Below are 144,179 nucleotides of genomic sequence, written 5' to 3'. Positions count from 1 at the left end.
CACTGGGGGACGGGTCCCACAACATTTCCACACACACTGACTCTCATTGGGGTAGTACGGTTCCCACAAACATTGACTCTCACTGGGGTGCAGTCCCACACACACTGACTCTCACTGGGGTACAGTCCCACACACACTGAGTCTCACTGCGGTCCGTGTCCCACAAACACTGAATCGCACTGGGGTACAGTTCCACACACTGACTCTTACTGTGGTGCAGTTCCACAGACATGGACTCTCACTGGGGTACAGTTCCACACAAACTGATTGTCACTGGGGTACAAGTCCCACACACACTGACTCTCACTGGGGTACAAGTCCCACACACACTGACTCTCACTGGGGCACGGGTCCCACATACACTGACTCTCACTGGGGTACAGGTTCCACATAAAATGACTCTCACTGGGGTACGGGTCCCACACACACTGACTCTCACTGGGGTACAGTCCCACACACACTGACTCTCACTGGGGTACAAGTCCCACACACACTGACTCTCACTGGGGTACAGTCCCACACACACTGACTCTCACTGGGGTACAAGTCCCACACACACTGACTCTCACTGGGGTACAGTCCCACACACACTGACTCTCACTGGGGTACAGTCCCACACAAACTGACTCTCACTTCTGTGCAGTCCGATTCACACTGACTATCACTGCGATACAGTCCCACACACACTAACTCTCACTTGGATGCAGTTCCACACACTGACTCTCAATGGGGTACAGTTCCACACACTGACTCTCAATGGGGTACGGATTCCACACACACTGACTCTCACTGGGGTACAGTTCCACACACTGACTCTCACTGAGGTAAAGGTCCCATACACATTGACTCTCACTGGGGTACGGGTCCAACACACACTGACTCTCACTGGGGTGTGGGTCCCACACACACTGACTCTCACTTGGGTACCGGTCCCACAAACATTGACTCTCACTGGGATACAGTCCCACACACACTGACTCACACTGGGGTACCGGTCCCACACACACTGACTCTCACTGGGGTACAGTCCCACACACACTGAGTCTCACTGCGGTCCGTGTCCCACAAACACTGACTCCCACTGGGGTACAGTTCCACACACTGACTCTTACTGAGGTACAGTTCCACACACACGGACTCTCACTGGGGTACAGTTCCACACAAACTGACGCTCACTGGGGTACAGTTCCCCACACTGACTCTTACTGAGGTACAGTTCCACACACACGAACTCTCACTGCGGTACATTTCTACACACATCGACTCTCACTAGGGCACAATTCAACACACATGGACTCTCACTGGGGTATGGGTCCCAGACACTGACTTTCACTGGGGTACGGCTCCCACACACACTGACTCTCAGTGGGATACGAGTCCCACACACACTGACTCTCACTCGGGTACGGGTCCCATATATACTGACTCTCACTGGGGTACGGGTCCCATATTTACGGACTCTCACTGGGGTATGGGTCCCACAACAGTTCCACACACACTGACTCTCACTGGGGTACAGTTCCACACACACTGACTCTCACTGGGTTACAGTCCCACGAAAACTGACTCTCACTTCTGTGCAGTCCGACACACACTGACTATCACTGCGGTACAGTCCCACACACACTGACTCTCACTGGGTGACGAGTCCCACACACACTGACTCTCACTGGGGTACAGTCCCACACAAACTGACTCTCACTGGGGTACAGTTCCACACACACTCACTCACTCTCACTGCGGTACAGTTCTACACACAGGTACTCTCACTTGGGTACAGTTCCACACACACGGACTCCCACTGGGGTGCAGTTCCACACACACGGACTCTCACTGGGGTATGGGTCCCAGACACACTGACTTTCACTGGGGTACGGGTCCGACATACACTGACTCTCACTGGGGTACGGGTCCCACACACACTGACTCTCACTATGGTGCAGTTCTACACACTCTGACTCTCATCTGGATACTGTTCCACACACACTGACTCTCACTGGGATACAGTTCCACACACATTGACTCTCACTGGGGTACAGTCCCATGCACATTGTCTCTCACTGAGGTACGTGTCGCACACACACTGACTCTCACTGGGGTACGGGTCCCACACACACTGACTCTCACTCGGGTACCGGACCCACACACACTGACTCTCACTGGGGGACGGGTCCCACAACAGTTCCGCACACACTGACTCTCATTGGGGTACGGTTTCCACAAACATTGACTCGCACAGGGGTACAGTCCCACACACACTGACTCTCGCTGGGGTACGGGTCCCACACACACTGACTCTCACTGGGGTACAGTCCCACACAAACTGACTCTCACTGGGGTACAGTCCCACACACACTGACTCTCATTGGGAATGGGTCCCACACACACTGACTCTCACAGGGGTACAATCCCACACAAACTGACTCTCACTGGGGTACAATTCCACACACACTCACTCCTCTCACTGCGGTACAGTTCTACACACAGGGACTCTCACTAGGGTACAGTTCCACACACACGGACTCCCACTGGGGTACAGTTCCACACACACGGACTCTCACTGGGGTACGGGTCCGACATACACTGACTCTCACTGGGGTACGAGTCCCACACACACTGACTTTCACTGGGGTACGGGTTCCACACACACTGACTCTCACTGGGGTACAGTCCCACACAAACTGACTCTCACTGGGGTACAGTTCCACACACACTCACTCACTCTCACTGTGGTACAGTTCTACACACAGGGACTCTCACTTGGGTACAGTTCCACACACACGGACTCCCACTGGGGTACAGTTCCACACACATGGACTCTCACTGGGGTATGGGTCCCAGACACACTGACTTTCACTGGGGTACGGGTCCGACATACACTGACTCTCACTGGGGTATGGGTCCCACACACACTGACTCTCACTATGGTGCAGTTCTACACACTCTGACTCTCACCTGGATACTGTTCCACACACACTGACTCTCACTGGGATACAGTTCCACACTCATTGACTCTCACTGGGGTACAGTCCCACGCACATTGTCTCCCACTGAGGTACGGGTCCCACACACACTGACTCTCACTGGGGGACGGGTCCCACAACAGTTCCACACACACGGACTCTCACTGGGGTACGTGTCCGACATACACTGACTCTCACTGTGGTACGGGTCCCACACACACTGACTCTCACTATGGTGCAGTTCTACACACTCTGACTCTCACCTGGATACTGTTCCACACACACTGACTCTCACTGGGGTACAGTTCCACACACACTGACTCTCACTGGGGTACAGTTCCACACACACTGACTCTCACTGGGGTACAGTTCCACACACACTGACTCTCACTGGGGTACGGGTCCAACACATACTGACTCTCACTGGGGTACAGTTCCACACACACTGACTCTCACTGGGGTACAGTCCCACACACACTGACTCTCACTGAGGTACAGTCCCACACACACGGACTCTCACTGGGGTACCGGTCCCAAACACACTGACTCTCACTGGGGAACGGGTCCCACAACAGTTCCACACACTGACTCTTACTGAGGTACAGTTCCACACACACGGACTCTCACTGGGGTACAGTTCCACACAAACTGACTCTCACTGGGGTACAGTCCCACACACACTGACTCTCACTGGGGTACAGTCCCACACACACGGACTCTCACTGGGGTACCGGTCCCAAACACACTGACTCTCACTGGGGAACGGGTCCCACAACAGTTCCACACACTGACTCTTACTGAGGTACAGTTCCACACACACGGACTCTCACTGGGGTACAGTTCCACACAAACTGACTCTCACTGCGGTCCAGTTCTACACACACGGACACTCACTAGGGTACGGCTCCCACAAACACTCACTCACACTGCGGTACAGTTCCACACACACGACTCTCACTGGGGTATGGGTCCCAGACACACTGACTTTCACTGGGGTACGGCTCCCACACACACTGACTCTCAGTGGGATACAGGTCCCACACACACTAACTTTCACTGGAGTACGGTACCCCACACACAGTGACTCTCACTGGGGTACAGTCCCACACACACTGACTCTCACTGGGGTACAGGTCCCACACACACTGACTCTCACTGGGGTACGATCCCACACACACTGACTCTCACTGGGGTACGGGTCCCACACACACTGACTCTCACTGGGGTACGGGTCCCACACACACACTGACTCTCACTGGGGTATGGGTCAAACACATACTGACTCTAACTGGAGTACAGTTCCACACACACTGACTCTCACGGTGTTACAATCCCACGCAAACTGACTCTCACTTCTGTGCAGTCCGACACACACTGACTATCGCTGCGGTACAGTCCCACACACACTGACTCTCACTTGGGCGCAGTTCCACACACATTGACTCTCACTGGGGTATAGTCCCACGCACACTGTCTCTCACTGAGGAACGTGTCCCACACATACTGACTCGCACTGGTGTACAGGTCCCACACACACTGACTCTCACTGGGGTACGGGTCCCACACACACTGACTCTCACTTGGGTACCGGTCCCACACCACTTTCTCTCACTAGGGGACGGGTCCCACAACAGTTCCACACACACTGACTCTCATTGGGGTACGGTTCCCCTAACATTGACACTCACTGGGGTACAGTCCCACACACACTGACTCTCACTTGGGTGCAGTCCCGCACAAACTGACTATCACTGGAGTACATTCCCACACACACTGACTCTCACTTGAGTGCAGTTCCACACACACAGGCTCTCACTGGGATACAGTTCCACACACTGACTTTCAATGGGGTACAGTTCCACACAGACTGACTCTCACTGGGGTGCAGGTCCACACACACTGACTCTCACTGGGGTACGGATCACACACACACACTGACTCTCACTGGGGTACGGGTCCAACACACACTGACTCTCACTGGGGTGTGGGTCCCACACACACTGACTCTCACTTGGGTACCGGTCCCACAAACATTGACTCTCACTGGGATACAGTCCCACACACACTGACTCACACTGGGGTACCGGTCCCACACACACTGACTCTCACTGGGGTACAGTCCCACACACACTGAGTCTCACTGCGGTCCGTGTCCCACAAACACTGACTCTCACTGGGGTACAGTTCCACACACTGACTCTTACTGAGGTACAGTTCCACACACACGGACTCTCACTGGGGTACAGTTCCACACAAACTGACGCTCACTGGGGTACAGTTCCCCACACTGACTCTTACTGAGGTACAGTTCCACACACACGAACTCTCACTGCGGTACATTTCTACACACATCGACTCTCACTAGGGCACAATTCAACACACATGGACTCTCACTGGGGTATGGGTCCCAGACACTGACTTTCACTGGGGTACGGCTCCCACACACACTGACTCTCAGTGGGATACGAGTCCCACACACACTGACTCTCACTCGGGTACGGGTCCCATATATACTGACTCTCACTGGGGTACGGGTCCCATATTTACGGACTCTCACTGGGGTATGGGTCCCACAACAGTTCCACACACACTGACTCTCACTGGGGTACAGTTCCACACACACTGACTCTCACTGGGTTACAGTCCCACGAAAACTGACTCTCACTTCTGTGCAGTCCGACACACACTGACTATCACTGCGGTACAGTCCCACACACACTGACTCTCACTGGGTGACGGGTCCCACACACACTGACTCTCACTGGGGTACAGTCCCACACAAACTGACTCTCACTGGGGTACAGTTCCACACACACTCACTCACTCTCACTGCGGTACAGTTCTACACACAGGTACTCTCACTTGGGTACAGTTCCACACACACTCACTCACTCTCACTGCGGTACAGTTCTACACACAGGGACTCTCACTTGGGTACAGTTCCACACACACGGACTCCCACTGGGGTGCAGTTCCACACACACGGACTCTCACTGTGGTATGGGTCCCAGACACACTGACTTTCACTGGGGTACGGGTCCGACATACACTGACTCTCACTGGGGTACGGGTCCCACACACACTGACTCTCACTATGGTGCAGTTCTACACACTCTGACTCTCATCTGGATACTGTTCCACACACACTGACTCTCACTGGGATACAGTTCCACACACATTGACTCTCACTGGGGTACAGTCCCATGCACATTGTCTCTCACTGAGGTACGTGTCGCACACACACTGACTCTCACTGGGGTACGGGTCCCACACACACTGACTCTCACTCGGGTACCGGACCCACACACACTGACTCTCACTGGGGGACGGGTCCCACAACAGTTCCGCACACACTGACTCTCATTGGGGTACGGTTTCCACAAACATTGACTCGCACAGGGGTACAGTCCCACACACACTGACTCTCGCTGGGGTACGGGTCCCACACACACTGACTCTCACTGGGGTACAGTCCCACACAAACTGACTCTCACTAGGGTACAGTCCCACACACACTGACACTCATTGGGAATGGGTCCCACACACACTGACTCTCACAGGGGTACAATCCCACACAAACTGACTCTCACTGGGGTACAATTCCACACACACTCACTCCTCTCACTGCGGTACAGTTCTACACACAGGGACTCTCACTAGGGTACAGTTCCACAGACACGGACTCCCACTGGGGTACAGTTCCACACACACGGACTCTCACTGGGGTACGGGTCCGACATACACTGACTCTCACTGGGGTACGAGTCCCACACACACTGACTTTCACTGGGGTACGGGTTCCACACACACTGACTCTCACTGGGGTACAGTCCCACACAAACTGACTCTCACTGGGGTACAGTTCCACACACACTCACTCACTCTCACTGTGGTACAGTTCTACACACAGGGACTCTCACTTGGGTACAGTTCCACACACACGGACTCCCACTGGGGTACAGTTCCACACACATGGACTCTCACTGGTGTATGGGTCCCAGACACACTGACTTTCACTGGGGTACGGGTCCGACATACACTGACTCTCACTGGGGTATGGGTCCCACACACACTGACTCTCACTATGGTGCAGTTCTACACACTCTGACTCTCACCTGGATACTGTTCCACACACACTGACTCTCACTGTGATACAGTTCCACACTCATTGACTCTCACTGGGGTACAGTCCCACGCACATTGTCTCCCACTGAGGTACGGGTCCCACACACACTGACTCTCACTGGGGGACGGGTCCCACAACAGTTCCACACACACGGACTCTCACTGGGGTACGTGTCCGACATACACTGACTCTCACTGTGGTACGGGTCCCACACACACTGACTCTCACTATGGTGCAGTTCTACACACTCTGACTCTCACCTGGATACTGTTCCACACACACTGACTCTCACTGGGGTACAGTTCCACACACACTGACTCTCACTGGGGTACAGTTCCACACACACTGACTCTCACTGGGGTACAGTTCCACACACACTGACTCTCACTGGGGTACGGGTCCAACACATACTGACTCTCACTGGGGTACAGTTCCACACACACTGACTCTCACTGGGGTACAGTCCCACACACACTGACTCTCACTGAGGTACAGTCCCACACACACGGACTCTCACTGGGGTACCGGTCCCAAACACACTGACTCTCACTGGGGAACGGGTCCCACAACAGTTCCACACACTGACTCTTACTGAGGTACAGTTCCACACACACGGACTCTCACTGGGGTACAGTTCCACACAAACTGACTCTCACTGGGGTACAGTCCCACACACACTGACTCTCACTGGGGTACAGTCCCACACACACGGACTCTCACTGGGGTACCGGTCCCAAACACACTGACTCTCACTGGGGAACGGGTCCCACAACAGTTCCACACACTGACTCTTACTGAGGTACAGTTCCACACACACGGACTCTCACTGGGGTACAGTTCCACACAAACTGACTCTCACTGCGGTCCAGTTCTACACACACGGACACTCACTAGGGTACGGCTCCCACAAACACTCACTCACACTGCGGTACAGTTCCACACACACGACTCTCACTGGGGTATGGGTCCCAGACACACTGACTTTCACTGGGGTACGGCTCCCACACACACTGACTCTCAGTGGGATACAGGTCCCACACACACTAACTTTCACTGGAGTACGGTACCCCACACACAGTGACTCTCACTGGGGTACAGTCCCACACACACTGACTCTCACTGGGGTACAGGTCCCACACACACTGACTCTCACTGGGGTACGATCCCACACACACTGACTCTCACTGGGGTACGGGTCCCACACACACTGACTCTCACTGGGGTACGGGTCCCACACACACACTGACTCTCACTGGGGTATGGGTCAAACACATACTGACTCTAACTGGAGTACAGTTCCACACACACTGACTCTCACGGGGTTACAATCCCACGCAAACTGACTCTCACTTCTGTGCAGTCCGACACACACTGACTATCGCTGCGGTACAGTCCCACACACACTGACTCTCACTTGGGCGCAGTTCCACACACATTGACTCTCACTGGGGTATAGTCCCATGCACACTGTCTCTCACTGAGGAACGTGTCCCACACATACTGACTCGCACTGGTGTACAGGTCCCACACACACTGACTCTCACTGGGGTACGGGTCCCACACACACTGACTCTCACTTGGGTACCGGTCCCACACCACTTTCTCTCACTAGGGGACGGGTCCCACAACAGTTCCACACACACTGACTCTCATTGGGGTACGGTTCCCCTAACATTGACACTCACTGGGGTACAGTCCCACACACACTGACTCTCACTTGGGTGCAGTCCCGCACAAACTGACTATCACTGGAGTACATTCCCACACACACTGACTCTCACTTGAGTGCAGTTCCACACACACAGGCTCTCACTGGGATACAGTTCCACACACTGACTTTCAATGGGGTACAGTTCCACACAGACTGACTCTCACTGGGGTGCAGGTCCACACACACTGACTCTCACTGGGGTACGGATCACACACACACACTGACTCTCACTGGGGTACGGGTCCCACACACACTGACTCTCACTGAGGTACTGGTCCCACACACACTGACTCTCACAGGGGTACGGGTCCCACACACACTGACTCTCACTGTGGTACAGTTCTACACACACTGACTCTCACTGGGGTACAGGTCCCACACACACTGACTCTCATTGGGGTACGGGTCCCACACACACTGACTCTCATTGGGGCACGGGTCCAACACATAGTGACTTTCACTGGGGTACAGTTCCTCACACACTGACTCCCACTGGGGTACAGGTCCCAGACACACTGACTCTCACTGGGGTGTGGGTCCCACACACACTGACTCTCACTTGGGTACCGGTCCCACACACACTGACTCTCACTGGGGGACGGGTCCCACAACATTTCCACACACACTGACTCTCATTGGGGTAGTATGGTTCCCACAAACATTGACTCTCACTGTGGTGCAGTCCCACACACACTGACTCTCACTGGGGTACAGTCCCACACACACTGAGTCTCACTGCGGTCCGTGTCCCACAAACACTGAATCGCACTGGGGTACAGTTCCACACACTGACTCTTACTGTGGTGCAGTTCCACAGACATGGACTCTCACTGGGGTACAGTTCCACACAAACTGATTGTCACTGGGGTACAAGTCCCACACACACTGACTCTCACTGGGGTACAAGTCCCACACACACTGACTCTCACTGGGGCACGGGTCCCACATACACTGACTCTCACTGGGGTACAGGTTCCACATAAAATGACTCTCACTGGGGTACGGGTCCCACACACACTGACTCTCACTGGGGTACAGTCCCACACAAACTGACTCTCACTGGGGTACAGGTCCCACACACACTGACTCTCACTGGGGTACAAGTCCCACACACACTGACTCTTACTGGGGTACGGGTCCCACACACACTGACTCTCACAGAGGTACGGGTCCCACACACACTGACTCTCACTGGGGTACAAGTCCCACACACACTGACTCTCACTGGGGTACAGTCCCACACACACTGACTCTCACTGGGGTACAAGTCCCACACACACTGACTCTCACTGGGGTACAAGTCCCACACACACTGACTCTCACTGGGGCACGGGTCCCACATACACTGACTCTCACTGGGGTACAGGTTCCACATAAAATGACTCTCACTGGGGTACGGGTCCCACACACACTGACTCTCACTGGGGTACAGTCCCACACAAACTGACTCTCACTGGGGTACAGGTCCCACACACACTGACTCTCACTGGGGTACAAGTCCCACACACACTGACTCTTACTGGGGTACGGGTCCCACACACACTGACTCTCACAGAGGTACGGGTCCCACACACACTGACTCTCACTGGGGTACAAGTCCCACACACACTGACTCTCACTGGGGTACAGTCCCACACACACTGACTCTCACTGGGGTACAAGTGCCACACACACTGATTCTCACTGGGGTACAGTCCCACACACACTCACTCTCACTGGGGTACAGTCCCACACAAACTGACTCTCACTTCTGTGCAGTCCGATTCACACTGACTATCACTGCGATACAGTCCCACACACACTAACTCTCACTTGGATGCAGTTCCACACACTGACTCTCAATGGGGTACGGATTCCACACACACTGACTCTCACTGGGGTACAGTTCCACACACTGACTCTCACTGAGGTAAAGGTCCCATACACATTGACTCTCACTGGGGTACGGGTCCCACACACACTGACTCTCACTGGGGTACGGGTCCAACACACACTGACTCTCACTGGGGTGTGGGTCCCACACACACTGACTCTCACTTGGGTACCGGTCCCACAAACATTGACTCTCACTGGGATACAGTCCCACACACACTGACTTACACTGGGGTACCGGTCCCACACACACTGACTCTCACTGGGGTACAGTCCCACACACACTGAGTCTCACTGCGGTCCGTGTCCCACAAACACTGACTCCCACTGGGGTACAGTTCCACACACTGACTCTTACTGAGGTACAGTTCCACACACACGGACTCTCACTGGGGTACAGTTCCACACAAACTGACGCTCACTGGGGTACAGTTCCCCACACTGACTCTTACTGAGGTACAGTTCCACACACACGAACTCTCACTGGGTCACAGTTCCACACACACTTACTGCTGGACTGTTCTACACACACAGACACTCACTAGGGTACAGTTCCACACACATGGACTCTCACTGGGGTACAGTCCCACACACATCAACTCTCACTGGGGTATGGGTCCCAGACACACTGACTCTCAGTGGGGTACGGGTCCCACACACACTGACACTCACTGGGGTACAGTTCCACACACATTGACTCTCACTGGGGTACGGGTCCCACACACACTGACTCTCACTGGGGTACCGTCCCACACACACTCACTCTCACTGCGGTACATTTCTACACACATCGACTCTCACTAGGGTACAATTCAACACACACGGACTCTCACTGGGGTATGGGTCCCAGACACTGACTTTCACTGGGGTACGGCTCCCACACACACTGACTCTCAGTGGGATACGAGTCCCACACACACTGACTCTCACTGGGGTACGGGTCCCATATATACTGACTCTCACTGGCGTACGGGTCCCATATATACTGACTCTCACTGGGGTATGGGTCCCACAACAGTTCCACACACACTGACTCTCACTGGGGTACAGTTCCACACACACTGACTCTCACTGGGTTACAGTCCCACGCAAACTGACTCTCACTTCTGTGCAGTCCGACACACACTGACTATCACTGCGGTACAGTCCCACACACACTGACTCTCACTGGGGGACGGGTCCCACAACAGTTCCGCACACACTGACTCTCAATGGGGTATGGGTCCCAGACACACTGACTTTCACTGGGGTACGGCTCCCACACACACTGACGCTCAGTGGGATACGGGTCCCACACACACTGACTCTCAATGGGGTACGGGTCCCACACACACTGACTCTCACTGGGGTATGGGTCCCACAACAGTTCCACACACACTGACTCTCACTGGTGTACAGGTCCCACACACACTGACTCTCACTGGGGTACAGTTCTACACACACGGACTCTCACTTGGGTACAGTTCCACACACACGGACTCTCACTGGGGTACGGCTCCCAGACACACTGACTTTCACTGGGGTATGGGTCCCACAACAGTTCCACACACACAGACTTTCACTTGAGTACGGTACCCCACACAGTGACTCTCACTGGGGTACAGTCCCACACACACTGACTCTCACTTGGGTGCAGTCCCGCACACACTGACTATCACTGGGGTACATTCCCACACACACTAACTCTCACTTGAGTGCAGTTCCACACACATTGACTCTCACTGGGGTACAGTTCCACACACTGACTCTCAATGGGGTACAGTTCCACGCAAACTGACTCTCACTTCTGTGCAGTCCGACATACACTGACTATCACTGCGGTACAGTCCCACACACACTGACTCTCACTTGGGCGCAGTTCCACACACACTGACTCTCACTAGGGTACAGTCCCACACAAACTGGCTCTCACTGCGGTACAGTTCTACACACACGGACTCTCACTGGGGTACAGTTCCACACACACGGTCTCCCACTGGGGTGCAGTCCCACACACACTGACTCTCACTGGGGTACAGTCCCAGACACACTGACTCTCACTGGGGTACGGGTCCCACATATACTGACTCTCACTGGGGTATGGGTCCCACAACAGTTCCACACACACTGACTTTCACTGGAGTACGGTACACCACACACAGTGACTCTCACTGGGGTACAGTCCCACACACACTGACTCTCACTTGGGTGCAGTCCCGCACAAACTGACTATCACTGGGGTACATTCCCACACACACTGACTCTCACTTGAGTGCAGTTCCACACACACAGGCTCTCACTGGGGTACAGTTCCACACACTGACTTTCAATGGGGTACAGTTCCACACAGACTGACTCTCACTGGGGTACGGATCACACACACACACACTGACTCTCACTGGGGTACGGGTCCCACACACACTGACTCTCACAGGGGTACGGGTAACACACACTCTGACTCTCACTGGGGTACAGTTCTACACACACTGACTCTCACTGGGGTGAGGTCCCACACACACTGACTCTCATTGGAGTACGCGTCCCACACACACTGACTCTCATTGGGGTACGGGTCCAACACATAGTGACTTTCACTGGGGTACAGTTCCTCACACACTGACTCTCACTGGGGTACAGGTCCCAGACACTCTGACTCTCACTGGGGTGTGGGTCCCACACACACTGACTCTCACTTGGGTAGCGGTCTCACACACACTGACTCTCACTGGGGGACGGGTCCTACAACATTTCCACACACACTGACTCTCATTGGGGTAGTACGGTTCCCACAAACATTGACTCTCACTGGGGTGCAGTCCCACACACACTGACTCACACTGGGGTACCGGTCCCACACACACTGACTCACACTGGGGTACAGTCCCAAACACATCAACTCTCACTGGGGTATGGGTCCCAGACACACTGACTCTCAGTGGGGTACGGGTCCCACATACACTGACACTCACTGGGGTACAGTTCCACACACATTGACTCTCACTGGGGTACGGGTTTCACACACAATGACTCTCACTGGGGTACCGTCCCACACACACTCACTCTCACTGCGGTACATTTCTACACACATCGACTCTCACTAGGGTACAATTCCACACACACGGACTCTCACTGGGGTATGGGTCCCAGACACTGACTTTCACTGGGGTACGGCTCCCACACACACTGACTCTCAGTGGGATACGGCTCCCACACACACTGACTCTCACTGGGGTACGGGTCCCACATATACTGACTCTCACTGGGGTACGGGTCCCACACACACTGACTCTCACTGGGGTACGGGTCCCACACACACTGACTCTCACTGGGGTACAGTTCCACACACACTGACTCTCACTGGGTTACAGTCCCACGCAAACTGACTCTCACTTCTGTGCAGTCCGACACACACTGACTATCACTGCGGTACAGTCCCACACACACTGACTCTCACTGGGGGACGGGTCCCACAAAAACTGACTCTCACTGGGGTACAGTTCCACACACACTGACTCTCACTGCGGTACAGTCCCACACACACTGACTCTCACTGGGGGACGGGTCCCACACACACTGACTCTCACAGGGATACAATCCCACACAAACTGACTCTCACTGGGGTACAATTCCACACACACTCACTCCTCTCACTGCGGTACAGTTCTACACACAGGGACTCTCACTAGGGTACAGTTCCACAGACACGGACTCCCACTGGGGTACAGTTCCACACACACGGACTCTCACTGGGGTACGGGTCCGACATACACTGACTCTCACTGTGGTACGGGACCCACACACACTGACACTCACTGGGGTACAGTTCCACACACATTGACTCTCACTGGGGTACGGGTTCCACACACAATGACTCTCACTGGGGTACCGTCCCACACACACTGACTCTCACTGCGGTACATTTCTACACACATCGACTCTCACTAGGGTACAATTCCACACACACGGACTCTCACTGGTGTATGGGTCCCAGACACTGACTTTCACTGGGGTACGGGTCCCACATACACTGACTCTCACTGGGGTACGGGTCCCACATATACTGACTCTCACTGGGGTACGGGTCCCACACACACTGACTCTCACTGAGGTATGGGTCCCACACACACTGACTCTCACTGGGGTACAGTTCCACACACACTGACTCTCACTGGGTTACAGTCCCACGCAAACTGACTCTCACTTCTGTGCAGTCCGACACACACTGACTATCACTGCGGTACAGTCCCACACACACTGACTCTCACTGGGGAACGGGTCCCACACAGACTGACTCTCACTGGGGTACAGTCCCACACAAACTGACTCTCACTGGGGTACAGTTCCACACACACTCACTCACTCTCACTGCGGTACAGTTCTACACACAGGTACTCTCACTTGGGTACAGTTCCACACACACGGACTCCCACTGGGGTACAGTTCCACACACACGGACTCTCACTGGGGTATGAGTCCCAGACACACTGACTTTCACTGGGGTACGGGTCCGACATACACTGACTCTCACTGGGGTACAGTCCCACACAAACTGACTCTCACTGGGGTACAGTTCCACAGACATGGACTCTCACTGGGGTATGGGTCCCAGACACACTGACTTTTACTGGGGTACGGCTCCCACACACACTGACTCTCACTGGGGTACAGTTCCACACACATGGACTCTCACTGGGGTATGGCTCCCACAACAGTTCCACACACACTGACTCTCACTGGGGTATGGGTCCCACAACAGTTCCACATACACTGACTCTCACTGGTGTACAGGTCCCACACACACTGACTCTCACTGGGGTACGGGTCCCCCACACACTGACTCTCACTGGGGTACAGTTCCACACACACTCACTCTCACTGCGGTACAGTTCTACACACACGGACTCTCACTTGGGTACAGTTCCACATACACGGACTCTCACTGGGGTACGGCTCCCAGACACACTGACTTTCACTGGGGTACGGGTCCCACACACACTGACTCTCACTGGGGTATGGGTCCCACAACAGTTCCACACACACAGACTTTCACTTGAGTACGGTACCCCACACAGTGACTCTCACTGGGGTACAGTCCCACACACACTGACTCTCACTTGGGTGCAGTCCCGCACACACTGACTATCACTTGGGTGCAGTCCCGCACAAACTGACTATCACTGGGGTACATTCCCACACACACTGACTCTCACTTGAGTGCAGTTCCACACACACAGGCTCTCACTGGGGTACAGTTCCACACACTGACTTTCAATGGGGTACAGTTCCACACACACAGGCTCTCACTGGGGTACAGTTCCACACACTGACTTTCAATGGGGTACAGTTCCACACAGACTGACTCTCACTGGGGTACAGGTCCACACACACTGACTCTCACTGGGGTACGGATCACACACACACACTGACTCTCACTGGGGTACGGATCCCACACACACTGACTCTCACTGGGGTACTGGTCCCACACACACTGACTCTCACAGGGGTACGGGTCCCACACACTCTGACTCTCACTGGGGTACAGTTCTACACACATTGACTCTCACTGGGGTGCAGGTCCCACACACACTGACTCTCATTGGGGTATGGGTCCCACACACACTGACTCTCATTGGGGCACAGGTCCAACACATAGTGACTTTCACTGGGGTACAGTTCCTCACACACTGACTCTCACTGGGGTACAGGTCCCAGACACACTGACTCTCACTGGGGTGTGGGTCCCACACACACTGACTCTCACTTGGGTACCGGTCTCACACACACTGACTCTCACTGGGGGACGGGTCCTACAACATTTCCACACACACTGACTCTCATTGGGGTAGTACGGTTCCCACAAACATTGACTCTCACTGGGGTACAGTCCCACACACACAGACTCTCACTGGGGTACCGGTCCCACACACACTGACTCTCACTGGGGTACGGGTCCCACACACACTGACTCTCACTGGGGTACAGTCCCACACACACTGACTCTCACTGGAGTACGGGTCCCACACACACTGACTCTCACTGGGGTACAGTTCCACACACACTGACTCTCACTGGGGTACTGGTCCCACACACACTGACTCTCACAGGGGTACGGGTCCCACACACTCTGACTCTCATTGGGGTACAGTTCTACACACACTGACTCTTACTGGGGTGCAGGTCCCACACACACTGACTCTCATTGGGGTATGGGTCCCACACACACTGACTCTCATTGGGGCACAGGTCCAACACATAGTGACTTTCACTGGGGTACAGTTCCTCACACACTGACTCTCACTGGGGTACAGGTCCCAGACACACTGACTCTCACTGGGGTGTGGGTCCCACACACACTGACTCTCACTTGGGTAGCGGTCTCACACACACTGACTCTCACTGGGGGACGGGTCCTACAACATTTCCACACACACTGACTCTCATTGGGGTAGTACGGTTCCCACAAACATTGACTCTCACTGGGGTACAGTCCCACACACACTGACTCTCACTTGGGTAGCGGTCTCACACACACTGACTCTCACTGGGGGACGGGTCCTACAACATTTCCACACACACTGACTCTCATTGGGGTAGTACGGTTCCCACAAACATTGACTCTCACTGGGGTACCGGTCCCACACACACTGACTCTCACTGGGGTACGGGTCCCACACACACTGACTCTCACTGGGGTACAGTCCCACACACACTGACTCTCACTTCTGTGCAGTCCGATTCACACTGACTATCACTGCGATACAGTCCCACACACACTAACTCTCACTTGGATGCAGTTCCACACACTGACTCTCAATGGGGTACAGTTCCACACTGACTGACTCTCACTGGGGTGCAGTTCCACACACACTGACTCTCACTGTGATACGGATTCCACACACACTGACTCTCACTGGGGTACGGGTCCCACACACACTGACTCTCACTGGGGTACAGTTCCACACACTGACTCACACTGGGGTACAGTCCCACACACATCAACTCTCACTGGGGTATGGGTCCCAGACACACTGACTCTCAGTGGGGTACGGGTCCCACACACACTGACACTCACTGGGGTACAGTTCCACACACATTGACTCTCACTGGGGTACGGGTTCCACACACAATGACTCTCACTGGGGTACCGTCCCACACACACTCACTCTCACTGCGGTACATTTCTACACAGATCGACTCTCACTAGGGTACAATTCCACACACACGGACTCTCACTGGGGTGTGGGTCCCAGACACTGACTTTCACTGGGGTACGGCTCCCACACACACTGACTCTCAGTGGGATACGGGTCCCACACACACTGACTCTCACTGGGGTACAGGTCCCACATATACTGACTCTCACTGGGGTACGGGTCCCACACACACTGACTCTCACTGGGGTACGGTCCCACACACACTGACTCTCACTGGGGTACAGTTCCACACACACTGACTCTCACTGGGTTACAGTCCCACGCAAACTGACTCTCACTTCTGTGCAGTCCGACACACACTGACTATCACTGCGGTACAGTCCCACACACACTGACTCTCACTGGGGGACCGGTCCCACACACACTGACTCTCACTGGGGGACGGGTCCCACACACACTGACTCTCACTGGGGTACAGTCCCACACAAACTGACTCTCACTGGGGTACAGTTCCACACACACTCACTCACTCTCAATGCGGTACATTTCTACACACAGGTACTCTCACTTGGGTACAGTTCCACACACACGGACTCCCACTGGGGTACAGTTCCACACACACGGACTCTCACTGGGGTATGGGTCCCAGACACACTGACTTTCACTGGGGTACGGGTCCGACATACACTGACTCTCACTGTGGTACGGGTCCCACACACACTGACTCTCACTATGGTGCAGTTCTACACACTCTGACTCTCACCTGGATACTGTTCCACACACACTGACTCTCACTGGGATACAGTTCCACACACATTGACTCTCACTGGGGTACAGTCCCATGCACATTGTCTCTCACTGAGGTACGTGTCGCACACACACTGACTCTCACTGGGGTACGGGTCCCACACACACTGACTCTCACTCGGGTCCCGGACCCACACACACTGACTCTCACTGGGGGACGGGTCCCACAACAGTCCCACACACACTGACTCTCACAGGGGTACAGTCCCACACAAACTGACTCTCACTGGGGTACGGGTCCCACACACACTGACTCTCACTGGGGTACGGGTCCCACACACACTGACTCTCACTGGGGTACAGTTCCACACACACTGACTCTCACTGGGTTACAGTCCCACGCAAACTGACTCTCACTTCTGTGCAGTCTGACACACACTGACTATCACTGCGGTACAGTCCCACACACACTGACTCTCACTGGGGGACGGGTCCCACACACACTGACTCTCACTGGGGTACAGTCCCACACAAACTGACTCTCACTGGGGTACAGTTCCACACACACTCACTCACTCTCACTGCGGTACAGTTCTACACACAGGTACTCTCACTTGGGTACAGTTCCACACACACGGACTCCCACTGGGGTGCAGTTCCACACACACGGACTCTCACTGGGGTATGGGTCCCAGACACACTGACTTTCACTGGGGTACGGGTCCGACATACACTGACTCTCACTGGGGTACAGTCCCACGCACATTGTCTCTCACTGTGTTACGTGTCGCACATACACTGACTCTCACTGGGGTACGGGTCCCACACACACTGACTCTCACTGGGGGACGGGTCCCACAACAGTTCCGCACACACTGACTCTCATTGGGGTACGGTTTCCACAAACATTGACTCGCACAGGGGTACAGTCCCACACACACTGACTCTCGCTGGGGTACGGGTCCCACACACACTGACTCTCGCTGGAGTACGGGTCCCACACACACTGACTCTCACTGGGGTACAGTCCCACACAAACTGACTCTCACTGGGGTACAGTCCCACACACACTCACTCCTCTCACTGCGGTACAGTTCTACACACAGGGACTCTCACTAGGGTACAGTACCACACACACGGACTCCCACTGGGGTACAGTTCCACACACACGGACTCTCACTGGGGTACGGGTCCGACATACACTGACTCTCACTGGGGTACGGGTCCCACACACACTGACTCTCACTATGGTGCAGTTCTACACACTCTGACTCTCACCTGGATACTGTTCCACACACACTGACTCTCACTGGGGTACAGTTCCACACACACTGACTCTCACTGGGGTACGGGTCCAACACATACTGACTCTCACTGGGGTACAGTTCCACACACACTGACTCTCACTGGGGTACAGTTCCACACACACTGACTCTCACTGGGGTACAGTCCCACACACACTGACTCTCACTGGGGTACAGTCCCACACACACTGACTCTCACTGAGGTACAGTCCCACACACACGGACTCTCACTGTGGTACAGTCCCACACACACTGACTCTCACTGGGGTACAGTTCCACACACACTGACTCTCACTGGGGTACAGTCCCACACACACGGACTCTCACTGGGGTACAGTTCCACACAAACTGACTCTCACTGGGGTACAGTCCCACACACACTCACTCTCACTGCGGTACAGTTCTACACACACGGACACTCACTCGGGTACGGGTCCCACAAACACTCACTCTCACTGCGGTACAGTTCCACACACACTGACTCTCACTGGGGTACAGTCCCACACACACTGACTCTCACTGGGGTACAGTCCCACACACACTGACTCTCACTGAGGTACAGTCCCACACACACGGACTCTCACTGGGGTACAGTCCCACACACACTGACTCTCACTGGGGTACAGTTCCACACACACTGACTCTCACTGGGGTACAGTCCCACACACATGGACTCTCACTGGGGTACAGTTCCACACAAACTGACTCTCACTGGGGTACAGTCCCACACACACTCACTCTCACTGCGGTACAGTTCTACACACACGGACACTCACTAGGGTACGGGTCCCACAAACACTCACTCTCACTGCGGTACAGTTCCACACACGCGACTCTCACTGGGGTATGGGTCCCAGACACACTGACTTTCACTGGGGTACGGCTCCCACACACACTGACTCTCAGTGGGATACAGGTCCCACACACAGTGACTTTCACTGGAGTACGGTACCCCACACACAGTGACTCTCACTGGGGTACAGTTCCACACACACTGACTCTCACTGGGGTGCAGTTCCACACACTGACTCTCAATGGGGTACAGTTCCACACAGACTGACTCGCACTGGTGTACAGGTCCCACAAACACTGACTCTCACTGGGGTACGGGTCCCACACACACTGACTCTCACTGGGGTACGGGTCGCAAACACACTGACTCTCACTGGGGTACGGGTCCCACACACACACTGACTCTCACTGGGGTACGGGTCCCACATACACTGACTCTCACTGGGGTATGGGTCAAACACATACTGACTCTAACTGGGGTACAGTTCCACACACACTGACTCTCACTGGGTTACAATCCCACGCAAACTGACTCTCACTTCTGTGCAGTCCGACACACACTGACTATCACTGCGGTACAGTCCCACACACACTGACTCTCACTTGGGCGCAGTTCCACACACACTGACTCTCACTGGGGTACATTTCCACACATACTGACTCTCACTAGGGTACAGTTCCACACACATTGACTCTCACTGGGGTATAGTCCCACGCACACTGTCTCTCACTGAGGTACGTGTCCCACACACACTGACTCGCACTGGTGTACAGGTCCCACACACACTGACTCTCATTGGGGTACGGGTCCCACACACACTGACTCTCACTCGGGTACCAGTCCCACACCACTTTCTCTCACTATGGGACGGGTCCCACAACAGTTCCACACACACTGACTCTCATTGGGGTACGGTTCCCACAAACATTGACACTCACTGGGTACAGTCGACCACACACACTGACTCTCACTGGGGTACGGGTCCCACACACACTGACTCTCACTGGGGTACAGTCCCACACAAACTGACTCTCACTGGGGTATAGTCCTACACAAACTGACTCTCACTGCGGTACAGTTCTACACACACGGACTCTCACGAGGGTATAGTTCCACACACACGGACTCTCACTGGGGTATGGGTCCCATACACACGGACTCTCAGTTGGATACGGGTCCGACATACACTGACTCTCACTGGGGTACGGGTCCCACACACACTGACTCTCACTGGGGTACAGGTCCCACATATACTGAATCTCACTGGGGTCTAGGTCCCACAACAGTTCCGCACACACTGACTCTCACTTGGGTGCAGTACCCCACACACACTGACTATCACTGGGGTACAGTCGCACACACACACTGACTCTCACTTGGGTGCAGTTCCACACACTGACTCTCAATGGGGTATAGTTCCACACAGACTGACTCTCACTGGGATGCAGTTCCACACACACTGACTCTCACTGGGGTACGGATCCCACACACACTTAATCTCACTGGGGTACGGGTCCCACACACACTGACTTTCACTGGAGTACAGTTCCACACACTGACTCTTAATGGGGTACAGTTCCACACACACTGACTCTCAATGGGGTACAGTTCCACACACTGACTCTCACTGGGGTACGGGTTCCACACACACTGACTCTCACTGGTGCACACTTCCACACACTGACTCTCACTCTGGTACGGGTCCCAGACACACTGACTCTCACTGGGGTACGGGTCCCACACACACTGACTCTCACTGGGGTACATGTCCCACACATACTGACTCTCACTGGGGTACAGTTCCACACACACTGACTCTCACAGGCGTACTGTACCATACACACTGACTCCCACTGGGGTACGGGTCCCACACACGCTTAGTTTCACTGGGGTTCAGTTCCACACACACTGAGTCTCACTGCGGTCCGTGTCCCACAAACACTGACTCTCACTGGGGTACAGTTCAACACACACGGGCTCTCACTGGGGTACGGGTCCAACACATACTGACTCTCACTGGGGTCCAGTTCCACACACATTGACTCTCACTGTGGTACAGTCCCACGCATACTGTCTCTCACTGGGGTACGTGTTCCACACACACTGACTCTCACTGGTGTACAGGTCCCACATATGCTGACTCTCACTGGGGTATGGGTCCCACAACAGTTCCACACACACTGACTTTCACTGGGGTACGGTACCCCACACACAGTGACTCTCACTGGGGTACATTCCCACACACACTGACTCTCACTTGAGTGCAGTTCCACTCACACTGACTCTCACTGGGGTTCAGTTCCACACACTGACTCTCACTTGGGTACGGATCCCACACACACTGACTCTCACTGGGGTACAGTCCCACATACACTGACTCTCACTGGGGTACGGGTCCCACACACATTGACTCTCACTGGGGTACAGTCCCACACTCTGATTCTCACTTGGGTGCAGTCCCGCACACACTGACTATCACTGGGGTACAGTCGCAGACACATTGACTCTCACTGGGGTACAGTCCCACACACTGACACTCACTGGGGTACAGTTCCTCACACTGACTTTCAATGGGCTACAGTTCCATACAGACTGACTCTAACTGGGTTGCAGTTCCACACACACTGACTCTCACTGGGGTACGGATCCCACACACACTGACTCTCACTGGGGTACGGGTCCCACACACACTGACTCTCACTGGGGTATGGGTCCCACAACAGTTCCGCACACACTGACTCTCACTGGGGTACGGTACCCCACACACACTGACTCTCACTGGGGTACAGTCCCACACTCTGATTCTCACTTGGGTACAGTTCCACACACACTGACTCTCACTGGGGTACAGTTCCACACACATTGACTCTCACTGGTGTACAGGGCCCACATATACTGACTCTCACTGGGGTATGGGTCCCACAACAGTTCCACACACACTGACTGTCACTGAGGTGTGGTACCCCACACACAGTGACTCTCACTTGGGTGCAGTCCAGCACACACTGACTATCACTGGGGTACAGTTCCACACAGATTGACTCTCACTGGGGTGCAGTTCCACACACACTGACTCTCACTGGGGTACGGATCCCACACACACTGACTCTCACTGGGGTACAGTCCCACATACACTGACTCTCACTGGGGTACGGGTCCCTAACACAATGACTCTCACTGGGGTAAGGGTCCCACACACACTGACTCTCACTGAGGTACAGTCCCAAACACACTGACTCTCACTGGGGTACAGTTCCACACATATTAACTCTCACTGGGATGCAGTTCCACGCACACTGACTCTCAATGGGGTACAGTTCCACACACACTGACTCTCACTGGGGTACGGATCCCACACACACTGACTCTCACTGGGGTACAGTCCCACATACACACACTCTCACTGGGGTACGGGTCCCACACACACTGACTCTCACCGAGGTACAGTCCCAAACACACTGACTCTCACTGGGGTACAGTCCCACACACACTGACTCTCACTGGGGTACAGTTCCACACACATTAACTCTCACTGGGATGCAGTTCCACACACATTAACTCTCACTGGGGTACAGTCCCAAACACACTGACTCTCAATGGGGTACAGTCCCACACACACTGACTCTCACTGGGTACAGTCCCTAACACAATGACTCTCTCTGGGGTAAGGGTCCCACACACACTGACTCTCACTGAGGTACAGTCCCAAACACACTGACTCTCACTGGGGTACAGTTCCACACATATTAACTCTCACTGGGGTGCAGTTCCACACACAGGGACTATCACTGAGTTACAATTCCACACACACTGACTCTCACTGGGGTACAGTTCTACACACAGGGACTATCACTGGGTTACAATTCCACACACACTGACTCTCAATGGGGTACAGTCCCACATACACTGACTCTCACTTGGGTGCAGTTCCACACACACTGACTCTCACTGGGGTACAGTCCCACATACACTGACTCTCACTGGGGTACAGCCCCACACACACTGACTCTCACTGGGGTATAGTCCCACACACACTGACTCTCACTGGGGTACGGGTTCCACACACACTGACTCTCACTGGGGTACGGGTCCCACACACACTGACTCTCACTGGGGTACAGTCCCACACACACTGACTCTCACTGGGGTACGGGTCCCACACACACTGACTCTCACTGGGGTACAGTCCCACACACACTGACTCTCACTGGGGTACAGTCCCACACACACTGACTCTCACTGGGGTACAGTTCCACACACACTGACTCTCACTGGGGTACAGTCCAATAGGCACTGATCAGCTTTGTGAGCCCGCCCTTCACAGACACGCGCTGAGCTGTCTCCCATGGTTTGTGATTGGGCAAAAACCGTGAGGGCGAGGCTTCGTGCATGGGAGGAGATTCGAGAGCTTCGGCAATTGGGGCATTGATTTTTAGTGAGCTCAGATTGTCCCCCGCACCGTCAGGGCAACTATTGTGGCCAACTAGGTTCAAGATTATTCAATGTGGCTACTTGATCTGACCAATGATTAGCGAGCCTGCCAGTAATCCAGGGAACAGTGTTTCCTGCTCTCTGTCTCTCTCCCTCTGTCTATCCCTCTCTCTCTTTCTCCCTGCCTCTCTCCATCCCTCTCTCTCTCCCTCTTTCCCTCAGTCTCTCTCTTTCTGTCTGCCTCTCTCTCCCTTTTATTCTTTCTCTTTCTCTCTCTCTCTCTCACCCTCTACCTCTCCCTTACTGCCTCTCCCCCGATATCTCCCACTTTCTCTCTCTCTCTCTGGTTCTCTCCAGCCGGGCGGTGAGGAGTTTGGCAGCTGTTTGCTATTTATTAACCAGTCATGGTTAAATTGGTTTATAAATTAACAGATGTTTCAACTTTATTTTTTCTTCTGGGAGTACGGGCAGAGCTGGTGCAGCTTGTGTTTCATCAGTAGCTGCAAATCCGCAACTGCACCAATCATCTTTATTTAATGATTATCTTGTGTCTGTGAATGTTGTGCTCATCGAAGTAAGAGTGGTGCTGGAACATCACATCACACACTCCCAGAGCAGGTACAGCACGGGGTTAAATACAGAGTAAAGCTCCCTCTACACTGTCCCATCAAACACTCCCAGGGCAGGTACAGCACGGGTTAGATACAGAGTAAAGCTCCCTCTACACTGTCCCATCAAACACTCCCAGGGCAGGTACAGCACGGGTTAGATACAGAGTAAAGCTCCCTCTACACTGTCCCATTAAACACTCCCAGGGCAGGTACAGCACGGGGTTAAATACAGAGTAAAGCTCCCTCTACACTGTCCCATCAAACACTCTCAGGGCAGGTACAGCACGGGGTTAAATACAGAGTAAAGCTCCCTCTACACTGTCCCATCAAACACTCCCAGGGCAGGTACAGCACGGGTCAGATACAGAGTAAAGCTCCCTCTACACTGTCCCATCAAACACTCCCAGGGCAGGTACAGCACGGGTCAGATACAGAGTAAAGCTCCCTCTACACTGTCCCATCAAACACTCCCAGGGCAGGTACAGCACGGGTCAGATACAGAGTAAAGCTCCCTCTACACTGTCCTATCAAACACCCCCAGGGCAGGTACAGCACGGGGTTAGATACAGAGTAAAGCTCCCTCTACACTGTCCTATCAAACACTCCCAGGGCAGGTACAGCACGGGGTTTGATGCAGAGTAAAGCTCCCTCTACACTGTCCCATCAAACACTCCCAGGGCAGGTATAGCACGGGTTAGATACAGAGTAAAGCTCCCTCAACACTGTCCCATCAAACACTCCCAGGGCAGGTACAGCACGGGTTCGATACAAAGTAAAGCTCCCTTGTCAGGGGGTGCTGAAAAATGTGCAACCAGAATGAATGTAAAGCTGACACAGATGTCAGATGCCCTCTGATCTGGTGTTGGATGATAAAACATAGGAAGGAGAGGAGGCCGTTGGGCAGAATATTGTGAACGAGTGAAGTAAGGAGTTAGTATGATTTCGATCAGCAAGTGTTGCAAAGGCCCACTGGGAGCCCCACACTCCGGTGTTGTTGAAGATTGTGCGCGAGCTCCGGCCGGGCAGTGGGAGCAGTGCGGACAGCATCGACCGGAATATCCGGGCAGTGGGCAGCAGCACGGAGCCTAACGCCAGCGATGTGACGGTCAGTCGCTGTCTGATTAATGACGGACTGACTGAGCCAACCATCACAGCCTCTCTTCAAACCTCCAGCGCAGTGTGCCACCTGACCCGGGACAGCTGAGTGACCCGGGACAAACTGGACCAACACTCGGACCCGTGACTGCCCCACAGGATGGGAGCTATACTACACACTGCGACCACACCAAGTCAGCTCTCAACCATCGTTCCTAAAACGGATGATCTCGTTATCTCATTGCTGTTGGTGGGATCTTGCTGTGCACACATTGACTGCTTCCTTCCCTACATTACAACACATCCGAAGGCATTCATTGGCTGCGAAGTGCTGTGGGTGGCCCTGGGCTGGGGGTTGGCCCTCAATACTCAGTGCCTGCTCCCAGAGCCCCACCAACACATTCCCCATCTCCAGCCCCACCATCAACTGAAAACCCAGGTCTGGGCCTGTTCACTGGCGATGGAAGCAGCGGGACTTTCCCCCATTGCTGGGCCGAGTCTCGCTGTCCGGCGGCTCCCCAGGAGGGGGCACAATGTAACCCCCAAACTCCGAGACTCTGACGCGTTTGCAGCCTCCCTGCTCTGGGAGTGTGGCGAGCCGCTCTCAGGTGTTGACCACCTCGTGTTGCTCGGAGCCTGGACCCAGGACTGAGCGGGGGCCGGGGAGGCGGGAGGCTGGACAGAGCGGGGGCCCGCAGGCCGGAGGAACAGGACAGGGTGCGGGCCGGGGGTCGGGGGCCGGGAGGGCCGGGGGGGCCGGGGCCGGCCAGCTCTGGGCTGAGGGCAGGGTCTCACAGGGATAAGCTCTCAGCCGCTGGCTCTCGCTGCTCTCCCACTCACCACCGCTCAGACCCGGGCTCTGGTTTAACATCTGTCGGATTGTATTTGTGCGGAAAGGAGTTTGAGAGTCGGGGCTGGTACTCAGGTGGATTGTGTGATGTGGCAGCTCCTGCTCTGGGATCATCGCACAGCCAACATTGAGACATCAGCATTTGGAAAGAGACTGAGGCAATGTATTTGCTTTGTGGGTTCTTTGCTTAAGAATTCACAGCAACACATTGCGATTAAGAACTAGTTGGTTTATTAGCAAAGGTTTAACAATCACACTACACATTAGTAGTTCATCCACCAGGCTCACAACCACCTGCCCCATCGTGGATCCCCTGAACCCAACTGGCTGGGGTTTTATTGAGTCTTGTGAACATCACATGACTGGCTAAGCCATTCACAGTGCCACAGCTCCACAAACCTGTAGCACACGTTACACCTGTGATGTCACAATCCAGGGAACAGGTCAGAGGGATCGGGAACTGGCTGGGGTTCCTGCTCCTGCTCCCGGTGCGGAGACTCCTAGCAGTTGGTGTGGAGACAAGATCCCAGCACAGAGGTGATGAGGGCGTGGTTTCTAGCGCACAAACCCTGAGACGCCGCGATGCTCTGGGCCATTGCGGAGCAATGGATGGATTCTACAGAATGTGGGGCTCACCCTGAAGCCTGCCTGTGTGGGACTCTTCACCTTCTTCAATGGTCCTTGCAAGCTACCGCCCCATCTCTGACCTCCCTTCCCTCTCCAAAGTCCTTGAACATGTTGTTGCCTCCCAAGTCCGTGCCCATCTTTCCCGCAACTCCTGGTTTGAATCCCTCCAATCCCAAAACGGCTCTCATCAAAGTCACAAATAACTTCCCTTTGTGAGTGTGACAAAAGCAAACTCTCCTTCCTCATCCTCCTGGACCTGTCTGCAGCCTTTGACACAGTTGACCACTCTATCCTCCTCCATCGCCTCTCCACCATTGTCCAGCTGGGTGGGACTGCACGCGCCTGGTTCCATTGTTATCCATCTAATCGTAGCCAGAGAATCACCTGCAACGGCTTCTCTTCCCACTCCCGCATCGTTACCTCTGGTGTCCTCCCAGGATCTATCCTTGGCCCCCTCCTATTTCTCATCTACATGTTGTCCCTGGGTGACATCATCCGGAAACACAGCGTCAGTTTCCACATGTACGCGGATGACACCCAGCCCTACCTCACCACCGCTTCTCTCCATCCCTCCTCGGTCTCTAACTTGTCAGACTGCTTGTCCAACATCCAGTTCTGGATGAGCAGAAATTTTCACCAATTGAATATTGGGAAGGCCGAAGCCATTGTTTTCGGTCCCTGCCACAAACTGTGTTCCCGAGCCACTGACTCCATCCCTCTCCCCAACTCCTGTCTGAGGCTGAACCAGACTGTTCGCAACCTTGGTGTCATATTTGACGCTGAAATGAGCTTCTGACCACATATCCGCAGCATAACTAAACCGCATATTTTCGCCTTTGTAACGTCGCCCGTCTCCGCCCCTGCCTCAGCTCATCTGCTGCTAAAGCCCTCATCCGTGCCTTTGGTACCTCTGGACTTGACTATTCCAACGCACTCCTGGCTGGCCTCCCACGTTCTACCCTACGTAAACTAGAGGTGATCCAAAACTCCGCTGCCCGTGTCCTAACACGCACCGAGTCCCGCTCACCCATCACCCCCTGTGCTCTCTGCCCCGTGTCCTAACTCGCACCGAGTCCCGCTCACCCATCACCCCCGTGCTCTCTGCCCCGTGTCCTAACTCGCACCGAGTCCCGCTCACCCATCACCCCCTGTGCTCGCTGTCCCGTGTCCTAACTCGCACCGAGTCCCGCTCACCCATCACCCCCTGTGCTCTCTGCCCCGTGTCCTAACTCGCACCGAGTCTCGCTCACCCACCACCTCGCTGACCTACATTGGCTCCTGGTTAAGCAATGCCTGAATTTTAAAATTCTAATCCTTGTTTTCAAATCCCTCCATGGCCCTCGCCCCTCCCTATCTCTGTAACCTCCTCCAGCCCCACAACCCCCCGAGATGTCTGCGCTCCTCTAATTCTGCCCTCCTGAGCATCCCTGATTATAATCGCTCCACCATCGGTGGCCGTGCCTTCTGTTGCCTGGACCCCAAGCTCTGGAACGCCCTCCCTAAACCCCTCCGCCTCTCTACCTCTCTCTCCTCCTTCAAGATGCTCCTTAAAACCTACCTCTTTAACCAAGCTTTTGGTCACTTGCACTCATTTCTACTTATGCGGCTCGGTGTCAAATTGTTTTGTCTTATAGTACTCCTGTGAAGTGCCTTGGGACGTTTCACCATGTTAAAGGCATTATATAAATACAAGTTCTTGTTATTGTTGTCCAAACTGAAGCAGCAGATCCCACAGCCAGAATGGAGTAAGCGGCTGGGAGCTGCGAATCGTGGTGCAAGCTGCCATCTACTGGTGTAAAGCAGCATTGCAGCCTGTGCTCCCTCTGTGTCAGTATTGTCCCCAAGCCCTGTGCGAGTGTGCTCAGGGAGCTGCATTTCCTTTCACTGCTCACAGACCTCACTGAAATCAGTCTTTGCAAATTGTGTCCGCTAACAACGCAGCTTCGAGAGCAGGAACTGGCTTTACAACCAAAGCACAACCAATCAGAACTAGACAAGGGGCAGGATGGACACAGAGCGGGTCAGGGGGCGGGGCAGGGGGTGGGGGCAGATGGGCGGGGGCAGGGGAGGGGGCGGGGCGGGGGGGCAGGAGGTGGGGCAGGGGGCAGGGGTGGAGGCAGGGGCAGGGGGCAGGGTATGGGGGCAGGGGCAGGGGGTGGGGCAGGAGGGCAGGAAGTGGGGGCAGGGGCCGAGTATAGGGGAAGGGGGTCATGAGGTGGGGGCAGGGGGTCATGGGGTGGGGCCAGGGGATGGGGGCGGGGGCCAGGGGGTGGAGGCAGTGGGGGCAGGGCCAGGGAGCGGAGCAGGGGCCAGGGGCCAGAGGATGGGGGCAGGAGATGGGTGTGGGGCAAGGGGACAGGAGGGCAGAGGGTGGGGGTAATGGCGGGGGTCAGGGCGAAGGGGTGGGGGCAGGGGGCGGGGTTAGGGGCAAGGGGCGGGGTTAGGGGCAGGGCAGGGGGCAGGGGGAGGGGGCAGGGTTGGGGTTAGGGGCGGGGGTTGGAGAAGCAGGGGGCAGTGCAGGAAGGGGGACTGGGTCAGAGCAGGGGAATGAAGCGAGGAAGGGAGAGCAGGGCATGAAATGGATGGGGCTCACTGGAGGGGGCGAGAGGGGATGGTGATGGTAAACATGGCACAGCATCTGCACAACCCCAGTGTGTACAATGTATTCAGTGTCAAAAATTATCTTTTAAAACTTTGGAAAGTTGATACTGATGCAACTTCCATTGTGTACAGAGGTTTCAAAATGGAAATGTTGCATATCTTAAGCGAATGAATTTGTTTCCCTGGCAACACCAACTGTCTAAATTATTTAATCATTCAGAATTCCAAAACGATACAAAACAGGTAAAATAATGAGGTGCTTTTCCCGCTCTCGTAGATTCTCTGTCAGAATAAGATGGTCGCAAGTTTGATGTGAAACTTAAGTTCAAAAAAGATTCTTTCATTCTTGTTTGCACATATTTTGGAAAAAGAGTTTTACGCTCAGAAAGGGCTGAATAAGGGAAGATGAGGAGATTGTGTTTACGCGGTGAGTTGTGATCTGGAACATGCCTGGGAGCAGATTCAATAGTAACTTTCAAACCGGGAATTGGATAAATACTTGAAAAGGAAAAATGTGGGGAAGGAGTGGGGAATGGGATTAATGGGATCGCTCTCTCACAGAGCCAGCACAAGATCGATGGGCAGAATGGCCCTTGTACTGTATCATTCTATGATTCTAAATATGTGTTTGTACTGAGATATAAATGTATTTTCTGTAAACAATCACCGTTTATGTTTTGTAAATATAAACTGAGTAAAATGGGTACAATTGCTCCTCACAGAGAAAGCTTTTAAAATTAGAATCACAGAATGGTCACAGCACAGAAGGAGGCCATTTGGCCCGTCGAGCCCGTGCCGGCTCTCTGTAAGAGCACCTCAGCCAGTCCCACTCCCCCGCCCTTTCCCTGTAGCCCTGCAATTTATTTCCTTCAGGTATTTATCCAATTCCCTTTTGAAAGCCACGATTGAGTCTGCCTCCAGCACCCTCTCAGGCAGCGCATTCCAGATCCTAACCACTGGCTGCGTAAACAGGTTTTTCCTCATGTCGCCTTTGGTTCTTCTGCCAATCGCCTTAAATCTGTCTCCTCTGGTTCTCGACCCTTCCACCAATGGGAACAGTTTCTCTCGATCTACTCTGTCCAGACCCCTCATGATTTTGAACACCTCGATCAAATCTCCTCTCAACTTTCTCTGCTCCAAGGAGAACAACCCCAGCTTCTCCAGTCTATCCATGTCACTGAAATCCCTCATCCCTGGAACCATTCTGGTAAATCTTTTCTGCACCCTCTCCAAGGCCTTCACATCCTTCCTAAAGTGCGGTGCCCAGAATTGGACACAATACTCCAGATGAGGCTGAACCAGTGTTTTATAAAGGTTCATCATAACTTCCTTGCTTTTGTACTCTGTGCCTCTATTTATGAAGCCCAGGATCCCGTAAGCTTTAACCGCTTTCTCAACCTGCCCTGCCACCTTCAGCGATTTGTGTCCTCTAACCAGCCAGTCTTCCGGTTGGTCATGAAGATTTATGGGATTTTGCTCAAATGTAATTTCTGAAGTTAATGATTTGCATCATTTGCAGACTTTTATTCAATGATTTTACTTTCACGCAGTTCAAGGGGGGTCGAGTTCATGGCACTCGCTCCCTGACACAACAAATTAACAGGATTATTGTGAAACTTATGTCTTTCAGGTTTTTATTACATTTAAAACCTTAATTTAGACATCAGAAATTTCAGTTACAGAGAAAATAATGAGAGGAATGGTCTGAGTTTTCTGAGTGATCTGATTGGTTTCCTTGGCTCGACTATTCCTTCAACAAATGAATATTTGAGTGAATGGATTTGCATATCAGCCAATCATATGAAAGAAATTTGCATTGAGTATGAATAAATTAAAGAGAAAATTTGAATATGGGCCAATTTGCACTGCAATAATTTGAATAATTTGAATATAGAAATGAGCATATAAGAGGTGTGATGTAGAGGTGCTGCAGAGGGAGAGAGATACAGATTCTCTGGCTCCCTGACAACTGCTTGCCAATCTCTGCTGATGTCGCTGTGAGTGAGCTGAAGGATAGCAGCCGTGCAGTGCACTGCAATGCTTTATCAGAGTCGTGATATCCAGTCATTGAATGAATTCAATTCCATTTTTATCACATGGTACTCCACAGGTTTTATCACAACTGGATGAGCAGAAATTTCCTCCAAATAAATATTAGGAGAACAGAAGCCATTGTCTTCAGCCCCGGCGACAAACTCACTTCCTCAGCAGCCAATTCATCCCGCTCCCTGGCCAATCTCTGAGGCTGAAGCAGACTCTTCACAACATCAGCTTCCTGTTTGACCCTGAGGTGAGCTTCCGAGCGCATATCCTCTCCATCACCCAAACCGCCTTAACCCACACACATAACATTGCCCATTTCTGCCCCCGCTCTGCTCATCTGCTGCTGGAGAAAACCCCAACTAATCCCACTGTCCCGCTGGCTTCCCAAAGCCCTGTATCAATCCCAAACCTAATCCCAGTGCCCCGCTCTCTCCCCATAGCCCTGTATCGATCCCAAACTAATCCCACTGTCCCACTCGCTTCCCAAAGCCCTGTATCAATCCCAACCTAATCCCACTGTCCCGCTCTCCTCCCATAGCCCTGTATCAATCCCAAACCTAATCCCACTGCCCCGTTCTCTCCCCATAGCCCTGTATCAATCCCAAACCTAATCCCAGTGCCCCGCTCTCTCCCCATAGCCCTGTATCAATCACGAACTAATCCCACTGCCCCGCTCTCTCCCCATAGCCCTGTATCAATCACGAACTAATCCCACTGCCCCGCTCTCTCCCCATAGCCCTGTATCAATCACGAACTAATCCCAGTACCCCGCTCTCTCCCCATAGCCCTGTATCAATCCCCAACTAATCCCAGTACCCTGCTCTCTCCCCATAGCCCTGTATCAATCACGAACTAATCCCACTACCCCGCTCTCTCCCCATAGCCCTGTATCAATCACGAACTAATCCCACTGCCCCGCTCTCTCCCCATAGCCCTGTATCAATCACGAACTAATCCCACTGCCCCGCTCTCTCCCCATAGCCCTGTATCAATCACGAACTAATCCCAGTACCCCGCTCTCTCCCCATAGCCCTGTATCAATCCCCAACTAATCCCAGTACCCTGCTCTCTCCCCATAGCCCTGTATCAATCACGAACTAATCCCACTGCCCCGCTCTCTCCCCATAGCCCTGTATCAATCACAAACTAATCCCACTGCCCCGCTCTCTCCCCATAGCCCTGTATCAATCACGAACTAATCCCACTACCCCGCTCTCTCCCCATAGCCCTGTATCAATCACGAACTAATCTCACTGCCCCGCTCTCTCCCCATAGCCCTGTATCAATCACGAACTAATCCCACTGCCCCGCTCTCTCCCCATAGCCCTGTATCAATCCCCAACTAATCCTACTGCCCCGTTCTCTCCCCATAGCCCTGTATCAATCCCAAACCTAATCCCACTGCCCCGCTCTCTCCCCTGCATCATACAAACATAGAAATATAGAAATTTATAGCGCAGAAGAAGGCCATTTCGATCTACCGTATCCGCGCTGGCCGACAAAGAGCCACGCGTCCCTCGGTCAGCAGCCCTGAAGGTTACATATAAACCCATGAACCATGAACAATGAACAATGACGGAAAGGTAAAGAGCACCCAGCCCAACCAGTCCACCTCACATAACTGTGACATCCCTTAAACTGAAACATTCTACATTCCACCCCAACCGGAGCCCCTGCGGTCATCCCCCTGCAAAACAGATACACCATTTTGAGTAATGTTGAGGGGATGACTCATCAGGGGAGGGCAGCAGCAGCCAAGTTCATGGCACCGTGGCTGGCTCTGCTGCACAGGAGGGCAAGAAAAAGAGTGGGAGAGCGATAGTGATAGGGGATTCAATTGTGAGGGGAATAGATAGGCGTTTCTGCGGCCGCAACCGAGACTCCAGGATGGTATGTTGCCTCCCTGGTGCAAGGGTCAAGGATGTCTCGGAGCGGGTGCAGGACATTCTGAAATGGGAGGGAGAACAGCCAGTTGTCGTGGTGCACATTGGTACCAACGACATAGGCAAAAAAAGGGATGAGGTCCTACGAAACGAATTTAAGGAGCTAGGAGCTAAATTAAAAAGTAGGACCTCAAAAGTAGTAATCTCGGGATTGCTACCAGTGCCACGTGATAGTCAGAGTAGGAATCGCAGGATAGCGCAGATGAATACGTGGCTTGAGCAGTGGTGCAGCAGGGAGGGATTCAAATTCCTGGGGCATTGGGACCGGTTCTGGGGGAGGTGAGACCAGTACAAACCGGACGGTCTGCACCTGGGCAGGACTGGAACCAATGTCCTCGGGGGAGTGTTTGCTAGTGCTGTTGGGGAGGATTTAAACTAATATGGCAGGGGGATGGGAACCAATGCAGGGAGACAGAGGGAAACAAAAAGGAGCCAAAAGCAAAAGACAGAAAGGAGATGAGGAAAAGTGTAGGGCAGAGAAACCCAAGGCAAAGAACAAAAAGGGCCACTGTACAGCAAAATTCTAAAAGGACAAAGGGTGTTAATAAAACAAGCCTGAAGGCTTTGTGTCTTAATGCAAGGAGTATCCGCAATAAGGTGGATGAATTAATTGTGCAAATAGATGTTAACAAATATGATGTGATTGGGATTACGGAGACGTGGCTCCAGGATGATCAGGGCTGGGAACTCAACATTCAGGGGTATTCAACATTCAGGAAGGATAGAATAAAAGGAAAAGGAGGTGGGGTAGCATTGCTGGTTAAAGAGGAGATTAATGCAATAGTTAGGAAAGACATTAGCTTGGATGATGTGGAATCTATATGGGTAGAGCTGCAGAACACCAAAGGGCAAAAAACGTTAGTAGGAGTTGTGTACAGACCTCCAAACAGTAATAGGGATGTTGGGGAGGGCATCAAACAGGAAATTAGGGGTGCATGCAATAAAGGTGTAGCAGTTATAATGGGTGACTTTAATATGCACATAGATTGGGCTAGCCAAACTGGAAGCAATACGGTGGAGGAGGATTTCCTGGAGTGCATAAGGGATGGTTTTCTAGACCAATATGTTGAGGAACCAACTAGGGGGGAGGCCATCTTAGACTGGGTGTTGTGTAATGAGAGAGGATTAATTAGCAATCTCATTGTGCGAGGCCCCTTGGGGAAGAGTGACCATAATATGGTGGAATTCTGCATTAGGATGGAGAATGAAACAGTAAATTCAGAGACCATGGTCCAGAACTTAAAGAAGGGTAACTTTGAAGGTATGAGGCGAGAATTGGCTAGGATAGATTGGCGAATGATACTTAGGGGGTTGACTGTGGATGGGCAATGGCAGACATTTAGAGACCGCATGGATGAAGTACAACAATTGTACATTCCTGTCTGGCGTAAAAATAAAAAGGGGAAGGTGGCTCAACCGTGGCTATCTAGGGAAATCAGGGATAGTATTAAAGCCAAGGAAGTGGCATACAAATTGGCCAGAAATAGCAGCGAACCTGGGGACTGGGAGAAATTTAGAACTCAGCAGAGGAGGACAAAGGGTTTGATTAGGACAGGGAAAATGGAGTACGAGAAGAAGCTTGCAGGGAACATTAAGGCGGATTGCAAAAGTTTCTATAGGTATGTAAAGAGAAAAAGGTTGGTGAAGACAAACGTAGGTCCCCTGCAGTCAGAATCAGGGGAAGTCATAACGGGGAACAAAGAAATGGCGGATCAATTGAACAAGTACTTTGGTTCGGTATTCACTAAGGAGGATACAAACAACCTTCCGGATATAAAAGGGGTCAGAGGGTCTAGTAAGGAAGAGGAACTGAGGGAAATCTTTATTAGTCGGGAAATTGTGTTGGGGAAATTGATGGGATTGAAGGCAGATAAATCCCCAGGGCCTGATGGCCTGCATCCTAGAGTACTTAAGGAGGTGGCCTTGGAAATAGCGGATGCATTGACAGTCATTTTCCAACATTCCATTGACTCTGGATCAGTTCCTATGGAGTGGAGGGTAGCCAATGTAACCCCACTTTTTAAAAAAGGAGGGAGAGAGAAAACAGGGAATTATAGACCGGTCAGCCTGACCTCAGTAGTGGGTAAAATGATGGAATCAATTATTAAGGATGTCATAGCAGTGCATCTGGAAAATGGTGACATGATAGGTCCAAGTCAGCATGGATTTGTGAAAGGGAAATCATGCTTGACAAATCTTCTGGAATTTTTTGAGGATGTTTCCAGTAAAGTGGACAAAGGAGAACCAGTTGATGTGGTATATTTGGACTTTCAGAAGGCTTTCGACAAGGTCCCACACAAGAGATTAATGTGCAAAGTTAAAGCACATGGGATTGGGGGTAGTGTGCTGACGTGGATTGAGAACTGGTTGTCAGACAGGAAGCAAAGAGTAGGAGTAAACGGGTACTTTTCAGAATGGCAGGCAGTGACTAGTGGAGTGCCGCAAGGTTCTGTGCTGGGGCCCCAGCTGTTTACATTGTACATTAATGATTTAGACGAGGGGATTAAATGCAGTATCTCCAAATTTGCGGATGATACTAAGTTGGGTGGCAGTGTGAGCTGCGAGGAGGATGCTATTAGGCTGCAGAGTGACTTGGATAGGTTAGGTGAGTGGGCAAATGCATGGCAGATGAAGTATAATGTGGATAAATGTGAGGTTATCCACTTTGGTGGTAAAAACAGAGAGACAGACTATTATCTGAATGGTGACAGATTAGGAAAAGGGAAGGTGCAACGAGACCTGGGTGTCATGGTACATCAGTCATTGAAGGTTGGCATGCAGGTACAGCAGGCGGTTAAGAAAGCAAATGGCATGTTGGCCTTCATAGCGAGGGGATTTGAATACAGGGGCAGGGAGGTGTTGCTACAGTTGTACAGGGCCTTGGTGAGGCCACACCTGGAGTATTGTGTACAGTTTTGGTCTCCTAACTTGAGGAAGGACATTCTTGCTATTGAGGGAGTGCAGCGAAGGTTCACCAGACTGATTCCCGGGATGGCGGGACTGACCTATCAAGAAAGATTGGATCAATTGGGCTTGTATTCACTGGAGTTCAGAAGAATGAGAGGGGACCTCATAGAAACGTTTAAAATTCTGACGGGTTTAGACAGGTTAGATGCAGAAAGAATGTTCCCAATGTTGGGGAAGTCCAGAACCAGGGGTCACAGTCTGAGGATAAGGGGTAAGCCATTTAGGACCGAGATGAGAAGAAACTTCTTCACCCAGAGAGTGGTGAACCTGTGGAATTCTCTACCACAGAAAGTAGTTGAGGCCAATTCACTAAATATATTCAAAAGGGAGTTAGATGAAGTCCTTACTACTCGGGGGATCAAGGGTTATGGCGAGAAAGCAGGAAGGGGGTACTGAAGTTTCATGTTCAGCCATGAACTCATTGAATGGCGGTGCAGGCTAGAAGGGCTGAATGGCCTGCTCCTGCACCTATTTTCTATGTTTCTATGTTTCTATTCGGCCCTTCTAGCCTGCACCGCCATTCAATGAGTTCATGGCTGAACATTCAACTTCAGTACCCCATTCCTGCTTTCTCGCCATACCCCTTGATCCCCCGAGTAGTAAGGACCTCATCTAACTCCTTTTTGAATATATTTAGTGAATTGGCCTCAACAACTTTCTGTGGTAGAGAATTCCACAGGTTCACCACTCTCTGGGTGAAGAAGTTCCTCCGCATCTCGGTCCTAAATGGCTTACCCCTTATCCTTAGACTGTGACCTCTGGTTCTGGACTTCCCCAACATTGGGAACATTCTTCCTGCATCTAACCTGTCTAACCCCGTCAGAATTTTAAATGTTTCTATGAGGTCCCCTCTCATTCTTCTGAACTCCAGTGAATACAAGCCCAGTTGATCCAGCCTTTCTTGATAGGTCAGTCCCGCCATCCCGGGAATCAGTCTGCTGAGCCTTCGCTGCACTCCCTCAATAGCAAGAATGTCCTTCCTCAGGTTAGGAGACCAAAACTGTACACAATACTCCAGGTGTGGCCTCACCAATGCCCTGTACAACTGTAGCAACACCTCCCTGCCCCTGTACTCAAATCCCCTTCCTATGAAGGCCAACATGCCATTTGCTTTCTTAACCGCCTGCTGCACCTGCATGCCAACCTTCAATGACTGATGTACCATGACACCCAGGTCTCTTTGCACCTCCCCTTTTCCTAATCTGTCACCATTCAGATAATAGTCTGTCTCTCTGTTTTTACCACCAAAGTGGATAACCTCACATTTATCCACATTATACTTCATCTGCCATGCATTTGCCCACTCACCTAACCTATCCAAGTCGCTCTGCAGCCTCACAGCATCCTCCTCGCAGCTCACACTGCCACCCAACTTAGTGTCATCCGCAAATTTGGAGATACTACATTTAATCCCCTCATCTAAATCATTAATGTACAGTGTAAACAGCTGGGGCCCCAGCACAGAACCTTGCGGTACCCCACTAGTCACTGCCTGCCATTCTGAAAAGTACCCATTTACTCCTACTCTTTGCTTCCTGTCTGACAACCAGTTCTCAACCCATGTCAGTACACTACCCCCAATCCCATGTGCTCTAACTTTGCACATCAATCTCTTGTGTGGGACCTTGTCGAACGCCTTCTGAAAGTCCAAATATACCACATCAACTGGTTCTCCCTTATCCACTCTACTGGAAACATCCTCAAAAAATTCCAGAAGATTTGTCAAGCATGATTTCCCTTTCACAAATCCATGCTGACTTGGACCTATCATGTCACCTCTTTCCAAATGCACTGCTATGACATCCTTAATAATTGATTCCATAATTTTACCCACTACCGATGTCAGGCTGACCGGTCTATAATTCCCTGTTTTCTCTCTCCCTCCTTTTTTAAAAAGTGGGGTTACATTGGCTACCCTCCACTCCATAGGAACTGATCCAGAGTCAATGGAATGTTGGAAAATGACTGTCAACGCATCCACTATTTCCAAGGCCACCTCCTTAAGTACTCTGGGATGCAGTCCATCAGGCCCTGGGGATTTATCGGCCTTCAATCCCATCAATTTCCCCAACACAATTTCCCGGCTAATAAGGATTTCCCTCAGTTCCTCCTCCTTACTAGACCCCCCGACCCCTTTTATAACCGGAAGGTTGTTCGTGTCCTCCTTCGTGAATACCGAACCAAAGTACTTGTTCAATTGGTCCGCCATTTCTTTGTTCCCCGTTATGACTTCCCCTGATTCTGACTGCAGGGGACCTACGTTTGTCTTTACTAACCTTTTTCTCTTTACATATCTATAGAAACTTTTGCAATCCGTCTTAATGTTCCCTGCAAGCTTCTTCTCATACTCCATTTTCCCTGCCCTAATCAAACCCTTTGTCCTCCTCTGCTGAGTTCTAAATTTCTCCCAGTCTCCAGGTTCGCTGCTATTTCTGGCCAATTTGTATGCCACTTCCTTAGCTTTAATACTATCCCTGATTTCCCTTGATAGCCACGGTTGAGCCACCTTCCCTTTTTTATTTTTATGCCAGACAGGAATGTACAATTGTTGTAGTTCATCCATGCGGTCTCTAAATGTCTGCCATTGCCCATCCACAGTCAACCCCTTAAGTATCATTCGCCAATCCATCCCAGCCAATTCACGCCTCATACCTTCAAAGTTAGCCTTCTTTAAGTTCTGGACCATGGTCTCTGAATTAACTGTTTCATTCTCCATCCCAATGCAGAATTCCACCATATTATGGTCACTCTTCCCCAAGGGGCCTCGCACAACGAGATTGCTAATTAATCCTCTCTCATTACATAACACCCAGTCTAAGATGGCCTCCCCCCTAGTTGGTTCCTCGACATATTGGTCTAAAAAACCATCCCTTATGCACTCCAGAAAATCCTCCTCCACCGTATTGCTTCCAGTTTGGTTAGCCCAATCTATGTGCATATTAAAGTCACCCATTATAACTGCTGCACCTTTATTGCACGCACCCCTAATTTCCTGTTTGATGCCCTCCCCAACATCACTACTACTGTTTGGAGGTCTGTACACAACTCCCACTAACGTTTTTTGCCCTTTGGTGTTCTGCAGCTCTACCCATATAGATTCCACATCATCCAAGCTAATGTCCTTCCTAACTATTGCCTTAATCTCCTCCTTAACCAGCAATGCTACCCCACCTCCTTTTCCTTTTATTCTATCCTTCCTGAATGTTGAATACCCCTGGATGTTGAGTTCCCAGCCCTGATCATCCTGGAGCCACGTCTCCGTAATCCCAATCACATCATATTTGTTAACATCTATTTGCACAGTTAATTCATCCACCTTATTGCGGATACTCCTTGCATTAAGACACAAAGCCTTTAGGCTTGTTTTTTTAACACCCTCTGTCCTTTTAGAATTTTGCTGTACAATGGCCCTTTTTGTTCTTTGCCTTGGGTTTCTCTGCCCTCCACTTTTCCTCATCTCCTTTCTGTCTTTTGTTTTTGCCTCCTTTTTGTTTCCCTCTGTCTCCCTGCATTGGTTCCCATCCCATCGGAGCGGGTGCAGTACATTCTGAAAAGGGAGGGTGAACAGCCAGTTGTCGTGGTGCATATAGGTACCAATGACATAGGTAAAAAACGGGATGAGGTTCTACGAGGTGAATTTAGGGAGCTAGGAGCTAAATTAAAAAGTAGGACCTCAAAAGTAGTAATCTCAGGATTGCTACCAGTGCCACGTGCTAGTCAGAGTAGGAATCACAGGACAGCTCATATGAATACATGGCTTGAGGAGTGGTGCAGAAGGGAGGGATTCAGATTCCTGGGACATTGGAACCGGTTCTGGGGGAGGTGGAACCAGTACAAACCGGACGGTCTGCACCTGGGCAGGACCGGAACCAATATCTGAGGGGGAGTGTTTGCTAGTGCTGTTGGGGATGAGTTAAACTAATATGGCAGGGGGATGGGAACCTATGCAGGGAGACAGAGGGAAATAAAAAGGAGGCAGAAGCAAAATATAGAAAGGAGAATAGTAAAAGTGGAGGGCAGAGAAACCCAAGGCAAAAAACAAAAAGGGCCATTTTACAGCAAAATTCTGAAGGGTCAAAGTGTGTTAAAAAAGCAAGCCTGAAGGCTCGGTGCCTCAATGCGAGGAATATTCGGAATAAGGTGGATGAATTAACTGCGCAGATAACAGTTAACGGATACGATGTGATTGGCATCATGGAGACATGGCTCCAGGGGGACCAAGGCTGGGAACCAAGTCTGGGAACTCAACATCCAGGGGTATCATTTAGGAAGGATAGACAGAAAGGAAAAGGAGGCAGGGTGGCGTTGCTGGTTAAAGATGAAATCAATGCAATTGTAAGGAGGGACATTAGCCTGGATGATGTGGAATCGGTATAGGTGGAGCTACGGAATACCAAAGGGCAGAAAACACTAGTGGGAGTTGTGTACAGACCACCAAACAGTAGTAGTGAGGTTGGGGACAGCATCAAACAAGAAATAAGGGATGTGTGCAATAAAGGTACAGCAGTAATCATGGGCGACTTTAATCTACACATTAATTGGGCTAACCTAACTGGTAGCAATGCGGTGGAGGAGGATTTCCTGGAGTGTATTAGGGATGGTTTTCTCGACCAATATGTTGAGGAACCAACCAGGGAGCTGGCCATCCTAGACTGGGTGATGTGTATTGAGAAGGGATTAATTAGCAATCTTGTTGTGCGAGGCCCCTTGGGGAAAAGTGACCATAATATGATAGAATTCTTTATTAAAGATGGAGAGTGACAAAGTTAATTCGGAAATTAGGGTCCTGAACTTAAGGAAAGGTAACTTCGACGGTATGAGGCGTGAATTGGCTAGAATAGACTGGCAAACGATACTAAAAGGGTTGACGGTGGATAGGCAATGGCAAACATTTCAAGATCACATGGATGAACTTCAGCAAATGTACATCGCTGTCTGGAGTAAAAATAAAACTGGAAAGGTGGCTCAACCGTGGCTAACAAAGGAAATTAAGGATAGTGTTAAAGCCAAGGAAGAGGCATATAAATTGGCTAGAAAAAGCAACAAACCTGAGGACTGGGAGAAATTTAGAATTCAACAGAGAAGGAACTAAGGGTTTAATTAAGAGGGGGAAAATCGAGTATGAGAGCAAGCTTGCAGGGAATATAAAAACTGACTGCAAAAGTTTCTATAAATATGTGAAGAGAAAAAGATTAGTAAAGGCAAACGTAGGTCCCTTACAGTCGGATTCAGGTGAAATTATAATGGGGAACAAAGAAATGGCAGACCAATTGCACCAATACTTCGGTTCTGTCTTCACAAAGGAAGATATAAATAACTTTCCGGATGTACTGGGGACAGTGGATCTAGTGAGAAGGAGGAACAGAAGGATATCCTTATTAGGCGGGAAATTGTGTTAGGGAAATTGATGGGATTGAAGGCCGACAAATCCCCGGGGCCTGATAGTCTGCATCCCAGAGTGCTCAAGGAAGTGGCCCTAGAAATAGTGAATGCATTGGTGATCATTTTCCAACAGTCTATCGACTCTGGATCAGTTCCTATGGACTGGAGGGTAGTTAATGTAACACCACTTTTTCAAAAAGGAGGGAGAGTGAAAACAGGTAATTATAGACCGGTTAGCCTGACATCAGTAGTGTGGAAAATGTTGGAATCAATCATTAAGGATGAAATAGCAGCGCATTTGGAAAGCGGTGACAGACTCGGACCAAGTCAGCATGGATTTATGAAAGGGAAATCATGCTCGACGAATCTTCTGGAATTTTTTGAGGATGTAACTAGCAGAGTAGACAAGGGAGAACCAGTGGATGTGGTGTATTTGGACTTACAGAAGGCTTTTGACAAGGTCCCGCACAAGAGATTGGTGTGAAAAATCAAAGCACATGGTATTGGGGGTAATGTACTGACGTGGATAGGGAACTGGTTGGCAGACAGGAAGCAGAGAGTCGAGATAAACGGGTCCTTTTCAGAATGGCAGGCAGTGACTAGTCGAGTGCCGCAGGGCTCAGTGCTGGGACCCCAGCTCTTTACAATATACATTAACAATTTAGATGAAGGAATAGAGTGTAACATCTCCAAGTTTGCAGATGACACTAAACTGGGTGGCGGTGTGAGCTGTGAGGAGGATGCTAAGAGGCTGCAGGGTGACTTGGACAGGTTAGGTGAGTGGGCAAATGCATGGCAGATGCAGTATAATCTGGACAAATGTGAGGTTATCCATTTTGGGGGCAAAAACACGAAGGCAGAATATTATCTGAATACCGGCAGACTAGGAAAAGGGGAGGTGCAATGAGACCTGGGTGTCATGGTACATCAGTCACTGAAAGTGGGCACGCAGGTACAGCAGGCAATAAAGAAGGCAATTGGTATGTTGGCCTTCATAGCTAGGGGATTTGAATATAGAAGCAGGGAGATCTTACTGCAGTTGTACAGGGCCTCAGTGAGGCCTCACCTGGAATATTGTGTTCAGTTTTGGTCTCCTAATCTGAGGAAGGACTTTCTTGCTATTGAGGGAGTGCAGCGAAGGTTCACCAGACTGATTCCAGGGATGGCTGGGCTGTCATATGAGGAGAGACTGGATCAACTGGGCCTTTATTCACTGGAGGTTAGAAGGATGAGAGGGGATCTCATAGAAACATATAAGATTCTGACGGGACTGGACAGGTTAGATGTGGGAAGAATGTTCCCGATGTTGGGGAAGTCCAGAACCAGGGGACATAGTCTTAGGATAAGGGGTAGGCCATTTAGGACTGAGATGAGGAGAAACTTCTTCACTCAGAGAGTTGTTAACCTGTGGAATTCCCTGTTGTAGAGAGTTGTTGATGCCAGTTCACTGGATGTATTCAAGAGGGAGTTAGATATGGCTCTTACAGTTAAGGGGATCAAAGGTTATGGAGAGAAAGCAGGAAAGGGGTACTGAAGGAATGATCAGCCATGATCTTATTGAATGGTGGTGCAGGCTCGAAGGGCCGAATGGCCTACTCCTGCACCTATTTTCTATGTTTCTATGTTTCTATGTGATCTCCTGGGAGAGGCAAAAACCAGATAAAAACTCAGGCCAATTGGGGAAAAAATCTGGGAAAATTCCTCTCCGACCCATCCAGGCAATTGAAACTAGTCCAGAAGATCACCCTGGCCGTATTCTATTCTCTGCAGTACTTACCATTATATCTGCGCTGTCCAACAAAAGGTCATCCAGTCTAATCCCAATTACCAGCTCTAGGTCTGTAACCCTGCAGGTTATGGCACTTTAACTGCCCATCCAAGCACCTTTTAAATGTGGTGAGGGTTTCTGCATCCACCACCCTTCCAGGCAGTGAGTTTCAGACCCCCACAACCCTCTGTGTGAAGAAACCCCCCCTCAAATCCCCTCTGAACCTTCCACCAACCACCTTAAAACTATGCCCCCTCGTAATTGACCCTTCCACCAATGGAAATAGACTCTTGCTATCCACCATATCCAGGCCTCTCAAAATTTTGTACACCTCAATGAGATCTCCTCTCAACCTCCTCTGTTCCAATGAGAACAAACCCAGCCTATCCAATCTGTCCTCATAACTAAGATTCTCCATTCCAGGCAGCATCCTAGTAAATCTCCTCTGCACCCTCTCCAGTGCAATCATGTCCTTCCTATAATACGGCGACCAGAACTGCAAACAGTACTCCATCTGCGGTCTAACCAGAGTATTATACAATTTAAACATAACCTCTATGCTCTTGTATTCTATGCCTCGGCCAATAAAGGCAAGCATTCCGTATGCCTTCTTAACCACCTTATCCACCTGCCCTGCTACTTTCAGGGATCTGTGGACAAGTACTCCAAGGTCCCTTTGTTCATCTACACTATTAAGTGGCCTACTACTTAATGTGTATACCCTTTCCTTATTAGCCCTCCCCAAGTGCATCACCTCACAATTCTCCGAATTAAATTCCATTTGCCACTGTTCTGCCCACCTGACCAGTAGATTGATATCCTCCTGCAGCCCATGACTTTCCTCTTCATTATCAACCACACAGTCAATTTTAGTGTCATCCACAAACTTCTTAACCATACCCCCTATATTCAAATCGAGATCATTGATATATACCACAAAAAGCAAGGGACCCAGTACTGAGCCCTGCGGAACCCCACTGGAAACATCCTCCCAGTCACAAAAACATCCATCAACCATTACCCTTTGCTTCCTACCTCCAAGCCAATTTTAGATCCAACTTGCCCCTTTGCCCTGGATCCCATGGGCTTTAACCTTCGTGACCAGTCTACCATGTGGGACCTTATCAAAAGCTTTGCTAAAGTCAATATACACATCATACGCACTACCCTCATCGACCCTCTTGGTTACCTCCTCAAAAAATTCAATCAGGTTAGTCAAACACGATCCTCCCTTAACAAATCCATGCTGACTGTCCCCAATTAATCCTTGCCTTTCCAAATGTAGATTTATCCTGTCTTTCAGGATTATTTCCAATGATTTTCCCACCACTGAGGTTAGGCTGACAGGCCTGTAATTACTAAGACTATCCCTTTCTCCCTTTTTAAACAAGGGTACTACATTAGCAGTTCTCCAATCCTCCGGCACCATGCCCAGATCCAAAGAGCCCTGTATCAATCCCCAACCAATCCCACTGCCCCGCTCTCCCCCCATAGCCCTGAATCAATCCCAAACTAATCCCACTGCCCCGCTCTCGCCCAAAAGCCCTGTATCAATCCCAAACTAATCTCACTGCCCACTCTCTCCCGATAGCCCTGTATCAATCCCCCACTGCCCCACTCTCTCCCCAGGGCTCTCGGTCAGCAGCCCTGAAGGTTACATATAAAGCTATGAACAATGAACAATGACAGAAAGGTAAAGAGCACCCAGCCCAACCAGTCCCCCCCACAAAACTGTGACACCCCTTACACTGAAACATTCTACACTCCACCCTAACCGAAGTCATGTGATCTCCTGGGAGAGGCAAAAAAACAGCTAAAAACCCAGGCCAATTGGGGAAAAAAATCTGGGAAAATTCCTCTCTGACCCATTCAGACGATCGAAATTAGTCCAGGAGATCACTCTGGCCATATTCTATTCCCTGAAGTACTTACCATCGTATCTGCGCCAGCCAACAAGAGGTTATCCAGTCTAATCCCAATTACCAGCTCTAGGTCCGTAACCCTGCAGGTTACTGCACGTTAAGTGCCCATCCAAGCACCTTTTAAATATGGTGCATCCACCACCCTTCCAGGCAGCGAGTTCCAAACCCTCAAAACCATCTGCATGAAGAAAACCCTCATCAAATCCTCTCTGAACCAACCACCAAACTTTGCCCACTCATAATTGACCCTTCCACCAATAGAAATAAGTCCTTGCTATCCACTATATCTCAACATTTTGTACACCTCAATAAGATCAACTCTCAACCTCCTCTGTTCCAATGAGAACAAACCCAGCCTATCCAATCTGTCCTCATAACTAAGATTCTCCATTCCAGGCAGCATCATCATAAATCTCCTCTGCACCCTCTCCAGTGCAATCACGTCCTTCCTATAATACGGCGACCAGAACTGCATGCAGTATTCCAGTTGTAGCCTAACCAGAGTATTATACAATTTAAGTATAACCTCCCTGCTCTTGTATTCCATGCCTTGGCCAATAAAGGCAAGCATTCTGTATGCCTTCTTAACCACCTTATCCATTTGGCCTGCTACTTTCAGGGATCTGTGGACAAGTACTCCAAGGTCCCTTTGTTCATCTACACTATTAAGTGGCCTACTGCTTAATGTGTATACCCTTTCCTTATTAGCCCTCCCAAAGTGCATTACCTCACACTTCTCTGAATTAAATTCCATTTGCCACTGTTCTGCCCGCCTGACCAGTAGATTGATATCCTCCTGCAGCTCATGACTTTCCTCTTCAATATCAACCACACAGCCAATTTGAGTGTCATCCGCAAACTTCTTAACCATACTCCCTATATTCAAATCTAGATCATTGATATATACCACAAAAAGAAAGGGACCCATTACTGAGCCCTGTGGAACCCCACTGGAAACATCCTCCCAGTCACAAAAACATCACCATTACCCTTTGCTTCCTACCTCTAAGCCAATTTTAGATCCAACTTGCCACTTTGCCCTGGATACCATGGGCTTTAACCTTCATGACAAGTCTACCATATGGGATCTTATCAAAAGCTTTGCTAAAGTCAATATACATTACATCATACACACTACCCTCATCGACCCTCTTCGTTACCTCCTCAAAAAATTCAATCAAGTTAGTCAAACACGATCCTCCCTTAACAAATCCGTGCTGACTATCCCCAATTAATCTTTGCCTTTCCAAATGTAGATTTATCCTGTCTTTCAGGATTATTTCCAATAATTTTCCCACCACTGAGGTTAGGCTGACAGGCCTATAATTACTCAGCCTATCTTTTTCTCCCTTTTTAAACAAGGGTACTACATTAGCAGTCCTCCAATCCTCCGGCACCATGCCCAAATCCAAAGAACCCTGTATCAATCCCAAACTAATCCCACTGCCCCGCTCCCTCCCCATAGCCCTGTATCAATCCCAAACTATTCCCACTGCCCCACTCTCTCCCCATAGTCCTGCATGAATCCCTAATCTATTCCCAATGCCCTGTTCTCTCCACATCATCATCATAGGCAGTTCCTCGAAATCGAGGAAGACTTGCTTTCACTCTAAAAGTGAGTTCTCAGGTGGCTGTACAAGATGGATATTACAGTCTCTGTCACAGGTGGGACAGACAGTGGTTGAAGGAAAGGGTGGGTGGGGAGTCTGGTTTGCCGCACGTTCCTTCCGCTGCCTGCGCTTGATTTCTGCATGCTCTCGGCGATGAGACTCGAGGTGCTCAGTGCCCTCCCGGATGCTCTTCCTCCACTTACGGCAGTCTTTGGCCAGGGACTCCCAGGTGTCGGTGGGATGTTACACTTTATCAGGGAGGCTTTGAGAGTGTCCTTGAAACGTTTCCTCTGCCCACTTGCCATGTAGGAGTTCCGAGTAGAGTGTTTGCTTTGGGAGTCTTGTGTCGGGCATGCGGACAATGTGGCCCATCCAACAGAGCTGGTCAAGTGTGGTCAGTGCTTTGATGCTGGGAATGTTGGCCTCTCCCCATAGCCCTGCATCAATCCCAAACTAAAACCCACTGCCCTGGGAGTGTTTGATGGGACAGTGTTGTTATGTATTTATGTTTGGGATCACCAGACACCAGGGGGCGCCACTGTCGGAGGTCATCGGGCTGTGCGCGCGCGTGCGCGGTCACTGGCATATAAGCGCGGGTACCATGTCACGCGGGCTACTTTGGATGCGAATAAAGTTGGATCAGGTTTACATCTGAGGCAGTTTACAGTAACAAGTCTTTTGAGTCATTACATTCATTACATTTGGCGACGAGCTAACTTAAGAACCCTCGTATGTACAATGGGCACTATTGGAATTCTGGAGAGATTCGCAGATGGCGAGGATTGGCCGGATTTTATCGACCGCCTGGATCAGTATTTTGTGACCAACAAAATGGCGGGAGACGCTGACGCAGTTCGGCGCAGAGCGGTTTTCCTCACCGTCTGTGGTCCAAAAATTTATGGCCTCATAAAGAATCTTCTCTCGCCTTTACGTCCAACAGACAAAGAATATGGGGATTTGTGCGCTTTGGTGCATGACCATCTAAAGCCAAAAGAGGGGATCATCATCTCACGCTATCGCTTCTACATGCATGTTCGTGCTGAGGGCCAGGATATGTCGGATTCGTCGCCAACCTGCGACGTTTTGCTGAGCCGTGTAAGATCGGGACCGTGTTGGAGGACATGCTGCGAGATTTCTTCGTGATAGGCATCAACCATGATGTGATTCTTCGGAAGTTATTGGTCAAAGAGAAGCTGGATTTGAGAAAGGCCATCACAACTGCCCAGGCATGCATGACGACTGATGATAATTTGAGGCAGATATCATTGAAGAGTCGGAGCTCCACGGCAAGTACTGTAAACAAGATTGTGTCGTCGTTTGGCAGAGCTGCCGATGGCAGGGCCCACTCGACTGCTTATGTGAAACCTGTAGCTGCTCAACTGATACGAATCCGATTTCACCCTGTTGGCATTGTGGGGGCAATCATCTGCCTCATCAGTGTTGGTTTAAACAATACTCCTGTAATGGTTGTTCGAAAGTGGGACATCTTCAGAGAATATGCCCACAACTGAGCAAGCGTGCTGCCGCTCATCACATTGCTGATGATGACCAGTCCAGTGCTGGCCCGGATACACAACTCGAGGAGGAAGTGTATGGTCTGTATTCGTTCTTGGGAAGGAGCCAGCCGATAATCGTTAATGTGAAGCTGAATGGCGTGCCTTTATCAATGGATCTGGACACGGAGGCGAGTCAGTCGATAATGAGCCAAAGGACACGCGACAAACTGTGGGACATTGAGGCCGTGAAGCCTAAGCTGAGTCCAGTCAATGCCAAGTTGCGTACTTACACTAAGGAACTCATACCGGTGATTGGCAGTGCAGTAGTCAAGGTGTCATATGATGGTGTGGTTCATGATCTACCATTATGGATTGTCCCAGGTAATGGTCCAATGTTGCTCGGCAGGAATTGGCTCGAGAAAATCAAGTGGAATTGGAATGATATCAAAGCGTTGTCATCAGTGGATGACACTTTGTGTGCTCAAGTGTTGAAGAAGTTTCCTTCTTTATTTGAACCAGGCATTGGTAATTTTACTGGAGCCAAGGTGCAGATTCACCTGGATTCTGATGCAAGGCCTGTCTCTCATAAAGCTCGGTCTGTTCCCTACATGATGAGGGAGAAGGTTGAAATTGAGCTTGACAGACTCCAACGTGAAGGGGTCATATCACCGGTCGAGTTTAACGAGTGGGCCAGTCCTATTGTTCCTGTGTTGAAGACTGATGGCACTGTCAGGATTTGTGGAGATGACAAAGTTTTATGAAAGGGAAATCATGCTTGACAATTCTTCTAGAATTTTTTGAGGATGTAACTAGTAGAACGGATAAGGGAGAATCAGTAGATGTGGTGTATTTGGACTTTCAAAAGGCTTTTGACAAGGTCCCAAACAAGAGATTAGTGTGCAAATTAAGGCTCATGGTATAGAAACATAGAAACATAGAAAATAGGCGTAGGAGTAGGCCATTCGGCCCTTCGAGCCTGCACCGCCATTCAATGAGTTCATGGCTGAACATGCAAATTCAGTACCCCATTCCTGCTTTCTCGCCATACCCCTTGATCCCCCTAATAGTAAGGACTACATCTAACTCCTTTTTGAATATGTCCAACGAACTGGACTCAACAACTTTCTGTGGTAGAGAATTCCACAGGTTCAAAATTCTCTGGGTGAAAAAGCTTCTCCTCATCTCGGTCCTAAAAGGCTTACCCCTTATCCTTAGACTGTGTCCCCTGGTTCTGGACTTCCCCAACATCAGGAACATTCTTCCTGCATCTAACCTGTCCAGTCCCGTCAGAATTTTATACGCTTCTATGAGATCCCCTCTCATTCTTCTAAATTCCAGTGAGTATAAGCCTAGTCGATCTAGGCTTTCCACATATGTCAGTCCTGCTATCCCGGGAATCAGTCTGGTGAACCTTCGCTGCACCCCCTCAATAGCAAGAATGTCCTTCCTCAAGTTAGGAGACCAAAACTGTACACAATACTCCAGGTGTGGCCTCACCAAGGCCCTGTACAACTGTAGTAACACCTCCCTGCCCCTGTACTCAAATCACCTCGCTATAAAGGCCAGCATGCCATTTGCTTTCTTCTCCGCCTGCTGTACCTGCATGCCAAACTTCAATGACTGATATACCATGACACCCAGGTCTCGTTGCACCTCCCCTTTACCTAATCTGTCACCATTCAGATAATAGTCTGTCTCTCTGTTTTTACCACCAAAGTGGATAACCTCACATACTTCATCTGCCATGCATTTGCCCATTCGCCTAACCTGTCCAAATCACCCTGCAGCCTCTTAGCATCCTCCTCACAACTCGCACTGCCACCCAGCTTAGTGTCATCTGCAAACTTGGAGATATTACATTCAATTCCTTTGTCTAAATCATTAATGTACAATGTAAATAGCTGGGGTCCCAGCACTGAGCCCTGTGTCACCCCATTAGTCACTGCCTGCCATTCTGAAAAGAACCCGTTTATTCCCACTCTTTGCTTCCTGTCTGCCAACCTTACGGCTAAAGGGATCAGGGGCTATGGAGAGAAAGCTGGGGTGTGTACTGAGGTTGAATGATCAGCCATGATCTTATTGAATGGCGGTGCAGGCTCGAAGGGCCGAATGGCCTGCTCCTGCACCTATTTTCTATGTTTCTATTGTGTCCTCAGTGGTGATTGGTCTGCAAATGTGTGATGAGACCAAACCTTACAACCGTCGCAAAGATGAATTGTCCGTTCAGTCAGATTGTTTACTGTGGGGTAATTGTGTTGTTATGCTTAAGAAAGGTAGAGAAAAATTTGTATGTGAACTACATAGCACTCATCCCGGTATTGTCATGATGAAAGCCATTGCTAGGGCTCATGTATGCTGGCCTGGAATTGACTCTAATCTGGAATCATGTGCGCATCAGTGCAATACTTGCATGCAGCTAAGTAAAGTACCAGCGGAATCTCCGCTGAGTCTTTGGTTGTGGCCATCTAAACCATGGTCGAGAATCCACATCGATTTTGCGGGCCCTTTCATGGGAAAGATGTTTTTTGTTGTGGTGGATGCATATTCAACGTGGATAGAGTGTATTATTATGTCATCCAGTACGTCTACAGCTACTATTGAGAGCCTTCGTGTCATGTTTGCTACTCGTGGTTTGCCTGACATTGTTGTGAGCGACAACGGATCTTGCTTCACAAGTATGGAGTTTCAAGAGTTCATGAAATTCAATGGTATTAAACATGTGAGGTCAGCCCCATTCAAACCTGCTTCGAATGGTCAAGCGGTGCGTGCTGTTCAAACGATCAAGCAGAGTATGAAACGTGTAACTCAAGGTTCCTCAGACTTGCTTGTCCTGTATATTGCTCAGTTACAGGACCAGACCTCATACACTTACTGGGGTCTCCCCTGCTGAACTACTGATGAAGGGAAATCTCAAGACCAAGCTCTTTCTTGTTCACCCCGATTTGAATGATTGTGTTAAAAACAGACGTCAAAGTCAGCAATGGTATCATGATCGTGCTGCTGTGTCACGTCACATCTCTGTCAACGATCCGGTTTATGTACTGAACTATGGTCAAGGTCCAAAGTGGATCGCCGGCACTGTTACAGCCAAGGAAGGTAACCGAGTGATTATTGCCATGCTCAAGAATGGGCAAACATGCAGGAAACATGTTGATCAGATAAAACTGCGGCACACGGATGAACTGGAATCGCTTGAGGAAGATGCAGTCAGTGACCAACCAACCAATGTTCATTCATCAGAGGACTCTGCTGTCATTATTGAAACTGGACTTTCAGTCTCTGATGTGGTCGTTACCACTCCCATCAATCGGTTACTCAGCCTTCAGTCACAACTGACTCAGAACGCTCGCCTAGAACTGAAGCTGAACTGAGACGTTCAACTCGTGAGCAGAAAGTCATCGGGCTGTACGCATGCATGTGCGGTCATTAGTATATAAGTGCGGGTACAATGTCACGCGGGTTACTTTGGGCGCGAATGAAGTTGGATCAGGTTTACACCTGAGGCAGTTTACAGTAACAAGGCATTTGAGTCATTACATTCATTACAAGTGTGGAGGGAGCTTTCCTCTGTATCTGTGCTGTACCTGTCCTTAGTAACCTCCCTTGCTTTGAAGACCACAGAGGACACAAAAAATCTACAAAAGGACATAGACAGGCTAAGTGAGTGGGCAAAAATTTGGCAGATGGAGTATAATGTTGGAAAGTGTGAGGTCTTGCACTTTGCAGAAAAAAATCAAAGAGCAAGTTATTATTTAAAGAGAGAAAGATTACAAAGTGCTGCAGTACAGCGGGACCTGGGGGTACATGTGCATGAAACACAAAAGGTTAGTATGCAGGTACAGCAAGTGATCAGGGAGGCCAATGGTATCTTGGCCTTTATTGCAAACGGGATGGAGTATAAAAGCAGGGAAGTCTTGCTACAGTTATACAGGGTATTGGTGAGGCCACACCTGGAATACTGTGTGCAGTTTTGGTTTCCATATTTACAAAAGGATATACTTGCTTTGGAGGCAGTTCAGAGAAGGTTCACTGGGTTGATTCCGGGGATGAGGGGGTTGACTTATGAGGGTAGGTTGGGCCTCTACTCATTGGAATTCAGGTGATCTTATCGAAACGTATAAGATTATGAGGGGGCTTGACAAGGTGGATGCAGAGAGGATATTTCCACTGGTGGGGGAGACTAGAACTAGGGGGCATAATTTTAGAATAAGGGGCCGCCCATTTAAAACTGAGATGAGGAGAAATTTCTTCTCTCAGAAGATTGTAAATCTGTGGAATTCACTGCCTCAGAGAGCTGTGGAAGCTGGGACATTGAATAAATTTAAGACAGAGATAGACAGTTTCTTAACCGATAAGGGGTTATGGGGGAGCGGGCAGGGAAGTGGAGCTGAGCCCATGATCGGATCAGCCATGATCTTATTAAATGGCAGAGCAGGCTCGAGGGGCCGTATGGCCGACTCCTGCTCCCATTTGTTATGTTCTTATGATGCATGGTAATGCACAGTGTGACCATGCATGGTAATGCACAGTGTGACTATGCATGGTTTATGCACAGTTTAACGATGCATGGTAATGCACAGTGTGACCATGCATGGTTTATGCAGTTTAACGATGCATGGTAATGCACAGTGTGACCATGCATGGTTTATGCAGTTTAACGATGCACGGTAATGCACAGTGTGACCATGCATGGTTTATGCACAGTTTAACGATGCACGGTAATGCACAGTGTGACCATGCATGGTTTATGCAAGACTGCAACGTGACATTCGCCCTTAAATGCTGAGACTGATGCAAACTCATTCCATGAAATGGAATCGCGGCCCGGCCGCAGCGGCTGTAGGATTAGAGCTGAGCCTGGGGAAGTGCCGCTGGGATTTATTTCTAATTGCTGTCTCGCCGCAAGCTCCGAGACTCCCTCCCCGGGCAGGCAGCTTGAGGCGAGAGAGGTGAAGACACCCCCCAGCCTGCCATTCCTGCACCGCCTGGTGCTTTTCATTGCCCGAGCGATGTGCAGACTGTCCGTCCCTCGCTCACTGATCCACGCAGCCGCCCTCGGGATCAGCACCGGGCCGTGACAGCGGCGGCGGAGGGAGGGCAGAGCGGGCACTGACCGGGACCGAGCGGGCCAGCACCGGGCTGTGACAGCGGGGACAGACCCCGGGTAGCACCGGGCACCGGAGGGAGGCCAGCACCGGGGAGCGGAGGCTGCGGGACAGACGGAGCCGCCGCTGGCGACACACGGCCGGGGGGCTGCGGGAATATGGAACCGAAAAACAGGAAGAAAATCCACTTCTCGGTGCCGGCAACTCCCGGTCAACTGGACCCCCGAGCCGTGGAAAGGGTGAGAGAGGGAGGAATGAGGGGGGAGTGAGGAGAGGGGTGAGGGAGTGAGGGGGGAGGAAGGGAGGGAGTGAGGGGGAAGGAGAGAGGGGGAAGGGAGGGGGAGGGAGTGAGGAGAGGGGGAAGGGAGGGGGAGGGAGTGAGGGGTAAGGGAGAGTGGGGGAGTGAAGGGGGAGGGAGAGAGGGGAGGGAATGAGGGGTAAGGGAGGGGGAGGGAGGAAGGGGGGAGGGAATGAGGGAGAGGGGAGGGGATGGGATCATGTTTCAATAAGTGACTGTGAGCTGGAGCCACAATCCCAGCGGGCCTCCCTGTGGGAATTGATTGACTGGCCGCCGGGGAGCCAGCAAACAACCTTTACATTCCTCGCGCCATAAAATCTCTCATCCTCGTTTCCAACCCCAAACCCCCAACCCTGGGGGAGGGGTAGAGGCCTGGGGGGAGTGGGAGGGGTACTGGGGGAGTGGGAGGGGGCCCTGAGGGAGTGGGGGGGGCCTGGGGAGGGGGAGGAGGAGGGGGCTGGAGAGTGAGACGGGGAGGCGTTGGTCCTGGGCACGAAGTGCGCTGGGCCTGGGGAGGGGAAGGTGTTGGGCCTGGGCGCGGAGTGCGATGGGCCTGGGGAGGGGGAGGGGGAGGTGTTGGGCCTGGGCGTGGGCGTGGGCGTGGAGTGCGATGGGCCTGGGTGCGGATTGTGTTGGGCCTGGGGAGGGGGAGGGGAGGTGTTGGGCCTGGGCGCTGAGTGCGCTGGGCCTGGGGAGGGGGAGGGGGAGGTGTTGGGCGCGGAGTGCGCTGGGCCTGGGGAGGGGGAGGGTGAGGCGTTGGGCCTGGGCGGGGATTGCGTTGGGCCTGGGCCCGGTGAAGCAGTGACCCCACTCGCTCTGGGACTGGCTTTGGTTCCGGGACTGGATTGAGATGCTGATCATGGAGGCCCTGGAAGTGTGTGAAGGACACCTCAGGGTGACTCTCTGACTGTCACTGCAATAATTGTCTCCGCTTTATGTTCTGTAGATCCGAAGGCGGAGGCCGACCCCGGCAGCGCTGTTCAGGGTATCGGATCACTCGTCTCCAGGTAACCCGTAAGACTCCCGCTGGGACAATCACAGCCCGGGGGGGTAGACAGTGTAACCTGCTCTGTCACTGGGGGGGCTCTGGGGAGCAGGGAGACTTGTCCGGGACCCTCGCTCACATACAGCGGTAACACGACACCCAATGTCACGGGAAGGGATCACCTGCAATCACACAATGCACACAGGAGGCCATTCGGTGCCTGTGCCGGCTCTGTGAAAGAGCGATCCCATTAGTCCCACAGCCCGGCAAATTTTTCCGTTTCAATTATTTATCCAATTTCATTTTGAAAGTCACTATTGAATCTGCTCCCACCGCCCTGTCAGGCAACGCGTTCCTGATCACAACAACTCGCTGCGTTGCCCCATGCGATTGACACACAACGTGCTCACCATTCCGTGCGATGCAGGAGCGAAAGGATTAGTCTGTGGGGGCTCAATGTAGAGTCTGGGTGAAGGGCTGGGTGGTAGCGGGTATGACCATGGACCCAGCGCTGCGTCTCAGTGGGGCGCACGGTTACCGCGCAGGGAGGGGAATATATTTATTGGCCTACTCATCTTTTATCTTTTTTTTTTCTAGAAGAGGAATCGTCGCCACATCAGGTCAGTCTCATCTCATTAACCTCGGGACCGGGTTATGTAGAGTCTGTAAATACCCTACTGTTTGCAGACCGATGCCTTGCTGACCGTCCCTCCTGTCATAGAGTCACAGAAACAATTCTCCTGCACCTCTCCCGCTCCCCGGGGCTCAGTCCCACACCGGGCCCCGCTCCCCGGGGCTCAGTCCCACACCGGGCCCCGCTCCCCGGGGCTCAGTCCCACACCAGGCCCCGCTCCCCGGGGCTCAGTCCCACACCGGGCCCCCCTCCCCGGGGCTCAGTCCCACACCGGGCCCCCCTCCCCGGGGCTCAGTCCCACACCGGGCCCCCCTCCCCGGGGCTCAGTCCCACACCGGGCCCCCCTCCCCGGGGCTCAGTCCCACACCGGGCCCCGCTCCTCGGGGCTCAGTCCCACACCGGGTCCCGCTCCCCGGGGCTCAGTCCCACACCGGGCCCCGCTCCCCGGGGCTCAGTCCCACACCGGGCCCCCCTCCCCGGGGCTCAGTCCCACACCGGGCCCCCCTCCCCGGGGCTCAGTCCCACACCGGGCCCCGTTCCTCGGGGCTCAGTCCCACACCGGGTCCCGCTCCCCGGGTCTCAGTCCCACACCGGGCCCCGCTCCCCGGGGCTCAGTCCCACACCGGGCCCTGCTCTCCTGGTCCAAGGGGCTTTAATTTGATTAAGGAAATTGATTCTGTTGTTTTAAAGTCATTTCTTGAGTGATTTTCCCAATCTATTTTGAAACGATTCGGGTTCGCACCTGGGTTCTTGTGCCAATTGTTCTGCTTTGTCCTGCCCCAGCTCCATTACACAGTCTAATTGATTTCCCGATGAGGGAATATAAGCTTAGAGCCAGGCCGTTCAGGGGTGATGTCACACAAAGGGCAGTGGGAATCTGGAACTCCCTGCCCAGGAGGCTGTGGGTGCTGGGGGGCAATTGGAACTTTCCAGACTGAAATCGGTAGATTTTTGTTGGGGAAGGTTATTAAGGGTTACAGAACTATGGCGGATAAATGGAGTTGAGGTACAGATCATCCATGATCTCATTGAATGACGGCGCAGGCTTGAGGGGCCGAATGGCCTTCTCCTGCTCCTATAAGTTGGTTAATGAATGAAGTTGTGTGTTTGCAGAGATCGCCTTCCGCTGATAACGGGTCCGTGAGCCCCAAACGATCCACCACGTCCTGCCCTTACAGACCTCCGTCAGTAAAAGGTGGGTGTCCCAGCAATTCTCCTCACTGCCCTACGCTCCTGCCTGCCCCAACACATTTTGGGTCATTTTGACTTTGTGCGATACTGTAAAGTGGATGACAGCGAATCGAACGGTTTTACATCTCGCCCCATTTCTATTTCCATTGAAGTCAACAGAAAGCTCATTCCAGGCCACGTGCCTACCGCGTGTTTTAGATTGTATGTACCGCATGTTTTGGCCCATGTGTACACTGTGTTTTGGGTCATATGTATACTGCATGTTTTGGGTCATGTGTATACTGTGTGTTTTGGGTCATGTGAGCTGTGTGTTTCATCATGTGTGTATCATGGGTTTTGGGTCATGTGTATACTGCGTGTTTTGGGTCATGTGTATACTGCGTGTTTTGGGTCATGTGTACCGTGTGGTTTGGGTCATGTGTACCGTGTGTGTTCCAGCTGTTCAGCGCATTGTGCAGTCCCAGCTCGGAGCCGGGTCCACCGATTTGCTATCGGATGAGAGCAACCCGGATGTGGCGGAGTGTGATAGCAGTCTCTCCGATTCCTCGGACACAGACGCTCAGTTTCAGCTGCCTCTCCGTACAGGAAAGGAGCAGCCGACAGCTCAGAAACCTCGGCCGAAACACAGCCACAGAGCGTCGGCACAACTTCAAGCCGGTAAGTGGGAAGGACAGGTATCATGGGATAGTGATGGGGGAGGGGGGCCCAGTGTGGGACTGAGCCCTGGGGAGGGGGGCCATGTGTGGGACTGAGCCCTGGGGAGGGGAGCCATGTGTGGGACTGAGCCCCGGGGAGGGGGGCCCGGTGTGGGACTGAGCCCCAGGGAGGGGAGCCATGTGTGGGACTGAGCCCCGGGGAGGGGGGCCATGTGTGGGACTGAGCCCCGGGGAGGGGGGCCCAGTGTGGGACTGAGCCCCAGGGAGGGGGGGCCCGGTGTGGGACTGAGCCCCGGGGAGGGGGGCCCGGTGTGGGACTGAGCCCCGGGGAGGGGGGCCCAGTGTGGGACTGAGCCCCGGGGAGGGGGGCCAGGTGTGGGACTGAGCCCCGGGGAGGGGGGCCTGGTGTGGGACTGAGCCCCGGGGAGGGGGGCCCGGTGTGGGACTGAGCCCCGGGGAGCGGGGCCCGGTGTGGGACTGAGCCCCAGGGAGCGAGGCCTGGTGCTGACCTTTATCAGGGAGACTCGGCTTGGAAGAATAAATCGACAGTTGAGCTCAGCGGCCTCAGTTTCCGCAGCAACCACTGCGTTACTATTGCCCAGAGTCTGACCTGTCTCAGCCTGTGGCTGGCCAGTCAGGGAATAACCTGTTGGGCCTGAACCACTGGTGCCCTCCCCTACCAACAGAGCCCCCCAACTCATGGCAACGGCCAGAGCGATCCACACACAGGGCTCCACCCGCCTGGGCATCCATGAGTATGGGCAGGGGCTGCCCAGCTCCGTGTCCGTGGGAAAAGGCTGCCCAGCTCCGTGTCCGTGGGCAGGGGCTGCCCAGCTCCGTGTCTGTGGGCCGTAGGCTGCCCAGCTCCGTGCCCGTGGGCAGGAGCTGCCCAGAGCTCCACTTGCTGAGCCCAATATGCAAATGGCCAGAGACGGCCACGACCCTGTGACATTCACACCGGAGATCTCATCGCTTTCACTCTCCTACATTCTCTCCACAGAGACGCCCCGCATCGTGCGGGTTCAGAACACCGAGGCGACCCAGGAAACTTTGAGAGAGTTGTCCCCGGCAGAGCCATCAGCCAATGGGAAGAAACCTGCTCCACAGCAAGGTATGGCGAGAAGGGAGTGGCGGTAAGAGAGAGGTCCTGATCTTTCTACACAGCCCCATTCCCCAGTCAGTCCATCCTTACCACTGACATCCCATAAGAAACTCGTTACTGTATCCTTAGCTACAGAGAAAGGGGGAATGAGAGACAGACAGTAAGAAGGAGGGACATAAGAACATAAGAAATAGGAGCAGGGGTCGGCCATTCGGCCCCCCGAGCCTGCTCCGCCATTCAATAAAATCGTGGATGATCATCGACCTCAACTCCACTTTCCCGCCCAATCTCTATATCTCTGTTTCCCCTAGAGTCCAAAAATCTATCGATCTATAGATTCAGAGACTCAGCATCCATAGCCCTCTGGGGCAGAGAATTCCAAAGATTCACCACCCTCTGAGTGAAGAAATTCCTCCTCATCTCGGTCTTAAAAAACCTACTCCTTATCCTGAGGCTGTGACCCCTGGTTCTAGACTCCCCAGCCCGGGGGAAACAACCTCTCAGCATCTACCCTGTCAATCCCTCTCAGAATTTCAATGAGATCGCCTCTCGTTCTTCTAAACTCCAGAGAGTATAGGCTCATTCTACACAATCTCTCCTCATAGGACAACCCTCTCATCCCAGGGATCAGTCTGGTGAATCTCCGTTGCACCACCTCCAAGGCAAATATATCCTTCCTCAGATAAGGAGACCCAAACTGTGCACAGTACTCCAGGTGTGGTCTCACCAGAACCCTGTACAATGATAGCAAGACTTCCTTACTCTTATACTCCAACCCTCTTGCAATAAAGGACAACATGCCATTTGCCTCCCTTATTGCTTGCTGTACCTGCATACTGGCTTTCTGTGTTTCCTGTACAAGGGACACCCAAATCTCTCTGAACACCAACATTTAAAAGTTTCTCACCATTTAAAAAATATTCTGTTTTTCTATTCTTCCTACCAAAGTGACGAACTGCACATTTCCCCACATTGTACTCCATCTGCCACCTCACTGCCCTCTCACTCAGTCTATCTATATCCCTTTGCAGACGCTTTGTGTTCTCCTCACAGTTTACTGTCCCACCGAGCTTTGTATTGTCAGCAAACTTGAATACATTACATTCAGTCCCTTCATCGAGGTCATTAATATAGATTGTAAATAGCTGAGGCCCCAGCACTGACCCTTGCGGTACCCCACTAGTTACAGCCTGCCAACCTGAAAAAGACCCGTTTATCCCGAATCTGTTTTCTGTCCGTTAACCAATCCTCTATCCATGCTAATACATTACCTACAATCCCATGAGTCCTTATCTTGTGTAATAACCTTTTATGTGGCATCTTATCGAATGCCTTTTGGAAATCCAAATATACTACATCCATTGGTGGCCCTTTATCTACCCTGCTAGTTACATCCTCAAAAAACTCTTAATAAATTTATCAAACACGATTTCCCTTTCATAAAACCATGATGATTCTGCCTAATCATGTTATGATTATCTAAGTGCCCTGATACCACTTCCTTAACAATGGATTCCAGCATTTTCCTGATGAGTAATGTCAGGCTAACTGGCCTGTAGTTTCCTGTTTTCTCTCCCCCTCCTTTCTTGAATAGCAGGGTTACATTTGCTGCCTTCCAATCCGCTGGGACCGTTGCAGAATCCAGGGAATTTTGGAAGATCAAAACCAATGCATCCACTATCTCAGCAGCCACCTCTTTCAGAATCTTAGGATGTAGGCCAACAAGTCCAAGGGATTTATCGGCTTTTAGTCCCATTGGTTTCTCTAGTACTTTTTCTCGACATATTAATTACATTAAGTTCCTCACCCTCATTAGACCCTGGGTTTCCCACCATTTTGGGTATGCTTTTTGTATCTTCTAAAAATTTGTTGAATGTTTCTGCCATTTCCTTTTTTCCCCATAATTTCTCCTGTCTCAGCCTCTAAGGGGCCAATGTTTACATTTGCAACTCTCTTACTGTTTACATACTTGTGGAAGTTCTTACAATTGGTTTTTATATTTCTTGCTAGTTTTCTCTCATAGTCTATTTTTCCCTTTTTTATGAACGTTTTGGTCCAATGAGAGGGAGAGGGAGAGAGAGAGGAAGAGGAACAAGAAGAGAGAGGGAGCGAGATAGAAGGAGGCAGAGGAAAGAATCAGCAATTCAGAAATTCACAGTTTGCATCTTCTGCTCCGAATGGAACATGCAGTGACCTCTGGGGCAGGGCGGGACAGATTGTCCAGTGACCCCTAAGGGCAGGGTGGGACAGACTGTCCAGTGACCCCCGGGGGCAGGACAGGACAGGGCGGCACAGACTGTCCAGTGACCCCCTGGGGCAGGGCAGCACAGACTGTCCAGTGACCCCGGGGGCAGGGCAGGGCAGCACAGACTGTCCAGTGACCCCGGGGGGCAGGACAGGACAGGGCAGCACAGACTGTCCATTGACCCCGGGGGCAGGGCAGGGCAGCACAGACTGTCCAGTGACCCCCGGGGGCAGGACAGGACAGGGCGGCACAGACTGTCCAGTGACCCCGGGGACAGGGCAGGGCAGCACAGACTGTCCAGGAGACACAGACCCTCCTGCCTGAGCGGACACATCCACACTGACTCACACCAAGAGCCACACTGGCTCAGTCGGCATGAGTTCTCCGAGGCCTTATTTGGGACAGAATTCCCTGCAGATCCCGGAACTCTCCCCAGACAAGCTCCGTTGACATGGGGGGAGGGAGAACATAAGCTCCACCCACAGCTCCCCACAAAAATCCATCTGTAACCGGCTCCATCCCACACTCCCGCCCCCTCAGGTGGAAATTGTGTTTTCCGAACTACCGGAGCCCAGGAATTCCAGGCTGGCAGTCCCACGGTATGGTCCAGATTGGAAGGGTTAACCTGCAGCGATTGTTTTATCCACCACCCCTGCCTCGGATTAACAATCTGTCCTGATTTACAGCGGCAGCGATGGAGGAGGAGATTTGTGAGCGCAGAGGGAGGCTCCCCAAGGATCAGCAGCTCGGCGAGGCGTCCTAACACCCCAGCTCCTCCATGATCCCACTCTCCAACTCAACACTTTGCTCTGCTTCGTGTCTCCGCTGGCCAGCGTACTGTTTCTCATATCACTTAGTCTCAAACTGAAATCATACATGTAGATGTTTACATTGTGTTCAATACTCCGGCTGCCTCGTGATGTTCCCTCAGAAAATTCTGGGGAGGTCCCAGCAGATTGGAAAACTGCAAATGTAACGGCCCTAGGAGGCAGACAAAAAGCAGGAAACTATAGACCAGTTAGCCTAACATCTGTGGTTGGGAAATGTTGGAGTCCATTATTAAAGAAGCAGCAGCAGGACATTTGGAAAAGCAAAATTCGGTCAGGCAGAGTCAGCATGGATTTATGAATGGTGTTGTGTATGGAGAAAGTCAGACTGATCACTGTGAGCTCAAAGTAAAGTGTGACCGTAGTCTTTTATTGCAGGTCTCCAGAGTGCCTCTCCAACCTGTGAAGCCTCCTTAAATACCTGTACTCCCAAGGGATTATGGGATCCCTTGGGACTCCAGGGGATGAGCCCTCTAGTGGCTGTACATAGTAAATATAAGCTTACATAATTAACAACACTCTCCCCTGCCCCCCCGCACCCCAAAGTCATTAGTGTAACTATTTACAATCTGGGAACCCTCTTGCCCTGGTTGATCGCCTCGGTGTGAAAGCTGGTATTGTTGAATCATTTGTTGGGCCCTCGCTGGGCTGCTGTGCAGCTGGCCTTGCTGGGCTGCCTGGTTTGTTGGACCCTGCTGGGCTGCTGTGGATGATGGGTTCTGCTTCGTAATCAACCGTGGTGCCGGTTGCCACTGGTGTGTATGTTGGGGGATCAAAAAAGGTAGGGTCCAAGGTGGGTTGCTCAGGATAGTCCGTGAATCTGAGTTTGATTTGGTCCAAGTGTTTCCGGTGAATGAGTCCATTTGAAAGTTTGACCCGAAACACCCTGCTCCCCTCTTTGGTCATGACAGTGCCGGGAAGCCACTTGGGACCTTGTCCATAATTTAATACAAATACAGGATCATTGATTTCAATCTCACGTGACACATTTGCGCTATCATAATATTTACTTTGTTGAAGCCGCCTGCTCTCTACCTGTTCATGTAGATCAGGCTGAACTAACGAGAGCCTTGTCTTGTGCTCTTTTCATGAGCAATTCAGCAGTTGGGATCCCAGTGAGTGAGTGGGGTCTCGTGCGGTAGCTAAGCAGGACTCAGGATAGGCGAGTCTGCAGTGAGCCTTCAGTTACCCTCTTCAAGCCTTGCTTGATGGTTTGCACTGCTCTCTCTGCCTGACCATTGGACGCTGGTTTAAACGGGGCAGATGTGACATGTTTGATCCCGTTATGGGTCATGAATTCTTTGAACTCAGCACTGGTAAAACATGGCCTGTTGTCGCTTACCAGGACATCGGGTAAGCCATGTGTGGCAAACATGGCCCACAGGCTTTCAGTAGTGGCAGCGGATGAGCTAGCCGACATTATCTCACATTCAATCCACTTGGAGTACGCGTCTACAACCACAAGGAACATTTTACCCAAGAACGGGCCTGCATAGTCGACGTGCACCCTAGACCACGGTTTGGAGGGCTAGGACCATAAACTTAGCGACGCCTCCCTGGGTACATTGCTTAACTGCGAGCATGTATTACATCTGTGAACGCAGGACTCTAAGTCCGCATCAATACCGGGCCACTACACGTGGGATCTGGCTATCGCTTTCATCATTACGATGCCTGGGTGGGTACTGTGGAGGACATTGATGAAGTGTCTCTGCCCTTCTTGGGGACCACTACTCGATTGCCCCACAGAAGGCAGTCTGCCTGTATAGACATTTCATCTTTGCGCCGCTGGAACGGCTTTATCTCTTCCTGCATTTCCACTGGGACATTGGACCAGCTCCCGTGAAGCACACAGAGATAATAAGGGGTCCTGGCTTGTCCCGGTTTTGATCTGCCAGGCAGTGACGGGTGATTCCCACTCTCGAATGCTTCCATAACCATGGCTAGATCTGCGGGCTGCGCCTTTTCCACTCCCGTGGTGGGCAATGGCAGCATACTGAGTGTATCAGCGCAGTTTTCTGTGCCTGTCCTGTGGCGGATGGCGTAGTTGTATGCGGACAACTTGAGCGCCCATCTCTGGATGTGGGCCGAGGCATTGGTATTTATCCTTTTACTCGCGGAGAACAGGGATATAAGTGACTTATGGTCAGTTTCCAATTTGAATTTTAGCCCAAACAGGTATTGATGCAATTTCTTTACCCCATCGACACACGCTAACGCTTCTTCCTCAATCATGCTGTAGGCTCTCTCAGCCTTAGACAGACTCCTGGATGCATAAGCAACTGGTTGCAGTTTCCCAAAATCATTAGCTTGTTGCAATACACACCTGATGCCATATGATGATGCTAGTACCAAACGCTTACATGGATCATACAACACAAGCAATTTGTTTGAGCAAAACAATTTTCTCGCTTTTACAAAGGCATTTTCTTGGCTTTTGCCCCAAACCCATTCATCTCCTTTTTGTAGTAAGACATGCAGTGGTTCTAACAGTGTGCTGAGACCCGGTAAGAAGTTACCAAAGTAGCTCAGGAGTCCCAGAAATGACCGCAGCTCCATCACATTATGTGTCCTCGGTGCGTTCTCGATTGCCTCCGTCTTCGCGTTGGTGGGCCTGATGCCATCCGCTGCAATCCTCCTTCCCAGGAACTCCACTTCAGGCGCCAGGAAAACGCACTTCCAGCTTTTTAACCTGAGCCCCACGGTTGAGTCAACTAAGAACCTCCTCCAGGTTCTGCAGATGCTCGGCTATGTTTCCACCTGTGACTATGATGTCGTCCTGGAAGACCACGGTGTGCGGGACCGACTTCATTAAATTTTCCATGTTTCTCTGGAATGCCGCCGCCAATCGGATTCCAAACGGGCATCTGTTATAAATAAAAAGACCTTTGTGTGTGTTGATGCAGGTGAGGGCCTTTGATAATTCCTCCAGTTCCTGCGTCATGTTGGCTGAAGTCGGATCCAGCTTCGTGAACTTCTTTCCTCCTGCCAGCGTTGCAAAGAGGTCGTCAGCCTTTGGTAGTGGGTATTGGTCCTGCAGGGAGAAACAATTAGAAGCATAGAAACACAGAAAATAGGTGCAGAAGTAGGCCATTCTGCCCTTCAAGCCTGCACCGCCATTCAATAAGATGGCTGATCATTCCCTCAGTACCCCTTTCCTGCTTTCTCTCATACCCCTTGATCCCCTTAGCCGTAAGGGCCATATCTAACTCCCTCTTGAATATATCCAATGACCTGGCATCAACAACTCTCTGTGGCAGGGAATTCCATAGGTTAACAACTCTGAGTGAAGAAGTTTCTCCTCATCTCGGTCCTAAATGGCCTACCCCTTATCCTAAGACTATGTCCCCTTGGTTCTGGACTTCCCCAACATCGGGAACATTCTTCCCGCATCTAACCTGTCCAGTCCCTTCAAAATCTAATACATTTCTATGAGATCCTCTCTCATCCTTCTAAACTCCAGTGAATAAAGGCCCAGTTGATCCAGTCTCTCCTCATATGACAGCCCAGCCATCCCTGGAATCAGTCTGGTGAACCTTTGCTGCACTCCCTCAATAGCAAGAAAGTCCTTCCTCAGATTAGGAGACGAAAACTGAAGACAATATTCCAGGTGAGGCCTCACTAAGGCCCTGTACAACTGCAGTAAGACCTCCCTGCTCCTGTACTCAAATCCCCTAGCTATGAAGACCAACATACCATTTGCCTTCTTTACTGCCTGCTGTACCTGTATGCCAACTTTCAATGATTGATGAACCATGACACCCAGGTCTCGTTGCACCTCCCCTTTTCCTAATCTGCCGCCATCCAGATAATATTCTGCCTTCATGTTTTTGCCCCCAAAATGGATAACCTCACATTTATCCACATTATACTGCATCGGCCATGCATTTGCCCACTCACCTAACTTGTCCAAGTCACCCTGCAGCCTCTTAGCATCCTCCTCACAACTCACACTACCACCTAGTTTAGTGTCATCCGCAAACTTGGAGATGTTACACTCAATTCCTTCATCTAAATCGTTAATGTATATTGTAAAGAGCTGAGGTCCCAGCACTGAGCCCTGCAGCACTCCACTAGTCACTGCCTGCCATTCTGAGAAGGACCCATTTATCCAGACTCTCTGCTTTCTGTCTGCCAACCAGTTCTCTATCCACGTCAGTACATTACCTCCAATACCATGTGCTTTGATTTTGATAGTTACTTTGTAATCACCACAAATTCTGATGGTGCCATCTCCCTTGAGGACTGGGACGATAGGACTAGCCCACTCGTTGAATTCGATCGGGGAAATGATGCACTCTATTTGAAGCCGGTCAAGCTCGATCTCTACCCTTTCTCTCATCAGGTATGCTCTTGCCTTGTGATGGATGGGTCGCGCCCCCGAAATTAGGTGGATCTGCACTTTTGCTCCTTGTAATTTCCCGATGCCTGGTTCGAACTGCGAAGAAAATTTGTTTAAGACATGGGCACAAGAAGTGTCGTCAGCGGGCGATAGCGCTCGGACATCGTCCCAGTTCCAGCGTATCTTTCCCAGCCAGCTCCTGCTGAGCAGCGTGGGACCATCGCCCGGTGCCACCCAGAGTGGTAGCTTGTGCACCGCTCCATCGTAGGAGACTTTTACAGTAGCACTGCCGATTACAGGATTCAGTTCTTTCGTGTAAGTTCTTAGTTTTGTGCGAACTGGAGTTAAGACTGGCCTTGAGGCCTTGCAACCTTTCAAAAGTCTTTTTGCCCATGATGGACTGGCTCGTGCCTGTGTCCAAGTTCATTGACACTGGGAGTCCATTTAGTTCAACATTCAGCATTATCAGGGGACAATTCGTGGTGAATGTCTGCACCCCATGTACCTCTGCCTCCTCGATCTGAGGCTCTAGTTCGTTGTGATCCTCCGTGGATCTGTCCTCCTCTGCAACATGGTGGTTTGCAGGTTTAACAGGCTTTGTAGCTCGCCTGCACACTCGTTGGAGGTGTCCCATTGTTCCACAGCCCTTGAAAACATACTCGTTGAATCGGCATGAATGGAAATGATGATCACCCCCGCAGCGCCAACAAGGTGTTAATGGCCTTGCATTCATCACCCTTGATGGTGGACTCTGAGACATCTGCGGATGTGTAGCTGCAGGTATGTGTGACCTGCCCTGTACGTTACGATTCAAAAACAACATCACTGTTCACAATACTTGTATGCTGAGAGATTTGCTTCATATTGTCAATTGTGGCAATGAACGCCTGGGCCATCGCTATGACCTTACTCAAGGTTGGGGTCTCTACAGTCAAAAATTTGCGAAGTATGGTTTCGTCGTCAATGCCAAGTACGAAAAAGTCCCTTGAGCAGGTGCTCCAAATGTCCTTCAAATTTGCAATGTTCTGCAAGGCGTCTTAGCTCGGTGACATAACTCGTCACAAGCAGGAATGGGGTACTGAAGTTGCATGTTCAGCCATGAACTCATTGAATGGCGGTGCAGGCTCGAAGGGCCGAATGGCCTACTCCTGCACCTATTTTCTATGTTTCTATGTTTCCTGGCCTTCAGATCATTTGTAGGTGTATAACTGGTACCTCGCCATCAGAATGCTTTCCTTCGGGTTCAGATGCTCTCGGACCAATGTGCACAAATCGTCGTACGATTTCGCCCTGGGTTTCGCTGGAGTGAGCAGATTCTTCCTGAGGCCATACGTTGGTGCCCCACAGACGTTGAGGAGGATCGCGCTTCGTTTGGCAGCGCTCTCTTCCCCATCTAGCTCATTGGCCACGAAGTATTGGTCGAGTCGCTCCACAAAAGTTTCCCAATCTTCTCCCTCCAAGAATTTCTCCAGGATGCCCACTATTCTCTGCATCTTTGGGTTCGCTATCTGTATCTCATCGCCAGTTGTGTATGGAGAAAGAGTCAGATTGAACACTGTGAGCTCAAAGTAAAGTGTGACCTTAGTCTTTTATTGCAGGTCTCCAGAGTGCCTCTCCAAACTGTGAAGCCTCCTTAAATACCTGTGCTCCCAAGGGATTATGGGATCCGTTGGGACTCCAGGGGATGAGTCCTCTGGTAGTTGTAAAGAGTAATAACAAACAGAAACTCATGTTTGACAAATTTGCTGAAGTTTTTTGAGTATATAACGAACAGTGTGGATAAAAGGGAACCAGTGGATGTTGTGTATTTGGACTTCCAGCAGGCATTTGACAAGGTGCCACATAAAAGGTTACTGCACAAGATAAATGTTCACGGGGTTGGGGGTAATATATTAACATGGATAGAGGATTGGCTAACTAACAGAAAACAGAGAGTTGGGAGAAATGGTTCATTCTCTGGTTGGTAACCAGTAACTAGTGGGGTGCTGCAGGGATCAGTGCTGGGACCCCAATTATTTACAATCTAACATAACGTAACCAAGTTTGCTGACGATACAAAAATGGGAGGAAATGCAATGTCTGAGGAGGACACAAAAAATCTGCAAAAGGACACAGACAGGCTAAGTGAGTGGGCAAAAATTTGGCAGATGGAGTATAATGTTGGAAAGTGTGAGGTCTTGCACTTTGCAGAAAAAAATCAAAGAGCAAGTTATTATTTAAAGAGAGAAAGATTACAAAGTGCTGCAGTACAGCGGGACCTGGGGGTACATGTGCATGAAACACAAAAGGTTAGTATGCAGGTACAGCAAGTGATCAGGAAGGCCAATGGTATCTTGGCCTTTATTGCAAACGGGATGGAGTATAAAAGCAGGGAAGTCTTGCTACAGTTATACAGGGTGTTGGTGGGGCCACACCTGGAATACTGTGCAGTTTTGGTTTCCATATTTACAAAAGGATATACTTGCTTTGGAGGCAGTTCAGAGAAGGTTCACTGGGTTGATTCCGGGGATGAGGGGGTTGACTTATGAGGAAAGGTTGAGTAGGTTAGGCCTCTACTCATTGGAATTTAGAAGAATTCAGGTGATATTGAACGTATAAGATTATGAGGGGGCTTGACAGGATGGATGCAGAGGATGTTTCCACTGATGGAGACTAGAACTAGAGGGCATGATCTTAGAATAAGGGGCCGCCCATTTAAAACATGAGAAATTTCTTCTCTCAGAGGGTTGTTAATCTGTGGAATTTGCTGCCTCAGAGAGCTGTGGAAGCTGGGACATTGAATAAATTTAAGACAGAAATAGACAGTTTCTTAAATGATAAGGGAATAAGGGGTTCTGGGGAGTGGGTGGGGAAGTGGAACTGAGTCCATGATCAGATCAGCTATGAACTTTTAAATGGCGGAGCAGGCTCGAGGGGCCATATGGCCTACTCCTGCTCCTATTTCTTGTGTTCTTACGTAAAATTGTGGGTTCAAGCCCCACTCCAGACACTTGAGCCCATAATCTAGGCCGGCATTCCCAGTGCAGTATTGAGGGAGTGCCGCACTGTCAAAGGGGCAGTACCGAGGGAACACTGCACTGTCAGAGGGGCAGTACTGAGGGAGTGCAGCACTGTCGGAGGGGCAGTACTGAGGGAGCGCTGCACTGTTGGAGGGATAGTACTGAGAGAGTGCAGCACTGTCGGAGGGGCAGTACTGAGGGAGCGCTGCACTGTTGGAGGGATAGTACTGAGGGAGCGCTGCACTGTCGGAGGGGCAGTACTGAGGGAGCGCCACACTGTCGGAGGGGCAGTACTGAGGGAGCGCTGCACAGTTGGAGGGGCAGTACTGAGGGAGCGTGCACTGTCAGAGAGGCAGTATTGAGGGAGCGCCGCACTGTCGGAGGGGCAGTACTGAGAGAGCACTGCACTGTTGGAGGGACAGTACTGGGGGAGTGCTGCACTGTCAGAGGGGCAGTACTGAGGGAGCACTTCACTGTCGGAGAGGCAGTACTGAGGGAGCACTGCACTGTCGGAGGGGCAGTACTGAGGGAGTGCCACACTGTCGGAGGGGCAGTACTGAGGGAGCGCTGCACTGTCGGAGGGGCAGTTTTTCTGATGACATGATAAACCGAGGCCCCGCCTGCCCTCTCAGGTAGACATAAAGACCCCTTGGCACTATTTTGAAGAAGATCAGGGGAGTTCTCCCCGGTGTCCTGGGGCCAATATTTATCCCTCAATCAACATAACAAAAACAGATTATCTGGTCATTATCATTGCTGTTTGTGAGAGCTTGCTGTGTGCAAATTAGTTGCTGCATTTCCTAAATTGCAACAGTGACAACACTCCAAAATAAGTATTTTATTGGCTGTAAAGCGCTTTGGGACATCCTGAGTTTGTAAAATTCACTATTGAAATCGGAGTCTTTTTTTCGGAGTCGATTGGTTTGTCAGTTGCTATAATCCCACGTACGGGGGGAGGGGTGGTGGCAGGGTGGGTGTGGGAGGGACAACAGGGCTGGGAAATAGCGGAGGTAGCTGGGCTGGGGAGGTGGGGGAGAGCAAGGTGGGACTGTGGCAGGGGGTGGTGGGTGCTGGGGTGGGGGGAAAGGCAGTATCGAGTAGGGGAAGATGTTTTAAGGAGGATAGCACACAGGTCGAGTGTAATTGTCCCGGCCAGCTTCCCTCTGCTGTATGGCCTCACTCTCTGACACACTCCGACACTATCTGACACTATTTGACACACTCTGATACACTCTGACACTATTTGACACACTCTGACACTATTTGACGCACTCTGACACTCTCTGACACACTCTGATACTCTCTGACACACTCACTGATGAGATGGAGGCTGGACTGTGTCACAAAGCCAGACTTTGCACAAAGTTGGATGTGTGAAGCTGATGAATATTAACTCTGTACTTTAAAAATATGTCACTGGCTATAGCAATAAATTCCGCTTAAATCTTCTCACTGTGTGCATGACAATATCTGGCCTGCTTTACTTGAATGAGTTTACCAGCGATCACCAACTAATTCCAAGACAGGTGACCATGTAACAAATACCAATCAAGTAGATAACGTGCAAGGTTTGAAATTGCGCGACAATGTGCGAGGATTTCAGAAGCAGGCAAAGACCCAATCTAGAGGTGTACCGATGGATGTGATGTATTTAGATTTTCAAAAGGCATTCGATAAGGTGCCACACAAAAGGTTACTGCAGAAGATAAAGGTACGCGGAGTCAGTGGAAATGTATTCGCATGGATAGAGAATTGGCTGGCTAACAGAAAGCAGAGAGTCAGGATAAATGGGTCCTTTTCGGGTTGGAAATCAGTGGTTAGTGGTGTGCCACAGGGATCGGTGCTGGGACCACAACTGTTTACAATATACATAGATGATCTGGAAGAGGGGACAGAGTGTAGTGTAACAAAATTTGCAGATGACACAAAGATTAGTGGGAAAGCGGGTTGTGTAGAGGACACAGAGAGGCTGCAAACAAATTTAGATTTGGCAGATGGAATACAATGTCGGAAAATGTGATGTCATCCACCTTGGGGAAAAAAACAGTAAAAGGGAATATTATTTGAATGGGGAGAAATTATAACATGCTGCGGTGCAGAGGGACCTGGGGGTCCTTGTGCATGAAACTCTTTTAGGAGCAAACAAAAAACATTAAACCATGCCCCCCGATCTGGGGGCCCTTGTGCATGAAACTCTTTTGGAGTTTACCTGTAAAACATAAACATTAATCGGTGCCATATAATGTTTCTGCCTGGGATTGAACCAGGGACCTTTCACATGTAAAGCAAACGTGATAACCACTACACTACGGAAACCTCTGCCCCTTATGCATGAAACTCTTTTTGGGAGTAAACAAAAAACATTAAACCGTGCCCCCCCCCCCCCCCCCGATCTGGGGGAAACACCAAACATTTACAGGCCCTTTTTTTTTTGGTTTTATTTTTGGGCACAAAAACATTTTTTTTCTCCAAGTGCCCCCTATAAAGGGGAGGGGGACACTAAAAGCCACCCCCTGCCACAGTCCGGCAATTAAAACAAATTAACTTAAAAACATAAAATCAAATTAAAATTTGGTTGCCGGGCGTGATGATGCACTCCAGTCCCTCCGGTGCCCCAAAAGTTAGTTTGCAGGTGCAGCAGGTAATCAGGAAGGCGAATGGAATGTTGGCCTTCATTGCGAGAGGTATGGAGTACAAAAGCAGGGAGGTCCTTCTGCAACTGTATAGGGTATTGGTGAGGCCGCACCTGGAGTACTGCGTGCAGTTTTGGTCACCTTACTTAAGGAAGGATATACTAACTTTGGAGGGGGTACAGAGACGATTCCAGAGATGAGGGGGTTACCTTATGATGATAGATTGAATAGACTGGGTCTTTACTCGTTGGAGTTCAGAAGGATGAGGGGTGATCTTATAGAAATATTTAAAATAATGAAAGGGATAGACAAGATAGAGGCAGAGAGGTTGTTTCCACTGGTCGGGGAGACTAGAACTAGGGGGCACAGCCTCAAAATACGGGGGAGCCAATTTAAAACCGAGTTGAGAAGGAATTTCTTCTCCCAGAGGGTTGTGAATCTGTGGAATTCTCTGCCCAAGGAAGCAGTTGAGGCTAGCTCATTGAATGTATTCAAGTCACAGATAGATAGGTTTTTGACCAATAAGGGAGTTAAGGGTTACGGGGAGCGGGCGGGTAAGTGGATCTTGTTGAATGGCGGAGCAGGCTCGAGGGGCTAGATGGCCTACTCCTGTTCCTAATTCTTATGTAAACCCGACCCACTCCCACCATCCCTGGTTCCTCCCTGCCCACTCCCCCCCCCCAGTAGCGGAGTACCGCACAGTCCGGCCCCAGTAGATGTGCCCAGCACAGTGACCAAAGCTCAGTTCAAGACTCCTGAGTCTCCTCTCCCATCATTCAATCTGTGCTGTAATTCATGTCTCATCCTCTGACATTAACTTGAGTTCCCAGGGCGAGTGACTGATCTGGGGATTTTAACTGCCCTCCGACCTGCATTCGCTGTGTGGGTGGGGTTAAACTCACCCCGTCAGTTTCTTCATCTCTCATACAGGTCTAACCAACAGCTCCTACCTTCGATGGCTCCACCCTAACTCTTCATCTATCAGCATTCTTCGGCAGCACCTCCCAAACCCATGACCTCTACCACCTAGAAGGACAAGGACAGCAGGCACATGGGAACACCATCACCTCCACATTCCCCTCCAAGTCATACGCCATCCCGCCTTGGAAATATATCAGACGTTCCTTCATCGTCACTGGGTCACAATCCTGGAACTCCCTCCCTAACAGCACTGTGGGAGCACCTTCACCACACGGACTGCAGCGGCTCAAGAAGGCGGCTCACCACCACCTTCTCAAGGGCAATTAGGGATGGGCAATAACTACTGACCTTGCCAGTGACGCCCACATTCCATGAAAAAAAATCTTGGCCTCACCATCCCCTCTGATCTCAAATGGAAGTCTCAAATTGTTGAAGCTCCAAGAAGCTTGGTTTCTCATTCTGTGTCAACACTTGTTTCCCTCAAAAAATCTTAATATTCTGTGAATTCCAAACCCATCCAACAATCGTACATCTGTAGAAGCTCTATCAACACCTCTCTAACACCACTGGATTGGAGACAGGACATAGTGATCAAGAAGTGATCCCTCTCCCCTTTCATCTCTCTCTCCTCGTTCCTTGTTTTGTAAATACTAGTATGGTCAGTGCTCCTTTGAACTCTCTCCTCTTCTTGCTTCTAAGCACCAACTACATGTTCTTATTTGGTCTTCCTCCTCCCTCCATTAAGAGGTGGCTGCAGAGATAGTGGGTGCATTGGTTGTGATCTTCCAGAATTCCCTGGGTTCTAGAATGGTCCCAACAGATTGGAAGGCAGTAAATGTAACCCCGCTATTCAAGAGAGGGAGAGAGAAAACAGGGAACTACAGGCCAGTTAGCCTGACATCAGTCATTGGGAAAATGCTGGAATTAATTATTAAGGAAGTGATATCAGGGCACTTAGATAATCATATGATTAGGCAGAGTCAACATGGTTTTATGAAAGGGAATTCGTGTTTAACAAATTTATTAGAGTTTTTTGAGGAAGTAACTAGCAGGATAGATAAAGGGGAATCAGTGGATGTAGTATATTTGGATTTCCAAAAGGCATTCGACAAGGTGCTACATAAAAGGTTGCTATATAGATAAGGGCTCATGGGATTAGAGATATTGTATTAGCATGGATAGAGGATTGGTTAATGGACAGAAAACAGAGAGTAAGGATAAACAGGTCATTTTCAGGTTAGCAGGCTGTAACTAGTGGGTGCCGCAAGGATCAGTGCTGGGGCCTCAGCTATTTACAATCTATATTAATGAATTAGATTAAGGGACCGAGTGTAATGTATCCATGTTTGTTGATGATACAAAGCTCGGTGGGAAAGTAATGTGTGAGGAGAATGCAAAGGGCCTGCAAAGGGATATGGATAGACTGAGTGAGTGGGCAGTAAGGTGATAGATGGAGTACAATGTGGGGAAATGTGAGGTTAGTCACTTTGGTAGGAAGAGTAAAAAAACAGAATATTTTTTAAACGGTGAGAAACTTTTAAATGTTGGAGTTCAGAGATATTTGGGTGTCCCTTGTACAGGAAACACAGAAAGCGAGTATGCAGGTACAGCAAGCAATAAGGGAGACAAATGGCATGTTGGCCTTTATTGTGAGGGGGTTGGAGTATAAGAGTAAGGAAGTCTTGCTACAATTGTACAGGGCCTTGCTGAGACCACACCTGGAGTACTGCGCACAGTTTTGGTCTCCTTATCTGAGGAAGGATATACTTGCCTTGGAGGCGGTGCAACAAAGGTTCACTAGACTGATTCCTGGGGTGAGAGGGCTGTCTTATGAGGAGAGATTGAGTAGAAAGGGCCAATACTCTCTGGAGTTTAGAAGAATGAGAGGTGATCTCATTGAAACACACAAGATTCTGAGGGGGATTGACAAGGTAGATGAAGGGAGGATGTTTCCCCCAGGCTGGGGAGTCTAGAACCAGGGGTCACAGCCTCAGGATAAGGGGTCGTTCATTTAGGACTGAGATGAGGAGGAATTTCTTTACTCAGAGGGCTGTGAATCTTTGGAATTCTCTGCCCCAGAGGGCTGTGGAAGCTCAGTCGTCGTACATTTTTAAGGCCAAGGTCAATAGGTTTTTGGACACTAGGGGAATTGAGGGATATGGCGATTGAGTGGGAAAGTGGAGCTGAGGTCAATGATCAACCATAATCATCATCATCATATAGGCAGTCCCTCAGGGTCGAGGATGACTTGCTTCCACACTAAAAATGAGTACTCGGGTGACTGATGAACTCATTTTAAATGATGGAAGATGTCTGTGCGTGAATTATTTTACTGTGGGGTGGCCATTGCACACCAGCCACCACACGAGCTTGCCGGAGCAAGGTCTTGGTCCTGTGGCAAGGGTTAACCAGGACGACTGGAGACCAGGCTCCGCCGCGTGTGCCAATACATACACACAAACTCAAACATACTCCTACTGTCCTCCTTCCCACAGGACCTCTCTCTCTGTGGAATTCATAATACGCAATGTGAGCCTCATGACCTCACAGCGTTGCTATTGGCCCATGTTGCGCCTTCCCCTGGTCTTGTCCATGCTGCTCCATCTCTGGGTTCCGACCTCTCCGCTCCTCTGTGCCTCATCCATCCTCAATGATCAGCCATGATCTTATTAAATGGCGGAGCAGTCTCGAAGGGTCAAAAGGCCTATTCCTGCTACTAATTCTTAAGTTCTTATGTTCGTATCTCCTGCCCTAAATCATTCTCTCCCAGGATCTCTAAATCTGTGGAACCGCTCCTACCCAATCATACTTCACTCTTATAGTCAGACACGATGCAACTTGTTTAATGTTATCAATACACAAAAGCAATCAGGGGCTTGGTCATAACAGCTTCCCTCTTTAAATATGATAGTGTAGCAGTGAGCAGGAGTGTTAATCACTGATACAAACGGAATTAAGAGGGAACGTTGTTAAAAACTATATCCCATCATCAGATCAGGTACAGAATAAAGAAATCCATGCACAAGACCAACTTCTCAGGTATTTTTATACAGCGTCTGGGTATCAGTCTGAATCCTATACCGTCTGATCTTGGAGAATTGACAAGAAGTACACACAATTAAGGCTACTTTTAGTATAGTATATATGAAGCTCTATAGGTAACGTCCTCAGATATGTTTCAATACCTAGAATGGATTTCTGTAATATCGTGATATGATCTATATTATGCACTATATTACACTTTGCAACTACTTTTCTTCAAAACTTCTTAACTTTAAAGCTAAGAACAAATCATGAGGGTCATTAAAGTAATAAAAATGCACATTAATGCCGGTGATTCCCTACAGATGGAACGGATTGATTCTAAAGCTTCCTCTGGCGAGGGGACAGATCCTCTGCAAGGAGCAGCTTGGTGCAGGCGGTGCGCAGACCGGAAGTGGAGCTGGCAGGAAATCAGGGGGGCGGAGATGCGGTGACACCGCTGGGAATTCGCTCTATCCGCGCTGCAGCGGTGCCAGCGGATCCGCTTCCGGTGAGGCCCGAGCTCGGGTTCCGGGGCAGCAAGATGGAGGCACGGATTTGAGGTGAGTGGCAGGCTGGGGCCTGAGGGGGGGAGGCTCGGGGGCCGGACTGTGAATATAGAAGATTAGGAGATGGAGGTGTTTAAGATTAAAGTTGCTGGGGTGGATACAGAGACTATGCCCTCTGGCGGGGAGCCCAGAACAAGGGGCGTCACTTTAACTTGAGAGCCCGGCCCAGGGTGATGTCAGGGAGCGCCTCCTCACACACAGGGGGTGGGAATCCGGAACTCTTCCCCCAAAAGCTGTTGATGTCGGGGGGGGGCAATCGTAAACTTCCGGACTGCGTTGGGTGAGGGTATCGAGGGTTTCGAGCAAAGATGGGGTTAAGATGCAGATCAGCTGTGATCTCATTAAATGGCGGTACAGGCTCGAGGGGCTGAATGGCCTGTTATTGCTGCTGAGCACCAGGAGCAGGGATAGTGGGGTCAGAGTCTGGTTTTGAACCTGAAGATCCTGTTCCCGTTTACCTGCCGTTCTAGAAGTGACTTTGAGTTGCAATACAAACTGCCTGTTCTCGGTGCCTCGGGTCCGGCCACTAATAATAATAACTTTTATTTATATAGCGCCTTTAACGTAGTAAAACATCCCAAGGCGCTTCACAGCACTGTTACAAGACAAAACCCTGGACATCGTGGACCACTTCCCATATCTCGGGAGCCTCCTATCAACAAGAGCAGGCATCAACGACGAGATCCAACACCGCCTCCAGTGCGCCAGTGCAGCATTCGGCCGCCTGAGGAAAAGAGTGTTTGAAGACTAGACCCTCAAAACTGCCACCAAGCTCATGGTCTACAGGCTGTAGTAATACCCACCCTCCTGTATGGCCCAGAGACATGGTCCATGTACAACAGACACCTCAAGTCGCTGGAGAAATATCACCAACGATGTCTCCGCAAGATCCTACAAATCCCCTGGGAGGACAGATGCACCAACATCAGCGTCCTCATTCAGGCAAACGCCCCCCTCAGCCTTGAAGCACTGACCACACTCAATCAGCTCCGCTGGGCAGGCCACTTAGTCCGCATTCCAGACAAGACTTCCAAAGCAAATGCTCTACTCGGAGCTCCTTCACAGCAAACGAGCCAAAGATGGGCAGCGGAGAAGTTACAAGGACACCCTCAAAGCCTCCTTGATAAAGTGTGACATCCCCACTGACACCTGGGAGTCCCTGGCCCAAGACCGCCCTAAGTGGAGGAAGTGCATCCGGGAGGGCGCTGAGCACCTCGAGTCTCAACGTCGAGAGCATGCAGAAACCAATCGCAGGCAGCGGAAAGAGCGTGCGGCAAACCAGTCCCATCCGCCCTTTCCCTCAACGACTCCTGTCCCACCTGTGACAGAGTCTGTGGCTCTCGTATTAGACTGTTCAGCCACCAGAGAACTCACTTCAAGAGTGGAAGCAAGTCTTCCTCGATTCCGAGGGACTGCCTATGATGATGATGACAAGACAAAACAAATAACTTTGATACCGAGCCACAAAAGAGAAAATTAAGGCAGATGATCAAAAGCTTGCTTAAAGGTTTTCAGGAGCGTCTTTAAGGAGGAAAGAGAGGTAAAGAGGCAGAGATTTTTCGGCAGGGAGTTCCAGAGCTTGGGGCCTAAACAACTGAAGGCAAAGCCACTGATGGTTGAGCAGTTATAATAAGGGATGTTCAAGAGGGCAGAATTTGAGGAGCCTAGGCATCTGACACTGACTCGTGGTCCGGGAGGAGAGGTGCAACTCTGCGGCCGGATAAGGCATCTGGACTCGGCTGCGTGGGGCTCGCGAGGTGTCACCCTCCCAGGATCTGAAATGAAACGGTGCCAATCTAAAGAGGCAGGGGACTGAGCCAGACGCCGAGAGTGGGTACTCCACAGACAGCGGTGCAGGAACTATCAGTGCGATTGGCTCCCTGTGTCCGGTCCCACCCACCCTTTCCCTCAACGACTGTCTGTTCCACCTGTGACAGAGTCTGTGGCTCTCGTATTGGACTGTTCAGCTACCAAAGAACTCACTTCAGGAGTGGAAGCAAGTCTTCCTCGATTCCGAGGGACTGCCTATGATGATGGCACCGGCTGAAATGATCACCTGTGGTCTAAAAGCCATCCACAGAGCACCATCGTGTCCAGCTCTGAGCGTCCAGTGGCCGGGGAACATCCAGTGGCACTGTGGCCGGGGAGCGTCCAGTGGCCGGGGAGCGTCCAGTGGCCGAGTAGCATCCAGTGGCCGGGGATGTCCATTGACCGGCGAACGACCAATGGAATTGCGGCTCGGAGCATCCAGTGGCCGGGGAACATCCAGTGGCACTGTGGCCGGGGAGCGTCCAGTGGCCGAGTAGCATTCAGTGGCCGGGGATGTCCATTGACCGGCGAACAGCCAATGGAATTGCGGCTCGGAGCATCCAGTGGCCGGGGAACATTCAGTGGCACTGTGGCTCAAAGCGTCCAGTGGCCGGGGAGCATCCAGTGGAACTGTGGCTCAAAGTGTCCAGTGACACTGCGGCTCGGAGCGTTCAGTGGCCGGGGAGCGTCCAGTGGCACTGCGGCTCCAGGGTCGGCTCTCCGGGGGACCACTACCGGTGGGTCAAGAAGCGAGTACAGACAGTACCTGTCAGCTCTACACTGCTTTATCTAATCAGCTTGAGCTGCTGTGTGTGCTGATGCCCTTGCATCAGATTGATGTTGTTCTAGTTCCTGTTTGCACAATCTGTTGTGCAGTGTGTGTGAGCGGGTGATTCCATGTAATGGAACTGGGAGAGTTTGCTCAACAGAAGGTCCAGAACACAGCCCAATAGAGTTTTCAGTTTATTTATTTAAATAACACGTATCCTTCAATCTAACCGCAGTTAACCGCTTGTATTTAACTGAAGCATTTCCCCATCTCTAATTTTCTTGCCCACGTCATGCTCTGCAGGGGGTGGCGGGGGGCTGACTCGGCGTTGGGCTTCCTTTGTCTTTCTCCAGAATACGGTTACTCGTTGGGTTGTGGCTGCATGGGGACTGTCTCTGACCCATGATGCCATTGACTGTGTGGGTCTGGATAGTGAGCACTGGGGGGGCTGTTTACAGCTGCAGACCGGATCCTAGCACCGATTGCTGCTTTATCTCACCGCCCCATGGCGCCAGGTCCTGTGCCAGCCAAGATTGGCTAACGCCACAAAGCGGAGCTGAGAACTGGGAGTGTCAGTAACACACCGGGCAGTGCATTCGCTAACTGAGACACTGCGGCCATTCGGCTGACCGTCCAATACTATCCAACGCTCATATTTCTAAAGCACCTTGCTGGCGACGCACCTTTGAAGTACAGTGCCTGTTGTCCAGGCAGTGACAGAGCCCTGTGTGGGTGGGGCCGTGTCTGTGTTAGGGTGGGTACCGTTTGGCGGCGCTGATTTGAAGTTGGATTGTGATTGGTTATCCCCGGCACTTTGCTTCCCTCTCCGTAAGTGCCCCTCGCACCCTCGCGTTCTGACTGCTGCTGCTTTCTCTGCAGAGTTGCCTTTGACGAACGGGTCTGGCGGCTGATAGCGAGGAAGAGACGGGATGGAACAGAGTCTACCCACCATCGCCTCGATCAACACCTCGTATGGACGGGGCCATCTGGGACTGCCCGAACAATCCCAGACATTCGGAGCAAAGAAAGCAATCTCAGATGTTCGCAGGACTTTCTGTCTCTTTGTGACCTTTGACCTGCTGTTTGTTTCCCTCCTGTGGATCATCGAGTTGAACGTGAGTGTTTCTGACCCAGAGGAGTCACATACAATAGGCGTCAGCACAGGAACAGGAACAGGATCTGAAACTGGGCTTTGGTTTCGGCTGCTTCTGTTATATGTCCTCGACCTCTAACTACAAACAGTTCAGTCAAATCTAACACAAGCACATTTCTGTCCTCCATATTTAAAGCCTAAAACAGAGCTTTCATGTGATTTAATTACTCACTGTAACTGTACAGAGTCACTGTTTATTCAGGGTAAGGATCGCTCACTGTGTAACTGTACTGAGTCACTGTTTATTCAGGGTAAGGGTCACTCACTAACTGTACAGAGTCGTTGTTTATTCAGGGTAAGGGTCACTCACTATAACTGTACAGAGTCGCTGTTTATTCAGGGTAAGGGTCACTCACTAACTGTACAGAGTCGTTGTTTATTCAGGGTAAGGGTCACTCACTGTAACTGTACAGAGTCGTTGTTTATTCAGGGTAAGGGTCACTCACTAACTGTACAGAGTCGTTGTTTATTCAGGGTAAGGGTCACTCACTGTAACTGTAGAGTCACTGTTTATTCAGGGTAAGGGTCACTCACTGTGTAATTGTACAGTCATTGTTTATTCTGGGTAAGGATCACTCACTAACTGTACAGAGTCACTGTTTATTCAGGGTAAGGATCTCTCACTTTGTAACTGTAGAGAGTTGCTGTTTATTCAAGGTCAGGTTCACTCACTGTAACTGTACAGAGTCACTGTTTATTCGGGGTAAGGGTCACTCACTGCGTAACTGTACAGAGTCATTGTTTATTCTGGGTAAGGATCACTCACTAACTGTACAGAGTCACTGTTTATTCAGGGTAAGGATCTCTCACTTTGTAACTACAGAGTTGCTGTTTATTCAAGGTAAGGTTCACTCACTGTAACTGTACAGAGTCACTGTTTATTCGGGGTAAGGATCACTCACTTTGTAACTGTACAGAGTCGCTGTTTATTCAGGGTAAGGGTCACTCACTGTAACTGTACAGAGTCACTGTTTATCCAGGGTAAGGGTCACTCACTGTAACTGTACACAGTCACTGTTTATCCAGGGTAAGGGTCACTAACTGTAACTGTACACAGTCATGTGTTTATTCAGGGTAAGGGTCACTCACTGTAACTGTACACAGTCACTGTTTATTCAGGGTAAGGGTCACTCACTAACTGTACACAGTCATGTGTTTATTCAGGGTAAGGGTCACTCACTGTAACTGTACACAGTCACTGTTTATTCAGGGTAAGGGTCACTCACTAACTGTACACAGTCATGTGTTTATTCAGGGTAAGGGTCACTCACTGTAACTGTTCACAGTCACTGTTTATTCAGGGTAAGGATCACTCACTGTGTAACTGTACAGAGTCACTGTTTATTCAGGGTAAGGATCTCTCACTTTGTAACTGTACAGAGTTGCTGTTTATTCAAGGTAAGGTTCACTCACTGTAACTGTACAGAGTCACTGTTTATTCGGGGTAAGGATCACTCACTAACTATACAGAGTCGCTGTTTATCCAGGGTAAGGGTCACTCACTAACTGTACAGAGTCACTGTTTATCCAGGGTAAGGGTCACTCACTGTAACTGTACAGAGTCACTGTTTATCCAGGGTAAGGGTCACTCACTGCGTAACTGTACAGAGTCATTGTTTATTCTGGGTAAGGATCACTCACTAACTGTACAGAGTCACTGTTTATTCAGGGTAAGGATCTCTCACTTTGTAACTGTACAGAGTTGCTGTTTATTCAAGGTAAGGTTCACTCACTGTAACTATACAGAGTCACTGTTTATTCGGGGTAAGGATCACTCACTTTGTAACTGTACAGAGTCGCTGTTTATTCAGGGTAAGGGTCACTCACTGTAACTGTACAGAGTCACTGTTTATCCAGGGTAAGGGAGTGAGCTGTGAGGTAACACTCTGGTTGAGGCCATGATCCTTCACGGGCCGAGTTGTCGATCTGAGCAGCAGTGTGACCAGTGGGCGACCGAGCGAGAGGGGCAACAGTCAGTCGGCCAGGTCGTGCTCACACACCTCTGACCAGCTGTGGTGCCCAACACAGAACAGACACAATAAAACCTGAGGAAGAGCTTCAATGCTAATAATGGAAGGGCAGAGATCATTTCACCATCATTCTCGAAAGCCCATTGTTAAAGGAACTCTGAGAAAGAACAGAACAGAACATAAGAATTAGGAGCAGGAGTCGGCCATTCGGCCCCTCGAGCCTGCTCCGCCATTCAATGAGATCACGGCTGATCTTCGACCTCAGCTCCACTTTCCTGCATTGTCCCCATATTCCTTGATTCCCAATATCCAAGGCTGGAGCAGAATGGAAGTGCTGCTTTTTTCTGACCTATTTCTGTATTGATTGTGACTGAGGTGGTTTTACAGAGGCTGCTGCCAGAGGAGAGATGAACCTCACGTTGACCTGGTTTGTAGCTGAACCTGGAGTGAGAGACAGACACACAGATGGTTCTCCAACAGCCATGGCTCAGTGGCTCGCTCTCTCGCCTCAGAGTCAGAAGGTTCTGGGTTTAAGTTCCACTTCAGAAACTTGAGCACAAAATCCAGGCTGAATCTCCAGTGCAGTGCTGAAGGAACACTGAGGGAACGCCTCACTGTCAGGGGCAGTACTGAGGGAACGCCTCACTGTCAGGGGCAGTACTGAGGGAACGCCTCACTGTCAGGGGCAGTACTGAGGGAACGCCTCACTGTCAGGGGCAGTACTGAGGGAACGCCTCACTGTCAGGGGCAGTACTGAGGGAACGCCTCACTGTTAGGGGCAGTACTGAGGGAACGCCTCACTGTCAGGGGCAGTACTGAGGGAACGCCTCACTGTCAGGGGCAATACTGAGGGAACGCCTCACTGTCGGAGGGGCTGTACTGAGGGAACGCCTCACTGTCGGAGGGGCTGTACTGAGGGAACGCCTCACTGTCGGAGGGGCTGTACTGAGGGAACGCCTCACTGTCAGAGGGGCAGGACTGAGGGAGCGCTGCACTGTCGGAGGAGCAGTACTGAGGGAGTGCTGCACTGTCGGAGGGGCAGTACTGAGGGAGCACTGTACTGTCGGAGGGGCAGTACTGAGGGAGTGCTGCACTGTCGGAGGTACTGTCTTTCAGATGAAACGTTAAACTGAGGCCCCGTCTCCTTCGGGTGGATGTAAAAGATCCCGTGGCACTATTTTGAAGAAGAGCATGGGCGTTCTCTCCAGTGTCCTAGGGCCAATGTTAATCCCTCAACAATCAAAAAGATTATCACATTGATGTTTGTGGGAGCTTGCTATGCGCAAATTGACTGCAGTGTTTCCTACATTACAGCAGTGACTACACCAATAGTTTAGCATTGTCTGTAAAGCGCTTTGGGTCGTCCTGAGATCATGAAAGACGCTTTATAAATGGGAGTCTTTCTTTCTTTTCTAAATTTGCGAGTTTTGGACACACTCTCGTGGCTGCGTCACTCACCTCCAGCTCGAATCAAGAGCTGTTCCAAACCCCTCAACAACTCAGTCCCTCCAGCCACGGCTGGAGTATCAGCTGATCTGTGAGCCTCATGACACAGGATAAACTGGAACCGGAACAGAGAGCCTTAGTGTTTCACTGAGCAAAGACCGCGGGGTTTGGCTGATCTCTCTCATCTCTCAGCATTCCTTCTGAAAAATACTGACTGTGGAAACTTAACATGTTCTCTGTTTCACAGACAAAAGATGGTATTCAAAGAAATCTGGAGGAAGAAATATTAAATTATGATTTCAAAACTTCATTCTTTGACATATTTGTAAGTATTGTGTATCTAACCAGAATTCCAATGCTCCACGCCTGCCTCAGGACAAACAATCGCTCATATTTGTTCCTCTGCCCCCCAGTCACTGGCCGTCTTTCGATTCCTGGTGTTGCTGCTCGCCTATGCACTTATGCGGCTCCGTCACTGGTGGGTGATTGCGGTAAGGATCACAGAGCCCTTTCACTGCCTCTTTGTACCTGTGTGTGGGAGGGGAATGGTGGTACCTTGCAGCCTGTGCAGTGTGTTTGGCTCCAAGTGACTGGAGAGGTGCACAATTCTGACTCAACACCGCATTGGCTCAAATAAAAACCGCAAGTGCTGGAAAAACACAGCAGGTCGGTCTGTGTCTGAGAGAGCTCAGGTAACAGGTCTGATCAGGGCTGACTGTGGGCACACACCCGAACCGTTAGCCTGTCTCTTTCCCCATTGTCGATACTGACAGGCCTGCAGCTTTCCATCGCACTCTGTTTTATTATTTCAGATTTCCAGCCTTCCCTTTAATGTTGCTGTATTGGCTGAACCATTCTGACAACATTCACAGGGGCCTTTGAGACTCGATCAGTGTGGGGATTGCGTCTGTATCACAAATCAAACATTCTGATTGAAAGCTGGGCTTTGATTAATGCAGGCGGAGGCGCGGTAAGAGTTAGTGCCTCGAGGGCAACGTCAAGGCTACAACAGGATGTTCTCTTAATGAAATGGGAAATGCTGCAAATGAGATGGCACTCTGAGATCACTCGGTGCATGGCCACAGCTTTCACTGGATGTTGCGGTGCGTGAGGGATATCATTCCATTCTCAGGAGGTGAACTTAACTAAAGGCCAGTCTTTCGGTGAGCAGGGACCGATGAGATTTAGCATCTGGGTCACGTTTTATTCTCTGTGCTGTGGGCTCTGTCCCCCGCCCGCCAGTCCACGAGTCTCAGATGTTGGGTGCTCTGCTGTTGGGATGGTTCATGTGCAGCACATTGCTTGGGGATGTTCTGTTTGATTTAAAGTGATGGGTATCTACCAGGTCACCTCACTGGTCAAATACACAGCTCAGTGCCGTACTGAGCCGCACGGGCAGTGCCGTACTGAGCCGCACGGGCAGTGCCGTACTGAGCCGTACCGTACAGGCAGTGCCGTACTGAGCCGTACCATACAGGCAGTGCCGTACTGAGCCGCACGGGCAGTGCCGTACTGAGCCGCACGGGCAGTGCCGTACTGAGCCGTACCGTACAGGCAGTGCCGTACTGAGTCGTACCATACAGGCAGTGCCGTACTGAGCCGCACGGGCAGTGCCGTACTGAGCCGCACGGGCAGTGCCGTACTGAGCCGCACAGGCAGTGCCGTACTGAGCCGTACCATACAGGCAGTGCGGTACTGAGCCATACAGGCAGTGCCGTACTGAGCCGCACAGGCAGTGCCGTACTGAGCCGTACCATACAGGCAGTGCCGTACTGAGCCATACATGCAGTGTCGTACTGAGCCGTACCATACAGGCAGTGCCGTACTGAGCCGTTCAGGCAGTGCCGTACTGAGCCGTACCATACAGGCAGTGCCGTACTGAGCCGTACCATACAGGCAGTGCCGTACTGAGCCGCACAGGCAGTGCCATACTGAGCCGTACCATACAGGCAGTGCCGTACTGAGCCGTACCATACAGGCAGTGCCGTACTGAGCCATACCATACAGGCAGTGCCGTACTGAGCCATACCATACAGGCAGTGCCGTACTGAGCCATACCATACAGGCAGTGCCGTACTGAGCCATACAGACAGTGCCGTACTGAGCCATACCATACAGGCAGTGCCGTACTGAGCCGCACGGGCAGTGCCGTACTGAGCCGCACGGGCAGTGTCGTACTGAGCCGTACCGTACAGGCAGTGCCGTACTGAGCCGTACCATACAGGCAGTGCCGTACTGAGCCGCACGGGCAGTGTCGTACTGAGCCGTACCGTACAGGCAGTGCCGTACTGAGCCGTACCATACAGGCAGTGCCGTACTGAGCCGCACGGGCAGTGCCGTACTGAGCCGCACGGGCAGTGCCGTACTGAGCCGTACCATACAGGCAGTGCGGTACTGAGCCATACAGGCAGTGCCGTACTGAGCCGCACAGGCAGTGCCGTACTGAGCCGTACCATACAGGCAGTGCCGTACTGAGCCATACATGCAGTGTCGTACTGAGCCGTACCATACAGGCAGTGCCGTACTGAGCCGTTCAGGCAGTGCCGTACTGAGCCGTACCATACAGGCAGTGCCGTACTGAGCCGTACCATACAGGCAGTGCCGTACTGAGCCGCACAGGCAGTGCCATACTGAGCCGTACCATACAGGCAGTGCCGTACTGAGCCATACAGGCAGTGCCGTACTGAGCCGTACCATACAGGCAGTGCCGTACTGAGCCATACCATACAGGCAGTGCCGTACTGAGCCATACCATACAGGCAGTGCCGTACTGAGCCATATCATACAGGCAGTGCCGTACTGAGCCATACAGACAGTGCCGTACTGAGCCATACCATACAGGCAGTGCCGTACTGAGCCGCACGGGCAGTGCCGTACTGAGCCGCACGGGCAGTGTCGTACTGAGCCGTACCGTACAGGCAGTGCCGTACTGAGCCATACCATACAGGCAGTGCCGTACTGAGCCGCACGGGCAGTGCCGTACTGAGCCGCACAGGCAGTGCCGTACTGAGCCGTACCATACAGGCAGTGCGGTACTGAGCCATACAGGCAGTGCCGTACTGAGCCGCACAGGCAGTGCCGTACTGAGCCGTACCATACAGGCAGTGCCGTACTGAGCCATACCATACAGGCAGTGCCGTACTGAGCCATATCATACAGGCAGTGCCGTACTGAGCCATACAGACAGTGCCGTACTGAGCCATACCATACAGGCAGTGCCGTACTGAGCCGCACGGGCAGTGCCGTACTGAGCCGCACGGGCAGTGTCGTACTGAGCCGTACCGTACAGGCAGTGCCGTACTGAGCCATACCATACAGGCAGTGCCGTACTGAGCCGCACGGGCAGTGCCGTACTGAGCCGCACAGGCAGTGCCGTACTGAGCCGTACCATACAGGCAGTGCGGTACTGAGCCATACAGGCAGTGCCGTACTGAGCCGCACAGGCAGTGCCGTACTGAGCCGTACCATACAGGCAGTGCCGTACTGAGCCATACATGCAGTGTCGTACTGAGCCGTACCATACAGGCAGTGCCGTACTAAGCCATACATGCAGTGTCGTACTGAGCCGTACCATACAGGCAGTGCCGTACTGAGCCGTTCAGGCAGTGCCGTACTGAGCCGTACCATACAGGCAGTGCCGTACTGAGCCGTACCATACAGGCAGTGCCGTACTGAGCCGCACAGGCAGTGCCATACTGAGCCGTACCATACAGGCAGTGCCGTACTGAGCCATACAGGCAGTGCCGTACTGAGCCGTACCATACAGGCAGTGCCGTACTGAGCCATACCATACAGGCAGTGCCGTACTGAGCCATACCATACAGGCAGTGCCGTACTGAGCCATACCATACAGGCAGTGCCGTACTGAGCCATACCATACAGGCAGTGCCGTACTGAGCCATACAGACAGTGCCGTACTGAGCCATACAGGCAGTGCTGTACTGAGCCATACCATACAGGCAGTGCCGTACTGAGCCATACCATACAGGCAGTGCCGTACTGAGCCATACAGGCAGTGCCGTACTGAGCCGCACAGGCAGTGCCGTACTGAGCCGTACCATACAGGCAGTGCCGTACTGAGCCGTACCATACAGGCAGTGCTAATTACTTTACGATAGCCAATCATTTATAACCCAGCCCCCTGTTCTCCCTGAGTTGATCACGGGGAGTGTGATTAATTGGATAGCTCTATGAAAGCCGGCACGGGCAGGATGGGCCGAATGGCCTCCTGTGGTCAGTCATTGTGTGATGGTATGAAGATCAAGGTCACAGCAGCAGAATGTGTTAGTGTACAGCAAGGGAAATCTGGGGAGGAGTCCCTGCAAATTCCCCCACTGACGTTCTGGGCTGGTGTGCTGGATGTGAAGGATCTGTCGGCAGAGCAACTGCACCGGCTAGCTGTCTGGTTATTGTTCATTTCACTGCAGCTTCCCCCGCCACATGGCTCCCCACGCTCCCCCCGCGCTATCCTCTCCTCCCCCTGCGCTATCCCCTCCTCCCCCTGCGCTATCCCCTCCTCCCCCCACGCTATCCTCCTCCTGCCCAGCTCCGCCCCCTGCGCTCTCCCTGCCCCTCTGCTCTGTCACTGACTCTTGTGTTCTGTTCTAGGTCACCACTCTGATTACCAGCAGCTTCTTAATTATAAAGGTCATTCTTTCGATTCAGGTAGGGAGACTTCTGTTTTCACATCAGTCTTCTCTCACTCCACCTTTTCTTTATGCTCCACTTGTTACCCCTGTAAGTTTGTAACTAAACTCCCTTGGAGCCCCGAGCTGTAAGGTCCTGTCTCTGTGTTCTGTGTTTTACCAACTGTGGAGTAAAGCAGCTTACGAACTGAACCGATCATCGCCTCAGCTCGTGTTCACGGGTACGGTAGTGTAGTGGTTCTGTTACTGGGCCAGTAAATCCGCGGCCGGGACTAATGATCCGGAGACATCAGTTCAAATCCCACCACGGCAGCTGGGGAATTTAAATTCAGTTATTTAATAAATCTGCTAAAAAAGAAGCTAGTATCAGTAGTGAAACCTCCGGATTGTTAGTAAAAACCCATCTCATTCACTGATGTTCCTTAGGGAAGGAAATCTGCCGTCCTTACCCAGTCTGGCCGATATGTGACTCCAGACCCACAGCAATGTGGGTGACTCTTAACTGCCCTCTGCGGTTCAAGAAGGCGGCTCACCACCTTCTCGAGGGTAATTAGGGATGGGCAATAAATGCCGGCCTTTCCAGTGACGAACAAAGAACCCAACTGCAAGCACCTTTGGCGAGATTGAAGAACACGTGTTTACGACAGAGATGTGGACCCGGTCACGAGCGGTGCTCTCGACCCACTGCCACACGAGCAGATACAGGGCCGTGGCAGTCAATTCTTGTAACAAAGCCGGCAACCAGACCGGCACCACTGAACCCCAGTAAATGCTCGCAGCTGATCCCAATTCATAACCCGAGAGGAGGCAGACCTGGGCCCCATCGAATAGGTGGGGGAGGAGGGAGGCCTGTCCTTGTGGGCTAGCTCCTGTCCAGGCCTGCACCTGTTGGTGATGGTGTGTCTGTGACATACGTTCTCCCGAGCTGAATATTTCCACGTTTTTGTGCAGTAACCAGTGACTCTGGTGACCAGTGAGAGCAGTATTTACACACATCCTCTCTCTATCCAGTTCCAAACTAGAGGTGCGTTTGGCTACGTTCTCCCAATCATCTCCTTTGTCCTCGCCTGGCTGGAGACCTGGTTTCTTGATTTCAAAGTATTAATTCAGGAGGCGGAGGATGAGAGATGTGAGTACATTTTGATTCTGTGTCTGGCTTTATTGGAATAACGTTGCTCCTTTGCTACTCTGCCCCTTTCTCTCGGAGTGACCTCGCTCTCTCCCTCCCTCCCTCCCTCCCTCTCTCTCTCTCTCTCTCTCTCTCTCTCTCTCTCTAGGAGTGATCCCTCTCCCCCTCTCCCCCTCTCCCCCTCTCCCCCTCTCCCCCTCTCCCCCTCTCCCCCTCTCCCCCTCTCCCCCTCTCCCCCTCTCCCCCTCTCCCCCTCTCCCCCTCTCCCCCTCTCCCCCTCTCCCCCTCTCTCCCTCTCTCCCTCTCCCCCTCTCCCCCTCAGAGTGGGGTACAGCACCTACTCTCTCTCTCTCGCTCCCCCTCTCGCTCCCCCTCTCGCTCCCTCTATCCCTCTCTCTCAGTGTGGGGTACAACACCTCCTATCATCACCTGAAAACCATGCAGTGATGTGACTGAGGGTAATAAGTGAATAAGAATGATTATGGTCGACTCATCTCATTAGATGACTGATCCTTGGGATTATTTGTACTGGGTCAGTATTCTCTAACACACAGTCACCTTTCTTGGGAACTAGCGCTGCCTGATTATTGCAATTTAATATTCGGTGGATCACTAGGGAATATAAAACACTGTATTCTATAGATTATGTGATCTGTGTATATTGTAAAGCCCTACTGTATTATATGTACCTGTACTTTCAGTCTGTACATGTATATAATGTTGCAAATATCCAGCTTGGTTTGTAGCAGTATTGAATATAATAGTGTTGTGTATAATGTATAAGAGCAGTTAAATGTATAAGAGCGGACATGTACATACACAACAGTGGTGTTGTGGTGCAGTGTTTCTTGTTCATTTCAGTGGATTTATGTTGCAATGAAAATGCACCGGTTTGCTGGTCGATGTCCCATGGCTTCACACAGAGGGACGTGGGACTAACTGCTGTTCAGCTGAAGCAGGATTAGAGGCGAGGGATAATTGGGCCAGGGCACTGGATGTAGTTCAGTCCTCATTTTAAAGTCATACATCAGCCCTCCATTATAAATTCCTGTGTCCACAGTTTTTTGATGGAAACTGCCTATATAACCATGTTCCCAGTGCAGCCACTGCAGCATCTTCACTGGCGGGAGGGTGTCATTGTAGTGTGACCCATTACATAGACCCTTCCATCATAAATATGGGCACAGGGATTTATAATGAGAAAGGTTGTCGAGCAGAGGCAGATATTGCTTCCCTGGCAGTTATTTCAGGAGTGTGTGCGCAGAGAATTATAGAAACTTACAGCACAGAAAGAGGCCATTCGGCCCATCGTGCCTGTGCTGACTCTCAAACAGCAGTGGTGCTCAGTCCCACTCCCCCCTGTGAGCTCCTCACCCTCACTTACCGTCCAACTCCCTTTTAAATGACTGATGGAACCGGCTTGCACCACCTTCTCAGGTCGAGCGTTCCAGATCCCCACAACACGCCGATGATGTCTGGTTATTGACCCAGTCGCCAGAGGGAAGAGCTTTCCTTATTTACTCTCTCCAAACCTCTCCTCATCTTGAAAACCTCTATTGGGTCACCTCTGTTCCAAGGAGAGCAGTCTTAACTTTTCCAACCGCTCCAAGTCCCTCGCCCCCAGGATGGTAACGTCCTGGCACACCTCCTGTGCACCCGCTCCTAGGCCCAGAATTGTCCGCAATACTCCAGCCAAGGCCTAACCAGGGATAACGTTCCAGCCTGATCTCTTTGCTTTTATATTCTATTCCTCTATTTATAAACAAAGTAACCCATATTTAACCACCTTATTAACTTGCCATTCCACCATTGAGGATTTGAGTATATGGGTACCCAGGTCACTGCCTCCAGCTGATTGTGGTGGTCTTCTCTGTTTCACAGTGTACCGGACAGCACAGCGAGCATGTGTGCACACGCCCATTCTGTACCCCAGTGGTGTGTCCGAGGGACAGTTCTACTCTCCACCGGAGTCCTTTGCAGGTACCTGACTGTGGCAGCGACGGACTTCGTTACAGGCCCTCGGGAGGGGACTGGGCGATGCAGGGAGGGAGTGGGGCAGGGATGGTGGGGTGGGAAGGGGGTGGGCGGGCGGGGCGTGGGGCAGGGCATGGAGGGGGTGGTCGGGGAGGGGGGGGTGGGGTGGGCAGGGGAGGGGGTGGGACAGAGGAGTGGGGTGGTTAGAGGACGGATTGAGGAGATGGAGAGGGGCTGGGGTGAGCGGTGGGTGGGGTTTAGAGGACAGGGAGGGAGCTGAGCGGGGTGGGTGGGATGGGGAGGGGGCTGAGCGGGAGGGCTGAGCAGGTAGGGGTGGTTAAAGGACGGATTGAGGAGATGGGGGGGGGGGTGGCAGGGGTGGTGGAGAAGGAGATGGGGAGGGTGTGAAACACCACAGTACGTGGGGGCGGGTGTTTCTGTGAATATCTGCACTTTTCGCCTCCGAAAAAATTAACCATCCTACAATATTAGACTGAGGGCGGAATTGGGCCAAGGATATTTAAAGCCTTCATCTTGTTCATAGAATGTTCTGGGACAAAGCAGACCATTCGGCCCATCGCTGGTACTATTGTTAATCTTTCACCCCGCAGGCTCTGACGACGAGCTGGAAGATGAAGGCATTGGAAGGAGAGCAGTGACCCCTCAGGTAAGGGCGCATCGCCGCGGTTAAACACCAAAGGTTAGTGCAGAAGATAAAGATACGCGGAGTCAGAGGAAATGTATTCGCATGGATAGAGAATTGGCTGGCGAACAGAAAGCAGAGAGTCAGGATAAATGGGTCCTTTTCGGGTTGGAAATCGGTGGTTAGTGGTGTGCCACAGGGATCGGTGCTGGGACCACAACTGTTTACAATACACATAGATGACCTGGAAGAGGGGACGGAGTGTAGTGTAACAAAATTTGCAGATGACACAAAGATTAGTGGGAAAGCGGGTTGTGTAGAGGACACAGAGAGGCTGCAAAGAGATTTAGATAGGTTAAGCGAATGGGCTAAGGTTTGGCAGATGGAATACAATGTCGGAAAATGTGAGATCATCCACCTTGGGGGAAAAAAAACAGTAAAAGGGAATATTTGAATGGGGAGAAATTACAACATGCTGTGGTGCAGAGGGACCTGGGGGTCCTTGTGCATGCATCCCAAAAAGTTAGTTTGCAGGTGCAACAGGTAATCAGGAAGGCGAATGGAATGTTGGCCTTCATTGCGAGAGGGATGGAGTACAAAAGCAGGGAGGTCATGCTGCAACTGTATAGGGTATTGGTGAGGCCGCACCTGGAGTACTGCGTGCAGTTTTGGTCACCTTACTTAAGGAAGGATATACTGGCTTTGGAGGGGGTACAGAGACGATTCACTAGGCTGATTCCGGAGATGAGGGGGTTACCTTATGATGATAGATTGAGTAGACTGGATCTTTACTCGTTGGAGTTCAGAAGGATGAGGGGTGATCTTATAGAAACATTTAAAATAATGAAAGGGATAGACAAGATAGAGGCAGAGAGGTTGTTTCCACTGGTCGGGGAGACTAGAACTAGGGGGCACAGCCTCAAAATACGGGGGAGCCAATTTAAAACCGAGTTGAGAAGGAATTTCTTGTCCCAGAGGGTTGTGAATCTGTGGAATTCTTTGCCCAAGGAAGCAGTTGAGGCTAGCTCATTGAATGTATTCAAGTCACAGATAGATAGATTTTTAACCAATAAGGGAATTAAGGGTTATGGGGACCGGGCGGGTAAGTGGAGCTGAGTCCACGGCCAGATCAGCCATGATCTTGTTGAATGGCGGAGCAGGCTCGAGGGGCTAGATGGCCTACTCCTGTTCCTAATTCTTATGTTCTTATGTTCTAAACGCATTCTATTTGTGGGGATAATGGTGGGGGGGGGCGGAGCGGGGGCTGTGGGGGGACGGAGCGGGGGCTGTGGAGGGGTGGAGGGGAGGGTGAGGTGGTGGGGGGGGGGGGAAGGGGATTGGGAAGTGGGGGCTTGGGGACAAGGAGATGTGATGGGCGGGAGAGAGGGGGTTGGGGCAAAGGCGGCTGATTCTAAAGTCCTGGAGAGTGAGACTGTAGTACATCACCCCCTCTCCTCTCCCCCACTCCCCACTCCCCACGACCCCTCCCCACTCCCCACGACCCCTCCCCACTCCCCACGACCCCTCCCCACTCCCCACGACCCCTCCCCACTCCCCACAACCCCTCCCCCCTTTCCCCACATCCTTCCCCCACATGCAGCCGTGTAACCTCCTGGGAGAGGCAAAATAAACAGTAAATAAACAAGACTAGTAAACTGGGAAACAGTCTGGAAAATCCCCCTTCAGCCCCCTCAGGTGATCGACCCCACTGGCCGTGTGTTATCTGTAAAACCACTAGCCTGTTCTATGATGCGATTGCTACTGCGGTCTGGAGCTAGTCCAGAACCTTCGTGCAGGCGATGCAGGGAGTCCACCGCAGTCCCCAACTTGCCCCCTCCCCCACTCACCCCCTCCCCCACTCGCCCCCCCCCCACCCCTCACCCCACCAGCCGGCAATACATTGCAGAGGCTCACTCTGTCATTGCGCATGTTGCACTGTAGGGTCACTGACAGGCCCGCTCTCGGGGACAGCGATAGTCACTGATGTTTGATTGCTACAGGAGAAAGAATATGTGCGTCAGGGCCGAGAGGCAATGAAAGTGATGGAGCAAGTAATGGCGCAGGAAGCGTACTGGAAGTTGGAGAAAGAGAATGTGAGTAACTGGACTGTGTGCTGGTCCAAACGCCTCTGCCTTGCACTTTGTCTGTGTGTTTTATTGTGGCCGCTGGACGGTGGCCACAAATCTCCCAAAAACAGGCTCCAGCTTCGGAGCGGTGCTGGATGCTGCAGATCACCACACGATCTGGGCAGGCGGAGGGAGCCGGGCAGTTTAATTTGGGATGGAGGTCGAATCACGAATGCTAATTTGCCAAATACGTTCCATGTTAAATTGCATAATATTTATTTCCAATGGAACAGTTTGAAACACTTGATGCTGCCTCAGTGTTGGTGTTTAGTCGTCTTTCAGCGCCCCTTCCCTCCCTCTCTGAGCTCCCTAGACCTGCTGCAACACTTCCTTTAGCCGCACAGACACCTCGCTGGCCAACCTCGGTGGAGCCGCTCGGTGTGCTCCCCGCGTGCGCCGTTTGCGTGTCCGCGGTTTGCACCTTGTTTGTCTGTTTCTGACTCTGGCTCTGAAATCCCTCTCTGTTTGTTTAACATACTCACCCCACACTCTTGCTGCGCGAGGAACGGATCGGGTGAACTTTGAAGAATTCCGTTAATCTGGGATCTCTCTTGCAGGATAATAGTGATGCCGTTTACACATTTGAAATCCCGTATCACGGGAAGAACTTCATTGTGAAGGTAAGAACCTTTGAGCTGGATGTGGAGGCACAGCGACAGGCTGGGGCACCCTGGGCGTGAGGGAGGAGTTGGCCTTTCACCAGCACCACCTTGAGCTGTCTCTGTGCAAACACTGACTCAGGCCCAGCTCCGCAGGATCAAGCAACCATTCCCTTTAAATCCCCCCTGGTGTTGGTGTTGGCCACGATCAATTCACTCATTCCTCGGGTTTGCTTCAATAGGCAGGCCATCATTCTCTCTCCCTCCCTCCCCCAGTCCCCTCCCCTCCCCCCCTCCACTCCCCTGCCTCCCACTCCCCTCCCTCCCTCACTCCCTGTCCCGCTCCCCTCCCTCCCACATTCCCCTCCCCTCACTCCCTGCCCCCTCCATTCCCCTCTCACTTCCCTCCCTCTCACTTCCCTCCCTCTCACTTCCCTCCCTCTCACTTCCCTCCCTCTCACTTCCCTCCCTCCATCCCAATCCCTCCCTCACTCCCTGCCCCGCTCCACTCCCTCCTTCCTGTGCTCTCAATCTCTCCCCCTCACCCACCCCACTCTTTCTCCTGAAGCCAACGCATGCTATGAAGCTGGAGTGGACAGACGAGGGGGGTGGGTTGTGAAAGTTTGAAGATGGAGGACTGCTGTACCTGCCCTGGGAGTGTTTGATGGAACAGTATAGAGGGAGCTTTACTCTGTATCTAACCCGTGCTGTACCTGCCCTGGGAGTGTTTGATGGGACAGTGTAGAGGGAGCTTTACTCTGTATCTAACCCGTGCTGTACCTGCCCTGGGAATGTTTGATGGGACAGTGTAGAGGGAGCTTTACTCTGTATCTAACCCCATGCTGTACCTCCCTGGGAGTGTTTGATGGGACAGTATAGAGGGAGCTTTACTCTGTATCTAACCCGTGCTGTACCTGCCCTGGGAGTGTTTGATGGGACAGTGTAGAGGGAGCTTTACTCTGTATCTAACCCATGCTGTACCTGCCCTGGGAGTGTTTGATGGGACAGTGTAGAGGGAGCTTTACTCTGTATCTAACCCGTGCTGTACCTGCCCTGGGAGTGTTTGATGCTGATATTTTCCTCATTTTGATGGCCGTGCAAAAATAAAATTGACCGGGAAATTAAAATTGGGGAATTTGGGGCATTGCTGATGGATCGGGCTGAGCTTCACACCGAGCCGTGAGAACGAGCCACGATTGCTCCTGTCAGCTCGGTTTGTGGACGGCAACATCCCAGGTCACTTGATTTCTACTTTGTGCTTGGCTGGTGCAGAGAGCGACAAGTCAGAGTGCAACAGCACAGAGAGGGGGGTCCCCGGGTCGGAGGGTCCCCGGGTCTGAGGGTCGGGGGGGGGGTCAGGGGGGTCCCTGGGTCTGAGGGATGGGGGGTCCCCGCGTCGGGGAGATTCCCGGGTCTGAGGGACAGGGAGATTCCCGGGTCGGGGGGTCACTGGGTCTGAGGGTGGAGGGAGGTCCCCGGGCCGGGGGTGGGGGTCACCGAGTCAGTGGGCCCCCGAGTCAGTGGGTCTGGGGTTCACAGGGTCGGGGGTTCCCTGGGTAGGTGGGTCGGGGGTTCCCAGGGTCGGGGGGGAGGGTGGTCCCTGGGTCGGGGAGGACCGGGTCAGGGGGGTCCGTGGGTCGGGGGGTCTAGGGTTCCCAGGGCCGGGGGGTTCCGTGGGTCCCTCGGTCGGTGGGTCTGGGGTTCCCAGAGTCGGGAGTCCCTAGGTCGGCGGTCCCTGGGTCGGTGGGTCTTGGGTTCCCAGGGCCGGGGGGTTCCCGGGTCGGTGGGTCGGGGAGGCCCGGGTCATGGGGGTCCGTGGGTCGGGGGGGGGGGGGGGTCCCTGGGTCAGTGGGTCTGGGGTTCCCAGAGTCGGGAGTCCCTGGGTCGGTGGGTCTAGGGTTCCCAGGGCCGGGGGGGTCCCCGGGCCAATGGGTCGGGGGCTTCCCGGGTTGCTGGGTTGGGGTTCCCGGGTCGAGGGGGTTCCGGGCACGGGGATATCCGGGTCAGGGGGTCCCTGGGTCGATCCCCGGGTCAATTGCTGTTCAGTTACTGGGTCAGTGGTAGCTACAGTTAGGGTTAGTTTGATCACTGCCCTACTTAGCGTATCCAGGTTACAGTAACTGCTCCCTCCCCGTGTCCTGGTCTGTCCCACATTGCAGGATTTGGGAGTTTCTGAGCTCCATGTTAACACATGTTTCTCCTTCAGGCGTTCATGCAGTGCTCTGCAGAGCTCATATACCAGGAGCTCATCCTTCAACCCGAGAAGCTGGCCATTTGGAACAGGACAGTGACCATGTGTCAGGTGCGTGTAATCACACGTCGCATGGAAATGATTCATTCCAGCCACTTTGCTGCAATTCAGCTGAAACCCAACTCATCCAAACAAAAGTTTCTGAGCCAATGGGGGTTGAGGAAACTGGTGCCAATCATTCAAAGTTGATAAACTGGGCAGTGAAACGGGTTCCAGTGATGGATGCTGATGGGCCTGCAGCCTGACCTGGAGACGCCTCGAGTCTCGGTTATCCTCGACATCCTTGTCCAGCACCAATCCGGCCTTCATTCATCATTCTTTCAACATCTACCAAGATGGCAGTTTGACTTCATCTTTTGTGTCTCACTGGAGTACAGTCCCACACACACTGACTCTCACTGGGGTACAGTCCCACACACACTGACTCTCACTGGGGTACAGTCCTACACACACTGACTCTCACTGGGGTACAGTCCCACACACACTGACTCACTGGGGTACAGTCCCACACACACTGACTCTCACTGGGGTACAGTTCCACACACACTGATTCTCACTGGGATACAGTTCTCACACACACTGACTCTCACTGGGGTACAGTCTCACACACACTGACTGTCACTGGGATACAGTTCCACACACACTGACTGTCACTGGGATACAGTTCTCACACACACTGACTCTCACTGGAGTACAGTCTCACACACACTGACTCTCACTGGGGTACGGGTCCCACACACACTGACTCTCACTGGGGTACAGTCCCACACACACTGACTGTCACTGGGGTGCAATCCCACACACACTGACTCTCACTGGGGTACGGGTCCCACACACACTGAATCTCAATGGGGTACAGTTCCACACACACTGACTCTCACTGGGGTACAGTTCCACACACACTGACTCTCACTGGGGTACAGTTCCACACACACTGACTCTCACTGGGGTACAGTCCCACACACACTGACTCTCACTGGGGTACAGTTCCACACACACTGACTCTCACTGGGGTAAGGGTCCCACACACACTGACTCTCACTGGGGTATGGGTCCCACACACCTTGACTCTCACTGGGTTACAGTCCCAGACACACTGACTCTCACTGGGGTACAGTTCCACACACACGGACTCTCTCTGGGGTACAGTCCCACACACACGGACTCTCACTGGGGTACAGTCCCACACACACTGACTCTCACTGGGGTACAGTCCCACACACACTGACTCTCACTGGGGTACAGTCCCACACACACTGACTCTCACTGGGGTACGGGTCCCACACACACTGACTCTCACTGGGGTACGAGTCCCACACACACTGACTCTCACTGGGGTACGGGTCCCACACACACTGACTCTCACTGGGGTACAGTCCCACACACACTGACTCTCACTGGGATACGGGTCCCACACACACTGACTCTCACTGGGGTACGGGTCCCACACACACTGACTCTCACTGGGGTACGGGTCCCACACACACTGACTCTCCCAATTTGAAGTGGCAGAATACTGCTGCCATGTTACTGGGTGCTAACTCCAGTCTAAGTGAAGTTTACGAGAGCCTCCATGTGCTGTGCTTACTGCGTTGCTCAGTCAGTCTGGTCGCTACCTATGTGCATGGTGCCTGGAGCAGGGGGGAAAACACTGGGGTTGAAAGCAGTATGTGCGATTCTGATCCTATGATTGTTGTTCAGGTTCTCCAGCGGGTCGATGATAACACTCTGATCACCTACGACATTTGTGCAGGAGCTGCTGGAGGGGTTGTTTCTCCCAGGTCAGATTACCAGACTTCTACACATTGTGTTGCGTGACAACTGTTGGCTGATGTGCAGTTCCGCTCGCCATTCCTCAGATAATGCAGGCACGCCCACATCCCGGTAATTCATTTCGAAAAATAGAACTGGTTGGTGGCGGTTTTGCTGGAATTTAACTGGTTAGTATTGGAGTTCTGCACACTGGCTAACACCCTGCTGCTGATCCAGCCACGGCCATTGGGTCATGGAATTATCTGAAGCCGTGTGCAAATGATGCAGCTCTTGCCAGGCCGGCTGGTCAGTTGTGCCGCACCCTGGAATTGGCATCGATTGCCGAGCCTGCCACTGAGGATGGTATGGTCCCTAACCTCCATCCTGTGGTATGCGGAGCCACCTTGAGCCCAGAGAGAGCTCTAACCTCCACTCGCCTCTCGAAGATTGTCAGTAACTGGTTGCGCTGCTAGGGTCAACCTATTGCTCATACACGCGGGCATATATGCTATCCAGTACAGGACTGCACAGGGATTCTCTCCTGGGAAATGTGTCAATTTTCTGCCTTCCTCAGCTTTTTAAAATTCATTCTGGGATGTGTGCTGTTAGGGAGGAAGTTCCAGGATTTTGACCCAGCGATGATGAAGGAACGACGATATATTTCCAAGTCGGGATGGTGTGTGACTTGGAGGGGAACGTGGAGGTGATGGTGTTCCCATGCGCCTGCTGCCCTTGGCCTTCTGGGTGGTAGAGGTTGCGGGTTTGGGAGGTACTGTCGGGGAGGAGGGAGTGGGTTTGGGAGTTACTGTCGGGGAATAGGGAATGGGTTTGGGAGGTGCTGTCAGGGAGGAGGGAGTGGGTTTGGGAGTTACTGTCAGGGAGGAGGGAGCGGGTTTGGAAGGTGCTGTCGGGGAGGAGGGAGTGGGTTTGGGAGTTACTGTCAGGGAGGAGGGAGCGGGTTTGGGAGGTGCTGTCGGGGAGGAGGGAGTGGGTTTGGGAGGTACTGTCAGGGAGGAGGGAGTGGGTTTGGGAGGTACTGTCAGGGAGGAGGGAGTGGGTTTGGGAGGTACTGTCAGGGAGGAGGGAGTGGGTTTGGGAGTTACTGTCTGGGAGGAGGGAGCGGGTTTGGGAGGTACTGTCGGGGAGGAGGGAGCGGGTTTGGGAGGTACAGTCGGGGAGGAGGGAGTGGGTTTGGGAGTTACTGTCGGGGAGGAGGGAGTGGGTTTGGGAGTTACTGTCGGGGAGGAGGGAGTGGGTTTGGGAGGTACTGTCGGGGAGGTGGGAGTGTGTTTGGGAGGTTACTGTCGGGGAGGAGGGAGTGGGTTTGGGAGGTACTGTCGGGGAGGAGGGAGTGGGTTTGGGAGTTACTGTCCGGGAGGAGGGAGCGGGTTTGGGAGGTGCTGTCTGGGAGGAGGGAGCGGGTTTGGGAGGTGCTGTCTGGGAGGAGGGAGCGGGTTTGGGAGGTACTGTCGGGGAGGAGGGAGCGGGTTTGGGAGTTACTGTCAGGGAGGAGTGAATGGGTTTGGGAGTTACTGTCGGGGAGGAGAGAGCGGGTTTGGGAGTTACTGTCGGGGAGGAGGGAGCGGGTTTGGGAATTACTGTCGGGGAGGAGGGAGTGGGTTTGGGAGTTACTGTCGGGGAGGAGGGAGCGGGTTTGGGAGTTACTGTCAGGGAGGAGGGAGCGGGTTTGGGAGTTACTGTCGGGGAGGAGGGAGCGGGTTTGGGAGTTACTGTCAGGGAGGAGGGAGCGGGTTTGGGAGTTACTGTCGGGGAGGAGGGAGCGGGTTTGGGAGTTACTGTCAGCGAGGAGGGAGCGGGTTTGGGAGGTACTGTCAGGGAGGAGGGAGTGGGTTTGGGAGGTACTGTCAGGGAGGAGGGAGCGGGTTTGGGAGTTATTGTCGGGGAGGAGGGAGCGGGTTTGGGAGTTACTGTCGGGGAGGAGGGAGCGGGTTTGGGAGTTACTGTCGGGGAGGAGGGAGCGGGTTTGGGAGTTACTGTCGGGGAGGAGGGAGTGGGTTTGGGAGTTACTGTCGGGGAGGAGGGAGCGGGTTTGGGAGTTACTGTCAGGGAGGAGGGAGTGGGTCTGGGAGGTGCTGTCGGGGAGGAGGGAGCGGGTTTGGGAGTTACTGTCGGGGAGGAGGGAGCGGGTTTGGGAGTTACTGTCGGGGAGGAGGGAGTGGGTTTGGGAGTTACTGTCGGGGAGCAGGGAGTGGGTTTGGGAGTTACTGTCGGGGAGGAGGGAGTGGGTTTGGGAGTTACTGTCGGGGAGGAGGGAGCGGGTTTGGGAGGTACTGTCGGGGAGGAGGGAGCGGGTTTGGGAGTTACTGTCAGGGAGGAGGGAGAGGGTTTGGGAGTTACTGTCGGGGAGGAGGGAGCGGGTTTGGGAGTTACTGTCGGGGAGGAGGGAGCGGGTTTGGGAGGTACTGTCGGGGAGGAGGGAGCGGGTTTGGGAGGTACTGTCGGGGAGGAGGGAGTGGGTTTGGGAGTTACTGTCAGGGAGGAGGGAGTGGGTTTGGGAGTTACTGTCGGGGAGGAGGGAGTGGGTTTGGGAGGTACTGTCGCGGAGGAGGGAGTGGGTTTGGGAGTTACTGTCGGGGAGGAGAGAGCGGGTTTGGGAGTTACTGTCGGGGATGAGGGAGTGGGTTTGGGAGTTACTGTCGGGGAGGAGGGAGCGGGTTTGGGAGGTGCTGTCGGGGAGGAGGGAGTGGGTTTGGGAGTTACTGTCGGGGAGGAGGGAGCGGGTTTGGGAGTTACTGTCGGGGAGGAGGGAGTGGGTTTGGGAGTTACTGTCAGGGAGGAGGGAGTGGGTTTGGGAGGTACTGTCGGGGAGGAGGGAGTGGGTTTGGGAGTTACTGTCGGGGAGGAGGGAGTGGGTTTGGGAGTTACTGTCGGGGAGGAGGGAGCGGGTTTGGGAGTTACTGTCGGGGAGGAGGGAGTGGGTTTGGGAGTTACTGTCGGGGAGCAGGGAGTGGGTTTGGGAGTTACTGTCAGGGAGGAGGGAGTGGGTTTGGGAGTTACTGTCGGGGAGGAGGGAGTGGGTCTGGGAGGTGCTGTCGGGGAGGAGGGAGCGGGTTTGGGAGTTACTGTCGGGGAGGAGGGAGCGGGTTTGGGAGTTACTGTCGGGGAGGAGGGAGTGGGTTTGGGAGTTACTGTCGGGGAGCAGGGAGTGGGTTTGGGAGGTACTGTCGGGGAGGTGGGAGTGTGTTTGGGAGGTTACTGTCGGGGAGGAGGGAGTGGGTTTGGGAGGTACTGTCGGGGAGGAGGGAGTGGGTTTGGGAGTTACTGTCCGGGAGGAGGGAGCGGGTTTGGGAGGTGCTGTCTGGGAGGAGGGAGCGGGTTTGGGAGGTGCTGTCGGGGAGGTGGGTGTGGGTTTGGGAGTTACTGTCGGGGAGGAGGAAGTGGGTTTGGGAGTTACTGTCGGGGAGGAGGGAGCGGGTTTGGGAATTACTGTCGGGGAGGAGGGAGTGGGTTTGGGAGTTACTGTCGGGGAGGAGGGAGCGGGTTTGGGAGTTACTGTCAGGGAGGAGGGAGCGGGTTTGGGAGTTACTGTCGGGGAGGAGGGAGCGGGTTTGGGAGTTACTGTCAGGGAGGAGGGAGCGGGTTTGGGAGTTACTGTCGGGGAGGAGGGAGCGGGTTTGGGAGTTACTGTCAGCGAGGAGGGAGCGGGTTTGGGAGGTACTGTCAGGGAGGAGGGAGTGGGTTTGGGAGTTACTGTCGGGGAGGAGGGAGTGGGTTTGGGAGTTACTGTCGGGGAGGAGGGAGCGGGTTTGGGAGGTACTGTCGGGGAGGAGGGAGCGGGTTTGGGAGTTACTGTCGGGGAGGAGGGAGCGGCTTTGGGAGTTACTGTCAGGGATGAGGGAGTGGGTTTGGCAGTTACTGTCGGGGAGGAGGGAGCGGGTTTGGGAGGTACTGTCGGGGAGGAGGAAGAGGGTTTGGGAGTTACTGTCGGGGAGGAGGGAGCGGGTTTGGGAGGTACTGTCGGGGAGGAGGGAGTGGGTTTGGGAGGTACTGTCGGGGAGGAGGGAGTGGGTTTGGGAGTTACTGTCGGGGAGGAGGGAGCGGGTTTGGGAGGTACTGTCGGGGAGGAGAGTGCGGGTTTGGGAGTTACTGTCGGGGAGGAGGGAGCGGGTTTGGGAGTTACTGTCTGGGAGGAGGGAGTGGGTTTGGGAGGTACTGTCGGGGAGGAGGGAGCGGGTTTGGGAGTTACTGTCGGGGAGGAGGGAGCGGGTTTGGGAGTTACTGTCGGGGAGGAGGGAGCGGGTTTGGGAGGTACTGTCTGGGAGGAGGGAGTGGGTTTGGGAGGTACTGTCGGGGAGGAGGGAGCGGGTTTGGGAGTTACTGTCGGGGAGGAGGGAGCGGGTTTGGGAGTTACTGTCGGGGAGGAGGGAGCGGGTTTGGGAGTTACTGTCAGGGAGGAGGGAGTGGGTTTGGGAGGTACTGTCAGGGAGGAGGGAGCGGGTTTGGGAGGTACTGTCGGGGAGGAGGGAGCGGGTTTGAGAGTTACTGTTAGGGAGGAGGGAGTGGGTTTGTGAGGTACTGTCGGGGAGGAGGGAGTGGGTTTGGGAGTTACTGTCAGGGAAGAGGGAGCGGGTTTGAGCGTTACTGTCAGGGAGGAGGGAGTGGGTTTGGGAGGTACTGTCGGGGAGGAGGGAGTGGGTTTGGGAGGTACTGTAGGGGAGGAGGGAGCGGGTTTGGGAGTTACTGTCGGGGAGGAGGGAGTGGGTTTGGGAGGTACTGTCGCGGAGGAGGGAGTGGGTTTGGGAGTTACTGTCGGGGAGGAGAGAGCGGGTTTGGGAGTTACTGTCGGGGATGAGGGAGTGGGTTTGGGAGTTACTGTCGGGGAGGAGGGAGCGGGTTTGGGAGGTGCTGTCGGGGAGGAGGGAGTGGGTTTGGGAGTTACTGGCGGGGAGGAGGGAGCGGGTTTGGGAGTTACTGTCGGGGAGGAGGGAGCGGGTTTGGGAGTTACTGTCAGGGAGGAGGGAGTGGGTTTGGGAGGTACTGTCGGGGAGGAGGGAGTGGGTTTGGGAGTTACTGTCGGGGAGGAGGGAGTGGGTTTGGGAGTTACTGTCGGGGAGGAGGGAGCGGGTTTGGGAGTTACTGTCGGGGAGGAGGGAGTGGGTTTGGGAGTTACTGTCGGGGAGGAGGGAGCGGGTTTGGGAGTTACTGTCAGGGAGGAGGGAGTGGGTTTGGGAGTTACTGTCGGGGAGGAGGGAGTGGGTCTGGGAGGTGCTGTCGGGGAGGAGGGAGCGGGTTTGGGAGTTACTGTCGGGGAGGAGGGAGCGGGTTTGGGAGTTACTGTCGGGGAGGAGGGAGTGGGTTTGGGAGTTACTGTCGGGGAGCAGGGAGTGGGTTTGGGAGTTACTGTCGGGGAGGAGGGAGTGGGTTTGGGAGTTACTGTCGGGGAGGAGGGAGCGGGTTTGGGAGGTACTGTCGGGGAGGAGGGAGCGGGTTTGGGAGTTACTGTCAGGGAGGAGGGAGAGGGTTTGGGAGTTACTGTCGGGGAGGAGGGAGCGGGTTTGGGAGGTACTGTCGGGGAGGAGGGAGCGGGTTTGGGAGGTACTGTCGGGGAGGAGGGAGTGGGTTTGGGAGTTACTGTCAGGGAGGAGGGAGTGGGTTTGGGAGTTACTGTCGGGGAGGAGGGAGCGGGTTTGGGAGGTACTGTCGGGGAGGAGGGAGCGGGTTTGGTCGGTGCTGTCGGGGAGGAGGGAGTGGGTTTGGGAGGTACTGTCGGGGAGGAGGGAGTGGGTTTGGGAGTTACTGTCAGGGAGGAGGGAGTGGGTTTGGGAGGTACTGTCGGGGAGGAGGGAGTGGGTTTGGGAGTTACTGTCAGGGAGGAGGGAGTGGGTTTGGGAGGTGCTGTCGGGGAGGAGGGAGCGGGTTTGGGAGTTACTGTCGGGGAGGAGGGAGTGGGTTTGGGAGTTACTGTCGGGGAGCAGGGAGTGGGTTTGGGAGTTACTGTCAGGGAGGAGGGAGTGGGTTTGGGAGGTGCTGTCGGGGAGGAGGGAGCGGGTTTGGGAGTTACTGTCGGGGAGGAGGGAGCGGGTTTGGGAGTTACTGTCGGGGAGGAGGAGTGGGTTTGGGAGTTACTGTCGGGGAGCAGGGAGTGGGTTTGGGAGTTACTGTTGGGGAGGAGGGAGCGGGTTTGGGAGTTACTGTCGGGGAGGAGGGAGCGGGTTTGGGAGTTACTGTTGGGGAGGAGGGAGCGGGTTTGGGAGTTACTGTCGGGGAGGAGGGAGTGGGTTTGGGAGTTACTGTTGGGGAGGAGGGAGCGGGTTTGAGAGGTACTGTTGGGGAGGAGGGAGTGGGTTTGGGAGGTACTGTCGGGGAGGAGGGAGCGGGTTTGGGAGTTACTGTCAGGGAGGAGGGAGAGGGTTTGGGAGTTACTGTCGGGGAGGAGGGAGCGGGTTTGGGAGTTACTGTCGGGGAGGAGGGAGCGGGTTTGGGAGGTACTGTCGGGGAGGAGGGAGCGGGTTTGGGAGGTACTGTCGGGGAGGAGGGAGTGGGTTTGGGAGTTACTGTCGGGGAGGAGGGAGTGGGTTTGGGAGTTACTGTCGGGGAGGAGGGAGCGGGTTTGGGAGTTACTGTCGGGGAGGAGGGAGCGGGTTTGGGAGGTGCTGTCGGGGAGGAGGGAGCGGGTTTGGTCGGTGCTGTCGGGGAGGAGGGAGTAGGTTTGGGAGTTACTGTCGGGGAGGAGGGAGCGGGTTTGAGAGTTAGTCAGGGAGGAGGGAGTGGGTTTGTGAGGTACTGTCGGGGAGGAGGGAGTGGGTTTGGGAGTTACTGTCGGGGAGGAGGGAGTGGGTTTGGGAGTTACTGTCGGGGAGGAGGGAGCGGGTTTGGGAGGTACTGTCGGGGAGGAGGGAGCGGGTTTGGGAGGTACTGTCGGGGAGGAGGGAGTGGGTTTGGGAGTTACTGTCGGGGAGGAGGGAGTGGGTTTGGGAGTTACTGTCGGGGAGGAGGGAGTGGGTTTGGGAGGTACTGTCGGGGAGGAGGGAGTGGGTTTGGGAGGTACTGTCAGGGAGGAGGGAGCGGGTTTGGGAGGTACTGTCGGGGAGGAGGGAGTGGGTTTGGGAGGTACTGTCGGGGAGGAGGGAGCGGGTTTGGGAGGTACTGTCGGGGAGGAGAGAGCGGGTTTGGGAGTTACTGTCGGGGAGGAGGGAGTGGGTTTGGGAGTTACTGTCGGAGAGGAGGGAGTGGGTTTGGGAGGAACTGTCGGGGAGGAGGGAGTGGGTTTGGGAGGTACTGTCGGGGAGGAGGGAGTGGGTTTGGGAGGTACTGTCAGGGAGGAGGGAGTGGGTTTGGGAGGTACTGTCGGGGAGGAGGGAGCGGGTTTGGGAGTTACTGTCGGGGAGGAGGGAGTGGGTTTGGGAGTTACTGTCGGGGAGGAGGGAGCGGGTTTGGGAGTTACTGTCGGAGAGGAGGGAGTGGGTTTGGGAGGAACTGTCGGGGAGGAGGGAGCGGGTTTGGGAGTTACTGTCGGGGAGGAGGGAGCGCGTTTGGGAGGTACTGTCGGGGAGGAGGGAGCGGGTTTGGGAGTTACTGTCGGGGAGGAGGGAGTGGGTTTGGGAGGAACTGTCGGGGAGGAGGGAGCGGGTTTGGGAGATACTGTCGGGGAGGAGGGAGCGGGTTTGGGAGGTGCTGTCGGGGAGGTGGGAGCGGGTTTGGGAGTTACTGTCGGGGAGGAGGGAGCGGGTTTGGGAGTTACTGTCGGGGAGGAGGGAGTGGGTTTGGGAGGAACTGTCGGGGAGGAGGGAGCGGGTTTGGGAGTTACTGTCGGGGAGGAGGGAGTGGGTTTGGGAGTTACTGTCGGGGAGGAGAGAGCGGGTTTGGGAGTTACTGTCGTGGAGGAGGGAGTGGGTTTGGGAGTTACTGTCGGGGAGGAGGGAGTGGGTTTGGGAGTTACTGTCGGGGAGGAGAGCGGGTTTGGGAGTCACTGTCGGGGAGGAGGGAGCGGGTTTGGGAGGTACTGTCGGGGAGGAGGGAGCGGGTTTGGGAGTTACTGTTGGGGAGGAGGGAGCGGGTTTGGGAGTTACTGTCGGGGAGGAGGGAGCGGGTTTGGGAGTTACTGTCGGGGAGGAGGGAGCGGGTTTGGGAGGTACTGTCGGGGAGGAGGGAGTGGGTTTGGGAGATACTGTCGGGGAGGAGGGAGTGGGTTTGGGAGTTACTGTCGGGGAGGAGGGAGCGGGTTTGGGAGGTGCTGTCGGGGAGGAGGGAGCGTGTTTGGGAGGTACTGTCGGGGAGGAGGGAATGGGTTTGGGAGGTGCTGTCAGGGAGGAGGGAGAGGGTTTGGGAGGTACTGTCGGGGAGGAGGGAATGGGTTTGGGAGTTACTGTCGGGGAGGAGGGAATGGGTTTGGGAGTTACTGTCGGGGAGGAGGGAACGGGTTTGGGAGGTACTGTCGGGGAGGAGGGAGCGGGTTTGGGAGTTACTGTCGGGGAGGAGGGAGCGGGTTTGTGAGTTACTGTCGGGGAGGAGGGAGCGTGTTTGGGAGTGCTGACACTTGCTGGTTGTGAGTTCCACAGACATCCGCAGCCCAACGAGCTTTCTCATGTCTGAGTCCGTGTCGGCAGCCTGTTTAACTGTAGCGCCTCACAACAAAGATCACCTTTCTCCAGCACCTCCACGTTCCCTCCGAGTCGCACACCATGGACATCCCAGCACTTACCAGCACAGATCAGTGGATCCCAAACCCAACTTCCTCCCCGAGCCCAGGGTACGGCCCAGCATGGTGTCGACAGCCCCACACACCACGCAACCCAACCAGCGGACAGGCCTGGTGATTTTACAGGTTGCGTTAGCTGCTTGCCCTGTGGGGAAGGCTGAACAATGGCCTCCTTATAGTTTCCGATAATCCCCCAGCCTCGGGCTTCGATACCGAGTTTCCAAAGACTGTGGTCGAGATGTTTCTCACTATTGCTGTAAAACCGTTGACTGCTGCTATTGCAGTTTGTAACGTACACCGGTGATGATCAATTTGCAGGGACTTTGTAAATGTGCGCCGTATTGAGAGGAGGAAGGAGATGTATATTTCTTCAGGAGTGTCGACCATCCACGACTCCAGACCACCAGTCAACAAATACATCCGGTACGAGGGAATTTATTAACCCGGGGCACTGGCTGTTAGCGCCCGGGGGGAGAACAAGACTATCAGTGTGAGGTGTGATGGAAAGGTTTAACACTTGAAACGTGTGCATGGAGGGTATTCTGCTGTAGTTACACATGGGCCCATTACTGCCCTGCACCATTCTGTCTGTCTGTACACCCGTCCTCAACATGACAAACGTCCTGAGCTCCATGAGGACCAGAGCTTAGCAGGCAGGCACCAGGGCAGAGAGACAGCATCGGCCCGGCGAGATCCAGAGGGGCGGGGCGGGGGGGGGTGGGCGATGTGATACACGGACCGAGCTGAGTACAGACTGGGGGCGGTGGGTACACAGACCGAGCTGTGTACAGATCAAGGGGCAGTACACAGACCGAGCTGTGTACAGACCGAGGGGCAATACACAGACCGAGCTGTGTACAGACTGGGCAGGCGGGGGGGTGGGTACACGGACCAAGCTGTGTACAGACCGGGCAGGTGGTGGGCGATACACGGACTGAGCTATGTACAGACCGAGGGGGGATACACAGACCGAGCTGTGTACAGACCGGGCAGGCGGGGGGGTGGGTACACGGACCGAGCTGTGTATAGACTGGGCGGGTGGTGGGTGATACACGGACCGAGCTGCGTACAGACTGGGCGGGTGAAACACGGACTGAGCTGCGTACAGACTGGGCCGGCGGTGGGGGATACACTGACCGAGCTGCGTACAGACTGGGCGGGTGAAACACGGACTGAGCTGCGTACAGACTGGGCCGGCGGTGGGTGATGCACGGACCGAGCTGTGTATAGACTGAGCGGGCGGTGGGTGATACACGGACCGAGCTGTGTACAGACTGGGCCGGCGGTGGGTGATACACGGACCGAGCTGTGTACAGACTGGGCGGGCGGCGGGTGATACACGGACCGAGCTGTGTACAGACTGGGCCGGCGGTGGGTGATACACGGACCGAGCTGTGTACAGACTGGGCGGGCGGCGGGTGATACACGGACCGAGCTGTGTACAGACTGAGCGGGCGGTGGGTGATACACGGACCGAGCTGTGTACAGACTGAGCGGGCGGTGGGTGATACACGATACTGGAGACAGCTGGAGGGATGAGTGAGGTTAAGCAGCAGTGTGATTGGGGTTTTCCCAGTGATGTAATCCTCGGTTGGGATGGAGCGCTGGTCCAGTTGAGCCCACAGGCTGAGAGGTACCGAGAGGAGAACCTGCCTGTGAGAAGCTCTGGGGTTGTTTCGATCATTCAACTTTTAAGATTGAGGATTACAGTGCATTGCAATCAGCCTGGAAGAGAGAGGGAAGCTTCGCATTGAAATGCCTTCACTCCCCAGGAGATGGCGGTGGTGTCCTGTGCCTGTGTTGTCTTCCACATTAAGTTCCGTCAGTAATCTCACTGATCCCTTCAAATCTCTTACAGCGGCGAGAACGGGCCTGGGGGCTTCGTGGTGGTGAAGTCTCCCCGGAACCCCAGAGTCTGCACCTTGTTTTGGATACTGAACACAGACCTAAAGGCAAGTGTTGAACGGCCAGGGGAGGGAGGTACTTGACCACAATATATTGAGTGGGGCGGGGGGGGGTGGGCAGTGCGATTACAACGGTCAGTGTGGAGGGGAATCGGCATGGATGTGTCTCGAGGCAAGAATTGGGGTTTAAAATGTCTGAAAACATCTGACCGCTTCCTCACCAGTCGTCTTCTAACCCGGGGCCAGCGAGTTCATCACCGACCCCCCTCCCCGCTCCCGACCCCCTCCCCGCTCCCGACCCCCTCCCCGCTCCCGACCCCCTCCCCGCTCCCGACCCCCTCCCCGCTCCCGACCCCCTCCCCGCTCCCGACCCCCTCCCCGCTCCCGACCCCCTCCCCGCTCCCGACCCCCTCCCTGCTCCCGACCCCCTCCCCCTGCTCCCAACCCTGACCCCGCTGCTCCTGCAGGGGTGGGACTGGGCGGGAATGAGTGGCGGCCTGTTGAGGGTCCAAGGTCGAGGCAGATTGGAGATCAGGAGATTAGATCACGGCAGAGGGACACGAGACAGAAAGTAGCATCACTGGGGGTCAGGGGGCGATATTTCGATGGTTTCTTCCCCATGTGGCCACTGCTCTCACACGCTACTCGGGAGACCCTAACCTCCCCCATGCACCCCTCGTGGGCCCCCCCCCCCCCCACGCAGCACCTTTTATAAAATCCCATGGGCTCTGCGCTAACATTACTGACCACACACAGTAAGTGAGATGCTGTGGGGTGTTGAATCTCCGTGGATTTACCGCGGTGAGTGTCCATATACATCCTTCCTGGGCAGGCCGGTAACCCCTGTCTGTCTGTCTGTCTCTCTCTCAGGGCCGGCTGCCGCGATACCTGATCCATCAGAGCCTGGCAGCCACCATGTTTGAGTTCATCGCACACCTGAGGCAGCGGATTGTCGACGTGGGCGAGGCGAGACATCAGTGACTGCAGCGTGTGCCAGACCTACTGCATCACATCGCCTCCAGCTCCGGCCACACCGCCTGCAGCCAGCACACTGCGAGGCCACACCCGCTGACCAGCACCCGCTGACCAGCACCCGCTGACCAGCACCCGCTGACCATCTGAGGCAATGTCACGGCGCTCTGTACTAATCACTGCATGATTTTGATGTTAGTCTTCAGTGGGCCGTCCCTGATTGAACGATCACAAGGAGAACAAAAGATACAATACTGGTTATTTTTATATTTTACCAATGTGTTGTGTTGCTTGATTCGGCCAGTATTTGGGGGAGAGGAATCAGTAAAACCCGCTGCTGTGGGAGTTTTATGCGGAGAAACAAATGTCGATTGTTTCTGTCAGTTGCCGTCGGATTGAAGGCAGTTTGTGTTTCACTGACGCTCCGTGCCGTAGTGTCGCAATACTTGCCGCATCCAGTAGGTGCTGCTGGAGAGGCACGCGGTGCTCACCTGCTGCATCGCTGCTCATAACCTGCACCCTCCGCGGAGCGCTGCCACTTGCCTGGTGTGGGACTGAGCCCCGGGGACTGAGCCCCGGGGACTGGGGCCCGGTGTGGGACTGAGCCCCGGGGACTGGGGCCCGGTGTGGGACTGAGCCCCGGGGAGCAGGGCCCGGTGTGGGACTGGGGCCCGGTGTAGGACTGAGCCCCGGGGAGCAGGGCCTGGTGTGGGATTGAGCCCCGGGGACCAGGGCCTTATGTGAGACTGGGGCCCGGTGTGGGACTGAGCCCCGGGGAGCAGGGCCTGGTGTGGGACTGAGCCCCGGGGACCAGGGCCTTATGTGGGACTGGGGCCCGGTGTGGGACTGAGCCCCAGGGACCAGGGCCTTATGTGGGACTGGGACCCGGCATGGGACTGAGCCCCGGGGAGCGGGGAGCGGGGCCCGGCGTGGGACTGAGCCCTGGGGAGCGGGGCCCGGTGTGCGACTGAGCCCCGGGGAGCGGGGCCCGGTGTGCGACTGAGCCCCGGGGAGCGGGGCCCGGTGTAGGACTGAGCCCCGGGGAGGGGGGCCCAGTGTGGGACTGAGCCCTGGGGAGGGTGGCCCGATGTGGGACTGGGGCCCGGCGTGGGACTGAGCCCCGGGGAGCGGGGCCCGGCGTGGGACTGAGCCCTGGGGAATGGGGCCTGGTGTAGGACTGAGCCCCAGGGTGCGGGGCCCGGTGTGGGACTGGGGCCCGGCGTGGGACTGAGCCCCGGGTAGCGGGGTCTGGCGTGGGACTGAGCCCTGGGGAGTGGGGCCCGGCGTGGGACTGAGCTCCGGGGAGCGGGGCCCGGTGTGGAACTGAGGCCCGGCGTGGGACTGAGCCCTGGGGAGTGGGGCCCGGCGTGGGACTGAGCTCCGGGGAGCGGGAGGGGGGCCCAGTGTGGGACTGAGCACCGGGGAGCGGGTCGATTCTGTTCAGCTGGCTAATCTCGAGTGCTACAGTGGGCCTTAGCCCTTCTGGGTCAGGGGTGGAAAATCAGCCGGGGTTCCAGTGGCCGTCTGAAATATTTCTGAGCGTGGGGGTGCCTTGTGACGAAGGGATCAGATATGATGCCTCCAAGGTGGAATATCTGCTGCCGCTCACTCAATGATTTGAATTATGGACATGTGCGCGAGGTACTGGAGGAAGATTGCTGTGAATGGAGCATGTTCCCCGACGAGTGTCAGTGGCCTGGGGACCGCTAGGCACAGCCGTTAACCCCGGGTAACAGTGAACGCTCGGACAGCAGTCAGGGCTGGGTGTGTTCTAAAAGCAATGGGAAATTCTGTTATTTCAAAAAGTGTGTTAAAACCCAGAATAATACCATAAACCTTTATGTTGTTTATAACTGGAGATAAGTGGGCGCTTATTTCAGAGCCTGTGTGCAATGTCTGATGGCAGCTCACCGCAGAAAGCACATATTTACATTTACAATTCTCCAAAGTTATCTTAGTGAGGTTCGACCCCATCACTGACCTCTAACCCCCGACCCCGTCACTGACCTCTAACCCCCGACCCCGTCACTGACCTCTAACCCCCGACCCCGTCACTGACCTCTAACCCCCGACCCCGTCGCTGACCTCTAACCCCCGACCCCGTCGCTGACCTCTAACCCCCGACCCCGTCGCTGACCTCTAACCCCCGACCCCGTCGCTGACCTCTAACCCCCGACCCCGTCGCTGACCTCTAACCCCCGACCCCGTCGCTGACCTCTAACCCCCGACCCCGTCGCTGACCTCTAACCCCCGACCCCGTCGCTGACCTCTAACCCCCGACCCCGTCGCTGACCTCTAACCCCCGACCCCGTCGCTGACCTCTAACCCCCGACCCCGTCGCTGACCTCTAACCCCCGACCCCGTCGCTGACCTCTAACCCCCGACCCCGTCGCTGACCTCTAACCCCCGACCCCGTCGCTGACCTCTAACCCCCGACCCCGTCGCTGACCTCTAACCCCCGACCCCGTCGCTGACGACTAACCCCCGACCCCGTCGCTGACGACTAACCCCCGACCCCGTCACTGACCTCTAACCCCCGACCCCGTCACTGACGACTAACCCCCGACCCCGTCACTGACGACTAACCCCCGACCCCGTCACTGACCACTAACCCCCGACCCCGTCACTGACGACTAACCCCCGACCCCGTCACTGACGACTAACCCCCGACCCCGTCACTGACGACTAACCCCCGACCCCGTCACTGACGACTAACCCCCGACCCCGTCACTGACCTCTAACCCCCGACCCCGTTACTGACCTCTAACCCCCGACCCCGTCACAGAATGAAACACCAAAAGAGGAGGCCATTGGGCCCATCTGTGACAGAGCGACCCAATCAGTCCCACTCCCCCCGCTCTTTCCCCACAGCCCGGCAAATGTTTCCTTTTCAAGTATTTATCCAATTCCCGGTTTGAAAGTTACTATTGAATCTGCTCCCACTGCCCTATCAAGCAGCGCGTTCCCGATCACAGCAACTCGCTGCATAAAACACATAATTCTCATCTCGCCTCTGGTTCTTTTGCCAATTACTTTTAATCTGTGTCTGGTCACTGATCCTTCTCCAACTGGAACTAGTTTCTCCTTATTTACTATATCAAAACCCCTGGTGATTTTGAACACCACTATTACATTTCCCTTTACCTTCTCTGCCGTAAGAGGAGCACTCTTAGCTTCTCCAGTCTCCACATTCCTGGAACCATTCTGGCAAATCTCCTCTGCACCGTCTCCAAGGCCCTGACATCCATCCTAAAGTGCGGTGCCCAGAATTGGACACACTGCTCCAGCTGGGGCCTAGCTAGAGATTGGTAAAGGTTTAATGTAACTATCTTGCTTCTGTACTCTATGCCTCTACTTCTAAAGCCCAGGATCCCGTGTGCTTTTTTAATAGCCTTCTCAACTTGCCCTGCCATCTTCAAAGATTTGTGTACATACACCCCCAGGTCTCTGTTCCTTTAAATTGCCTTTTCTCATTCCTCCGACCAAAATGCAACACTTCACACTTCTCTGCATTAAATTCCATCCGCCACATGTCCACCCATTTCACCAGCCTGTCTCTGTCCCCCTGAAGTCCGTCTCTATCCGCCTCCCTGTTAACTACAATTCCGAGTTCTGAAAACTTTGAAATGATTTCCATTTTCTCACTACCAGTTGATTCTGTGTCCGATTCTGCCATTTGTTACACAGCAAGCAGAGAGTTCCACAAAGCACAGTAACTTCCTTTGTCTCAACATTGCTTCTTGATTAAATGCAAGAGATTCAGGGCAGGGAGCTGGAGAGACAGTGGTTACACCGAGGGCTGTGAGGCCAGGCCAACATCGAAGATCCGGCTCTACAGGCGGCTGAAGGACGGGGCGACTGAAGAGAAATAAAAGCGAACCCTCGGCAGGTCAGGCAGCATCTGTGGAGAGAGAAACAGTTAACGTTTCAGCTCAATGACCCTTCGTCACAATTGCGGGATAAAGGGACCCGGGAACAGGGATTGTACACTGCTTGTGTGAGCAGGGACATCAGCACGGACTGGATGGGCCGAATGGTCTGTGTCCGGGTGCTAATTTGTGTGAAGTAAAAGCTGTTTGATTGATGAAGAGGTCATTTGCTTTGGAGTGATTTGCTGTGCGCCCAGGGTTGGTGAGTAAATGCACCATCCTGTATGGCACTGTGTTATAAGAACACAAGAAATAGGAGCAGGAGTCGGCCATTCGGCCCCTCGAGCCTGCTCCGCCATTCAATAAGATCGTGGCTGATCTGATCATGGACTCAGCTCCACTTCCCCGCCCGCTCCCCATAACCCTTTACTCCCTTATCGCTCAAAAATCTGTCTACCTCCACCTTAAATATATTCAATGACCCAGCCTCCACAGCTCTCTGGGGCAGAGAATTCCACAGATTTACAACCCTCTGAGAGAAGAAATTCCTCCTCATCTCAGTTTTAAATGGGCGACCTCTTATTCTGAGACTATGTCCCATGTTTTAGTTTTCCATTGAGTAGAAACATCCGCCTTGTCAAGCCCCATCATTATCTTAAACGTTTCAATAAGATCACCTCTCATTCTTCTGAACTCCAATGCGTATAGGCCCAACCTACTCAACCTATCACCTACTCATCTCCAGAATCAACCTCGTGAACCTTCTCTGAACATCCTCCAATACAAGTATATCCTTTCTTAAATATGGAGACCAAAACTGTACACAGTACTCCAGGTGTGGCCTCACCAGTATCCTGTACAGGTGTAGCAGGACTTCTCTGCTTTTATACTCCAACATTCCGTTTGCCTTCCTGATTACTTGCTGTACCTGCATACTAACTTTTTGTGTTTCATGCACAAGGATCCCCAGGTCCCTCTGTACTGCAGCACTTTGCAATTTTTCTCTATTTAAATTATAATTTTCTTTTCTATTATTTCTGCCAAAGTAGATAACCTCACATTTTCCCACAATATGCTCCATCTGCCAAATGTTTGCCCACTCACTTAGCCTGTCTATATCCCTTTGCAGATTTTTTGTGTCTTCCTCACAATTTGCTTTCCCACCCATCTTTGTATCATCAGCAAACTTGGCTACATTATACTCCGTCCCTTCATGCAAGTCATTAATATAGATTGTAAATAGTTGAGGACCCAGCACTGATCCCTGCAGCACCCCACTAGTCACTGTTTGCCAACCGGAAAATGACCCATTTATCCCCGCTATCTGTTATTACCCCCGACCCCGTGAACTTTTATCTTGTGCAGTAACTTTTTATGTGGCACCTTATCGAATGCCTTCTGGAAACCCAAATACACCACAACCCATGGTTCCCCTTTATCCACCCTGCTCGTTACATCCTCAAAGAACTCCAGCAAATTTGTCAAACATGATTTCCCTCGCTCTCCCTTCCTCGCTCCACCCTCCCTCTTTCCCTTCCCTCACTCCCCCTCCCTTCCTCCCTCCCCTTCAATCGCTCCCCCTTCCTCCCTCCCTCACTCCCCCTCCTCCCTCCCTCGCTCGCCCCTCGCTCGCCCCTCCCTCGATCCCCCCTCCCTCGCTCCCCGCTCACTCGCTCCCTCCCTCGATCCCCCCTCCCTCGCTCGCTCCTCTATCTGCCAACAGTCACTGTGTGACGTGTTATTTGAGATTAACTTCTTCCTCCTTTTTGTCCTCCCAGGGCACCACCCAATTCCAGTTTTTTTAAAGCTGCTATTTTTTAATATAGCGTTGCTGAAGATGCCAAGCTGGTAGTTTTCAGCAGTCTGTGACTTGGGTCTTTACTGCCAATAATAACCATGAGCTTTTAGTACAAGACCCGACAAAACAATGCACTCCAAACACTTCCACCCACTTAGCACTGCATATAAATATAGAAATCAGACAAATTGTGGTTAGAATCATGAGATTCTCTGAAAATTCTGCCAATTTTAAAGCACCTGACCTTTAAATATCAGCCTGGTGAGATGCTGAGCATAAACAGAGTTCGTATTGTTGGGCTGTGGGACAAGGTTGGGCCTGGTGCAGACAGCAAAGTTTCTGTAACTCTCACATTCCACGATGGGTGTGGGGGACAAATCCTCGCTTTCATCACGTCTTGCTGTGCCAAGGGGAGCAGTGACTGCAATCTCCCTGGCAGTGAGGGCAGCCTGGCATCAAAGAGCACCTTCTCCTGAATACGAGATGTCAAGGCCAGGCAGATGGAAAAGGAGGATAGTTTACAGGACTGATAACAAAATAGTTTTCTTATCATTAGTGTGGTGTCCTGTGAAGTGTGAGCACGGTCAGGCTGGTGCAAAGAGCTGACAAACGGGATTAAATTCCATCCTCGCTTCCTTTCTTCCCCAGTGAACCCGTCGAGTTGCTCAGTCTGGGCACACTGCTGTGTGGGAGACCGCTGCACATTGCCCTCCCCACTGATGCCCCGCTGATATTTGACACAGGATTTACCCAAGGTGAAATGGATGGAAAATCTTGAAGAAACAGTTGGATAAACTGCAGTCAAATTTCATCATGGTGACATGAAAGGGGCATTTAAGGCCAGTGAGGTTACTGGGAAGTAAACAAGAGTGTGGGCCATAACTAAAGGTTACTCATGAAATCATCATCATCATAGGCAGTCCCTCGGAATCGAGGAAGACTTGCTTCCTCAATTGGACTATTTCAGTCCAATACGGGACTCTGTCACAGGTGGGACAGACAGTGGTTGAAGGAAAGGGTGGGTGGGGAGTCTGGTTTGCTGCGTGTTCCTTCCGCTGCCTGCGTTTGATTTCTGCATGCTCTCGACGACAAGATTCGAGGTGCTCAGCGCCCTCCCGGATGCACTTCCTCCACTTAGCCAGGGACTCCCAGGTTTCGGTGGGGATGTTGCATTTTATCAAGGAGGCTTTGAGGGTGTCCTTGAAACGTTTCCTCTGCCCACCTGGGGCTCGCTTGCTGTGTAGGAGTTCCGAGTAGAGCGCTTGCTTTGGGAGTCTTGTGTCAGGCATGTGAACAATGTGGCCCGCCCAACGGAGCTGGTCGAGTGTGGTCAGTGCTTCGATGCTGGGGATGTTGGCCTGAACGAGAACACTGACGTTGGTGCGTCTATCCTCCTAATGGATTTGCAGGATCTTGCAGAGGCAGCGCTGGTGGTACTTCTCAACGCTATATATACCCATGAAAACAAGCATGTGGTAAAGGATATGGGAGAGTTAGAAACAGAGCAAAAAACACCCAATTGTTGGACTGGAGAAAATGTGTTTTTTCACAAATAGGCAGCAAGACTAAAAGAGATTGGATTTTATGGACTGAAAGCAGGGATAATGAAATTAGTGTTCAGGGGCCACTCTACGTCTGCCCCCACAGCGGATCACGAACAGAAGAGGAGGGAGGAGGCTGTGAGCAACAGGTGTGGAAACCCTGGAGTCCTGCAGCACGACAAGGTCCCGGCTCCAGACAGCAGAGAAAGAACGGGGAAGAAATGAGCAAAGCAGTGAAGTTGAAGAATTAGCACCAAGCGGTTTGTTGAGGGACAGATTGAGAGCTCTGCCTGTACCCAGTCCACTGGAGGCAGCGAACCGAGACTGGAGTACCGCACTGCCGTGACGTGACCCCAGGCAAACAATTTGAGTTCAGATCCCACCAGGGCACTTTGAGAAACTGAATTCAGTTTAAATAAGCTGCCAATAACCAGCTGGTCTCATTACCAATGAGCATGAGCTGTCAGATTGTCATCAAAATGGGGAAGATGGCCCAACTGTGGCTAACAAGGGAAATTAAGGATAGTGTTAAATCCAAGGAAGAGGCATATAAATTGGCCAGAAAAGGCAGCAAACCTGAGGACTGGGAGAAATTTATAATTCAGCAGAGGAGGACAAAGGGTTTAATTAGGAGGGGGAATATAGAGTATGAGAGGAAGCTTGCTGGGAACATAAAAACTGACTGCAAAAGCTTCTATAGATATGTGAAGAGAAAAAGATTAATGAAGACAAATGTAGGTCCCTTGCAGTCAGATTCAGGTGAATTTATAATGGGAAACAAAGAACTGGCAGACCAGCTGAACAAATACTTTGGTTCTGTCTTCATGAAGGAAGACACAAATAACCTTCCAAAAATACGAGGGGACCGAGGGTCTAGTGAGAAGGAGGAACTGAAGGAAATCCTTATTAAGAAATTGTGTTGGGGAAATTAATGGGATTGAAGGCCGATAAATCCCCGGGGCCTGATAGTCTGCATCCCAGAGTACTTAAGGAAGTGGCCCTAGAAATAGTGGATGCATTGGTGATCATTTTCCAACAGTCTATCGACTCTGGATCAGTTCCTATGGACTGGAGGGTAGCTAATGTAACACCACTTTTTAAAAAAGGAGTTAGAGAGAAAACAGGTAATCATAGACCGGTTAGCCTGACATCAGTAGTGGGGAAAATGATGAAATCAATTATTAAAGATGAAATAGCAGCACATTTGGAAAGCAGTGACAGGATCGGTCCAAGTCAGCATGGATTCATGAAAGGGAAATCATGCTTGACAAATCTTCCAGAATTTTTTGAGGATGTAACTAGTAGAGTGGACAAGGGAGAACCAGTGGATGTGGTGTATTTGGACTTTCAAAAGGCTTTTGACAAGGTCCCACACAAGAGATTGCTGTGCAAAATTAAAGCACATAGTATTGGGGATAATGTATTGACGTGGATAGAGAACTGGTTGGCAGACAGGGAGCAGAGTCGGGATAAACGAGTCCTTTTCAGAATGGCAGGCAGTGACTAGTGGGATGCCACAGGGCTCAGTGCCGGGACCCCAGCTATTTACAATATACATCAATGATTTAGATGAAGGAATTGAGTGTAATATCTCCAAGTTTGCAGATGACACTAAGCTGGGTGGCAGTGTGAGCTGTGAGGAGGACGCTAGAGGCTGCAGGGTGACTGGGACAGGTTAGGTGAGTGGGCAAATGCATGGCAGATACAGTATAATGTGGATAAATGTGAGGTTATCCACTTTGGGGGCAAAAACACGAAGGCAGAATATTATCTGAATGGCGGCAGATTAGGAAAAGAGAAGGTGCAACGAGACCTGGGTGTCATGGTACATCAGTCATTGAAAGTTGGCATGCAGGTACAGCAGGCGGTAAAGAAAACAAATGGCATGTTGGCCTTCATAGCGAGAGGATTTGAGTATAGGAGCAGGGAGGTCTTACTGCAGTTGTACAGGGCCTTGGTGAGGCCTCACCTGGAATATTGTGTTCGGTTTTGGTCTCCTAATCTGAGCAAGGATGTTCTTGCTATTGAGGGAGTGCAGCGAAGGTTCACCAGACTGATTCCCGGGATGGCAGGACTGACATATGAGGAGAGACTGGATTGACTGGGCCTGTATTCACTGGAGTTTAGAAGGATGAGAGGGGATCTCATAGAAACATATAAAATTCTGACAGGACTGGACAGGTTAGTTGCGGGAAGAATGTTCCCGATGTTGGGGAAGTCCAGAACCAGGGGACACAGTCTAAGGATAAGGGGTAAGCCATTTAGGACTGAGATGGGGAGAAACTTCTTCACTCAGAGTTGTTAACCTGTGGAATTCTCTACCGCAGAGAGTTGTTGATGCCAGTTCATTGGATATATTCAAGAGGGAGTTAGATATGGCCCTTACGGCTAAAGGGATCAAGGGGCATGGAGAGAAAGCAGGAAAGGGGTACTGAGGTGAATGATCAGCCATGATCTTATTGAATGGTCGAAGGGCCGAATGGCCTACTCCTGCACCTATTTTCTATGTTTTTATGTAAAACCCAACCGGTCCACTGATGTCCCTTTGGGGCAAGAAACCTGCCGGCCTTACCCGGTCTGGGCCTATAGGTGACTCCAGTCCCCACCTACGTGGTTGACTGAAGTGGTTGAGCGAGACACTTCGTGTATCAAACCTCCCGGTGGTTCAAGGAGCAGACCCACCACCACCTTCTCGGCAGCAAGACACGGGCAGTAAATGTTGGCCTCGCCAGTGACGCCCACATCCAAGGGTGCCGAAAGAACAGACATCTCCGAAGCAGTGCTGGTCTCCATCATATCACAAGTACAATGGTTGCTAACTTCAAATGGCAATAGTTTGTTTCCAATAAACATATTTTATTTTTGTTAAAAGATGTTGCAGTAATATTTGGAGCTCTGGCCCGTGTAAGTTTGGATGAATCTCAGTTGTGAGCTAGAGTCAGCTGTGGCTCAGTGGGCAGCACACTTGCCTCTGAGTCAGAAGATTGGGGGTTCAAGTCCCACTCCAGGGACTCTGGCACATGCAAAAAAACTAGGCTGACACTCAGTGCAGTGCTGAGGGAGCGCTGCATTGTCGCATGATCTTTCGGATCAGATGTTAAACCGAGGCCTCGTCTGCTCTCTTAGGTGGATGTAAAAGATCCCTTGGCACTGTTTCGAAGAAGAGCAGGGGAGTTCTCCCCGGTGTCGTGGCCAATATTTATCCCTCAATCAACATCATTAAAAAAACAGATTATCGGGTCATTATCACATTGCTGTTTGTGGGAGCTTGCTGTGCGCAAATTGGCTGCTGCGTTTCCCACATTACAACAGTGACTGCACTCCAAAAAAAAGTACTTCATTGGCTGAGATGTTTGGTGGTTGCGAAAGGTGCTATATAAATGCAAGTCTTTCTTTAGTTCGTGTAAACTTGTTTTTATCAGACCATTCAATGTACTTTGTGTTTTGTTGTATAGCTGGAGGGGAGAGTTGATCACCACAGTCTTCACATGACCACCCATGACTTAAATGTCTCAAGAGAAAATATTCATATAATCGATGCATTTAATATTAGACAAACCACATGAGTGCCATTAGTGAGAAGCACCTCGATCGCAGACTGCTCTCTGAGCTCGCTGGATTCCCTCTGTAGGGTAATTTACCAACATCTGCTGTTTCCTTTCTGCTGGGCGTCTGTCTACCTGCCTGTGCTGGTGTGGGCTGACTAAGATTGAGATGGGGGGTAGGAGTGTGTTTTATCGCATATGCTGCTCCTGCTGTGGTGAAGATGAACCAGAGGAGAAGACGCCAATCATCAGGTAAACATTGCACATAAACTTTGATTTACTGTCCGCTGTGGTGAGGAAGCAATAAACAGGCAGCAAAGAGCTTTATTTGATAATTGGTGACTTGGATCGATGGAGTGCTTCTTTTCAAAGCAGGCAGGTGAGTGGGTTCTGTGGATCTCCCAGAGAGGGAGCTGGAAGCACTGTGGGGTGCGGGGCCAGAGGTCCGATGGGCTTGCAGTGAATTGTTGGGGTGGTTGGTGTGGGGTTATGTTAGTTTGCGTGGGGTGCGATGGGGTCAAGTTGAGTTGTGTGGGGTGAGTTGCTTTGGGGTATATTGGTGGTCGTGGGTTGTATTGGTTTGAGTGGTGTGGGATTAGATTGGTTGGGATGGTCCAGTATGGGTTGTATCGGCTCAGGTGGGATCACATTGAGTTATGCGGGATTGTATTTAGCAGAAGGACTCCTGGGTGATTTGCCCCTCCTTAGTCCAAGATACTGAGGCCAATTGTAGCCCCCGTTCTGCAGGAATTGGGGTCAGTTAATTCAGCATTGACCCTTACACAGTATTTACAGCACAGAAACAGGTCATTCAGCCCAGCGGGTCTGTGCCGGTGTTTATCCCCCACACGCACCTCCTCCCACCCTTCTACATTTCCTTCCAGTCCCTTCTCCCTCGTGTGTCCAGATTCCCCTTAAATGCATTGATACTATTCGCCTCAACCCCTCCCTGTGGCAGCGAGTTCCACATTCTCACCATTCTCTGGGTAAAGAAGTTTCTCCTGAATTCCCCATTGGATTTATTAATGGCTGTCTTTGGTCTCGCCCGAAAATGGAAACATCTTCTCTACGTCTACCCTATCGAACCCTTTCATAATGTCGAAGACCTCTGTCAGGACAGCCCTCAGCCTTTGCTTTTCTAGAGCGAAGAGCTCCAGCCTGTTCAATCTTTCCTGATGCACAGAACCTCTCAGTTCTGGTAAAATTCTAGTCAATCTTTTTTGCACCTTCTCCAGTGTCTCTGTAACTGGTTTTGTAATATGGAGACCAGAACTGTTCACAATACTCCAAGTGCGGTCTAACCAAGGCTCGATACAAATTTAACAAAACTTCTCTGCTTTTCAATTCTATCCCTCTGGAAATGAACTTGAGTATTTGCTTTTTAATGGCATTACTTGTAGTGACCTGTGTATTTGACCCCTGTGTTCCCCTTCCCCCGACCCCTGTGTATCCCCTACCCTCTGTACCCCTACACCTGACCCCTGTGTTCCCCTTCCCCCCCGACCCGTGTTCCCCTTCCCCCCCCGACCACTGTGTACCCCTGACCCCTGTGTACCCCTACCACCTGTACCCCGACCCCCGTGTACCCCTTTCCCCGACCCCTGTGTTTCCCTTCCCCGACCCCTGTGTACCCCCTGACCCCTGTGTACCCGTACCCCCTGACCCCTGTGTACCCGTACCCTTGTGAATCCGTACCCCCTGACCCCCTGACCCCTGTGTACCCGTACCCCTGTGTACCCCTGTACCCCTACACCCGATCCCTGTGTACCCCTTCCCCCGACCCCTGTGTTCCCCGACCCCTGTGTTCCCCGACCCCTGTGTTCCCCGACCCCTGCGTTCCCCGACCCCTGTGTTCCCCTACCCCACGACCCGTGTGTTCCCCTACTCCCCGACCCCTGTGTTCCCCTACTCCCCGACCCCTGTGTTCCCCTACTCCCCGACCCCTGTGTTCCCCTACCCCCTGACCCCTGTGTTCCCCTACCCCCCGACCCCTGTGTTCCCCTACCCCCCAACCCCTGTGTACCCCTACCCCCAGACCCCTGTGTACCCCGACCCCTGTGTACCCCTACCCCCCGACCCCTGTGTTCCCCTTTCCCCAGACCCCTGTGTTCCTCTTCCCCCCCCGACTCCTGTGTTCCTCTTCCCCTATCCAAGGATTATGTGACCTTATTCCTCCGACCGCAATGTCGCACAATCTTTATTGCCAGTTACAGGCCCATTGTGTGAATGTTTATTGCCTCCCTGTATTTTGGCATGGCCCTCCTCCGTATCAACTACATCCCCCAATTAATGTCATCCTCAAATCTGCGTCCAATCGTTTATGTAAATGGTGAACAACAGTGGTCCCTTAACGCCCCAACCCACAGCCAGATGTAACCCTGCACTGCCCAGTGGGATGGTTTGTAGTATGGTCATTTATACAGCGATTCTTCTGTAAATTAAGTAGCAAAGGTTGCAAGTGAGCCGACTGGTTTGTCTCTTGTGTGAGCAGCGAAACGTTGCAGTATTTTGCTCAGGAAGCTGAGCGCCGGAGATCTGAGCAAACCAACCTGTGGAGCGAGCCCCACGATACTTCCCACACGGAGAGAGACGATGATCGGGAACTTTACAACATGCTGCAGAAACGCTCACGGACTCGCCGAGGGTCCCAGGTGAGCTGTGGGTTTCAGTCAATGTCTATTTCAAGGTAGAATGAGTTATAGCAGGAGATGCGCAGAAATCTTCAAATTCACGTCAATCTGGTGGTGAAGATTTACGTGTGACAACAGCGTGCATGTATAGAGCGACTTTAACTTAGAATAAGGTCCCATCACGATTCACAGAGTGATCAGGCACAGGAAGAAGAAAGGTCGGCAGGTTCAGGGAGGGAATTCCACAGATGGGACCAAGGCAGGTAAGGCCACCTAGGGTGGGTGGACAGGGTAGGGGCTGGCCACACAGCAGGAGCAACGTAGCATTCAGGGGTTGGATTTGTTGGGCTGGAGGTGGTTACAGAGAGGGATGGAGCGATTTAAACACCACGATGAGAATTTTAAACCAATGGTGCTGGGAGAGTGGGACCGATGTGGATCAGGGAGGGCGAGGGTGATGGGCAAACAATAACTTGTATTTATATAGCGCCTTTAACATAGTAAAGCATTCCAAGGCGCTTCACAGGAATATAATGAGACAAACAATTTGACACCAAGCTACATAAGGAGATATTAGGGCAGATGACCAAAAGCTGGGTCAATGAGGTCGATTTTAAGGAGCATCTTGAAGGAGGATAGAGAGGTGGAGAGGTTTAGGCAGGGAGTTCCAGAGCTTGCGCTGCTCAAGAGGGCAGAATTAGAGGAGCGCAAACATCTCGGGAGGGGTGGGGGCGCGGTTGTGGATCTGGAGGAGGTTATAGAGATAGGGAGGGGCGAGGAGGCCATGGAGGCATCTGAAAACAAGGATGAGAGTTTTGAAATCAAGGCATTGCTTAACTGGGAGCCAATGTAGGTCAGTGAGCATAGGGGTAATGGGTGAGTGGGACTCGGTGCGAGTTAGGACACAGGCAAGCCGAGCTTTGGATCACCTCTAGTTTACGTAGGGTAGAATGCGGGAGGCCAGCCAGGAGTGCGTTGGAATAGTCAAGTCTAGAGGTAACAAAGGCATGGATGAGGGCTTCAGCAGTGGATAAGCTGACAAGAATTAGTACCGGATAGGACAGGGGCAGCAGAGCCTTGGATGAGCTGAGGCTGAGTGAAGCTGAAGTTGGGAGGCCAGCCAGTGGGAGCTGGAATAGGCAAGTATGGAGGTGACAAAGGGACATAATTTCAGCAGCAGATGGGCTGAGGCGGGGTGGAGATGGGTGATGTTACAAAGAGGAAAAAAGAAAAAGCTGGAAATACGAGCATGAAATAACCAGAGAAAATACAGGTTCATAGTTTGGGTGCAACCCTGATCAGCGTGCGGGGAATGACCCCGATAGGGCAGAGTGCGGAGAATGACCCCGATAGGTCAGAGTGCGGGGATGGTGGGTGTCATGTATTTAACTGTCATTGTAACCCATGTATAAACTGACTAGTTGTTGACTGTGAGAACATTGACCACAAGGGGGTGATCTTGTGGGAGACACTCCTAACTTGGACTTTCAGGTATAAAAGGGGAAGCTCCACCCACCTTCATCACTTTAGTGCTGGAATAAAAGTTGCTGGTCACAGAGTGATCTTCTCTCAAGCATGGGCCTCGTGTGCATTTGTACTGTATAGTAAGGGACATATCATTGGCGACAAGAAACTGGGATGTAAACCACGCGAGCATGGCCACTAGCAGCATAGACGAGAGGTACTGTGTTGGTGATGATTGGGACAACTTTATTGAGAGACTACAGCAAAGCCTTGTCACTAAGGAATGGCTGGGACAGGATTCGGCTGACAAACGCAGGGCTCATCTCCTGACGGTTTGTGGGTCTAGGACGTACTCCCTGATGAAGGACCCTCTAGCGCCAGAGAAGCCGGCAGACAAGACGTTCGAAGAGCTCAGTAAGTTGATCGGGAAACACTTTAAACCAGCGAGCAGCATGCACATGGTGAGACACTGATTTTATACGCACCGGCGGCGAGAAGGGCAAAGCGTTCCAGACTTTGTGGCAGACCTCCTTCGACTGGCGAGTCTACGTAAGTTCCCAGATGCATGCAGAGCGGAGATGCTGCGAGACTTTTTTATTGAGGGCATCGGGCACGCTGGGGTTTTCAAGAAACTAATTGAGACCAAAGACTTGACCCTGGAAACAGTGGCTTTGATGGCCCAGACATTTATCTCGGGGAGGAAGAGACCAGAATGATGTTTGACAAAAATCGTGGTTTAAATGCAGTAAATGGACAGGGAGTCAACATTGTTAACTTGGCACACAGTTCTCCAGGCAGACAGGGGCAATCGGACATGCCTGAGCATGTAGTTGAACAGAGACAATGGCTAGCTGAACGGCGATTCATGCCATCACAAGGGACAATGCGGCCAGTAATGGGGCCATCAACACTTGTTAATGGTGTGCTTAAAAACAGTTACAGAGACAGTCAGAGACAATCGACTGGTAGTGGACCTTTTGTTTCCAACAACGGCTCATGTTGGAGGTGTGGAGGCAAACACACAGCCAGAGCTTGCAGGTATTAACAATATACCTGCAGAAATTGCAACGCAGCGGTCACTTGGCGCATATGTGCAGGAAGCCTGCAGCCAGGTTGCTGTACGAGGAGAACGGGCCCGATGTAAGCCCTACAAGGCCAAATAGACACTGGGGGAAATTGCTGGAAGCTGAACTTCAGCGAGTTCATGTGGAGCACATATACAATTCATACGCCACCGATAATGATGAAAGTGCTCCTCAATGGCATCCCAGTATCAATGGAGCTAGATACAGGGGCTAGCCAGTCCCTGATGAATATCAAACAGTTTGACAAGTTGTGGGCGTCCAAGGCCAGGAGGCCAAAATTATCGCCGATTGACGCACAGCTACAGACATATACAAAGGAGATCATTCCGGTGCTAGGCAGCGCCACGGTAGTCGTGACCCACAAAGATTCGGGGAACAGGTTGCCACTCTGGATTGTCCTGGGGTACGGTCCCGCACTACTGGGGAGGAGTTGGCTTGCTGTCATGAACTGGAAATGGGGCGATGTCAATGCAATTTCTTCTGTGGAGCGAATATCATGCTCACAGGTCCTGGACAAATTTGACTCACTATTTCAGCCCGGCATTGGCACTTTCATGGGGACCAAGGTAGTGATTCACATAAACCCGGATGCCAGGCCAGTACACCACAAGGCCAGAGCGGTGCCGTACGTGATGCAGGAAAAGATAGAAGGCGAATTGGACCGCCTGCTGAGGGAAGGCATCATTTCGCCAGTCGAGTTCAGTGACTGGGCGAGCCAAATTGTGCCGGTGCTCAAGGTGGATGGGTCGGTCAGGATATGTAGTGATTACAAGGCCACCATCAATCGGGTGTCACTCCAAGACCAGTACCTGCTACCTAGAAGGAGGACCTCTTCGCGACGCTATCCGGTGGCAAACTTTTTTCAAAATTGACCCTAACCTCAACTTACATGACCCAGGAGCTGGCGAGTGAGTTGAAGAAGCTGACCACCATCACGACACACAAGGGGTTGTTTGAGTACAACATATGTCCGTTTGGGATTCGCTCGGCCGCCGCGATCTTTCAAAGCAATATGGAAAGCCTCCTCAAGTCGATTCCAAGGACAGTGGTTTTTCAAGACAACATCCTCATCATGGGTTGTGATATTGAAGAACACCTCCACAACCTGGAAGAGGTGCTACGCAGACTGGACCGGGTAGGGCTGCGACTGAAAAAGGCGAAGTGCGTCTTCCTAGTTCCATAGGTAGAATTCCTGGGGATGAGGGTAGCACAGACGGGATCAGCCCTACTACTCTGGAAGCGATCCAGAGAGCACCCAGCCCCCGTGACACGACGGAGCTGCGTTCGTTCCTGGGGCTCCTGAACTATTTTGGTAACTTTCTTCCCAAATTGAGCACGCTGCTAGAGCCGCTACACGTGCTCCTACGCAAAGGTCGCGAATGGGCCTGGGGGGGACAGCCAGGAAAGGGCTTTTGATAGAACACGAAATTTTTTATGCTCCAGCAATCTGTTAATGCTATATGACCCATGTCAGAAACTTGTTTTAACGTGCGATGCGTCGTCCTATGGGGTCGGGTGTGTGTTGCAGCATGTTAATGCCAAGGGTCAGTTACAGCCGGTAGCTTATGCCTCCAGAAGTCTGTCCCAGGCAGAATGGGGCTACGGGATGGTAGAAAAGGAAGCGCTTGCATGTGTATATTCTGTAAAAAAAAAAAAAAATGCACCAACACCTGTTCGGCAGGAAATTTGAGCTGGAGACAGATCACAAACTCTGACGTCCCTTTTGGCTGACAACAAGGCCATAAATGCAAATGCATCGGCCCGCATACAGAGGTGGGCACTCACGTTAGCCGTCTATGATTATACAATTCGGCACAGACTGGGCACTGAAAACTGCACCGATGCACTCAGCAGGCTCCCACTAGCCACCACTGAGGTGGCTACCGAGCATGTGCTGAGATGGTCACGGCTGTGGAAGCTTTTGAAAGCGAAGGCTCACCCGTGACAGCCCGTCAGATCAAAGTATGGACAAATAAAGACCCGCTACTGTCTTTAGTCAAGAAATGTGTCCTTAATGGGGACTGGGCAGCCACATACGGGGCATGCCCTGAGGAATTCAAACCATTTCACAGGCGCAAGGATGAACTCTCAATTCAGGTCGATTGCCTACTATGGGGAAACCGAGTAGTCATGCCCCAGATGGGCAGAGAGATGTTCATCAGAGAACTCCACAATGAGCACCTGGGCATTGTCATAATGAAGGCAATTGCCAGATCACATGTTTGATGCAGACCTGAAACTTTGTGTTCGCAGGTGCAACACGTGTGCCCAGCTGAGCAATGTGCCCAGGGAAGCCCCCCTTAGCCCCTGGTCCTGGCCCACCAAACCATGGCCACGCATCCATGTGGGCTACGCAGGTCCTTTCATGGGAAAAAATTTTTTGGTTGTAGTAGATGCCTACTCCAAATGGATCAAGTGTGACATTCTCAATTCAAGCACATCCTCTGCCATGGTAGAAAGTCTACGGGCAATGTTCGCCGCCCATGGTCTACCTGACATCTTGGTCAGTGACAATGGCCCGTGCTTCACAAGCATTGAATTCCAGGACTTCACGGCAGGAAATGGTATCAACCATGTCAGAACGGCACCGTTGAAGCCGGCCTCAAACGGCCAGCCAGAACGAGTAGTGCAGATAATCAAACAGGGGATGCTCAGAATCCAAGGTGGTTCCCTACAAAGCCGCTTATCACGCCTCCTGTTGGCCAATAGATCCCGACCACACTCGCTCACAGGGGTCCCACCCGCAGAGCTGCCAATGAAAAGGACGCTCAAAACCAGGTTATCCCTTATACACCCAACAAGAAATTGTTGAGAGCAGGCGCCAGTCACAATGTGGCTACCATGACGGGAATGTGAGGGCGCGATGTATTGATGTCAATGACCCTGTCTTTGTTCTCAACTACGCTGCAGGGCCCAAATGGCTCGCAGGCACTGTGATTGCAAAGAGGGGAATAGGATTCTGGTAGTTAAACTTACCAGTGGACAAATCTGCCGCAAACACGTGGATCAAACAAAAAGGAGGTTCAGCAACCGCATAGAAGAAGCAGAGGAAGAACACGATGTAGAGTTCACTCCACCACAGGTGACCGAACACCGGAACCAAATGGAGGAGAGCCCAGTCACTGTGGGCAGTCCGGACAGGCCTGAGGCACCGCAAACAGCAGACACTCAGGCCAGCGCCCAACAACCGGAGCCCCAACTCAGGCGCTCTACAAGAGAGCGTAAACCACCAGAGAGACTCAACCTGTGATCCCAATGAGACTTTGCGGGGGGAGGTGATGTCATGTATTTAACTGTCATTGTAACCCATGTATAAACTGACCTAAGCTGTACACTGTGATAACATTGACCACGAGGTGGTGAACTTGTGGGAGACACTCCTAACCTGGACTTTCAGGTATAAAAGGGAAAGCTCCACCCACCTTCATCACTTCAGTGCTGGAATAAAAGTTGCTGGTCACAGAGTGACCTCTCAAGTATGGGCCTCGTGTGCATTTGTACTGTACAGTAAGGACATATCAGTGAGGATAGCCGTGGAGCTGAACCCCTCGGTCTGTATGCACGTGATCAGCAAGTTAAAGCCTGCCTCCTCTGCCCCAGGGTTACCGGCGACTGAGCTTCGACATTAATGCAGTACGCCAGGAGCGCAGAGACGTACTGGGGAAGTGGAAGATCATTTTGGAAAACTTGGGTAAGTAAAAATTTTTTGCCTCAAAGAAGTTGTAATTCAGCTACCCTGCCAATCCAGGAAGTCCCTTCGATCTCCTTCCCCTACCCCCCCCCTCTCTCTCTCTCTCTCTCTCTCTCTCTCTCTCTCTCTCTCTCTTTCTTTCTCTCTCCCTCTCCCTCCCTTCCCCCCCAACCACCCTTCCTCGCCCCCTCCCTCACTGTCTCTCCACTCCCTCACTGTCTCTCCACTCCTTCACTCTCTCTCTCCTCCCTCCCTCTCTCTCTCCCCTCCCTCCCTCCCTCACTCTCTCCCCTCCCTCCCTCTCTCTCTCCGCACCCTCTCTCCCCTCCCTCTATCACTCTCTCTACTCTACCTCTCCCTCTCTCCTCTCTCTCGCTCCCTCACTCTCTCTCTCTCTCTCTCTCTCACCCCATCTCTCCCCTTCCCTCTCTCTCTCCCCCTCCCTCTCTCTCTCTCTCTCTCTCCTCCCTCCCCGTCTCTCTCTCTCCCCTCCATCCCTCCCTCCCTCCCTCTCTCTCCCTCCCTCCCTTCCTCCCCCAGAATCCACTCCTGACCAGGCTGCCTGCTGTATTGTTGCCTAGCTCTGTGTCGATCCCACGCTCACTGTGTTGTTCTGCAGGTTTTCTCACGGAGTCGGACATGCTCCTGAACGTGACCTCCGTGACAGACTATCGCAACATGCGGCACGCGCCCCAGGCCAAGAAGCTGCTGGACCTGCTGTCTCAGGAAAGCTCGCTATTTGACAATAAAATGCCGGCCGAGAGATACATCTTTGTCTTGGTGCGTTGGGTAATGGAATTGGCTTGGGGTGGGGGGGGGGTGGGGAGTGCTTGGGGGCAGGGGTGGGGAGTGCTTGGGGGCATGGGCCTGGGGTGGGTGGGGGGCATGGAGTGAGGGGGTGGGGAGCATGTGGGGCCTGGGGTGGGGTGGTTGGCGAGCGGTTGGGGGCATGGGCCTGGGGTGAGCGGAGGAATGGGCCTGGGGTGAGCGGAGGAATGGGCCTGGGGTGAGCGGGGGAATGGGCCTGGGGTGAGCGGGGGAATGGGCCTGGGGTGAGCGGGGGAATGGGCCTGGGATGAGCGGGGGAATGGGCCTGGGGTGAGCGGGGGAATGGGCCTGGGGTGAGCGGGGGAATGGGCCTGGGGTGAGGGATGGGGAGCGGGTGAGCAGCAGACACAGTCAGTCGTGGAGGTGAGATTGTGAAACCCTAACCAGACCAGTTCCGATTTAACACAATGAAGTTTATGAGACAGACGGAGACCGTGAGGCCTGTGTGGCTCTTTGGTCAAGTTGAAACCAGTTCACATTTTGATGTGACTTCCCCTTACAATGGCCATTCATTGAGACAGGAGGGCCTGTCCCCTATAACCAGTGAATGGGGGCCTGTCCCCTAAAGCCAGAAAACGGGGGCCTGTCCCTATAACCAGAAAACGGGGGCCTGTCCCCTATAACCAGTAAAACGGGGTCTGTCTCCTTTAACCAGTAAATGGGAGCCTGTCCCCTATAACAATAATGGATAATCAAGGGCCTATAGGGAGGGAGGAACTGAATCACTAAAGAAGTAGCAGTTGGTAAAATAATGGGACTGTTAGCACGAATGTTTTCCTGGAAGAATCACTCGACACTCTGGGTCGGTTCCAACGCCAAAACGGCCTTTATTACGCCGGTGGGGAGAGAGCCTCTGGTCCAACTCCAGGCACTCCACTCCACCGAACAAAGAAATTCATCGATATTTATATGTTTTACAATAGTTCATTACAGTTACTCAGCCCACTTCGGCTGGACACAATCCAATCATAATGATTATAGATTACATATAGGTTTAAATGGGCCAATAGAATTAACCCTGGTACATCAGGGGGCTGCATGATCAGTTTGTGACAGTTGGGGGCTGATCCCTATCCGTGTGATGCTCTCCAGGGCCCCTTAACTTCGTTGCTCATGGGTTCTGCTGGTGCCTAGCTCCTTATCTCTATGGTTGCTAGGCACCCTATATGGGGGGGTCACTGACTTGAGGACATTCGAACTAGGTACCGCAGTGTTCTATATACTATCTTGTCTCAAGCTGTTGATTCAAGACATTCCTGAGACCAGGCTCTGCAGGGTCAGTGCTCAGTCAGCAGCTTTAGCTAACTTGGCTAACCGAGCCCCCATCATGCTTTGTTAAGCCCCCTGGCAGCCATTTTATATTTGGTTAACATTTTAAACATACGTACATACATATATATTTATATATCCAGCAGGTGCCTTTGCCTTCCTACAATAGGACTAAAGGTGGACAAGTCCACTGAACCTGATGGCCTGCATCCTAGGGTCTTAAAAGAAGTGGCTGCAGAGATGTATTGGATGTATTGGTTGTAATCTACCAAAATTACCTGGATTCTGGGGCGGTCCCAGCGGATTGGAAAGCCGCAAATGTAGCCCCTATTTAAAAAAGGAGGCAGACAAAAAGCAGGAAAGTATAGACCAGTTAGCCTAACATCTGTTGGGAAAATGCTGGAGTCCATTATAAGGAAGCAGTAGTGGGACATTTGGAAAAGCATAATTCAATCAAGCAGAGTCAGCATGGTTTTATGAAAGGGAAATCATGTTTGACAAATTTGCTGGAGTTCTTTGTGGATGTAATGAGCAGGGTGAATAAGGGGAAACCAGTGGATGTGGTGTATTCCAGAAGGCATCGAATAAGGTGCCTCATAAAAGGCACAAGATAAAAGCTCACGGGGTTGGGGGGTAATATATTAGCATGGATCGAGGATTGGCTAACTAACAGAAAACAGAGAGTCAGGATAAATGGGTCATTTTCTGGTTGGCAAACGGTAACTAGTGGGGTGCCATAGGGATCAGTGCTGGGGCCTCAACTATTTACAATCTATATTAAAAGCTTGGATGAAGGGACCGAGTGTAATGTAGCCAAGTTTGCTGATACAAAGATGGGTGGGAAAGCAAATTGTGAGGGCACAATAAATCTGCAAAGGGATATAGACAGGCTAAGTGAGTGGGCAAAAAGTTGGCAGATGGAGTATATATAATGTGGGAAAATGTGAGGTTATCCACTTTGGCAGAAATAATAGAAAAGCAAATTATAATTTAAATGGAGAAAAATTGCAAAGTGCTGCAGTACAGAGGGACCTGGGGATCCTTGTACATGAAACACAAAAAGTGAATATGCAGGTACAGCAAGTAATCAGGAAGGCAAATGGAAGGGGGATATTGCAAGGGGGATAGAGTATAAAAGCAGAGAAGTCCTGCTACAACTGTACAGGGTATTGGTGAGGCCACACCTGGAGTGTTGCGTGCAGTTTTGGTCTCCGTATTTAAGGAAGGATATACTTGCTTTGGAGGCTGTTCAGAGAAGGTTCACTAGGTTGATTCTGGAGATGAGGGGGTTGCCTTATGAAGATAGGTTGAGTAGGTTGGGCCTATACTCATTGGAGTTCAGAAGAATGAGAGGTGATCTTATCGAAACATATAAGATAATGAGGGGGCTCGACAAGGTGGATGCAGAGAGGATAATTCCACTCATAGGGGAAACTAAAACAAGGGGGCATAGTCTGAGAATAAGGGGCCGCCCATTTAAAACTGAGATGAGGGGAATTTCTTCTCTCAGAGGCGGCGATAGACAGATTTTTGAACAATAAGGGAGTCAAGGGTTATGGGGAGCGGGCAGGGAAGTGGAGCTGAGTCCATGATCAGATCAGCCATGATCTTATTGAATGGCGAAGCAGGCTCAAGGGGCCGAATGGCAGACTCCTGCTCCTAATTCTTATGATCGCCTATAACCAATAAACGGGATCTGTCTCCAATAACCAATAAACGGGGTCTGTCTCCTATAAGCAGTGAGTTGGTGCTGCTGCTGATTGCTTTCCCGTGACCCCTGAGTCTGTGGATATCAGTTGTGGACAGAATCGGGGTTGGCTGTGAAGCACCTTCTGAGGTCGAATAGGCGCCAGGGGTGCGGTCCCACGGGTCAGACTGTGGCCCAGTGTGGGGGTCCCGGGGATCACAGGGTCAGACAGTGTCCTAGTGCGGGGTCCCGCGGGTCAGACTTTGGGTGGAGGATGGCTGAAGTGGAGGAAGTCGGTAATAAATTGCGTGATGATTTGTGTGTGCACAGGACCGTCTGATTACACTGGATGCAGCGGAGGACTTTGTGCAAAAGGCCAAGAGTTACTACCCCCCAGACCTGAGTCCCGAGAGGAGGGCGGACAGGCAGGACTCGGGCGCGGTTCTCATCAAGAAAACAAATGAAATGAGCTCGGCAACGGATGAGGAGCTGGAGGAGGTCGATGAAGACGCTCTCCTGAAATCACTGGAATAGAGATTGTCAAACCGACTTAGAATTCCTGACCCATGTTTTCCAAAGGTCGTTGCAGTAATTGATCACCTTTGCTCTGGGAAGTTATGGATGGTAAAGAAAGAGAAAGGACTTGCATTTCTATAGCGACCCCAGGATGTCCCAAAGCGTTTTACAGCCAATGTATAAACAAGCACAGAACTGTATAAAACACGAGCTAGCCACAGCTGGAGTACTGCTTGCAGTTCTGGTCACCGCATTACAGGAAGGGTGTGATTGCACTGGAGAGGGTACAGAGGAGATTTACCAGGATGTTGCCTGGACTGGAGAATTTTAGCTATGAGGACAGATTGGATAGGCTGGGGTTGTTTCCTTTAGAGCAGAAGAGGCTGAGGGGAGATTTAATTGAGGTGTATAAAATTATGAGGAGCCTAGATAGTGGATAGGAAGGACCAATTTCCCTTAGCAGAGGGATTAACAACCAGGGGGCATAGATTGAAAGTTATTTGTAAAAGGATGAGAGGGGAGTTGAGAACAATTTCACCCAGAGGGTGGGGGTGAGGGGTGTGGAAAACACTGCGTGAAAGGGTGGCAGAGGCAGAAACCTTCTTCACATTTAGAAAGTATCTGGATGTGCACTTGAAGTGCTGTAACCTACAGGGCTATGAACCAAGAGCTGGAAAGTGGGATTAGGCTGGGTAGCTCTTGGTCGGCCGGCACAGACACGATGAGCTAAACGGCCTCCTTCTGTGCCGTATATATCTATAATTCTATGACTCTAGTATTTTTGAAGTGCAGTCACTGTTGTAATGTAGGAAACGCGGCAGCCAATTTGCACACAGCAAGCTCCCACATACAGCAATGTGATAATGACCAGATCATCTGTCTGTCTTAGGTGTTGGTAGAGGGCTAAATATTGGCTGGAACACCCGGCAGAACTCCCACGCTCTTCTTCGAAATAATGCCAAGGGATCTTTTATTCCCACCTGAGGGCAGATGGGGCCTCAGTTTAATGCCTCATCTGAAAGACAGCACCTCCGACAGTGCGGCGCTCTCTCAGTACTGCCCCTCTAACAATGGAGTGCTCCCTCAGTACTGCCCCTCCGACAGTGCGGCGCTCCCTCAGTACTGCCCCTCCGACAGTGCGGCGCTCCCTCAGTACTGCCCCTCCGACAGTGCAGCACTCCCTCAGTACTGCCCCTCCAAAAATGGAGCACTCCCTCAATACTGCCCCTCTGTCAGTGTGGCGCTCCCTCAGCACTGCCCTCCCACAGTGCGGCGCTCCCTCAGTACTGTCCTTCCAACAGTGCAGTGCTCCCTCAGTACTGCCCCTTTGACAGTGCAGCACTCCCTCAATACTGCCCCTCCGACATTGCGGCGCTCCCTCAGTACTGCACTGGGAGTGTCGGCTGAATTTTTGCTCTCATTTCTGGAGTGGGACTGGTACTCACAACCTTCTGACCCCACGGCGACTGGGCTTAGCATGGCTGATACTAAGCTGGGCCTGGTCACTCTGCCCACACCCGTGTCTCTGGGAATCTGATCCCCACAGACTGAGAGAGACCAGACTGGATCCACCTCTGCTCCTCATTAATCTGCTCGGTAATAAGATGCAGCTTCTGGGAAGCCCGATGGACAGCTGTGTGGCTTGAACTTTAGGTGCTGACGGATGGAATTCCCTGGGACACGTCACAAATTCTGCGGTGAGTTGTGAGTGTGGATTTAGACGGTGACAACGCTGCCCTAAAATAGAGCTGGTGGGTTATATAAGGCGCAGGCGACCCGGCCAACACACACTGAGAGCTGAAGCTGTTCCCAGCGCAGGACCTCAGCACCAGAAGCTTAGCACCGCACACACTGCCCGTCATACCCGCTCAGGATGGAGCTGTCACCCGCCGCCACCCTTAGCTCCTCGGTGAATGAGGAGAACGGACGGAGGAGAGAGTTTTACTCGGCACAATGGGAAGATCAGATCATGAGAACCCGGCCTCAGGAACAGTGAGTTTACAGCGACACTGGGTGTCCCGACACGCGCTCAGTGCTGCCCAGAGGAAGCGTTCGGTGGGCAGGTCAGGGCAAGGGGCACCGGGACAGAGGGAATCACACCGAGTAAAAGCAAGAGTGACTCGGGGATAGAGGGTCCCAGAGAGGGTCAGAGAGAGGGGAGAGTTACTGACGAGGGTGTTAATGAGGGAGAGTTAATGAGATGTTAATCACATGTCAATGAGATGTTAATGATATGTCAATGATATGCCAATGAGATGTTAATGACATGTCAATGAGATGTGAATGCGGTGAACGAGGATTGCTGTAACCCTGGGCTGCCCTAATGTGCCTGTGTGTGTGTCGCAGGTGCGCTGTAAGCGAGGTGAATCGTGCTCGGAAGGAGGGTTACACCAGGAAGTATCAGGTGACCTACCTGGTGCAGCGAAGCCCGAACAACACGATGAGGATGGGCCGCCTGGGCGAGAGACTGACTGAGTACCGTGTACCGTATCGCAATGTGCTGCCCCTCCCCATCTTCACTCCCGCCTCCATCAGCGCTAAAGTGGAGCGGGCAGTGACTCCGCCAGCGCTCAGCGGGATCATGGAGTTGGAGCGGGCTCTGGGCTCTGGCACCTGTCAGGACAAGAGAGACGTCTCGGAGATCACCAAAGAACTTCCTCGGGTCATGCAGCCGGTCAGACTGGATGGCAAGAAGGCAGACCTGGTGCAAAGATCTCTGTCGCGGTCCTTGTCCCACGAGGCGCAGAGGGGCTGAGGGACGGGACTGTGTCCAGTAATGGGAGGGAAGGGGCTGTGTCCGGTAACGGGAGGATGAGACGGAGTTAAAGGACTGAGTACGTTGGACATTGTGAACGGGAGCAGATGATGCGGTGTGGCAAGGTGGAGGGGAGGGGAGATGGTGGGCTTCGGGGAGATGGAGGGTTTGGGGAGGTTGTGGGGAAGTGGGTATGGGGGATGAGAGGAGGTGGAGGGGTTTGGGGAGATGGAGGGGAACGGGTACGGGAGGTGGAGGGGTTGGTGGAGGGGAGGGGGAGGGGAGCGTACCATGGTGATGGGCTGTGAGACAGGACTGGAGGTGGAGAGAAGGATCAGGTTGAAGTGTGAAAGTTCAGAGATGATGTAAAGATGATGTATTAAAAGCGACGATTTAATTGTAGTAGATATTTCATGACTTATTTTTGTAATTCTTCACTGGAAAGTTTGTTTTATTTTTAATAAACATTAAATTTGCTGAACTCCATTTGTCTGAGTGCATCGTGCCTCTGTCTGAGAGATTCACTGACCACAACGTGTGTTTATATCGTGACAACAGTGTCTGACTTCATCGACCTCTCTCCTGAGAGACTCAGTAACAACATAGTGCCCGTCACACAGCGCCTCATCCAACCTCGTCACAGAGGGTAACGGACACCGAGACCAGGAACGCCATGTTCGGAGGGGTGACCATAACCTCGGTCAAAACTGTGGCTTGAAGAAGATGGGAGATTCGAGGGGAAAAATTCGGGACCCTCAGCAGCTGAAGGCCCAGCCACCAATGGTGGGGCGCATGGGAGAGGGGGAGGAGCTGGGGGGAAGCGGGGCTGGGGGGGAGGGGAGCGGGGCTGGAGGGGGAGAGGGAGCGGGGCTGCGGGTGAGAGGGCGAGGGAGCGGGGCTAGGGTGGAGAGGGCGAGGGAGCGGGGCTGTGGGTGAGAGGGCGAGGGAGCGGGGCTAGGGTGGAGAGGGCGAGGGAGCGGGGCTAGGGTGGAGAGGGCGAGGGAGCGGGGCTGTGGGTGAGAGGGCGAGGGAGCGGGGCGAGGGGGGGAGAGGGAGGGGAGCGGGGCTGTGGGTGAGAGGGAGCGGGGCTGGTGGGAGCAGCGGGGCTGGGGGGGGGGAGTGGAGCTGAGGGGAGAGGGAGCGGGTTGGGGAGGAGAGGAAGGGGAGCGGAGCTGGGGGGGAGGGGGGCAGGGCTGGGGGTGAGAGGGAGGGGAGCGGGGCGAGGGGGGAGAGGGAGGGGAGCGGGGCTGTGGGTGAGAGGGCGAGGGAGCGGGGCGAGGGGGGAGAGGGAGGGGAGCGGGGCTGTGGGTGAGAGGGAGCGGGGCTGGTGGGGGCAGCGGGGCTGGTGGGGGCAGCGGGGCTGGGGGGGGGAGTGGAGCTGAGGGGAGAGGGAGCGGGTTGGGGAGGAGAGGAAGGGGAGCGGAGCTGGGGGGGGAGGGGGGCAGGGCTGGGGGTGAGAGGGAGGGGAGCGGGGCTGGGGGGTGAGGGAGGGGAGCGGGGCTGTGGGGGGAGGTTTATCTATGTAAACATTGTAACTGTGTAAGACTTGCCACCAGAGGGCGCAACTGTTGGAGGCCCAAGGGTCACCTGCACACCTCATGCAAGGGAGTTTATAAAAGGTTGTCTGCCATGCTGCTTAGGCACTCTGGAGTTGTATTAAAGAGACAAAGGTCACACCAGTTTTAGCTCACAGTACTCAGTCTTGTGGAGTTCTTCCATACCTAACAGGAGGGTTGGGGCAGGGAGGGGTGTTATCTCTGTCACACGAGGGTCCTGGGCCCCTTTCCGGCTCTAACTGTGTCTAACACTGTTCGTTGCTTGCTCCACTTCACATCCATTGTCACATCGACTTATCGTTGGGTGAGTCGCTGCCACGCCATGTGGATTTACACAGAATCATCCCGAGACAAACCCACACAATCAGGCACGCGTACAAAACGTCAACCAATCATAACTGAGCTATAACCGGGAGAAAACATACACGAACAGTGAAAGCCGGTCACTTCCTGTGGGTTTAGTAACCTTGCGATAACCTGGCCTTGTGCCAAAGAGAGGCGAATTATGTTATCAATCAGGAGCAACTTCCAGCAGCAATTAGTCTCTAGCTGACCTCGGAGCCCAATTAGACCCCGGCCAAGATTCCCAGCCACCCTTCAATGTCCATCCCTAGTTAGTGGCACCCTCAAGTATTATGGGATAGTGTGTGAGGTGTCAGATATTGAATACTGAGTGATAGTTAGCATCTGGTAACTGTACCTCTGAGCTTCTCTTCCCACCCCGCATCGTTATCTCTGGAGTCCCCCCAGGATCTATCCTTGGCCCCCTCCTATTTCTCATCTCCATGCTGCCTCTTGGCGACATCATCTGGAAACACAGCGTCAGTTTCCACATGTACGCTGATGACACCCAGCTCTACCTCTCCACCACTTCTCTCCACCCCTCCACTGTCCGACATCCTGTTCTGGATGAGTAGAAATTTCCTCCAACTAAATACTGGGAAGCCTGTAGCTATTGTCTCTGGTCCCTGCCACCAACTCCATCCCTCTCTCTAACATCTGTCTGACGCTGAACCAGATCGTTTGCAACCTTGGTGTCATATTTGACCCTGAAATGAGCTTTCGACCACATATACCACAAACCACATGGCTATTTCCACCTCTGTAACATCGCCCGTCTCCGCCCCTACCTCACTGCTGAAACCCTTATCCATGCCTTTGTTACCTGTAGACTTGAATATTGCAACGCACTCCTGGCTGGCCTTCCATCTTACACGCTCAAGTATCAGCTGTGGCTCAGTGGGCAGCACTCTCACCACTGAGTCAGAAGGTGGGTTTGAGTCCCACTCCAGGGACGTGAGCACATAAATCTAGGCTGACACTCCAGTGCAGTGCTGAGGGAGTGCTGCACTGTCGGAGGTGTCGTATTTTGGATGAGACGTTAAACCGAGGCCCCGTCTGCTCTCAGGTGGATGTAAAAGATCCTGTGGCACTATATCGAAGAAGAATAGGAGAATTATTCCCGGTGTCCTGGGGCCAATATTTATCCCTCAATCAACATAACAAAAACAGATTATCTGGTCATTATCACATTGCTGTGTGTGGAAGCTTGCTGTGCGCAAATTGGCTCCGGCATTTCCACATTACCAATTTCCAAAACTACTTAATTGGCTGTGAGGCAATTTGAGATGTCTGATGGTCGTGAAAGGCGCTATATAAATCCAGGTCTTTCTTTTCTTTCTCCATAAATTACAGCTCATCCAAAACTCTGCTGCCTGTGTCCTAACTCGCTCCGAGTCCCACTCACCCCTCACCCCCTGTGCTCGCTGCCCCATGTCCGAACTCACACCAAGCCCCGCTCACCCATCACCCCCTGTACTCACTGCCCCGTGTCCTAACTCGCACCGAGTCCCGCTCACCCCTCACCCCCTGTGTTCGCTGTCCCGTGTCCTAACTTGCACCGAGTTCCGCTCACCCATCACCCCCTGTGCCCCGTGCCCTCACTCGCACTGAGTCCCGCTCACCCATCACCCCCTGTGCTCGCTGACCTACATTGGCTCCCGGTTAAGCAACTCCTCAATTTCAAAATTCTCATCCTTATTTTCAAATCCTTCTGATAGATCCATACTACACAGTATAAATGCACATAAGGCCCATGCTTGAGAGAAGGTCAGTCTGTGACCTGTCCTTTATTCCTTAGCACTCAAGTGATGAAGGTGGGTGTAGCTTCCCCTTTTGTACCTGAAGGTCCAGGTTAGGAGTGTCTCCCACCTAGTGGTCATTGTTCTCACAGTGTACAACTTAGGTCAGATTCTACATGGGTTACAATGCTGGTTGAATACATGACATCACCTTCCCCCCCAAAGTCTTATTGGGATCACAGGTTGAGTCTCTCTGGTGGTTTACGCTCTCTTGTAGAGCGCCTGAGTTGGAGCTCCGGTTGTTGGGCGCTGGCCTGAGTGTCTGCTGTTTGCGGTGCCTCAGGCCTGTCCACAGTGACTGTGCTCTCCTCCCTTTGGTTCCGGTGTTCGGTCACCTGTGGTGGAGTGAACTCTACATCGTGTTCTTCCTCTGCTTCTTCTATGGGGTTGCTGATCCTCCTTTTTGTTTGATCCACGTGTTTGCGGCAGATTTGTCCATTGGTAAGTTTAACTACCAGAATCCTATTTCCCTCTTTGGCAATCACAGTGCCTGTGAGCCATTTGGGCCCTGCAGCGTAGTTGAGGACAAAAACAGGAGCATTGTCCAGCTGGGCACACGTGTTGCACCTACGAACACAAAGTTCCAGATTGGCGTCTATCCCTGGCCACCAAAAGTCTGCCCAGTCCCCATTCAGGACACATTTCTTGACTAGAGACAATAGCGGGTCTCTATTTGTCCAGACTTTAATCTGACGGGCTGTCACGGGTGAGCCTTCGCTTCCGAAAGCTTCAACAGCCATGACCATCTCAGCAGCATGCTCGGTAGCCCCTTCAGTGGTGGCTAGTGGGAGCCTGCTGAGTGCATCGGCGCAGTTTTTGGTGCCCGGTCTGTGCCAAATTGTATGTTCATAGGTGGCTAACGTGAGTGCCCACCTCTGTATGCGGGCCGATGCGTTTGCATTTATGGCCTTGTTGTCGGCCAAAAGGGACGTTAGAGTTTGTGATCTGTCTCCAGCTCAAATTTCCTGCCAAACAGGTACTGGTGCATTTTCTTTACAGCATATACACATGCGAGCGCCTCCTTTTCTACCATCCCGTAACCCCTTTCTGCCTGGGACAGACTACTGGAGGCTTAAGCTACCGGCTGTAACTGACCCTTGACATTGACATGCTGCAACACACACCCGACACCATAAGATGACGCATCGCACGTTAACACAAGTTTCTTACATGGGTCATATAGTATTAACAGAGTGTTGGAACATAACAAATTGCGTGCTCTATTAAAAGCCCTTTCCTGGCTGTCCCCCCAGACCCTTTCGCGACCTTTGCGTAGGAGCACGTGTAGCGGCTCTAGCAGCGTGCTCAATTTGGGAAGAAAGTTCCCCAAATAGTTCAGGAGCCCCAGGAACAAATGCAGCTCTGTCGTGTCACGGGGTCTGGGTGCTCTCTGGATCGCTTCCAGAGTAGTAGGGCTGATCCCGTCTGCTGCTACCCTCATCCCCAGGAATTCTACCTCTGGAACTAGGAAGACACACTTCGCCTTTTTCAGTCGCAGCCCTACCTGGTCCAGTCTGTGTAGCACCTCCTCCAGGTTGTGGAGGTGTTCTTTAGTATCGTAACCCATGATGAGGATGTCGTCCTGAAAAACCACCGTCCCTGGAATCGACTTGAGGCTTTCCATATTTCGTTGGACGATCGTGGCGGCCGAGCGAATCCCGAACGGACATCTGTTGTACTCAAACAACCCCTTGTGTGTCGTGATGGTGGTCAGCTTCTTCGACTCACTCGCCAGCTCCTGGGTCATGTAAGCTGAGGTTAGGTCCAATTTTGAAAAAAGTTTGCCACTGGATAGCGTCACAAAGAGGTCCTCTGCTCTCGGTAGCGGGTACTGGTCTTGGAGTGACACCCGATTGATGGTGACCTTGTAATCACCACATATCCTGACCGACCCATCCGCCTTGAGCACCGGCATGATCGGACTCGCCCAATCACTGAATTCGACTGGCGAGATGATGCCTTCCCTCAGCAGGCGGTCCAATTCGCCTTCGATCTTTTCCCGCATCACGTACGGCACCGCTCTGGCCTTGTGGTGTACTGGCCTGGCGTCCGGGTTTATGTGAATCACTACCTTGGCCCCCATGAAAGTGCCAATGCCGGGTTGAAATAATGAGTCAATTTTGTCCAGGATCTGTGAGCATGATACTCGCTCCACAGAGGAAATTGCATTGACATCGCCCCATTTCCAGTTCATGACAGCACGCCAACTCCTCCCCAGTAGTGCGGGACCGTCCCCTGGGACAACCCAGAGTGGCAACCTGTTCTCCGAATCTTTGTGGGTCACGACTACCGTGGCGCTGCCTAGCACCAGAATGATTGCTTTGTGTAAGTCCGTAGCTGTGCGTCAATCGGCGATAATTTTGGCCTCCTGGCCTTGGACGCCCATAACCTTTGGAACTGTTTGATACCCATCAGGGACTGGCTGGCCCCCGTGTCTAGCTCCATTGATACTGGGATGCCATTGAGGAGCACTTTCATC

At 52.3% G+C, this 144,179-nt stretch overlaps 4 protein-coding genes and 1 non-coding gene across 6 annotated transcripts; 4 read left to right on the top strand and 1 right to left on the bottom strand.

Moving 5' to 3' along the window:
* Positions 1-54,846: 54,846 nt before the first annotated feature.
* Positions 54,847-70,213, top strand: ppp1r1b (protein phosphatase 1, regulatory (inhibitor) subunit 1B). The gene is made up of 7 exons (XM_070864647.1): positions 54,847-55,339; positions 56,345-56,405; positions 56,981-57,003; positions 58,131-58,212; positions 58,647-58,865; positions 59,865-59,975; positions 62,898-70,213. Exons 1-7 carry the CDS (start codon positions 55,259-55,261, stop codon positions 62,972-62,974), a joined length of 654 nt encoding a protein of 217 aa, XP_070720748.1. The 5' UTR covers positions 54,847-55,258; the 3' UTR covers positions 62,975-70,213.
* Positions 70,214-72,622: 2,409 nt separating this feature from the next.
* trnav-uac (transfer RNA valine (anticodon UAC)) lies at positions 72,623-72,695 on the bottom strand. Its single transcript has one exon. It is a non-coding gene; the product is annotated as a tRNA-Val (tRNA).
* Positions 72,696-77,372: 4,677 nt separating this feature from the next.
* stard3 (StAR related lipid transfer domain containing 3) lies at positions 77,373-113,178 on the top strand. Of its 2 annotated transcripts, XM_070864644.1 has the most exons (15): positions 77,373-77,517; positions 80,981-81,216; positions 84,918-84,995; positions 85,084-85,161; positions 89,279-89,335; positions 90,328-90,445; positions 92,327-92,425; positions 93,031-93,086; positions 95,063-95,155; positions 95,746-95,808; positions 97,994-98,089; positions 99,740-99,819; positions 108,768-108,872; positions 110,308-110,401; positions 111,224-113,178. In XM_070864644.1, exons 2-15 carry the CDS (start codon positions 81,031-81,033, stop codon positions 111,332-111,334), a joined length of 1,314 nt encoding a protein of 437 aa, XP_070720745.1. In that variant the 5' UTR covers positions 77,373-77,517; positions 80,981-81,030; the 3' UTR covers positions 111,335-113,178. The 2 variants fall into 2 exon arrangements, with proteins under 2 accessions (XP_070720745.1, XP_070720746.1); XM_070864645.1 differs by lacking the exon at positions 85,084-85,161.
* A 306-nt stretch (positions 113,179-113,484) lies between these two features.
* Positions 113,485-136,588, top strand: mreg (melanoregulin). Its single transcript, XM_070864646.1, has 6 exons — positions 113,485-115,214; positions 121,989-122,330; positions 124,570-124,729; positions 130,858-130,948; positions 131,568-131,728; positions 135,063-136,588. The coding sequence occupies exons 2-6, from the start codon at positions 122,248-122,250 to the stop codon at positions 135,264-135,266; spliced, it is 699 nt and encodes a 232-aa protein (XP_070720747.1). The 5' UTR covers positions 113,485-115,214; positions 121,989-122,247; the 3' UTR covers positions 135,267-136,588.
* Positions 136,589-137,025: 437 nt separating this feature from the next.
* Positions 137,026-138,484, top strand: LOC139233955 (telethonin-like). Its single transcript, XM_070864648.1, has 2 exons — positions 137,026-137,240; positions 137,595-138,484. The coding sequence occupies exons 1-2, from the start codon at positions 137,122-137,124 to the stop codon at positions 138,001-138,003; spliced, it is 528 nt and encodes a 175-aa protein (XP_070720749.1). The 5' UTR covers positions 137,026-137,121; the 3' UTR covers positions 138,004-138,484.
* Positions 138,485-144,179: the final 5,695 nt, after the last annotated feature.

The sequence above is a fragment of the Pristiophorus japonicus genome, chromosome 21 (assembly GCF_044704955.1).
Source record: "Pristiophorus japonicus isolate sPriJap1 chromosome 21, sPriJap1.hap1, whole genome shotgun sequence".
In the NCBI taxonomy this organism is placed as follows: Eukaryota; Metazoa; Chordata; class Chondrichthyes; family Pristiophoridae; genus Pristiophorus; species Pristiophorus japonicus.
This window is presented reverse-complemented; position numbering and strand designations above follow the sequence as displayed.

Coding starts and splice junctions, on each gene's coding strand:
- ppp1r1b (XM_070864647.1), top strand. CDS start 55,259: ATGGAACCGAAAAACAGGAAGAAAATCCACTTCTCGGTGCCGGCAACT. Junction 57,004..58,130: donor AGGAATCGTCGCCACATCAG/GTCAGTCTCATC, acceptor GTGTGTTTGCAG/AGATCGCCTTCCGCTGATAA. Junction 58,213..58,646: donor CAGACCTCCGTCAGTAAAAG/GTGGGTGTCCCA, acceptor TGTGTGTTCCAG/CTGTTCAGCGCATTGTGCAG.
- stard3 (XM_070864644.1), top strand. CDS start 81,031: ATGGAACAGAGTCTACCCACCATCGCCTCGATCAACACCTCGTATGGA. Junction 93,087..95,062: donor GGAGAGCAGTGACCCCTCAG/GTAAGGGCGCAT, acceptor TGATTGCTACAG/GAGAAAGAATATGTGCGTCA. Junction 108,873..110,307: donor CCAGTCAACAAATACATCCG/GTACGAGGGAAT, acceptor AATCTCTTACAG/CGGCGAGAACGGGCCTGGGG.
- mreg (XM_070864646.1), top strand. CDS start 122,248: ATGGGGGGTAGGAGTGTGTTTTATCGCATATGCTGCTCCTGCTGTGGT. Junction 124,730..130,857: donor GGACTCGCCGAGGGTCCCAG/GTGAGCTGTGGG, acceptor CCTCTGCCCCAG/GGTTACCGGCGACTGAGCTT. Junction 130,949..131,567: donor GATCATTTTGGAAAACTTGG/GTAAGTAAAAAT, acceptor GTTGTTCTGCAG/GTTTTCTCACGGAGTCGGAC.
- LOC139233955 (XM_070864648.1), top strand. CDS start 137,122: ATGGAGCTGTCACCCGCCGCCACCCTTAGCTCCTCGGTGAATGAGGAG. Junction 137,241..137,594: donor AGAACCCGGCCTCAGGAACA/GTGAGTTTACAG, acceptor TGTGTGTCGCAG/GTGCGCTGTAAGCGAGGTGA.